At 39.3% G+C, this 140,530-nt stretch overlaps 5 protein-coding genes across 6 annotated transcripts; 2 read left to right on the forward strand and 3 right to left on the reverse strand.

Annotated features, from left to right (window-relative positions):
* Positions 1–1,655: 1,655 nt before the first annotated feature.
* Positions 1,656–3,380, reverse strand: LOC137258109 (suppressor of cytokine signaling 4-like). Its single transcript, XM_067795670.1, has one exon. It carries the CDS (start codon positions 3,258–3,260, stop codon positions 2,016–2,018), a length of 1,245 nt encoding a protein of 414 aa, XP_067651771.1. The 5' UTR covers positions 3,261–3,380; the 3' UTR covers positions 1,656–2,015.
* Positions 3,381–3,588: 208 nt separating this feature from the next.
* Positions 3,589–60,888, forward strand: LOC137257787 (G patch domain-containing protein 1-like). Its single transcript, XM_067795218.1, has 19 exons — positions 3,589–3,689; positions 22,321–22,452; positions 27,146–27,231; positions 27,375–27,541; positions 34,775–34,884; positions 36,168–36,223; positions 37,571–37,768; positions 38,136–38,274; positions 41,207–41,434; positions 47,318–47,605; positions 49,709–49,887; positions 51,068–51,195; positions 52,757–52,896; positions 52,993–53,234; positions 53,385–53,565; positions 55,686–55,838; positions 57,378–57,511; positions 58,979–59,130; positions 60,772–60,888. The coding sequence occupies exons 1-19, from the start codon at positions 3,614–3,616 to the stop codon at positions 60,818–60,820; spliced, it is 2,838 nt and encodes a 945-aa protein (XP_067651319.1). The 5' UTR covers positions 3,589–3,613; the 3' UTR covers positions 60,821–60,888.
* A 2,432-nt stretch (positions 60,889–63,320) lies between these two features.
* LOC137258371 (heat shock factor-binding protein 1-like) lies at positions 63,321–67,005 on the reverse strand. The gene is made up of 3 exons (XM_067796030.1): positions 66,861–67,005; positions 64,391–64,457; positions 63,321–63,857 (listed from the first exon to the last, which is right to left on the reverse strand). Exons 1-3 carry the CDS (start codon positions 66,930–66,932, stop codon positions 63,769–63,771), a joined length of 228 nt encoding a protein of 75 aa, XP_067652131.1. The 5' UTR covers positions 66,933–67,005; the 3' UTR covers positions 63,321–63,768.
* Positions 67,006–74,980: 7,975 nt separating this feature from the next.
* LOC137258791 (uncharacterized) lies at positions 74,981–82,527 on the forward strand. Of its 2 annotated transcripts, none has more exons than XM_067796484.1 (2): positions 74,981–75,278; positions 81,122–82,527. In XM_067796484.1, the coding sequence occupies exon 2, from the start codon at positions 81,130–81,132 to the stop codon at positions 81,889–81,891; it is 762 nt and encodes a 253-aa protein (XP_067652585.1). In that variant the 5' UTR covers positions 74,981–75,278; positions 81,122–81,129; the 3' UTR covers positions 81,892–82,527. The 2 variants fall into 2 exon arrangements, with proteins under 2 accessions (XP_067652585.1, XP_067652586.1); XM_067796485.1 differs by lacking the exon at positions 74,981–75,278 and adding an exon at positions 75,472–75,618.
* Positions 82,528–83,843: 1,316 nt separating this feature from the next.
* Positions 83,844–120,340, reverse strand: LOC137257442 (FMRFamide receptor-like). The gene is made up of 2 exons (XM_067794772.1): positions 119,443–120,340; positions 83,844–84,067 (listed from the first exon to the last, which is right to left on the reverse strand). Exons 1-2 carry the CDS (start codon positions 120,338–120,340, stop codon positions 83,844–83,846), a joined length of 1,122 nt encoding a protein of 373 aa, XP_067650873.1.
* Between the last annotated feature and the right edge of the window lie 20,190 nt (positions 120,341–140,530).

Consider the following 140,530-nt stretch of genomic DNA (forward strand, 5'->3'; position numbering starts at 1 on the left):
CCTTTCATTTCGAACACAAAGTTCACATGGCATAATGTAGGCAAACATCCACATTTACTTTTGAATATTCTTCTTATCACTTGTATCTGAGAAAACTTTTCAGAAACAAGAAAAATAGTTCCATTAGACACATGCAAAAAGCAATCTTACTCATCAATAATAACAATGACAACACGTTCTCCTCAATGCCCTTATACTTGCATCCTCAATAGCTCCATGTTATATGTTTCAAGACAGTTTACTATATCCTTGATGCACCATGATTGACTATTTCATTACCTCCCTTGGCTGCATTTTATCCAATCAGGTGTCTATCACAACCCACTTTCGCTTCTTAAAGTAACTATTCCTGATGATTAAACTTGGCAACACCTATGATACAGATGTACTCTGAAAGAGGTAGGAGATCTTGCATATATTTCTTAAGTTTCACACCTGTCGCTTTGTATGATTTACCCCAAACCTTTGCAGCTGCAACTTCTATCTTTATTGGCACTGTCATGCTTTGCTGTAACCGTGGCTTAGTTGATTGGCTTCTATGACAATGCTGAGCCAGCAAAGGGAGGTAATAAAATCATGGGTCATGAGTTGTAGATGCATCCAGGGTATAGTGGCGATTTATCATACAAACATCCTGGAGATCATCGAAGATGTTATACTTGACACATATACCAATTATAATTTACTTGAAGATAAATCAATAACCAGTCAATAACCATGGTGGTTTCTGGTTTTATACTTACAAATTTCCACAAAAAACTATAACTAGGTTATTCATCAGTTTCACATTATGTTTTTCATTTAATTGCATGGTTTGAAGTGATGAGGTGTATTTATACTGGTTCGGACAAAAATGGACAAAAAATGTGCAGTAGCAGAAAGATCCATGCACTTTGGACCAGAACCATCTGATAAAATGTTGCTGTACCAGTACACAGCATGCCTTCACTTACACCCCAGGGACTCCCCTGTAAGGTGACTTACAACTTATAGATCAACATCTAGAGGGTGCAAGGATGCATGTCCTTCAGCAGCCATACTACAGTACCAACAAAGAAAAAGGTGTATGTTATTGTGTGTTTGATTCTGATAAATTAATGTGGCAGAGACTGGAACTGTTAGAAAAAGCTTGCATCTGACTGGCACAAGAACCCATGTATTGTGCACTGAATCAGGCAACCAAAGATGACTCCAGATTAACCCATTTGACCCTCTGACTCCAAGGAGGTCTTCAAAGATCCTCATGAAATGTTTTACCTGTATGCATGACATACAGGAGTAATTTATTCTAATTAAATTACACAGAGAGAACCTTAATAATATCTGGATGGTTAGCAGTAATTTATATTGAGATTTCAAGATCGAACATGTGCTTTTTGTGAAAGCATCTTCTTTGCTTAATGATTAGATTCTATCATTGATGCTATGTTCATACTCACTTGTGTTGCATTAAAAGCTGTTTTGATGACCTTCAATAGTACCATGATCTTATGACATGGAGAGCAAACTTGTTTTGCCACCTTGTTTCGTAAATGCAATATGTATGAAGATATTGCACATTCTTATTCAAATGCAAGTCAACAGAAATTCTAAATGATGTTTCTATCCTGTAAACAATCAGCAGTTGTCAGTGAAACACACAACAATAACAAATATTACCAAAACTTACAGAAATTTTATGTTGTAAAAACTGGAGCATACATACATATCACGGTGCTATCTGCACTTGCATATCAGGACAGTATTGTTCAAACGGAACACTAGGGAAAAGCCAAACAAAGCTGTTGAAGTATCAGATCCAAGATATGATGATAAAAGAAACTCACTCCATTCTAGGAAGTTTTCACAAACTAAGGTATAGTAGCATGAAGGGAAATGAAAATGTTTTTTTCAATGCTGTTGTATACTTCAATTTAAATCAGGATATCAACTGAAAGATATGAAAATGATTAACTAATGAGACTGTAGTTGTGGTTTTGTGCAGATCCATACAAACATTGGCATTTTCTCATGAGTCAATATTGGTTTTCTTCTATCCAGCCTTTCAAGCTGGTTGGCAGGGGTAACTGTTGAATATGATCATATCGTGTATACTGTCTAATGACAAACCGGCACAAGTACTGTAATGACCGAACTTGTGTAAATCTGGACACAGGTTTAGTCAGTCTAACAGGGAATGAAGGGGCCCCTGGCGAACGTGATCTTGAATAGCAAAAGATACCAGTCTGTGAATCATTCATAGAATGTTCTATCAAATCCACTATGGAGGGGTAGCCTTCCGTGTCAGGCTGTGCATAGAAACTAAACATGCCATTACAGTGCTCTATCCTTGTATGAAGAGTCCTGCCATATGATCGAAAGCTTAAACTCAACAAGTAACGTTCATCAGAACTATCTCTCACAAGAAAAGCACCATCTGGCTGGTTAGCCAGTTTTTCTTCTGCTTCATTCCGTGTAATAGGTCCCCAATACCAGCCAAATTTCGATAAGCGAAATAGTTCCTGTGTTAGACTCCACACTTTTGGCTGTTCAAAGAAATCTTGACACGATATTCCATATTTCTGAGACAATTCATAAGGTTCACATGCTTCGTAAGTTGGTATCTCATGACACAATACATGAGATCCACGGATATTCCGTCTGCAGTGCAAATCTGCATCATCATAATCATCACTATGATAGTCTTCTGATTTGTTGTGACCATCCGGGTGGAATTTAGAAATATCTTTCGTTCTACAACTTGCCTTCTCTTTCCGTACATCCTGATCATGACTGTCCGTGTTGGAATGCATTTCACTGATCTTAGGAGACGTGTATGTTTGCCCATTTGAGTTCAGACTGTCACAACTTTGAGATGCTGTTGAATTTGACCTCACTGACTTGTCACATAACATAAACAAACGTTTACCTTTCTGTTTGGATTTCTTTGTCTCACATTTCACTGACATACTTTGGCACTCTTCTATATGATTCCCTTCCGTACCTTCAGTTTTTCGATGAACACTTGGTGTAAACTTTCGCCTAAGATTCCAAAAAAGACCAATCTTATCCCTCTTTCTGTGATTCACATCGGATTCGGTCGTTGTCTGATCGTCTGCATAGCTTTGTTGTGATAACACTTGTGAGTCATTCTGCAACACGGCATTGGGACTATCCGAGTCCCCTTGCTTCTCCCGACCGAGTTCGTTTTTTGGCGATGTACCACGCGGGCGTCTCTGTCCCGAGAGCTTTATACCTTTGAAACTTATTTTCTTCATCATCTTCCAGGTTTATATACCACAAAAGATTGCATTGCAGCGCATATATTAAAGCAATATACAGCACAAAACAAGTATCACCTTGTTCCTTCTAAGGGTGAAGCCACTAGGTCTATCTTTGAGCATGCGCATTCACCACCTTCCGTATTTTGGCTTCTGCAGAACACGCATTGTTTTATTTATAATTCGATGAAATTATACGAAGAAATTATCGTAAATATCGCCAGTTGCGGCATATATTTGAATTAGATAAACAATCGGTTTCTTATTCATATACAATATGTTGCATTTTTCTCCAATTCAAGTAATTACACCAATGGTTTAATCGAATGCCTTAACTGCTGAACAGTTTGAAAATGGATGCGCCCATGGATTCGGACGAAGAAGATTCGTTTGTCACTCTTGGGACGCCCCTTGAAATTTACGACGATGGTAACAATTCATGAATATTTAACGACTGGATATGTGACGCATTAACCAGTCTTTGCACTGCATTTCACCTGCCTCGCTGATTGTTTCGAGTTATGTTTAACCATCGAGATGACCTAACTCGGAGTGTACACAATGAACTTTTATGGCGCTTCAATTCATACGTTCATATTTTCCCATATTTGGGTGTAAAGAACAATACTTACTTTTCAGAAACTTGAATCAATATAATCCAATACACGAAGAAAAGAGAAAAAGACAAACATCTTTTTTATATCACAAACGATTATGGTCTTGTCATTTATTACTTCTATACCAATCAATGAATCAATTTGACCCATGAAAAGCGACTATGCTCGTCGTAAGAGGCGACTAACGGGATCGGGTGGTCAGACTCGCTGACTTGGTTGACACATGTCAACGGTTCCCGATCGTGCAGATTGATACTCATGTTGTTGATCACTGGATTGTCTGGTCCAGACTCGATTATTTACAGACCGCCGCCATATAGCTGGAATATTGCTGAGTGCGGCGTAAAACTAAACTCACTCACTCAGTGAATCAATTTACTCAATCTATTACTTGATTTGAATGTTTTTAGAATATTCAAGACCTCACCTAGAATCCAGAAAATCTTGTGCAGCAGAATCAGTACTGTCAAGAACAGTGACAAAATTAGTTTGCTAGGACTGGGGAAGAGGTTCCACCGCACTTAAATGATATGCGATAAATATTGTTTTGTAGAAGAAGACCTCGGACCTTGTTGTATTGTGGCATTCATGCTATCGCGGCAAATTTATTCCATTTTTACTCGCACGCTTCTTAGAAGTGATTTTATATGTAAGTCAACATCCTAACGTCAGTGGTAAATGTTAATCTTCTCTGTTCATCTAATGGCTTTTGCTGAAACTCTATCAAAGTTGAAATAATAATTTCTGCACAGATGTGTTGATTAAATGTCATGTTAATCGTATTTTACAATAAAATAGGCCTCATAGGTTCAGACTTTCATTTCTGATTACGGATATGTCAAGTACAGCGATATGAGGTCACAGGCTACGTGCTCATAAATCAGTTTAATCTTAATGGAGAATACTAGAAAATAGCAATAACTGACTCGCTTAAAGATAAATTCTCAGAAATATGTGGTCCACTTTTTTAATGCAAAAGCATTATTCTTCACATATTAATCGCAAGAATAGTTCCTGCTGTTATAGTTTCTGCCATTATGCATAGTCTGCTATCAAGCCTTTGACCTTTTCATGATGCATATTCTGCTAGCAGACATAATTTGACTTCAGTCTGTCATAATGAGTAAATACCAAACACTGCAGTAATGTAAACCACATTTTTTCTGTCGTTATTGTAATTTCATTTATCTTGACATCCATTTGTTCCTTACAAATACTTTCTGAAGTCTGGACTTGTTATTATACACAGACACATGAAAAATGGCTGCCATCATGTTGCAAATACTGGGAGAAGAAAGAAAGAAGAAAACTCAATTATTTGAGTGTCTAGCTATACTGTTCATTTTCGTTTGAGATTCATAAGATGATCGCCTGGCTATCTAGGGCCTATTAGACGCCGAGGACAACTACAGTAATAACTACAATATTTTGAAAGCATTTATAAGTGCAAGATAAGACATTTGTAATGTGGCTTATTAGACACTAATGGCAAATACAATAATGCAATATGTTAAAAGCACCATAAATGCCAAGACATAACATTTAAAATATCATGTTGAAGTATCAGTGGGGAAATGAAGTGTTGAACAGTCTACATTTGATCTTAGTTATAAGTAGTGCAGTGACGGTATTCAATAACTCTTTGCACAGCATAATAAACATACTTTATCTGAACAAGATAGGTGGCTAAAATTTCAGTTTATAACTGAGGCTTGACTATAAAGTGTTACTCTTAGATCAGAATATAATGTATAGTCAATAAGGAAGTGTGTCTCATCATCTTCAACATTAGATGAATTTACGCTTACATACATGCCTATCTATGGGAGTTTTTGGTTTCTTAGAACCAACCAAGTCCTACTTCTAAAGGTATTGTGCCACATCTAAATTTGGCTAGATAACTTGTATGACCTCTATCATTTAAAGCAGAAACATAATAAGAAGTACTTAAAGACATGTTATAAAGACGGTAATTCCTTAACTTGTTTCCATTTACATTCCCTCGGTCATCCCACACAGGGTTCCCCCTGGGCAGTTTTAGTTTGGATCTTTCTTACAAAGATAATCGATTTCAGCTAAAAAATTCTTTTTTTTTCAGGTACAAGAGTCAAAGTCTGTGAATTCTAAAACAAGTTTTACTTTCAACAGTTTGTTAAGTGAGAGTGGTCAAATCAAGCAATATGAACAAGTTAACTTATTTTTAAATAAAGATCACACAAAAGCTAAGATTTCACTTATATATTTATTCAACTATTAATTTCAATACAAAGTAGTCACTGATCACGGAAACTGTTCAAACTGTCAACCATGTGAATGTTACAGAAGCTCAATGGGAACTTCATAAACTTGATCTAATGCATAGGTAAGGTTAGAGGCAACTTACAGGTATCTGGGCCACTTATCTTCAAGTAATTAGGGTTCAATTATCTACATGCTACTTTCGTTTTCGCTTTATTTGAAAATGCTGTGTTGCATCTAGGAACCTGGGATTAATGGGGAAATCACCCTTAGCTGTTCCAAAAGACAAGGGACCAGATGAATTTTTTCCTGGCCTTTGACCCTAATAGTCTCTAGACAAGATTGTCTATCATTTCAGCTTTATGGATGATACACTTCTTTCTTTTAACAAAATTTGCATTAAGTTGTGTCATCTCTATACTAGCAACTTGTAGAATGCCACCCAAACAAATCATTTCAGTTGTTTTTGCTTAGCATTTTGTTATATGCAGGAATTAAGATTACTGTGTTTATTTTACTTGTCTTCAGAGCTGGAAATAGCAAGCATAACAAGGTTATGTGACAGCGGTTCAGTATATATTGTTCTCGCTGTTACCCTGAACTTGGTGTGACAGGCAGATTTAGTTTGACACTAGATCGTGTTGTTTTCAACCTGTCATCAAGCTAAATTAATTATGAACGTTGCCAAACTGCTTAATATGCAGCACTTGCTTGGCGGATGTAAATCTATAGACTATACCATACATTGAAAAACAGTCAGGCCGCGTTAATCTGGACACTTCTGTTTTTCATCAAAAATGTTCGGATAGTGAAATGTAAGGACTACTAAAACGAACCTTTATGAACACAACTATAGTAGAGGTACTTCCCTTTGACATGGCAATACAGAAACATACGAACGTATACAAGTTTCAAAAGACTTTATTACAGTTTGTAGACATAGCAGCTTGAATATTCATATAACAACCAATCAATGCATACAATCATATCTGGATAGATTATACGAGGGTATGTCAATAAGTTTTGAGCCTTGAGCATTTTTCATACCCAGGTGTCACAGCCTATGGTACGACATTGAACCTTGGGGTGTAGCTGATGTGATATATAAGTTTTGGTATCCTACTCTCAGAAGTTATTGAACAGCTCACATTGACAGAAAGAGACCCCCCTCACTGCAGTGAAAATGGGCACGAAATCTTGCCGCATCCCCCCTACTCTCCAGACCTGGCACCAAGTGATTACCATCTGTTCCCAAATCTCAAGAAACACTTGCTTTGTCGTAGATTTCAGAATGATAATGAGCTTATTGCTGCTACTGAGGCACCTTCTACAGAGATGGCATCAGCGCCTGGCAGAAAAGATGGAACAAGTGTCTTGACTCACAAGGGGACTATGTTGAAAAATAAATGTGGTTCATACCAATATTTTGTGTTTTTCTATGCAAGGCTCAAAACTTATTGAAACCCCCTCGTACATACACGTAACAAAACTCTTGTGAAAGAAATCTACGTGACGGGATATTTCCTGAAGTGGGCCTTAAAAGTTCTTATGATGCCAGCATCTATTGGCTGAATGTGAGATGTGGTGTTTTGGGGGCAAGAAATGAACTTCCACATTGGTCAGTTTGACATTTGCACACTTGTGACTGGCAGCATTGTCACAAAGTAAGATCATGTTTCAACCACGTGATCGCATCTGTCTGTCAAATGATCGTAGCCAATCACAAACATATCCGATGTCCGAAATTGTGCTCTTGCCGATAGAATGTCCGAATTCTTGACGAAAATGTTTACACATAAGTTCGAAACTGGCTTTAGGGTTTTCTCTTTGTATCTACAAATTACCCTTTTTTTTTCTGCGGCAGTAATTTCACATCTTTTACGCTTAGGGGCAGGATTTGCTATCGTAACTGACAAGCGTCAGCTGATCTCATTTTGACACAATCAGTGTTTTATACAGCAAGTAAGCATGACAGGCATTACTGAAACTAACCAAAAGTGAGACCTACTAATTGATCAAAATCACAAACTAACGACATGTTCAACTCGGATGTGCCACTTAACAACTACCACTGAATGGGGGTCACAGTGTGAAGGGATTGTCTGAATCTTTTTGATGTACTGCAGGAGTAATAAAGCAAAACTATGTGTAATTAGCTGATCTGTTACCGCTAAGTAACGTCCGGATACGGAAACTGAATCACTGGATTATTGAATCAACAGGTAATGAGTTTGCATAGTAAACAAGATTAGTTACAGCTAGTTATTGTTCGGGTATCACAGGAATCTGGACTAACGCCGCTCATAGCCCAACAAGTACAGTTGGAGGCACAATGGGTCCTGATACACTGGCTAATTTATCTTTACATTTCGGTCCAATTATTCAAATTTTTGTCGTATTTGGCTTTTGGTTTGTATTAACTATTGTCATAATGTGAAATTATTGTTGACATTTTTGTAACTTTGATGTAGTTGAACACGGTTTTCATCAAATGAGACTCTGTCCTTAGTTGATGAAATCATACTCCCAGTGCAAGATACAGCAGTTAGTGGTTGAACACACATATTATGTCCTTCATGCACTATTGTTTGTTCTTCCACTGTGCGCTGTGAACTTTGTAAGAATTTATCTGATACAGAATTTGGTTTGTATTTATATACTTTTCAAAGACATATTAAGAACAAACAAGGTAGATTCTCTCAGGTCATGTCAGGTTATTCAGTTGATACTGGTGAAAAAATGACGGCCACTCCAGGGATGCATACAGACATGACAATCACTTCGAATTTCGGTGCAGGAATGATGTTCACGAAACCCATTCAGACCACTTGTGAATGCTTTCGTGGAAGGACAGATATGACTTCTCAGACAGGGATACACGTAGCTAGCCTGCATCAGAAGAGGAAAAAGAAATTGTCCTCTCCGACTCAGAGATTAGATCTTGGATTACGAATGGGCTTCATCTCGCTTCACCTCGAAGGAGTCCAACAACGACACCCTCAGGTACAAGATCTTCAACTGTGACATTGACACCTTAACATTTCTTCCTATTGTGCTGATAGCTATGGTACCGGACAACTTATCCATTCTGTGACCAATTATCAGCAGCAACACATCCCGTCCTTCATCGCTTGACGATTCCCACTACATCATATAAGCCCTTTTTGACAGCACCTGATGTAGATGAGGACTACAAACTAATCAGTTAGGCTCACAACCATTCCTACAAACTGGAGGACAAGCGGTTGGCTCAACTAGTTACAACAACCCAATGCAGTTTCTTCCGACTCACCTGCTTCAGGGCCATCTTATTCTGTCTCATATGAAGGTTCAGCAACCCAGAGACAGAATAAGATAGCATGACCAGCAATTCATCTGAGAGCATCTAGCCTCTAAATCTGCGGAGTTGAATCTACTGTTGACAAGGCCTGCTGTCAGCGTCATCCAGGACTGACAGCGTCACTAAACCATTGCTCCCAGGTCTGCGCCTAGCAGAATCGATGATGTCGCTAAATCCATCACCCAAGACTCTAGAGTATTGATCGTGATAAAGTCCATCAATATTCTGGTCACCGCCATCAAGCAGTTTTCATCCTGGGTACAGGGAGTAAGAGACAAGAAGTACAATGCTTGCAGCAAGAGCTCCTTTCGTCGCACATCCAGAGGAAACAAGAGCTCCCATGGAAAAGGATGACCCTCCAGGGGTGCTAATGAGGGTTGCAATGAAGATCAGGTTCGGAAAGACTGGAGTTTTACACCAACAGCTGGAAGAATTGGGTACTTCACAATGACGACATCATCGTTAGACAGGTACAAGATCCCTTTACAGGCATCACCACCTCGAGCTCTCACAAGAGATCCAGTGCTCTTCGTGTATGCCAGAGATCAACTCGTCTAACACCCATATTCTACCTCCCAAATTTTCTTGTACCCAAGAAAAACTCCAAAGAATAGTTTGAAAGAGTTCAACAAAGATTACCTGGTGAAACCTGAGAGGTTTGCTTACATCATGGAGGGCAGTGTTTGGAAATCAAAAACATTGTTTGCTAACCGCTACCTAAGAGACATAGCCCCGGAGAACATATCAGGCATGCACCAGTTTGGGCCACTTGTAGCACTACAACTAATGGTTCCGCAAGAGCACTGAGTTTCTCTCACCCTTTCATCATGTGACTTGTAGAGACCAAGATGCTGTATGGAGTATAATGATTGAGAGTCCATGTGCACATCTTGAACATGCTAACATGAGTGATTATGGCCCTGCACTCATTAAGATACTTGAACATATGAAGGGTCTAAACTTGTCTCGATAAGAAATCTAGACACCAGCAGGACGCTACCTGTTCTATATATCCACATGATCAAGTCAGCAGTCACTTCACAAGAAGAGAAGACTGACTGGGTGTGGTCCCTCTGTTTCATGGATGAATATTGGAAGAACAGGACTGAACATCCGCTGTGATAGTTCCCAAAGGCAGGACGTACTAGCTGTACAGGACTGAACATCTGCTGTGGTAGTTCCCAAAGGGAGGACGTACTAGCTGTACAGGACTGAACATCTGCTGTGGTAGTTCCCAAAGGGAGGAAGTACTAGCTGTACAGGACTGAACATCTGCTGTGATAGTTCCCAAAGTAAGGAAGTACTAGCTGTACCTATATGGCAGCCAATACTTTATACTTATGACTTCAAGCCTTCCCAACCGCCCCATGCAGCCAAGTTGGATTCACTGCAGTTCTTGTGTCAGGCTTATGATACCGTGGAGAGAGTGACAAGCATGGCTGGTCATGTGACCAATTTGGCGGGAAACAAGGAGGCTTCCGATGGGTATGTGTGAAATAGAAGGGAACTTCAAAGGGATTTCACGAGTCCTACTATCTAGAGGGAGCAGATAGGCATAATAAGCACGAGTTAGGACAAGTATGAAATATCAGTTTTATTCAGAAAATTATTAATTGGTCTAGAAACCACTTTGGGTATTTGTCATGAGGAGAGAGAATGATGAAACTGTTTTGGTTTAACAAATGGAAGAGTTTGTCACCACGATTCAGAGTCTTGTTCATAGATTTACCAAAGATGCTTTTAATTTGTGATGTCTGTCTGTCTGTCTGTCTGTCTGTCTGTCTGTCTTATGATAAGGGTCTTGGGTCCAAGTGAGGGTTCCAGTGAAATCCCTTCTCTACCTCATGTACTGGTCTGCTTTGGATATATTAACTCAGCAAAGAGACCGAAGTCACAAGAAGCTAATTACAATTTTATTAACAAGAAATAGAATAACAATGGTGGCCACAGAGAGTCGGTTCTACCCTCTTATTTATCTTAACTAGAAACAACAAAAAGATTATTGCTAGTTAAAAGATACAAAATGGGTGTGCCCTATAACATCCTCGATATCTCCAGGGTATACGTTCCGATACGTCTCCACTATACCCTGGATGCATCTACGGGTCGGCACGATAATTTTATTACCTCCCTTTGCGGGCTTCACATTCTCACAATAGCCAATCAGCTAGGCCGTCGTTATAACTGAGCTTGCCAGTGTCAAGAAAGGTAGCAGTCGCGAAAGTTTGCTGGCAGTGCGACTCAGATTTGGGGGAAATCACACTGACATATTTTTATTTCCGAAACTTTAAAAAAAAATACATGTGTATGTGCAAAAACTCCTTCTACCTCTTTCAGAGAACCTCTGCATGGTTTTCTTTGCCAGCTTTAAATGCTTAGATAATTTGAAAAGCGAAAGCGAGTTGTGATTGGTTCGTTCAACTTCCCAGCGTAGACACCTGATTGAATAAAAAGCCAGCCAAGGGAGATAATAAATCTATCAGGCTGAGCGGTGGATGCATCCAGGGTATAGTAGAGACTTGTTGGAACGTATACCTTGGAGATATCGAGGATGGCCCTATAATTGCCAATGAAACACTGAATATACAGAGTGCGGTGTGACCTACTGGAATATCCAGGCAGAGGGGAGTGCTCTTAATCTTATTAATCCTTTCTTAAGTGGCATTAATCCCGCTGGCGCACTGACAGTATGCTTGGGCTAGATCAAGCATGTTTTGATATGTCAGTTATAATTGCTTGGATTACAATAGATGCACTTCACTGGGCCATGGCTTAATGACCCTAATTTAAAATGTTTGCAGTGTTGTACTGATGATATGTTTTCTTCAAAGAAGCTCATTAAACTGGCTAGACTCAGCTTTTGTCTTTATGAATGGTTTGTCTAACAGTGGCATTTTGAATTCCTCAGACTAAGATTTATGTACAAACATCTTTAAACAATGCAGTTGTAATTTAAACCCTTCCCACCGACTTCTTTCTTTTTATCCCACCCGGCAGGTAATGCGGGGGGAAATAGTCGAAGCCTTTGTTTCCGGACCATAGCTCAGAATCCGTTCAATATTTTTAGACCAAACTTGATAGATATAATAATCTCAACCTATAGTTGTGCCTTTTGCTATTTACAGAGTTTTGGCATTTTTATTTTTTTGTTTTTCCATGGAACATTTTGGTGTTAGTCTAATAGTGGGGTGGGCTTCGTTTCTGGAGCAGAACTAAAAAAAAACGGTCAAGATTTTTCTGCAAAACTTGGTAGATATTTATCAATCAGAACCTGAAGTGGTGCCTTTTGCTATTTACAGGCTTTTGTGATTTATTATTTTCTCGGTTTCAGTGGAAACGATTCGGACTTAGTATCAAAATGGAGGGATGAGCTTCGTTTCCAGAGCAGGACTCAAAAAACTTTCAATATTTCTCTGCAAAACTTGGTAGATATGTGTGTTTCGTTTCCAGAGCACATTGCAAAAACTTTGTAATATCTGTCAGCAAAAGTTGGTAAAACTGTTCAATATTTTTCTGCAGAACTTGTTTCATACATCAGTCAGAACCTAAAGTGGTGCCTTTTGGTACTTCCAGGATCTTGTGATATATTATTTTCTCGGTTTCTATGGAAGTGTTGTGGACTTATTCTCAAAATAGAGGGATGGGCTTCGTTTCTGGAACAGAACTCAAAATCTGTTCTTTATTTTTCTGCAAATCTTGGTAGATATGCCAGTCACAAGCTAAAATAGTGCCATATGCTATTTACAGGTTTTTGTGATTTCTTTGTTTCTCTGTTTCCATGTGAGCAATTCGGACTTTGTCACAAAAGTGAGAGGTGTGTTTCATCTCTGGAGCACATCTTGAAAAGTGCTTATATCTGTCAGCAAAACTTGGTAGATATATGTGTATATATGTGGCAGATCCCAACGTGGTGCCTTTTGCTATTTACAGGGTTTTTTTATTTATAATTTTCTGGGTTTCCTTCACAACGTTTCGGACTTAGTCTCAAAATGGAGGGATGGGATTCGTTTCCGGAGCAGAACGCAAACACCGTTCAATATCTTTCTGCGAAACTTGGCAGATAGGTAGGTGAGACCCTGAAGTGGTGCCTTTTGCTATTTACACATTTTTGTGATTTATCATTTTCCCAGTTTCCGTGGAAACGATTCTGACTTAGTCTCAAAATGGAGGGATGGGCCCTCGTTTCCGGAGTACAACTTGAAAACTATTCAATATCTTACAGCAAAACTTGGCAGATATTTGAGGCAGACCACAAAGTGGTGCCTTTTGCTACTTACAATGTTTTGGCATTTTTTTATTTTTCCTGGTTTCCATGGAAACAATTCTGACTTAGTCTCAAAATGGAGGGATAGGCTTCGTTTCCAGAGCACAACTAGAAAACCATTTCATATCTTTCAACAGATCTTGGCAGATATATGAGACAGATCTTGAAGTGGTGCCTTTTGCTGTTTACAGATATATGGCATTTATGTTTTTCATGACTTCCATGGACATGATTCAAACTTAATCTAAGAAAACATCAAGTAACTGTCGGATGATTTGTCCTTTCAAATATGTGGGGGCCGGGGGGATATGTCATCTTCTGATGACTCTTGTCTTGTAATTCCAGCATAATAAGTACATTCACATGAGTATGACGAGTCATCCTCAGCATGTTGTACTTGCTTTTCTTTACAAACTTGAAGGAGACAGACTATGAATGCATAGGGAAGTAAGTCTACGGCTCTACCAAAATTTTTTGAAAAATAATGTTTAAGGTCCACCGATTAAATTTACTAATAATAACATCTAGTGCCCCACTGGCTGACTTAGCAATATCTTTGGGTGTGTATTTTATATCTAAACGTTCCAGCAACCAAATACCCAAATATTCACAGGCATGAGTTACTTTGATAATTAAAACATAATGGCAGAGAGGGAATGACACAGTAATGGACGATCTTTGTATTTTACTGTTGATTTAGAGGCATTTTTTATACTGACACAATCAAGCATACGCTGAAGAGATGCTTCTTGGGATCTCTTGGAGAAATGTCATCTACGTATAGTTTATATTAACGATGACATGACTTTATGATAATACAAAATCTCTACTCTTAACCTTTTTCCTATTACTTTGTCATGATATTCATCACAGCCCAGAAACACTGATAAATAGTGCAAGTTTAGTTGAAAATAAGCCTTTTTTTCTTCCACTTTTTGTATCATAACAAATGTTTGTCAAGTAGCTTTAATAGTAATAGTTTTAATGACATCATCAGTGCCAAAGTGATAAATGAATGACGTTGTTGGACCTTATGGGACCCATTTCATGTGGTACAGATTAGGTGTGGTTCTTGTGTCTCGATGAGCAGGCTACTGTTTTAATCCACCTGTTTCCTGGCTGTCAGCTGTCTATGTGGTCAGTTCCACACTGTTACACTGTATAAAATTGGGTGTCTTTCCAGCCAATGGTTTCACCTGAACTCAAATGATGGGCTTGAATGTGAAGGCATTCTGTGTTTGGTACATTCCTGCATAGATCTCACAATATATGTCCCTCCTTTTCAACATTCACTTTGATGTTGAAACCATGTCCAAATACATCCCAGAGTTCATGCAATCCCACAATTCATAGTTTTTAATATTCTGTTTGAAATTCTTTTCCTATGATGTCATCCACTTATTGCAAAGCAAATTTAGTGAAAATTGCATGGCTCGTAAATCTAGCCAGTCTTGACACAAAGTCACCATTCATTGCCTCTTTCGTAATTTATAGTGTATCTTAATTTAAATGTTGAATTTCACTGGGAGAATCAAATTAAAAAAGTAAAAAAGAACAAAATAAAACATGTTATTGTGACATATATACCGATAGTATATATTTTGTTTGGTCGAATCACCAATCACCAAACATCGTTAAAGAACCAAGAATGTTCGACTTTAACTTTCAGCCAGTCTGTTTATAAAATCATGTTGCACATACTTTGGTTATGTTTGCCCATTACTCACAACTTTAATTCAAAACCATCTTCCTTACATGAATCCTTGTATTCCTCATACAATTCAAAATAACATGACAAATAGTCTTAGTCAGTGTCTCAGTGAAATGTTGTAAAATATATCAAGTGTCATGCTGTGAAAGACCCACTCATTTGAAATGCATCTCAGATTAATTTTTTAGACTGTGTATTGTTTTCTCATACTGTGAATGATCTGTTCGCCTACCTGTTGCATAACTTACTCAAACGTTTTAGAACATGTATGTCAAGAGCATCATAGCAAGAGATAGTTCAATAAAACTGGGTGTATTCAAATTATTTCCCACAATTCCACACAATATATCATACTGTTCTTGTAAGTGTGAGTCCATGACTGACCCAAACATGACCGACTCACGTAGGTCAATATTGTTATATATATTTGATATCTTCATTGAGGCGAGGTTATAAAAATACACACAATCACTTCTATATTCCTGCTGACATTTTTAGTTCTAAGGCTTCTTTCTTATTTTTACATCTGTGTTTTCTCATTATTAATTTCCGTATCTTTTGACTTTGAGACTGGACAGGAGACCAGTCACAATCAGCTGGGACTAACTATGTCATAACCAAAGGGCAGCAACACTGGCCTGGTTAGCTTGGCAAATAGAGGCCTCATAATGGCATAACATGTCAGCACTTATAGTGTAGGTTACACATTCATTGTAAGAAAAATTAGTGTATATTGTCAAACATTGATATTAAGTAATAAAAAAAATCCATTTTGGTCCACGTAAGAAAAAACATGATTTTTCATGTACACTTCCCCTTTAAAATTATTTGTGTGGATGCTTGTTGTGTTAAAGATAAAACTGAACTCAAAGTTCTAGAACTAAACGATTATGACGCTCTCTGTTTGACAGAAACTTGACTCATGAAGTTATTTTCGATAGTAATACTCTTGTTCGAGGCTTGCAGTGTTCTTTAGTAAAGATAGACTAACAAGGGGTGGTGGGATCGCTGTTAAGAACCCATTCATCGCCAAACAAGTAGTGACCTTAAAGGTCACATGCAACCAAAAAATTGAACACAATTAAAACACAGTTATCACTTGTTCATGATATATAAAATCACTTGTTCATGATATATAAAATGCATTGGTGATTATGAAAAACAAATAAACAGAATTATAAACGTATAATCGCAAATCAAAAGTGCAGTCAGTACAGCTGGGTGTGCAGTCAAGTGTAACGGGGCTTTTTCATTGGCCACTGTTTCATTTGCCAATACTCTTATCCGGCTTTTTGTTTATAGCTTGTAAACCCAATAGGTGTTAATTTCAAATTGTAAATGGTCAGTAATTGAAGTTGTGCATTGCATATTGTCATCAGCAGACAGGCAGGCAGACATATAGGTGTCAATAAACCAGACATTGTGTTTTCTCAGTGACAGAGTCTGCTTATCACAATCAACATAGCTTTTCTTATGTAACGAGTAGAATATTTACTCGTTCATGTACACAACTAAGATTAGACTACTGCTCACGACCCCATACTTTGGGCGGGCCTACTGGTTCAAGCTCCGCAAAGCTACTTCCTGCGCATGCATTATGAGCTGTTGAAACCAATTTTTCTCCCAGTGCTGGTTTGAACATTATAGGTTGAATTGACATTTTTGACGATTTGTTTCGGTAAGTCCATACCGAAAGGTATCAGCATCTGGAAAGTTGTGTTTTACGTTGCATGTGACCTTTAAATGAGATTGGTCTGGAAGCATTATGGATGGAGTTCCGCTACAAAAACCACAAGTATCTATTGCGTGTATTTTAGAAGGCAGTGAGCAGTATTTGAAGCTCTTGGATCAATTGATTGGAGATGCAATGGGTATGGATTTAGATACAAGCATTGTTGGAGATTTTAACACTGATATTTACAACAAAAAATAAACAATCTTATGGTTGCTTCTGTTTTAGAACAGTTTTGTGGCAATCAGTGTCCAGTATCTGTAGCAATAAAAGAATGTATGAAGTCATCAAAAACATACCTGAGAAAGGTTTTTGATAACACCTTCGCAAACAGAGACGAGATCTGCTCCCACATTGATAATACTGACAGCCACAATGTACTATCATCACCTGACATAAAATGTGAGCACAGGTGCATTTGTGAAAACCTTATCTCATATTTGCAATTCCAATACACAAACAAATTTGTTACAAGATGTAGGATGTAAAGATACTCCTTGAATGAACAATAACATTCGCAAACTCATGCGGAAATGAAACTGACAACACAAAATTGCAAACAAAAAAAAAATGGTAAAAATGACTGGGCTACTTTTATATGACTAAGAAATCAAGTGACTTTGGCAGTTATAAAGGCCAAGAAAGATTATAAAAGAAAATTTGACTCTCAAATCAAATAAATGATAATCATGGCACTAAACTATGGTAGCATTTAGTTAAAAACTATGTGAACAAAAAATCTGATGAAAGTACCTCCTTTCCTCCTATTACCCACAATAATGAAGTCTGTCAAGAACCAGAATCAATAGCAAACATTTTGAGTTATTTCTGTTGGCCCATCAACATTTGCTGACCCTAATAAGGATCTTCCAAATATCACCTTATACAACAATGGTAAATATATGAGTGATTTAATCAGAATGTTGAAGACGTTCTATCATCGTCAAACATTACCAAAGTAACTGGACCAGATGGTATTGGAAACCGATTCCTACATTTGGTGTTCTCCTCCTTGTCACTAGTATTACCTAACCTTTTCAACTAATCACTTCAAATATAGATATAGGGAAAGAATCATCAGCCATACCAATCCACAAGAAAGGAAATAATAATGACTGTTGTATCTGTAGACTAATTATCTTAACGTCCTGTTTATCCAAGGTCTTTGAGAAATGTAAATTTAAATATGTCTTCACCTTCATGAGAGAAAACAATTGCCTATCAGATTTACAATTTGGATTCATACCAGGAGATTCAAAAGCTTACCAACTCATGCATTAATATAATTTTAATGCCAAAGCTATAGACAATGGGAAAGAAGTTATTCTTTATTCAGTGATAAAGGCAAGGCATTTGAGAAATTTTGGCACCATTGATTATACATGAACTAAATTTGTGTGGGATTGAGGGGAATCTATTGAAATGGTTTGAAAGTTGTTTGCAAAACAGGATGCAAAGAGTAGTTATTCAAGCTTACAAATCAAAATTAAAACTGATAATAGCTGGAGTGCCCCAAGGATCAGTCCTTGGACCCCTTTTTCTCTCAGTATATACACACGACATATTTAGTGGAATGGAAAGTAAGCTGACACATCACTTTATGTAATAATCAATGATCCCATACAAGTGCATTTACTCTTAACTCAGATTTAGACAGAACATCTAAATGGGTGGGAACATGACAAGTAAAATGTGTTTGGCATTATCACATTATTGACATGAGAAGATTAATTAGCCCTATTATTCATAGTTTTAAATACAGACTATCATGCAAATCTCTCGAAACAATACGTAAATACTTTATTTTACCTTTAATTGACTATTGCTCTCATCTATGGTGTAGATATGTTCTGATGTTCCGAAACCATCATGCTTTTCTGTGAGTAAGCCATTGATCACAAACTGCTCCACAAAAAACCATATTTAGTATTTCCGCATAGATTTTACAGGGGACTGCTAAATAAGAGAAATTCTGCAGTAACCCACAAGGTCACTTGGGTCTGTGTTGGGTTTTCAATTTGAGTATATAAGACTTTCTTACCAAAGACCTGGGCAGGTATTATTATCAAAACAGTGTGTAAGAATGCATAATAAAATATCTATTCTATGACGCCTCACATGGAATATAATCTAAACCTGCTGTTTTCCCACATTTACCATTATTAACTGCTTGTATTACTTCAGTATGTAAGATAGGGACAACCTACATGGATAAGGCTAAGTTATGGCTGTAAGGAACCAAGCTATTAGAAATACTGTCAAGTACTTGCTGTAGGTCAGTATCATTTTGTCACCACAGTATAATTTGGACTGTTCACTCTGCCTTTACTCCAAACCATATTTCTCATCCGAGATAAAGGATATTACACTGGATTGACCTATTCCTGTCATTATCTGTCCCTCTTCTCGTAAAACGACAATACAGCTTCATAAGCCTAGGAGTCTTATTCATAAGCCTTAGTCTATTCCTGATCAACTAGTATCATTCTTAGAGCGACACTGCATTTAGTCTGTTCTTAGTAAGTGTCAGCAAACCTGTACTAGCCAGTGTTCCACAAGGTTGTGTCTTTGGGCCACTATTATTTCTTGTCTATATAGACTATTTAACAAATGGACTAGCAAGTTAAAACTCTTTGCTGATGATACTTCTCTAGACTATTACAGGTGCAGAGAGACGCACCTCCTATGCTGAGACATTATATAGTTCCTTTGTTGAAAGACTCCACTATCATAAATTATGTGAGTTCTACAAAATGGTAAATGGGTTAATCTCACAATGTCTCACCAAATGTTTGTAATCAAAGCTGCTTTAATTTGCGAAACTACAATAATGTCCAATGTAATACAGGGCGTGTGTCTTACTTTCATAATTGTTTTCTCCCATCTACTGTTAACCCCTGGATGCCGAGTTTTTTTTCAGGCGCACATTTTCGTAAGGTTTAAAAAGTGAGCGCTGTGCAAGAATTGAGCTCACATGGTCCTGGATCTGTGTACAGCTATAAAATTACACACAAATGTAGAATATTTATTTTCCTATCTGTTGGTATAAATATAACTGCGACTAACTCAGGGGTTTGAGAAATAGACACTGCTAAATGTTGTCCAAAGCTTTTGTGTGCATTAAAAAACAGTAAATTTCTGCGGTTTTTATCGTGCACCGATAAAAGCACTCTGCTATGATTTTTTTAATTTGTCATCTTTACGTAAAGTGTGAGCGAAGTAAATATAGTTTAATATCTGAACGACATAAGTGTATATGAAATGGATGGATGAGCTAATGCATAACATCATACTCACAAAATCAAAAATGACCTGCAATAAATGTCAAAAATCGATTTTCTTCTATGATGTCAAACGTCGACAGAGAGGTCATGTACGTATATAGATAAGGGGGCACAACTCTAATGCTATGCTTTACATTAGGTCAATGTAACTCAGATCACATGGAGAGAATTTGCTGTGGATACGGACTTTGTATTTTCGTTATGTTTTGTTCACACTGAACCAAACTATTCCAGTACAAAGTTCCCCAGTGTGAGTGGATACCATCTGGGAGTTTTACAATTTATAAGAAAAGATGCCAGTGTACCACATCAAAAAGCAGGTAGTAGCAATTTGGATGGCCCAATCCAATACATAATTTTGTTCTTAGATTCCCATATTCTCCTGTTTGTGTAGATCTAATTTGATTAATTTTGCATCATTATTAACAGAGTAACAGACACATCTTCAAATGTAATGAAATAACTGAAAATAATGCGACATTTTTGTTGACATCTTGGCATGTTTTGTGTATTTTGTGACGTCTGAAAAAGACGAAACTGGTTTGCTGATTAGTATATATCTAACCTAATTTCTACTCATTGTGTAAAAAAGATCACAGCTTCTGTGTCAGAATTCAACACTTTCTAGACAAAACATAAAATGAATGGCTTTACCACTGAAATAGTGTCCTGAATATATCAACATCAACATGCACACCTTTCAGGCATCAATTTGGCATAAATTAAAATTTCATAACACTTGAATATTCATTTAGGATATACACTTTTCTTCTTATGAGTATGTAATTATTTCACTTCATAAGTATGCAATGAAAGGTACAAAGGGACGTAAGGTTTGTCCAAATTAAGACATGACCTGGTTTATATATTTTTAAACAATTTTCGTATAAATATTGTTTGAGTTAGATATTCTGCCATTAAAATATGTTTTAATCGAATTTGAATTGACTTTATTATCTAAAACAATGATAATGAATCATAAAACGATTTTGAGAAACTCGCACCTAGTCAGTCAATTTTCATAACTGTTTTGTCTATAAAAACGACACAAACCAATGCAATGAAGAAGACAATTCTTTTAAATATGTGTGCCTATACATTTCATACAATGTACAGATCATTTTCATTAATATTAACAGTTTTTTCTTGTAAGGTTGAATTAAATCGCTGCAATATTTGTCCCAACATATTGAATATTGTACCTCACAGGAACTAAAGGAACTATGTTGCAGCAATGGCTACGTGTTAGATACAAATGGATAATAAAGAAATTAACACACTCGCTCATGTATAAATCTCACCTTGAAATAAGTGGTTTCCTACTTTAGTTGTTTGGAGTAGTTACAACCGTATGTATGCTAAAAATACCTATACTTTTACCAGTTCTAGTCAACAAAATAAAGGAAGGCTAACCTCACATCATTTCATATTTTTCTTTATCCTGACTGGCCAGTTTTGAAACACGAAATCCTTACTGTTTTGTTTTAAATACATATGCAAAGCGTTGAGATGTTCTGAAGGTGGTATTTTGATAGGTTTTATTGTATCCTTTCATCCTTTCACTATCATCCTTAAATAAATAGTTTTTTGGTGGACATGAAATGCAACAAACAAAGTGGAAATGGCAGCATCATGTCCTTTATCCCAGGAATCACATGTAATTTTCTTCATTGCATTTTGCTCTCTGTTTACTGAGAACTTATTTTAGTGAGAGAAGATGAAGACAAAATTTAACTTTACAAAGTGTTACCAGCATGTGATTTAGTTAACACTAACCATTAAATATAAATTCTGTTGCTTTTATTAGTATTGTAAATGACAGTCAAGTTTCCTTAAAAGTATTATGTAATAAAACTCACTTGTTATTGCAACAGATGAAGCCAGAAAGAAACCAGTGTCTGTCAGTGATCTCCCTGCCAAGGATAGCCGTGGTCGCCCAAGGTTTCATGGAGCTTTCACAGGTGGTTTCTCTGCAGGCTTTTTCAACACAGTGGGCTCAAAGGAAGGTGAGTTAAGGTCAGGCTTTTCTGAAGGCTTCTAATCACAATCGGCTAAGAGGATACTTTGAGATCTGGCTCCTCAGATTGCTCCTCCATCACACGCTTCCAGTTTAGACTGGTTCAGAGACTGAAGTTATTGCTTAGTAGAGTAACTTGTATGGGATGAGTCTTCATATTTTTACTTATCCTCTACTCGTGAAGGTCCCAGGGTAGAATAGGCGTTCAGCAACCCATGCTTGCCATGAAAGGCGACTATGCTTGTTGTAAGAGGCGACTAACATGATCGGGTGGTCAGACTCCCTGACTTGGCTGACACGTCATTGGTTCCCTCATGATCTCGTCACCGACTTAAGACTCCAACCCAGCAGAGATGTATTGCATTACGGATGACTATTTCGATGCCATGAGGTTACTCGAAATTAAGCCGATATCTCAAGTACCTGAGGGTATGAAGGCAGCCACTGTAAAGGCTTCAAAGACCTAGAGTCACCACATGCTGTCATTAAGCACTCGTAGATTCCTCTTCCACAAAATGGACCACTTTATCAAGAATCACCATTTCATCTCCAATTCAAAGTCCTGTAGCTGCAAAGCTGAAGACCAGAAGATGACTCAACTTGATACCACTATGAGGAGGATGTTCTACAGGTCCAGGGTGATCAACAAGGCTGTCAAGGGTGCCTTCAAGAATCCAAAGGCTGAGGAAGAAAGGATGCTACTTTCTATGCTCGTCACTCAGTGCAAGGATCAAGAGTTCATCTCCAATAACCTAGCTTCAGTGTTGCAGAGCATCACTCAACTATTACACCATGGTTGTGTTGGACCATGCAACTGGCCAGACACCAAGGCTCTCCTACTTAAAACTTGGGCACCACCTACATTGTTTGATGAAGGTATCCAGCAGATGTCCCAAGCGGTTACTCAAGACTCAAAGGACCTGGTGCTGATTCAGTTCATCCAGACCATGAACAACATGTTCTAGCAAACATTTCAATTTAGCTAGTTTCTGTTGTGCTTCTCCAGAGGTGTGAGGAGAAGAGGTACTCCTCACTACATGCAGGCAAAGCATTCCTCCAGTAGTGGCTGAAGTTCAAGTCACTGAAGTCCAGGTTTGGAAAGACTGGTCCATTCCACCTTCAGAGGTTCCTGTACAACTGTCAACCATGGATGGAAGTCTAGGGCCCTACTGAACTTGAAGAATACTAAAGTATGATTACATGGTAGACATACTATGAGAGGGGTACTGTTGAAGGCAACGCTTCCACTGGCTGTCAACCCACAGGTACACCTTTATCCCAAGCCATAATGTGTCAAGCTGACTGAGGCCATTGACTCATTGCTGGTGAAGAACGCAGTAGAGATTGTAGATCAATGCAGACTCACACCTGGGTTTTATTCTCCAATCTTCCTGGTGCCTAAAAAGAACTCAAAGGAGAAGTTCCGCCTCATCTACAATATCAAGCACTTCAACCAAGACCACTTGCTGGAACTGGACATGTTCAAGATGTTATACTTGCCCAAACTGCAATATGTCATCAAACCCAACAATTCTTGGCCACTATATAGATCTGCAAGACATCTGCAAGAGATGCACATCTCCATGCATCCCAAGTCAAGGAAATACCTTCAGTTCCTGTACCAGGGGCAACAGTACCAATGGAAGGTCATCACCTTTGGAATTTCATCAGACCTTTGGCTATTTACGCATGTAACAGCTCCTAGAATGTCAGAAATCGACACCCTCCTCATCCGCCGTGCGAGATTCAACACCAGATGGCATGCTGCAGTCTGTCTTGGCCTCAGATGAGACGTTATTGCCAAGAATCCACTACCTGGCCAACCAGATAATCAGTTTTACGTTCTGGCACTGTCAGCAATGCTAGGACCAAATGATATACAACCTGTGTCCTGAAAGTCTATACCTTTATATTTGCAGTAATGAATTGTCAGATCCAAGATTCGTGAAAGCACCTATTTGCAAAAAACAATCTACACGTTTATGTAGACACCTCACTCCAAGGTGGGGAACCCACTTTGATGCAGAAGTAGCTGCAGGATCCTGGTCTAGGGAAGAATGACATCTTCACATCAACCAGCCAGAATTCAAAGAAGTCATCAGAGCCATCCACCACTGGTCCTATCTCCACAGAAACCCATTTCTGATGATATGGAGCGTTCTAGATCAAGCTACAGGTTGTACATGCCAAGTAACTTGCCACATCTGTGCAACAATGGATGCTACACCCAGAGGCCTTTCAACTAATAGTGAAAGAACAGGGATGCCCACTTGTATACCTCTTCTGTGAAAGGTTCAATTGGCAGATAATGACCTTCATCTAACGGTTCCAGAACATAGTGTTTCATCACTGTACCAGCAATGATTATGAACCGGTTACAACAAGCAGAGTATTGAGTTAGCTCAGAAGACACCGTTGCATTTGTTGCAGGTTCCAGAATTTCAGAAATCCATGTGATTTACTACATTCTAACAAGATTCGACATTGGTGACCATTCTGCAGTTCTTCTTGGGCTTAGATGAGACTTCATTTCGAAGAGCCAGTTACAAGGACAACCAGATAGACAGTTCCATGTCCTGGCATTATCATCCATCTTCGGATCAGATTACACACAGGACCTGTCCTCATGGCCGGTAGAGCATTAAGAATCTACCTACAGAGAACTACTGTGAGAAGGTTCAAGAGACCCTTCATCCCGTTATCACCCGCTGCAGCTACAGTTGTCTCCATATTGATAATTTCCTTCTGGCTGGGAACTGTATTAATGAACACCTATATGGCAGCAGGACTGGATCCATCTAGAGCTTCCAACGCTCATGAGGTGAGAGCCATTGCTTCCTTCTTAGCCCTATACGCCAACTGCTCCATCTCGTCCATCAGGGAAGGATACTCCTGGAGATCGGACACCTTCATGATGGACATTGTCACAGAAGATATATCCGGTATCCATGAGTTATGCTTATGAGTTGTGGCACAGCAGTTGACAGTCACAGCTAGATGATTGTTACTCACCCATAATCACATAGGGGGCTGTACTGGAGAGACTGACAGACAGTCTATGTTCATGTGGGACGCTAGCACAAGAAAGGGAAGAGGCTCAGTTGGGTTGAGCTATTTTTAGACTGTGAAATGTTAGTATTGATGACTTTCCCTAAGTTAAAGGTTGCATGCAAGAAAAAAATCAAACATAATTAAAACACATTTATCACATATTCATGACATATAATATACATTGCTCTTTTTAAAATAACAAATAAACAAAATTATATGCGTACAATCGCGATTCAAAAGTGCAATATTTTGTACTTGGGCTAACTTCCCCCGAAACGAAGCCCTCGGGAGACCGAACCCAGTCATAGCAGGTGGATATGAACTCAAGTGTAACGATGGCTTCCGATTGGCTGTTTCATTTGCTGATATGCTGAGGGTTCATTGTGTGTACAGAAAGATAATCTGTTGGATGGGCATTTTATAAGTATTGCGAGTCACAAGAAAGTAAGATTCTTTATGGATAACAACTTCTTTTTGTGTACTTGAAGTGTCGTTTCAGTATGGATTCATATACTGTTGTCAAACAAAATCGTATACACTAAAAGAAGTCGTTATCCATGAAGAATGTATATAGAGATGTTGGGTTTGGAAAATATATGTTCTCTGAATTTGCGCTCGATCCAGTCAAAAATCATGGCAGACAGACATATAGGTGTGAATAAACCAGACACTGAGCTTTCTCTGTGACGGAGACTGCTTACCATAAACAACAAGTTTTTTTACGTAACAAGTAGATTATTTACTTGTTTGTGTACACAACCAAGATTACACTACTGCTCACGACATCAGACGCTGGGCGTGCACACAGTTTCAAGCTCCACGAACCTATTCACTGCGTATGTGTTATGGACGCAGCACAGCACAGCTGTTGAAACCAGTTTTCCTCCCAGCGCTGGGGGGAATTTAGTGAAACGTTTGAACTCCGATTTCGCGGGCTTTTTTTTCATCGCTTTTTTTTTCAACTTTATAGGTTGAATTGGCATTTTTGATGATTTGTTTCGGTAAGTGCATACCGAAAGGTACCAGAATCTGCAAAGTTGTGTTTTACGTTGCATGTGACCTTTAAAATTTTCAAATTTATCCTGCTCTTCTTTCATACAAAAAGTGACTACAAACTCGGCATCAGTTCATGAATTGATTTTTTTTAAAATGTTAATATCAAATGACACTGCAACACACTTTTGGGATTACAATTTCTTTGAAGAGAAAGAGGCTAGAGTACAGGCTCTAGTGCTCACACACCCAGAGTAAGGGTAGCGCAGAATAAGTCATTGATCTGACCCACTCAGCCACCACGAGTTCCACAAAAGTGGAAGTCTGATAAAATACTTTGAGTACCCCTATAACAAGTGTAAATTACACTTTCTCAGGTTGATAGTGTCATGTATGCAGGGGAAATCACGCTATTTAGATCACTTGTGAAAATGGATGCTGTGCTCAGAAATCAGCACTGATTTGGAATATAAGCAAAGCAAAATTCAGAAGATAATTGTAACAAGAACTTGGTTACTTAAACCAAAAAAGATAAATGTATTTAAATACATCCAGCTGGACACATGACTCACACTTTTGTTTTTTATTACAAGGCGATAATATTTTTCTTTAATACAATGTGAACCTTTTCTTACCAGGTTTCCATCCATCCAGCTTTTTGTCTTCAAGGTCCTCAAAGGAGGAGGTGGTTGCTCAGAGGCCAGAAGACTTCATGGATGATGAGGTAAGTAATAGTCACACCATGATAGCATATGTATATGTAAGAGTTATCATTCTTAGTATAGAGTTCTTATGTTTGCTAAGTCGTTTAGAATTTCTGTCCTACCCTTTAATGACCTGCAAATAAAGTAAAAATGTTGATATCAGGACTTTGGTGAACATGGCATTGCCCCTAGAAAATTGGCAACAAGCTCAACATACACATCTGAGGAACGAGGACAGAAGCGGAAGGTGATGACAGCCACTGCTCTGGCTGGTTCCTCCATTATCCCAGGAGTGGCAGATGCACTTACTGATCTCATCATACCAGACAAGTGAGTCTAGTTTCTGTATGTCAGTTATGTTGTTTCACTGTAGGAGACAGGGGACCAGTTTCTATATAATTCCTGTGGAAATGTAACATTATGTAGCATGTACCTAGCTTTACGTAGACAGCATCTGAGGCTCAAATGACAAGATTTGAATGGTACACTGTTTGTGGATGAGGTCAGCTTTCTTCTGGACAGCTCTGATGGTCTGTAGGCATCCAAGAGAACATCATAGCAAAGTTTGCAATGCTTATCATCATCTGTCCGAAGTGTCACGGAATGGAATGTGGTGGCATTTAGTGGTGTTATGATTACTTGAAATAATCAAAGATTGATTGCAGTGACCAAACAAAGAAGCAATTGACCAAACATAGGAGCAATTGATCATGTTATACAACATTATTGTTGATCAACTGTGGAAAGTTAGTCAGTATGATGAATATTCCAAGTCTGAACTTTGAAAGCATTGTTGAGTCCTAGAGAAAATTTACCAGTGAATGTATATTCCTTCACAAGCTAGATAGACATGTTATAAACCTGCTAAAAGGATCTTAAGAAATATAATAAAAATATTAAATATCAAATATGATATTCATAAAAAGTAAAGCATGTTGCATAGTGGTGTTCAGATTTTCAAAACTAATAAAATATCTGTTGCACGAAAGAATAGCCAGAAGATTCCCAGGAGCTGTTTATGAAAGCCCCAAAAGTGGACGAAGACTTTAAGCTCATCAGTGAACCCAGAACAGATCTTATGAAGCAGAGGATAAGAAGATGGCCCAGAAGGACACTACTACTAAATGTAGCTTCTCTGGATTGGCACGGTCAAGGGCTATAAATGAGGTGCTCATTCAAGAACCCCACTACCAAGGAGGATAAGGTTATCCTATCTGCTCTACTTACTCAGAAGGAGGATCAGCACTTCATCTCTGAGCATCTGACTTACTCTCTTAAGGAGACAAAGATTGGAAGCACTGAAGGTCAGGTTTGGAGCAATTGGAATCTTCCTTCTTCAGCCGTTCATGTACAACCGTTGACAGTGGGTGGATGTCTACATGTGGGGAATTCTACAGGATGTATACATCTCACAGATACTGTGGAAAAGCTACAAGATACAACTGAAGGCTACACCACCACTGACATGCGACCTTGTCATCTTCAGCAGATCAAGCATCGAAGCTGGACGACGCCATGAAGTCTCTACTTGAAAAAGGCACAGCCAAGGGAATAAATCAGAACCATCTCACACCCGGCTTCTACACCCCAATCTTCCTAGTACCAAAGAAGAATTCCAAGGAGAAATTCAGGCTCATCTACAACATGAGAAAGGTCAACTAGGATTAACTCCTCAAACCCGAAAGATTCAAAATGATACACCTTCCACAACTCCAACATCTCGTCTGTCTTGCAGATTATCTTGCCAGCAAAGATTTTCAGAATGCTTACCTACACATCCCGATACATCAAGAGTCAAGGAAATATCTATGCTTCCTATTCCAGGATCGTCACTTCCAACAGAACATCTCACCATTTTTTAATATTGTCGGCCCCCTTGCTTGTGAACAAGCACATCGTTCCTTAATTACATTGTTCAGGGCTACGAGGGGATGTCTAGAAGTAGTGAGCCTAACCATGTTCTCGATGTCCAAAGTTAGTAAAGTTTCCATTTTATCGTGAAGGGATCATTAGCAAAACCATATCCAAAGTTTCATGTATGTGGGTAATATGGTTCACAAGATATGAGTTATCTTAACACATTGGGGTATTAAATTTGTATAATAATTGCAGAAAATGAAAGCGATATGATATTTAGCACCTCTTCGATAATGGTATGTCCTCAGATGATATCATATAAAATATATTCAGAATGTTATTGAATGTATTCCTGTCATAATCAACAGCCAAAGATATGGCATGCTTGATTTAGATTTAGGTGGACTGTTTTTAAGGACACCCCCACTTTTATCTTTCACAAACATTGTGTCTAGATATTTAAGCTGGCACTGTTTACAATATTTTGGGAGCTGACACTCTGTGTGACCATTTAGTTTTTAGCTTAAGCCCTTGGCAGCACATATGAATAGAGAAGACATGAGAATCAGTTACGTCCTTATGTTGAAGTCACCTGGAAGTTGGTGGGTCATGTCTCCAAACATGCTCTTTCAGTAAATATGAAGGGGGGAGTCACTTTCACAAGCGATTGTAATTTCAAATTGCTTTCTTTATGCACTTTAATAAGTATTTTTTTATTTCAGCAACTTCTACCTACCTCAAACACACAAAATGTTTCTTGCATTGTGAGGCTGGAACATAGCAAACCAGTTAGCTTGAGGTTGACAGGTATCGCATTGTCATCCCAAAGGATCTATGGGTCAGGGTTCAAGCCACATCTCAAGCAATACTGTCTGCATTATCGCTATAACTTGGCAAAGTCTTCATTGTCTACTTACCTCAGCTCAGCAGAGGAAGACTACAGTTGCACCCATTACAGGGGTTTCTGATTGCTTACCTGGACATTCCTTTCTCCAGTGCCAGATCCACTAACATGGGCAACAGATATTCTCAGCATATGATGGGAAGGACTAGATGCTTATGGATTTCCACCTCCAGTTCTACTGCCACAAGTAATCAGGAAAATCAAGGAGACAACAATACTGCAACTGATTTTAATTGCACCCTATTAGTCAGCAAGAGAATGATTTCCCATCCTCATAAGAACTAGGAAGTCCAACCCTGAAACTACCAAAGTAATCAATCATACTTGTCAATCTGCACAACAAGCAAGCTCACAGGATCCATTGTCATTTCATCTTCATGTATGGACCATATCAAAACTTTCCTAAAGAAAAGAAAATACTCCAACAGAAAAGCAAAGGCAGTAACCTTGATTTACACAGCTTAACTTGCAACTTTATGTGACAACAAGTGGAAGAGATTTTAGATACATGCACAGCAGAAGGGCTTCACAGCATCAAAGGCCTCACATGCTCAGGTAGTGGATGTCATCTACGACAGACTAGACGACTGAAAGGTTCAACACTATCAACTTACTTGGCCCCTCTCAGCTCAATTATCACCATGAAAACAGGCATAAACCTGACAAAGTGCCAGATCTACTAGTTCTTCTATACTCGATCAAGTGAACAACAAAGGAAATTTAAGGCACTGGCTTTGGATCTTAACATCCTTTCGCAACATCTTACCAATAATGCCTACAAGCCTTTACAGCAGATGTGCTTCAAATTATTCACAAAGAAAATACTGTTTCTGCTTGCCCTAGCAACAGCACCATAATAAGCATGAGTCAGGATAAGTATAAAATATCAATTATATTCAGAAAATTACATTTTCGTCCAATCAAACCTATAAAGTTGAAAAAAACGCGATGAAAAAAAAGCCCGCGAAATCGGAGTTCAGACGTTTCACTAATTTCCCCCCAGCGCTGGGAGGAAAACTGGTTTCAACAGCTGTGCTGCGCTGCGTCCATAACGCATACGCAGTGAATAGGTTCGTGGAGCTTGAAACTGTGTGCATGCCCAGCGTCTAAGGTCGTGAGCAGTAGTGTAATCTTGGTTGTGTACACAAACAAGTAAGTAATCTACTTGTTACGTAAAAAAACTTGTTGATTGTGGTAAGCAGTCTCTGTCACAGAGAAAGCTCAGTGTCTGGTTTATTCACACCTATATGTCTGCCTGCCTGTCTGCTAAAGACAGCATACAGTACACAGCTTCAATCATTGGCCACTTGCAATTTGAACTTAACACCTATCAGACTATACGACATAAAGAAAATAAATTGATTTATGACTCGTGTACCCAACATCTCTATACACATTCTTCATGGACTTCTTTCAGTGTGTATGATTTTGTTTGACAACAGTATATGAATCCATACTGAAACGACGCATCAAGTACACAAAAAGAAGTTGTTATCCATAAAGAATCTTACTTTCTTGTGACTCGCTATACTTCTAAAATGCCCATCCAACAGATCATCTTTCTGTACACACAATGAACCCTCAAATGAATCAGCAAATGAAACAGCCAATCCGAAACCGTCGTTACACTTGAGTGTACATCCACCTGCTATGACTGTTTGGTCTCCCGAGGGTTTTGTTTCGGTACAAGTACAAAATATTGCACTTTTGAATCGCGACTGTACACTTATAATTTTGTTTGTTTTTTTTAAAAGCAGCAATGTATATTATGTCATGAATAAGTGATAAATGTGTTTTAATTATGTTTGATATCTTTGTTGCATGTGACCTTTAAATTTGATGAATATTCATGAACAAACATGCGCTAGAGATGGTAGAGCACAATGTAAAATTTCAAACAATTGAAAGTGGTCAAATGCAACATATGTCATATTTGGGATTTCACTTTCTTAGTAAAGTACAGATGCTAGTACTTTTTTTGGTTGAGTCCCATGAGGGATTCAAACCCTCACCCTCAGAGTCAGGCACCTAATCGCCAGCACGCAAACTCAGCTGCCCAGCCCGCTCATCCACCGAGACTTCCACAAAACATTGTGTTCCAGTAAGTAGCTCAACACCCTTGACATGTGAGGTGTTGTTGTGACTTGAAATAATGACAGCTCTTATAGACAACTTCCTTATTATCGAGTGATAAATTATGACAATGAAAATCCTCAATGGTAGAAGAATTATAAAGCCTCCTACCAAACTGGAAACAGATAGCATTTACAGTTTTAAAGTAAACTTACCAAACACCATCCTGAAACATTTTCTGCCAGACTATATGTCAGTTTTTGTTAGTCATGAGTTTGAAGTGGTTGTAAGTTGGATTTCATTGTCAGGAATCAAGTACCACATCTACTGGATAGGTTCATCAACATCATGCAGTTCACACATCTTCAAAAAGGTGAACTATTTCAGTGATCCTTAAAGTTTGTTCTTAGTTAGCTTTTTACCACTGCTGGCTTTAAATCTGTCATCAAACTTGGAGATCTGAAACAGTCTTATGCTATCCTCCCACTTACACGATCTGACCGCTGAGTTTAGCACGAACTGTAAACTGTCGTAGTATGTAGACCTTTCTGCATTCAGCAGAATTGCACACGACTACTTTGAGATATTTTATGGTCATGCCCCAAACTTCATAAGAATATTCCATGACATCACATTCCTACAATTTCAATACGAATTGGCATGTTTAAGACTAGTTCTGCGCGTATTGCATACAAGCTGTTTACGATTTTTCTACAACATTAAAACAATATCTATGAGCTGACTGACAAATTTATCACAATGTAAATTTGACTGTACTGTATCCAAATCAAGAACCAGCGAATTTGGGGCACAGTTTTAAGTTACGCTTTATAGCAACTTGGCGCTTGGACTGGAACATGATTTTGGGTACAGAAGTGTTGTGGTTGGGGTAGTAGCAATCACTACATTGGATGTCCATAGACGCCGCAAATTGCCACAAAGTTTTTGAACAAAAACCTAGCTTCTTCGTTGACTGAAGTTCGGTTTTCATTCATACCCTGCAGCAGGAACTGGCATTAGGAGACCATGATGGCTATCAGAACTTCTTACGAGTGGATTCCGCATTGTTCCAAGCAATTCTGGTTCGTGTTGGCCCTAAGATAGGAAGACAAATGACCTTCATGAGAGAACCACTGGACCCAGCTTTTCGCTTGGCGGTCACTCTTTGTTACCTGGCCACAGCAAACTCATGCAAAACCCTTGAGTACGATTTCAGGGCGGCCAGCAACACAATTTTCTGCTTAATGCCAGAGTCATGTAACATCATCATCCAGGAGTTTGCAAAGGACTTCCTCATGATTTGAATAAGAGTCAGGATTCACAAATATTTCAATCTGTAATTTGATTGGCGGTAATCCATGATTTCCAGTATTTATCTTATCGAAATGAGTCAAAAGTATAAATTTAACTTTTGCAGTGTCCATCAACAGAAAATGAGTGGAAAGTAGAAGCTGAAGGTTTCTCAAACAGATGGAACTTTCACAATTGATTGGGTGCTCTTGATGGCGAGCATGTAGCGATGAGAGCACCCAGTGGTTCCAAATCCGAGTTTTGCTATTACAAGGGTTTCCACAGTCTTGTACTCTTGGCCTGTGTGGACAGCCAATACCGCTTCCTGTATGTGGATGTAGCTCCAAATGGCGGGCAACTTGAGTGTGTACTATGCAACGAGGTGGCGTGATAATACTGATTCCATCATCGTTATTTTGCTTATTTGTATTCTCCATCTCTTTCCCGTCGTTTCCACATTGTTCACCCTGGATGTTTAAGGATGATTTCTCAGGATTGACCATCTGAGATTCGTCTATGTCCTGTGTGGAAGAGGTGGGGTAGCCCTTTCTCCTTTCCCTTGGGCGGCATCTCCTCATCTCCTTCAACTTTCTTCCCATCCTGTCTCTGTTTAGTCCCCTTCAGCTTTTGGAAGTCATTATTCGTGATATTCCCATAAAATACTGTACTACCTTTCTACCCACCAACAATAATATGGAGAGAAATAGATGAAATAAATTTGGCGATATTTTCCACCACTTGCATGTATCTACATGACAATCATCATTAGCTCGTTTCAGTGAGTACCTATCGTATAAAGCTGGTGATACTGCCGCAACTAACTGCTTCACTGTAAGCTCCTGTCATACATGGGACAAGGACGTAGTCTGCTCCTGACAGTTGTAGTTCAATCATATGTCGTGTCTGTTGTGCTCGCAAATTCTTGTGAGCAGACTACGATCAGAATCATGTACACTACAATCAATGCTGAGTACAACACGAGTATAACACATGCATCATATGATATTCTACCATAAGTGCAAAAATTTTCAGCATGTTCAAAGCCTCTTTCCTATCATAGGATAGCTATGATCTTTCACGAAGTATCACGATTGCATGGGGACAAGCTTACACACGGTATGTATAACGTGATATATTATAACTCACATCGTGTACGTGGGAGGGTAGTATTATCCACCACTTATGACTTCTTCCTAGAGTTTATTGGTTTTAGCTTTTGTATGCAATCACTATGGGATGTTTTCATCCAAAGAAATGTTCATCCCTACAAATGCATATTCTAAATTTGTGTTCCACTCAAGGCTGAGAACAGTCAGTAGAAATGTGATATGTGTGATAGAATAAGACTTTAAGATATCATCACACTTGTTAGACAGTAGTAAGTTTTCTAAACATGAGTATTAATCCACTTGTGAAGCAATGCCATTCCTGCTGTATAGTATACCCATTGGAGTGAGCCTGCTGAGGAAAATGGGCTGGAAGGAAGGGCAAGGGGTTGGACCTAGAGCCAGGAAGAAGACGAGGAAGAGGATCAGTGAATTGAAGAAAGGTTGGACATTTTGCTTTTTTGGATTCTGAGAATCATGAGGGGCCATTTAGGTTGTATATGGTTAATTTGTCAAGTTTGTTTTCCATCAGACCTGAAACATTAACAGTAAATTAATCCAGTACATGTAATTCTACAATGGGGCCAAGGCCATTAAAAGTTTGAGGTCACCTTTGTTGAAGGTCATGGTGAAGTTGTTTATTTCTGTAGACATATACAAGTTACAAGCACAAACTGACTCTAAGTTTTGAAGTGTGTATGATATAATGAACCATTTTAGAAATACATCAGCCTATTATCATTGTTCATGAAATATGTAAAACGAATGGTACAACATAAACTATGCTTGAAGTCCCCTGCATAACCTTCACCTTCAAATCGCATGAAACTGTGTACCAAAGTCACACTGAAAGTTTGAACAGCATAATCCAGGTGATGTGTTTCTATGGTAGTTCTGTATATTCAATAAATGGAATTTTGAAATCTTTAAGAATATTGCTTGATAGCACTTGAATGATAATGTACAGTCAGCAGTTGTAGGACATTATACATGTTGATTTAGTAAGTGTTTGGGCTATTATGCATTGAAGTCAGTTCCATGAGATCAATAGTGGCAAGACAAAAGAAAGCATAGTCTGAAATTATCTTTTGATTTATTGCGTATAAATTTGTTATGTATACAATAATAATCATGTTTGGAGTACTTTGTTTGTTTTATTAAGCATGGGATAATGTTCATGTTTCCCAGTATTTATGGTAACACAGTGATTATAAGTACTGCATCATAAGCAGATATTGTTACATGAAATAGACCGATGTAGATACAATTCTAATTATAATATTTGTCATCACAATTTTTTTTATGTAACATTATTTTCACTAATTTAGATTATGCAACACAGCACAATACAATACTTATTCCTAGAAACCCTTATCCCATCAATATATTTTGCAGGGGGTATTAAAGTTTGACATGAACTGAAAATGGAGGTAGTGCTAATTTCCAGAACTGAGCTGTAAAACCTTTCAATACACCCCTTTGTGGGTATCAAAGAAGATAATGACATAATCAACAGTACCACTCTATTTCTAGTATCAATATTACTGAGGTAACACTTTACATATTCATAACTAGGTCACATATTCCTGAAGAGTGTTTTACCTTTGCAGGGGATATATTTCATATCATTTTGACATTAATAGCTTTCAGTATTATTAGATTGTGATATGTTCTGAAGTCAGATACCTATGTTTGGTGTATGCATTGGGTTATTTTCTTTCTTTAGCTCCAGGTGTTAAAGTGTATGGCTGTGCTCTGCCACAGTCTAGTAGCAGTTTGGAGGTGAGTTGGACAGGCAGGACAGACATGGTAGGTGTCACTGTAATGTGGTGGCGAGAGAGGTGGAATCGTGTGAGTCCGTGCAGATGGATGTTAGACAGGCAGGACAGACATGGTAGGTATCGCTGTGATGTAGAGGTGGTGAGAGGGGTGGACTCTTGTGTATCAGTGTGGAGTGGAGTTAGACAGGCAGGACAGACATGGTAGGTATCACTGTTTTCCAGAGGTGGTGAGAGGGTGGACTTTGTTTGGTGTCAGGAAGTGACCGATTGCAGCAGTTATGTCATCTGAAGTTATGCTTTTCTGATATCATAGGACACTCCACCAGTGTAAATATTCATATCATTGTGTTCATCTCAATGCAGACCTAGGACTCCATGCTTACTCATATCATTATATATAAGAAATACAGTTCGTTCTACCACCATGTATAGTGTAATAAAGCACACTTTCACCCTAAACTATTATAGTTAAAGCACAAGGACGCTTGCTGTATTTCTTTTCTAAGATGCCGTATTTAATTTTTCTAATTTAATAATTTCTAAGCCTAATTTCGATTAATCTATGGCAGAAAACAAACAACGGTGTCTGTGACCTAAATTAAGAATCCTCGCACAGGGCTAACTGACACACTGTTCTTTTGATGTGTCAGCCCCCTACGTTAAGACAAACGTTACCAGAAAAACAAATGATGAACAGTTTGGTGAAGGTTTATGTTCAGGTTAAATATCTTCTCTAGATCATTTTAGTTACATCAGTGATTCTCTTAAACCATACAAGGCAAAATGACCGTCTCATTTCTACTACCAAAGAAAGTTTACATCAGTACATTCGGCTGAAGCTGACTAGTCATGCAACATTCCACGATTGCATTGTGGGTATGTAAACGTTGCAAACATGACCGTCTCTCTGTAAAGTTTTGAGACGAACTATGAGGCATTTTATCCTTCAGAATACATAACATAATGTGTTGTTAGCTGTTAACTGCAAACCAAGAAACGGGATGCGAGGAAGCAGTTTAGTGTGGTAGGCTGTACGAGGCGATGGCAACTGACATCCGTCGTGACGTCAGTTACATTGTGACATATTGCAAAAAAGTTCAATTACGAGGGGGCAGACTGGAATGGCGCAGTGATGTCAACACATTGTGACGTAATGCAAAAAGTGCACATTATCGTCTGATAAAGTATTGTCGGCGCCTTGATCTTTCACCGAAGCATCTTAGAACAGAGCCTAATGACTGGATGGCTGATTAGAAATTTCATATAACGTGGGATACAATGGTGACACTTTTAAGGCTGAGTATTTTATTGAAGGGACATGAACTTAATTGTTTCATCTTTTTATCAGGAATCAGATGATGAGGCTTTACAGAATGTCACATTTGCCCCAAGGGACAGGAACCCTGTGTCCTTAAAGGCAAAAGACAATGTTCATGGCTTGGGCTATAGCGGCCTTAACCCACAGAATGCCCTACCTTCAGGCCACATAAACCTGTTTAACCCTCCTCCTGTGAAAGGCAAAGGATGCAGAGGCATCCAAGGCCACGTAAGTGCAAACCTATCTGTACTTATGCTACGTATTTATTTTCATTTGCCTTATAAAGTTGTGCCTATATACATGTATCATTATTTCATGTCAACCAGTTGTTAGTTTACATGCAATGAAGCAGCATAGTGACAATATTTTTGGCTGAAGGAATGTTAGACCCACACCCAAACATTGCAGTTTACATAGTTGTACATTTGAGTACAAAAACCTCTAACACTGATAGGAGACACTGACTTTTTACTTACTTTGAACACTCTGTGTGGCACATTTATGACAACAGTTATTTCGTATGACAGTATGATTGTGTACCGATACGAGAAGATTTGGCGCTTGTTTCTGATTAAGTATGTTTTTTCAACTGCAGGCATTTGGAGTTGGTGCTCTAGAAGATGATGATGAAGATATCTATGCAACTGACCACATGTCTAACTATGACATGACTATGGGTTATGAGGAAAAAGATGACAAGTTTGGTTGGACTGCCCCAGGACATCATGAGAAAGGTAACCAATATTTACAGCTACTTTACTTTCAAACTGATTATACCATTGATTTCCAAGATCAGGAACATAGTGAATGATATGACTTCTCATTCAATGGGTTGATTGCTGTGCCTCATAAAGCCAACATGTGACCATGGTATTTGTTTCGGTTTGTTTCCAATCATAGAAGGTCCGGCAGGGACTACACAGAACGTTTGCGAACAAATAATGGTGTCATGTTAGAATTCATTATTGGGGACCTGGGCAAATTACCAGGATAACTGTTGTCATTATTAAAATTAATCTTTGAAAATCTGTGTCAAAGAGAGAGGTTGCTGAGCCCTATCACAAATGCAAAGAACTTTAAAGAGGCATTGAGAGTTTAAGTATATACCAATGGCAAAGTCGTTGTTTTTAGTTGATTTCAAATAAATCAACTCCATATTTTTATTATCATAGATAATAAACCAGGGTAGCTACCATAGCTACCAAAATTTACGTATGATTTTTGCTATGACAGCTGGGCCAACCTTCAAAACTGTATAAATATAAAGCTTTGCAATCCTTCGGACTTATATGAAACAAATGCCTTGCTACATGTCTGTAGACATCATATTTTCACATGACATGAATAAATATTGCGGTAAAACCACAGAAATAGGATCGTCACTATACCATCCAGGCATCAGAAAAAGACTGGACTGCTGGGATATTTTGTTACAATCAGACAAGGAAGAATATGGATATTTTTAAATAATGGCCTATGATGGGCATCTGGCCTCCTGACTGTCTAGGGTGAAGAAATTCTGCTAATGTGGACAGGAGCCCAGTCCCTTTGTCCGTCACGGTTGAGGGAGTGGGTGCTGACCAATTTGCAGTTTGGTTTCGTAATTAGACCGTAGGCGAGAAACATTATTCCCTCCGCATCAGGGCCCCTTTAAATTACACAGAAATTTAATTGATGTGTCAGAATACCAGTTCCTATCCCAGTGCTTGTAGTCATAATTCCTGAATTATGAACCCTTTCATTGTACATGCCGGGGGGATATAGTCGACGCCTCGTTCGTCCGTCCGTAATCATTTTGTTTCCGGAGCATAACTCAGAAACCGTTCAATATTTCTATACCAAACTTGATAGATGTAATGATCTCAACCTATAGTTGTGCCTTTTGCTGTTTACAGAGTTTCGGCATTTTTATTTTTTTTGTTTTTCCATGGAACATTTTGGTGTTCGTCGAATGGTGGGACAGGCTTCGTTTCCGGAGCATAACTCAAAAAACGTGAAATATTTTTCTGCAAAACTTGGTACATATGTGTGACAGACCCCAAAGTGGTGCCTTTTGCTATGTACAGGCTTTTGTGATTTATTATTTTCTCGGTTTCCTTGGAAATGTTTCGGACGTAGTCTCAAAATGAAGGGATGTGCTTCATTTCCAGATGAAAACTCAAAAACCATTCAATATTTTTCTGCAAAAGTTGGTAGATATACCAATCAGAAGCTGCAATGGTGCCTTTTGCTAGTTACAGGCTTTTGTGATTTCTTAGCTTCTCGGTTTCCATGGAAACGAATCAGACTTTGTCTACAAAATGAGAGGTGTGTTTCATTTCCGGAGCAGAACTAAAAAATTTCGTAATTTCTGTCAGTAAAACTTAGTAGATATGTGTGGCAGACCCCAGAGTGGTGCCTTTTGCTATGTACAGGTTTTTGTGATTCATCATTTTCTTGGTTTCCATGGAAACATATCGGACTTAGTCTCAAAATGGAAGTATGGGCTTTGTTTCCAGAGCAGAACTCAAAAACCGTTTAATATTTTTCTGCAAAACTTGGTAGATATATGAGTCTGAACCTGTAGTGGTGCCTTTTGCTATTGCCAGGTTTTAGTGATTTACCATTTTCTCAGTTTCCATGGAAACATTTTGGACTTTGTCTCAAAAGTGAGAGGTGTGTTTCGTTTCTGGAGCAGAACTCAAAAACTTGTTAATATCTGTCAGTGCTACTTGGTAGATATGTGTGTCAGACCCCAAAGTGGTGCCTTTTGCTATTTACAGGTTTTTATGATGTATTATTATTATTCCATGAACATGATGCTGACTTCATTTCTGGAGCACTACTCTCGAAAACTATTTTATATGTTTCAAAAGACTTTGGCAGATATACAAGACAGATCTTGAAATGGTGATTTTTTCTGATTACAGATATATGGTATTTATATTTTTCATAAATTCCATGGAAACCATTCAGACTTGGTCTAAAAACACAATAAGTAATTGTCGGATGATTTGTCCTTTCAAATATGTAGGGGCCAGGGGGATATGTCATCTTCTGATGACTCTTGTTTAATTTTTTTGTTGTGTGCGTTATCTGACTGCAGTCTTGCACGATACCATTTAGAAAGTGGTCAAATGCAACATGTGTCATATTTGGGATTTCACTTTCTTAGTAAAGTACAAATTCTAGTACTTATTTGGTTGAGTCCCATCCGAGATTCAAACCCGCACCCTCAGAGTCAGGCACCTAATCGCCAGTACACAAAGTCAGCTGCCTAGCCCGCTCAGCCACCGAGACTTCCACATAGAAGTCAACCAAAAAAGTACTAAAATTTGTACTTTACTAATAAAGTGAAATCCCAGATATGACATATGTTGACTGCAGTCTTGTGTGACAATCTGTGGGGAGTATTTGCATCGGGAATAACTACTATACATCAGGTGGACATGACCAGCTGAATACAATGCTTATTTACAATAGTACCCCAAGTGGTTAAAACATTTTCTTGTCATGCTTAAGACCTGGGTTCGATTCCCCACTCGGGCACAATGTGTGAACCCCACTTCTGATGTTCCCCACCGTGATTATTGCTGTAAGTATTGCTGAAAGTTGTGTTAAACTAAACACACTCACTACTCACAATAGATGATATTTTCCCTTATTTCATGTTCTTTCTTTACTCAGGAAAACATCAAGTCCCAATTGGATATGTTGGGAAGCTCCTTGAAGGGTTTAAGATATCCTCCAAATCTCTGAAGCCAAAGAAGGTTTTTAAACACCCACCTTTGCCTCCTGGATTCCGCCTTGTACACAAGTTCCTTAAGCCTTGTGCCTCAGTGTCTGCTCCAACCAGCACAGACAAACACAATGCTATCAGTCGTGGGCTTGTATTAGGAGAAACACCCATATTTAGTAAGTACTTTCCTTTGGTTTGTTGACAGTAACATAACTCTCTCTAATCACTCTCTTCCTTGAAAAGTAGACATAGAGTCTGCTTGGAAGACACATAAATTGTATGTGCCCATTATTCTTTTCATTTATTTGCTGATAATATGTTTCTTTATCCTGACTTATGCAAATTATGCTCCTTCTGTGCGAATGATAGTGGAACACTTAATCCTTTTTGCCCGTGAAGGTCCTGGGTTTAGAATAGGCCTTCAGCAACCCATGTGTGCCATAAAAGGCGACTGTGCTTGTCGTAAGAGGCAACTAATGGGATCGTTGGTCAGGCTTGCTGACTTGGTTGACACGTGTCATCGGTTCCCATTTGTGCAGATTGATGCTCATGTTGTTGATTACTGGATTGTCTGGTCCAGACTTGATTATTTACAGACCGCCGCCATATAGCTCACTTACTCACTCACTCACTTATATCATTTGTAGTTTCAGTAAAGCAGATGTAAAAGGTTACTCCCCCATGAGTTGCCTCCCTTCTCCTTCCAAACAGTCATGTGACTTGCCACACTTGTCACTCTCTCCTCCATCGCCCAAGCAGATGTTTGGGCAATCACTGGAGTTCCAGATATAGCACTATGTCGTTTGATATTTAGATCTTTTTATCCAAATTACACTGTGTTTGGTATTGTAGCTATAGTTAGCTTACATCATATGTCAGAATTTGAGAAAAAAATTTCATATTTTGTGATATGAATTCTTCATAATGTAGTATGTTTACATTAAATGAAATCGTACAGTGACTGCAGGTACCATCTATCAGCGTCTAATTCTTACTTCCAATGCCTGTATAAATGCATTAATCTATGTTCTTCTGGCTTCCTTTACAGATGCTGTATTAAATCATCAGATTTGCAATTTAAATGTTATTTGTGTTACATATATGGACGTGAGGGTGAGGAAATAATCTCAGTTCACTAAGGGTAATCATATACATATGTATGTTGTGAGCTACTGTTGAAACACGTAACTCAGGTGATTTGCCAAGTTCATTACAAGGACAGTCATCATCTACTGTTGAGGATGTAGCTGCTTTGAAGAAGAGGTCTTCTACTTCAATGTCATCGGAGACAAAAAGGAAGAAGTCATCATTGTCCATGGCAGAGGAGGATTCATCATCATCAGGGGTCGTTTATCAAAGACATTGTGCCTCCTGACGAAGCAGACGTATATGCAGACCCTCCAATACTACTGCTCAAAGTACCAGTAAGACCTATGTCAATGCAGACTATTTCAGCGACGAGATGATCGATCCCTGCAACTGGAAGACAAGCCTCCAGGAACTCGGATAAGGTTGAGGTAATGCAGACCAGTTTCCAGCAACACAGTCTGTAGCAATGCAGACTAGTAGCAGAGACAGTGTCATTGCAGCCTCATTGTAGCTTCAGGAAGAAGGTTCCACAAACATCCCTGAGACTACAATGGAGTGCAAAGTCACGTCTGTGAACTGTCAACATCCCAAGAACTCAGGCAAAGTTAACCTGCATGACAAATATGATATCAACCTTGCACAAATGCAACCAAAATTTGGGCCCTTGGGAGGTCCTTCATTGAAGCCTCAAAATCTGTTCAGCACCATGAGTTACGGCAACTCCCAATGCCATGGAACCAAAACAGCCCAACATTTCGAGATTTTCCAATTTGGCATGTTTACAGTAACCTGTTTACAATTTCCGAGAAAATGGCAGTCGAAGCAACATAAAAAAATGTGGGCTTGCAAGCTGAAAAATCAGTGGGATACCACCTCCAACTGGAAAATACTGCTATAAGCAATGTTCTACCAGACATTGCCCATGTACCAGACATTGCCTCAACATCAGTCTCAGCAAACTGATTGTGTCTGTAGAAAAGGAGCCATGTATTGCACCATTGGAGAGAAAGATATGGCATCCGTTGTGGTTTCTAACAGTACGCGAGTGCATACACTATAATATGCCGTAGATGCCCCATCTGCATTATGGAGCTCTGTACAAAGAATTGAGAAAGATGGCAAAGACTAAATGGAAATCTCTACACATGGACAGCCAGATATTCGAAATATCCATAGCAAAAGTGGATGTCTTGGAAATACCCATGGAGCAAATACAAGCCAGTATTTCCAAATTCAAGCAATTTCTATTGGCACATGGCAATGGGCTGTATTCCATCGACTATGAGAGGGATTTCTCCGGCACCCAAGATGAAAAGCGTCTTGTGGAATACCTTCAAAACAACTATGACTTTTGAAACCCAAGAGATTTTGCAAGCACCAGGGACTGTGACGGACCCACCATCCTGAGCAATACAAAGAGTGCAGGCAACCACGTCTGAACTTGGGTTGGAACCTGGAATGGTCATACCATGCAAACTTAAATCTACAACAAGGTAGTTTCCAATTTCGAAGCCAGAAAAGTACGAGAACACATTTGGCTGACTATACAGCATCATATAGGTTGCTACATACATGCTTGGGCACAAAATGTCTAATTGGAAAATGATTACACGATGCCATTTAGAAAGTGGTCAAATGCAACATATGTCATATTTGGGATTTCACTTTCTTAGTAAAGTACAAATTCTAGTACTTTTTTCGGTTGAGTCCCATCCGGGATTCGAACCCGCACCCTCAGAGTCAGGCACCTAATCGCCAGCACACACTACCAGTTGTCCGACTTTCATTTTTGTGGAAGTCGCGGTGGCTGAGCGGGCTAGGCGACTGACTTTGTGTGCTGGCGATTAGGTGCTTGACTCTGAGGGTGCGGGTTCGAATCCCGGATGGGACTCAACCGAAAAAAGTACTAGAATTTGTACTTTACTAAGAAAGTGAAATCCCAAGTATGACATATGTTGCATTTGACCACTTTCTAAATGGCATCGTGTAATCATAGCTTTCGGCCGTGGGAGCCGTGCCAATTTACACTCATCAGAGGGGTACACAAAGTACGCAGTCTAGACTACCAGTTGTCCGACTTTCATTTTTGTGGAAGTCGCGGTGGCTGAGCGGGCTAGGCAGCTGACTTTGTGTGCTGGCGATTAGGTGCCTGACTCTGAGGGTGCGGGTTCGATGGGATTCAACCGAAAAAAGTACTAGAACTTGTACTTTACTAAGAAAGTGAAATCCCAAATATGACATATCTTGTAATTGGAAAATGTCGAAATGTTTGGCTGTTTTGGTTCCGTGGAATTGGGAGTTGCTAAAACTCATGATCCCCTATTTTGAGACTCCAATAAGGGACTTCCTTGGGAAGGATGGGATCCAAAACCACTATTGTCTATATACTACTGATCTCCATGGGAAGTAAACGACAGATGGTTGCATAAGGGGGAACTAGCATGAAAGGAAGTTTTGCGAAAGGAAGGGTTCAGATCATTTAATGAAGACATTGTGCCTCCTGGCAAAGCAGACGGTCAGCAAGATTCTCTGATTTTGCTGTCTAAGGTACCCTTAAGATCAATGATTATACTGACGCAGATTATTTCATTGGTGAGATGATCTACCCTTTATGACAGCTGCTGAGGTGTTTGATGATCAACCACTGGCAACGCAGACATCTGTTATCAGGAACAACCCAGTGTAGCCTCATCGCTTCAAGAAGATGAAGACAGCTCCTCAGCGTTCACAAACTCTTAATCCGCATCCCATCAACTTCAGGTGCGGGATCCTTCGTTTAAGAGCTGCAGTTAGTAACATTTGTCATCAACAGAACAGCATCATATTACCGACAAGATTCAAGCCATGATTCCAGAAACAGTCATTTCTCTGTTACTTCTACAAACATGGCATTGATTCTTTAGCCTACTCATCTCAGCTCAAGACTTGACTTCCAGAGGGAAACTTGAACTTTGTCCACTTCGAAGATTCCAAGCAGAATAGTAGGAAGATACTAGTATATCCAAAGTCCACATGAATCTATGAGATTCTTTTGTCTTGGAAAAGTATAATAAGATGTGGTTCGCCTGTGTTGACAGCGGAAGTTGGAAGAACATTATCTATGAGGTGCCTTATATCGGTTCCTATCTATGGACAGCTGAGCCAACCATGAAGTGACCCGACCCACTACGGTTTCTGTCAGATTCTGGAAGCATAATAAGCATGAGTCAGGATGAGGAAAAATATGGAATTTTTCACAGTAAAATTGATATTTTATACATATTCTGACTCATGGCATCAATCCCAAACAACCTTTCCACATCAGACTCTTCAGGATTCCCAGCAAATCCAAGTGCAATGGCTTATTCATGAGAAAGTGACAAGCAGGACAAGCAGGACTGTTTTTGCTAGAAAAGGGAGGCAACTGATGGCTGAGTGAACTTTTATGTCCGCTTTATGTGACCTACAAGGGATTCAAGTGTTCCACTATCATTCACACAGAAGAAGGAGATGAGCATAATAAGTTTAAGTCAGGATAAGTATAAAATATCAATTTTACTTAAAAAACTACGTCATGTGACAAGGAGTCATGGAACAATCATAATGGAGTAAACTGAGACACTGTGAAAAAGGAATAAACATTTAGACATGAGATAAAATCAAATGTTATTATTTTTGAAAAGTCCATGGAACACTCAGTACGCTGTAAAAGAAATTCAATGGTGTCAACAAGACAAGCATGGCATCATTCACACTAAGGTACCCCCATGTCAACAGTCAGTATCTTGTGTGGCCTCCATCAGCCCTGGCACAGGCATGGATACATTGAGGCATAGAGTCACAGAGACGAGTGATAAACTCCACAAGAATGTTCCTCCATTCTTGTTGCAAGGCCAAGGTCAAATCTGCAGTGGTGACTGGTGGTATCAGACGCCTGTACACTCGCCCTCCCAGTTCTTCCCAGAGGTGCTCAGTGGGGTTTAAGTCTGGTAAATATGCGGGCCATTCCATCACATTGATCCCAGCTTGTTGAATGAAGGCTTGTGTCGCTCTTGCGGCATGGAGATATGCATTGTCATGCTGGAAAATCAACTCACATCAATGTCATTGATGACAGCACAGCAGAGGAATGACTTCAGAATTTCATCCACATTGCACTTTGCGGTGAGATTGCCCTGGATATCATGAAGATCACTCCTGAAACCTGAGTTAATTGCTACCCAAACCATTACACTGCCTCCACCGAATCAATCTCACTGTTTGACACATGCATTGGCTTAACAGTCACCATGTCACCGATAAACCCATTCTCTTCCATCAACAAAGGACACACAGTACCTTGACTCGTTGGAGAACACAATTCTATGGAAGAAAAGCCGTGGATCTGACTCCCATGTCTGCCTGTGGTGTTTGCTGCTGTTGTTGCTGCCGTCCTGAGGCGTTCTCTGAGGTGCGCCAGTTGAACTGGTTTGTCTTGTCTAGCCATTGTCACCAGAAATTGAATTGGTCTGGATCGGGCTGCAACACTACCTGTTTGCTGATGTCTCCTGACAAGGCAGCTGATGACTGACTGGTTGACATGAACAGCTGTCTGTGAAGTCCCTGGTACGATCAGTCCAAAAGCACGTTCTCGTTCTTGTAATGTCAGCCGTGGCATTGTCTGAAATGACTGCACTCCCACTGACTCCATTGGATTAAATGCATGACACCTCATACACGTGCATTTCCTTTTTCACAATCACATTGCTTTATCAACGTAATGAGAAGTTGTGTTTTAGTGGCCCTGCCTGTTTCCGACAACATGGGGTGAATTTGAACTCGAACAATAAGTCAAAAACTTGTCTTTCTTTAAGCATTTCAAATGTTGGATACCTCATTTTCATTTGGTATGTTTTTTAAGTTAAGATCCTAAAAATCCTCTATGCGTTTTCAGAGTTCTTCAGTATAGATAATAAAAGCAACCATTGACAATTGGGTGTATTTTTCTCCAGAATCGGTATTTGATTTGATACCAAAAGATGACCAAAAGAAGTTGGAGATGGCCAAGGATCCCCCTCTCCCTGGCCCTCCCTCCCCACAGCAGACATTCAAGGAACTTCTGAATAGAAGCCATGGTCAGACTCACAGCCATTCCCTGACCACAGCTGTAGAAGAGGTAGCACCAGAGTCAACACAAACACTGTTTAAGGATAGTCTCACATTCCAGCCATTTGCCAGGGATCAGGACAAACAGAGGAGGTATGACAAGTACCTCAGCAACTTCAGACAAGGAAATAAAGGTACAGTCATGTTAGGAGGGATGAAGTTTCAACTTTCTAACTGAACATTTGATAGCCATTACTTTTATAAAAATTGATCTCAGATTTTTCCCTCACCATGCCATAGACAGTACATTATCATGTTTGGAGATTTGAATCTTGGTTACTTGTCCAAATATATTCATTGTCAACATCCCCAAGTCAGTCTGTCACATCATTACACCCAGTATGTGAAATACAGATAATTAATTTTGTGAGAATGGCCTGAAATATTATCCATGAAATGTCATTGAATCATTATCATTACAGTAGGTATTTTTGATAAATAAGCTATTTGTTTTTATAGAGATCATCCTTGGGTTACATATATGCATTTTCTGCATTTGAAATGTCATGTGACAGTTGTGTCAGTATTTTAGTGAAATATTGTGCAATAGTAAAAGGCCCTTTTTGTCTATTATACAGCCCACCACCGCATGGCCTGGGCAAGGAGTTAATGGATGTGGGGATGGTTGTTGAGTCTGGGGAGGCTTTCCACCTCAAATCAGCTTTATGTGAGGTGCGTCAGTGCCTAGCGCAGATTTTTCCCCCAATGTGGATGTGGGGTGGATGGGTTTTCTTGGTAGTCAGTCGGTGTCTGGACACTGATTTGAAGTCAAAAGTAGTCTTCACATCAACCTCTTGGAACTGAGAGCTATGCGGTTGGTTTTGGGGGGCTTCTGGCTTCTGGGTGCATGTCCAGGGCCAGGTGGTTCATATTCAGTTAGACAACTGTAAGGCTATGGCATACATCCTGAAGCAAGGTGGCAGTTTGTCTCCAGTGCTCCTCCGGGAGACTTAGGAACTTCTCCTCTGGTGCAACTGTCAGGTGATTCCTGTCCATCTCTTGTGGTTGGAGAATGTGCAAGTAGATGCTCTCTCTTTTCGGATCCTTGCCTGTCAAAAGTTCAGTTTCTGCAGTCTCAATTGGAAGAATGTTTGGCAGCTTAGACCGTTCATGTATATTTCCACTTTTCACACCCCTGCTCTTCTAGAGCAGCACCCTCATATGCAGCCCTTCCTAGCAGGCGGACCCGTGAAGGTTGTGGGGTAGAATAGGCCTTCAGCAGCCCATGCTTGCCATAAAAGGCGACTATTGGGATCAGGTGGTCAGACTCGCTGACTTGGTTGACACGTCATTGGTTCCCAACTGTGCAGATCGATGCTCATGTTGTTGGTCACTGGATATCTGGTCCGGACTCAATTATTTACAGGGGATTTGTCAGTCATGCTTGATTGGCTGTCTGGTCCTACTTTCTCATGTCTTTCAACTATTTCCATTCAGTTGTTAAAATTGAAGGCTGGTCGCAATCCTGTTCACTGATTTGTTCAGCAGAAGGAATGATGATACCTGCTTGGATGCCTACCTGGCTGGCCATGCATGCATGGCAGAGAGGTGACTCCACCTGGTAGGGGACCATTTAATAGATAAAAATGGCTTAGTATTTATTGTACAATATCTCATGAAAACATTGATAGAACTGTCACATGACAGTTTTAGCTGAAGAAAATGCATATATGTACCCCAAGAAGAAGAAGAAACCTCTACTGATTTATCCAAGTTTTGCACATCTACTGAACTTACTGTGAAGGTGTTACAGGTTAGCTACTGTATTCTGTTGTTTATGACTTTTGATCTGTATTTTTCTGTTATCAGACACCAGAAATACTTTCTAGAGGGTTGTCTGTCTAATTTAGAAGGGCCAATATGTTTTTGTGCTTAAATGGTCCATGTGCTGTTTATCCATTCACGTACACGATTCACGATCATGTACAAGAGTTCCAACAGTGTGCTTGTCATGCAAGACAAGGGGCACTAGGGTAGGTTAATGTTTAGAGCATTTGTTTGTAATGCTGAAGACCTGGGCCTAGATTGTTGAAATTCTTTTATCGCTAAGTTAGTGCCATACATAATTATTAACTTACGACTATCAGCGCTAAGAGAGCTTCGAAAATCTAGGTCTAAGTTTCAATTCTCACATGGGCACAATGTATGGAGCCCATTTACTTGACTCCCCACCATGATATTGCTGGCATGAAATCATACTTGCTCTCTTTCGTGCATAATAAACATGTTCTGTTCAGACCCATATGAGAATGTTGGGGAAGGCAACATGACAGAGTGGGAGATAGAGAGAGAGAAAGAGGAGTTTGCTAGGGCTGCTAAATTGTACAAGCCCCTGTCCACTATGATGGCAACACGCTTCACCACGGCCAAGTATGCTGATGACCTGGATACAGTTGAGATGCCTGTCGACTCTCAGGTTTGTAAATTGTCAGTCAGATATACAGTTTCATATGTGATCAGTATCACAGTTTGCGGTCTCCACTGTTTGCCCCCACTTATTGCTGATTAATAAAACAACAGACTATGATGGGGTCTGATTAAAGTTATATATTTATTTTATTTTAAACAAACTTTTCAGGCAAAGATACATACAGGCATTTCCAGTTGAGGATTATGATGCAATGTCCACAGTATGAAATACATGTATGACATAATACATGAACAGAGTCAAATTTCATTTTAGTCCTTATGTTTTTGTCTCCAGCTGCCATGTCTGCTTCTCTCTGCCTAGACCTGTGATGATACGGGTTAGAATTGATCTTCAGTAATTCATGTTTGTTGTAAGAGGCAGATAACGGAATCTGGTGGCCAGTCTTACTGATTTGGTAGACATAAGTCATTGTATGCCAGTTGCATAGATTGATGCTCAGACTGTTGATCACTGTATTGTGTGGTCCATTCTCAATTATTTACGGCCTCTTGCCACATTGCTGGAATATTGCAGAATGTGGCATAAAATTAAATTCAATTACTCACTCACACACTCATTCTCACTGTCTTGGTTCTCTTCAAACAATATATTTCTCCATGACTCTCTCCAGCCAGCGGCAGCTGATTCATAACACTTGTTCCTTGGTGACTCTCTCTAGTCAGTGGCAACTGACTGATAACACTTGTTCCTTTGTGACTCTCTCTAGCAAGCAGCAGCTGACTGATAACACTTGTTCCTTGGCGACTCTCCGGCCAGTGGCAGCTGACTGACAACATCTGTTCCTTGGCCAGAATACCTTCCTCTACTGTATTATTGTCTGTATGACTTTACCCAAAATGGATTACCCAAATGTGCTGGCCTTGGTACATGTGGAAACTGTTATCTCTCTAATCATGTTTGTGCTCCCCTTAAACAATGAAATATCCACAGTCTCAGAAGAATTAGACAAACAGACACAAGTATTTGTCCTTTGATTGTGCATTACCTGCTCTATCTGGACTAAGGCTGTTGTTAAGTACTCCTTATGTCATGTTTTCTGGAGTAAGTGTTGTCCACATATTAAATACATATTCAATCTTTGAAAACAGTGATGAAACATACGTCACATACCCAGTTACACCCAATGTGTTTCATACCCTGGCACAGTGTCTGATGTCCTTTTCAGCTGGAACAAAGTGACCAGGCCAAGGCTGTAGAAATGAAGATGTTTGGACAACTGACGCGGGAGCAGTTGGAATGGCACCCAGACAAACTTCTTTGTCAACGCTTCAATGTCCCTCACCCATATCCAGGGTAAGTAACTCTCTATATATTTATTATCACATGGAAAGAAATCTTTCGAAAACTAACCACTAGATCACAAGTGCAGTGCTTGGATAATAGTTAGTGATCCTGTCTGTACTGGACTGGTCCAAAATAATATCAGTTCATTTACTTAGCTGTAAATACACAATATTTTAGTAGGACATCATGAAATAATACCAAGCATGAGAATGAAGATATCATCTATGCAATTGGGAACCAATGACATGAGTCAACCAAATCAGCAAGCCTGACCACCCAATCCCATTATATCCCTTTTATTGCAAGCATGGGTTGATCAAGGCCAATTCTACCCCGGAACTTCACAGTTCATGTGCCTTGGAAGGTCAATTATATTCCTGTGGTATATACAACACTGTCTCTGCTTACTGTCTACAAGTCCATTGGTCACTTCCTGCAGTGTCACATCCATTGTATGAGCCAAGATTTTTCCATCTGGAACATGGTAGACAGTTGTGTGTAACATCATTGGCTGAACTTGGACAGGTGCTGTAAGAGAATAATGACAGAATCTCACTCAAATCACCATTGGGGGAATCATATAGAGAATGTCTGTTTGAGTTAATGAATGGTTGACAAATCATTGCAGTATTATGCACTACTGATCCAAAGTGTCTTCTTTGAAATTGTCCATATAATCTTTTTCAGCCATACACTGTATGCTTCAAGTCAGACTTTACTGTCTTCACTAGTCACTATCATACAGCTAGGAAGAGACACCAGTCTGTCTTGAAATTATGGAAATTTATTTGTCCCCCTTTTTTTAAGAATATGTTTCAAATTATGTTGCCCCTTTCCCCTCCAAAATTCATGTTCTTTCATCCTCAATATATAAAGGGTATACGTTCTGATAAATCTTCACTATACCCTGGATTCATCTACGGGTTGGCCTGATAATTTTATTACCTTGCTCTGCTGGCTCCGCATTTTCACAGGAGTCAATTAGCTAGGTCACCATTACAACCAGGCTTTGCCAGTGTCAACAAAGATTGCGGTCGCAGCTGCAAAGGTTTGTTGACAGTGTGACTCAGGTTTTCGCTAAATCAGGCAGACAGATCAGTAAGACCGAAACTTTAAAAAAATACATGCAAGAACTCCTTCTACCGCTTTCAAAGAACTTCTGTATCTTTTGTGTTGTCAAGTTTAATTGGTTAGATACTTTAAAAGCAAAAGTGAGTTGTGATTGGTTCACTCAACTCCCCAGCATAGACACCTGATTGATAAAAAGCCAGCCAAGGGAGGTAATAAATTCATCGGTCTGAGTCATAGATGCATCCAGGGCATAGTGGAGATTTATCAGAGCATGTACCCTGGAAATATCAAGGATGATTTTCTTTAGGAATTTTACACTATAACTGTGCTTGTAACCTATAAAACTCCTGAAAACACTATCCAGGCCTAGAGTACTACTTAATCAGGCATAAGCATAACCCATCCTATACCAGAGAAAGCACTAATGGTTCTGCAAGTCCTTAACATGTTGAGATGTAAACAGAGATGTGATGATTAAAATGTTGCTTTTCATCGGCAGCTCAACCATGACAGGCCTCACATGTGTGAAGAGAGACAAGTACTCAGTGTACAACTTCCTGGACTTCTCTGGTAGTCATGCAGGTGACACAGAACAGCACTCTGTAGACCAGGAACCTGTAAAAGCAATTGAAAGTAGAGGTGGGACAGCATATTTATTTAGTCCTTGCAATAAACTAATATTAATTACTTGTTTTTAGTATACATCAATGTAACTGCTCCAACACATTATTTCAGAGTCATCCTCCAAACACACCACATATGAAAGTGCGACTCAGAAACGTGACATGAAGTCTGTTACAACTGGACACAAGGCTAGCGTAAGGCCAGCATTCAATTCCATCTTCAGCGTGCTATATGAAGATGATGACAAAAAACAGAAGGTCAAGCAATCCCACATGGAACAGGAGAGGGTCACAGAAAGTGTAGAACACCAAAGAGAGGAGGAGAGAGGAGACACACAACATGCAGCTACCAAGGTAGGCCATGTTCAGATGTATAGTGTCAGTGTTGTTGACATCATTTAGTGTCAGAATGTTTTATGTAGTATACTAGTTGGTCATGTAAGAGCTAAGTAACTATTGTTCTCTGTGTGGCATAAAACGTCTTTACTTATATTTCAACAACAGGAGGACAGTGATGCACCCACTTTGGATCTCTTCAGAGCTATTTTTAAAAATTCGGATTCAGAAGACAGTTCATCTGGATCAGAGCAAGAGCAAAGTAAAACACAGTCTGAGCCAGTTGCCGCGAAGGAGTCCTCACATGAAGTGAATGCACAAAAACATAGTGGAGATGGGAAATTGCCAGGTTTGTTGAAAGCCTTGTATCATTATGTTCAGATGGAAGAACCTTTTAGTACATCCCCTGAAACGATCAATAAGTTTTTTTGTCCTGTTTGTTTTATGATGCAGTAGTATTGAATTTGACTAGATTTGGTTTCTGGCTAGTGCCTTGTGAAAATTACATGAACTTGGTTTACATTTTTGTTTTGTTGTTAATGACAACGATGAATAGATGATATCCCCAGCATTTTGTGGCAAGCTATTTGACCTGGACATCAACACCAGTCATCTCCAGAAACATGTAGTACTCACTCATCTTCACCGACAACAACAAATGGACTTCTCAAATCAACTGGAATCTCAACATCATGCTCGGCTCACCCCATGTTTTCAAAGACAACAAAGATCACTATCTAGTGAAAGTCATGAACAACAGACCACTGCTTGTGGCTTAAGTTCCGACACAAACCAGAGACCCAAAATGTGGGTCAGATGGTGTCAGAATTTGATAGTATGGTCGACATTGTGGAATATTTGTTACTGAATTCCATGCTGTACATTCAAGTCTACCTGGGCAAACCAGATGGCAAGAGCGACATTGAAATCATAACAGGGATCCAACTCCGGTGGTACAAACAACAACAATACCACATTTGATCCTTTTATGTGTGGGTGAATGTGAATGACTGTGGAAGACATGGTATCACCCCAACTTAATGTTCGCTGATCTCGGGGACAAGCAGGGATTCGATCTGCCTGGCAAGAAAAATACCTTGTCCGCCATGCACTTACAAAACAATGTGTAAGCGTCACTGCTAGATTTCAAAGAGCCCAGTTGGTTCTTCAACACACCCCTCACCTTGTCCCGCACGTTCACTAAATACAGGCACATGTCCAAAGTGATAAACAATTCAATAATTCTCACTGGATAAATCTTTTGTTCCAACTTTAGATGACATTGCACAAGTTTTGTGAATACGAGCTCACACAGGCAATATGCTCTCCCCAACAGAGTGGATGCAGTATTAAAGCCAGCATACCGTATTACCAACTGTGTTTTTCCAATGAGGATGATAGCATTACACTACAGACTACACTCATGATAGAAGTGTATTGTAAACACTCCCTCAAATGATTTGTTACTTTTGAATGGACTGTCAGTGGGCTGGGATGACACACACATTGACACTGTCGTATCATCATGTAGCTGGAATCAACACCCATCACAAACATAGATGGGCTTCATGTTTCTATGACAGGGATCCACCAGTCAGAGAGTAATCGAAAAGCAATTAAATAATATTTTATTACATATATAAACTATGGGACTATACCCAGTTTGGGAAGAAGTAGCAAAGACATTGGAGACTGTAAACAGGTTTTGTTTGTGACAGTTACAGCAGCAACTAGAAAAAGATCACGATGCATGGAGAGAGTTACTGAAAAAATACCCTAGGGCAGTCAATTCCGTGGATAGTGCTGACACTGCCCTGATGGCAACCAGCAAGGGATTGGACACGGCTGGTGTCTGGTTGTTATTCACCATTTTAGCCTTACCCATAGTGCTAGGCATTGAAATGAAACTGTCATTCATCTAGACTCATTTTTTTCTATCATTGATGGTGCCTTAATTAAAATTCAGACTTATTAGGGACTGGTCCAATACTATCCTTCACTGTACTACTCCGTGGCACTATCTAACTTTTCTCAAAATGTATTTCCACAAGTTGAAAATATTCTTCAGAACCAATGAAGCTGAAAGTCCACATGCTTTGTTTGTTCCTCCAGTGATCTTGAACCACTGTTTAATATGGCTGGTATTGTACAACTGTGACAAGATAAAATATTATGGAAACAGCTCAGCCATTTCTTCTCATGATGTTGCCAAGTTTTTGTGAAACAGTTTGAAAACTTCTATGGCTTAAGGAACATCATTTTAGTTAGGTGAAACATAAAGACTTTTGTAATGGTTATGTTGCTTGAATATCTCTGTGATTACAGTCATGACATTAGAGATACGACCATATGGAGTTTCTTCAAAGATTAGGGTCGTCCTTCAGATGATAAGCTCAAACTTGCCACACTCATGAATGTTTTACTTTGTAATGAATATTTGCCATTTTCACAAACATATTTCAAATTTAGTTACCCAGAACACAAGCAGTCACAGTCCACACCACCTCCCTGGAGCACCAGTTGCCATAGAGACAGTTCAACAGCGTCTTTCACCAGTAGTGCTTGATACACCACAATCAGAGGATGAGATGGCATATGGTCCTGCTTTACCGCCTCCTCCAGGTGAGTTGTCTCCTTTGATACTTTGACACCTTCAAGAAGGTATGGTACTTGGGTTTTTGCTGATGTGGTGAACATTCAAGATCTGCATTATCTAGGCTTTGCTCCATTATGAAGCTACCTTGTTGTGATTTACACCAATACTATTCAAGGGTTACTGTTACAAGCAAACTCACTCAATCACTTATTTAACCAGATGACATTCAAATCGTCATTGACGCCACCTCTAAGTGAGAGAAGTAGTATCAACGGCATTAGGGATAGTATTTAGAACCAGTTATTCAGATTTCATCTATTTTCTATTAAATTAGTAGCGTGGTATATATTGAATAGCAAAATTGTTATTTTTTTAAATTGAGGAAAACCAGAATCATGTCTGATCATTTATTTTGTTGAAAACAATCAACATAACACCAGAAAGTTGTTGTTGACATTGAATTGCAATAAGTTCAAACTGATGACTGTCATTCAAATTGAGATACCCCTGAAGGTGAAAAGAAAACGTCACTGGAATTCTTGAGGTATCAGAATAGGCCCCACATATGGCTGTCGACAGTGGATTCTAGCAGTCCGAAGATGACGTCTTATGGTATTGCTGGACACTGCTGCCCTTGACCTATGAGCAAGGCTGCTGTTACTTCTGCTGCTTGAGTTCAGTTTCATAGATGCTGGATGAACTGATCATGTGAATGAGTGTGGCAGTCTGGTACGAAAGTGATCAGCAGTAGCCTTGGTTTGCTGATGATGTTGAGCGAGTCATGTAGTGGTGGTTAGATGACAGTCCAATTATGTAGCTGCAGCAGTTGCAGAGCTACCTCGGTCCCACTTTCCTATGGCCTTTCCCTCTGCTCATTCCCTCTGCTCAGTCGTTAGTCTAGACGTTGTTTGTGTGGCATGTACACCTAGCATCTATACTGAGCAGGATTCTTTTACACACACCTTTGTAAAGGATTGCTCAGTGAAAGGCATGCTTTCCATCCAGAACTGTTGATGCACATGCTACAATTATGGAGAGTCTTTGAACGGCATTTAGAAGTGATACACATAACAAGAGTTTTTTATGGATGACAGCTTCTTTATTGTGAAGAGTTACGACATTTTGAAGTATGTTCTTACTTCTTCATCAGGTGAATGATGAAATTATGGGTTTGCTGCATTGTGGGTGTTTTTGTGCAAATGTTTCATATGGATGTCAACTTGCATGACATCATCTCAGTTGGGATCATTGTGTCACTTAACTATTTAACGTTCCATAAGCATGAACGCTTACTTTTATGAGATTTTATTTTTGCAAAACTTGCTTTTCTTTGGTGTTCAGTATATTTCTTAGAACTATTGAACATGAGTGCAACCTCTACCATTTAACTGAAATGTCATAATGCGTTGTACTTTTTTGGTAAGGGGGGAACTTGTAAATGCTGTGATGCCATTTGTGCATAGTCTGTCATATGAATCTGATTTGTTTGTTAATTATTTGCAATCATTCTAACCAATACTGCTGCTCTATCTTATTAGCCTATAATACATTTTTGTATGTTGCAGGCTGTGGTAGATCTGTATCAGCCACTGCATCCTCTTCCTCCCAGGCTGTGGCTGGCCTGACACTCACAGCTCATCGGCAGTTCAGGCACAAACATAAAGACAGGTCTAGCAAGAAGCACAAGAAAGAAAAAAGGGTAGGCCAGATGTTTACAGCATGATCTTGAATAAATTTCTAGGTGCTACCAGAAATGATCCATTGATTCATCAAATTAACCAAATATAGCACATATCCCAAGTAATTATCCTTTAATCTAGTTCTTCATAGTCAGCCCAACCACTGTGGACAAGGGCAGTTAGTATAAGCTGCCCCTGAAATGGAGTGTAAATATTAGTGAATTTGTGACTGAAAGTTTATGGAACTGTGAACTGACCTGTGAATACTACTTAGTAGTTGAGTGAGACTGGACCAGATAGCTATGGAATGACAACATAATTTGCAGAGAATTTGAAACAAGAGGGTCTAAAGACCAAAAAGGAGTATTATGCAAAATAAAACGCATATGCTAAAGCCTTAAATGCTGTTACTTGATGAATATCACCTTGAAAATAATGAAAACAAAAGCTTTGAATATTGCCATAAAAACCTTGTATTTTTATGGAAACAAACTTTCTGGCAAAAGCAGTCATTAAAACTAGTAGAATACATAATGTGTTCCATATTTTACAATGCTTGAAATTATTACCTTCATCTGAATTTTGCATATTGACCATGCTCTTCTCTAAAAATTCATTCCCTCATAGTCCATAGTCCTCATAGTCCCCATAACATCATCTCCTCAAAAACCATAACACCAAAGAATTTGGGTGAAATAGTTTAGATTTTTTAGTTTGTTTACATTTATTGGTGAGGGAGAGGAATATATATTTGACATTAACTTGTGTCTTTTGTTGAAATTTTAGAATGTTGACTACATATCCAATTGAGCTTGAGTGCTGTTGAACTACAAACACATAGAACATTTGGAATCAGAAAATTCTGATGATTACCAAAGTCACCAGAAACATTGTTTTCAAAAAATAGAAATCACGGATTTTAACTCAGTGCTACATCCATTTTAATATAAACAACTATATCCTTTTCACTACACCTGCCATTTTCCATGGCCATGTAAACTCCCATCAGAACTAACACATTGCAAGACTTGTTCAGAATATTATTTAAGCAGGATCCATCAAGTTTTAGGATTACTTGATGTATGCCTTGAATTTGTAAATTTCTAGCTATTGACCACTTGCCTGAGATTAAATGTCTGAATTATTTAGACAGTAGTTCTTATCACTTTGTTAATATGGTTGTCAGAGGAAAGGAAATGTCTGTGTTAGAGATGAATTGTATTGGGCATCACTAAACCAGACATTTCATAAACCCAATGTGACAAGGGTATACCATCAGATATCATAAGGTAGTATGGGTAGATATTGCAGAGACCAGGTTTCACTCAGTTTGGTAGACTTAGTATGGTTGATGTTTCATGTTTGTTGGGAAAAGGTTTAAAGATTCAGGAAAACTGCTTTTGTTATTGTATAAATGATAACCCCTTTTTAGGTGTTCTGATCACTTTCTAGCAATGTGCATCTGACCAACTGTCATTCCTTACCAGGCCAAGACTAAGAAGAAAAAATACAAGAAGGAAAAGAAGAAGAGGAAGAGGAAGAAGAAAACTGAGAAGAACGAGAACTCAAGTGAGGATAGTGACACCTCAAGCTCAGAAAGTGATACAGCTGGATCTTCAGACCAACAAATCTTGGAGAGGTAAGCACTGTATTATGTGCTGGATGTATGGTACCTCACAATAGTCCTCACAACAGACATCCAAATCATAGCATGGTACATCAGTCAGGTACATCAGTTTTGCACATCTAGGGCCAATTGAAAAAAGTACATGATGACATACATAGTGTCTAGCTGATTAATTTCAACTGTTGAGTGGAAATAATCGAGAAAAATAATGTTTGGCCTCCCCAAACAGCTTGCCCAAATGTGCTTAGATTACTGACTAGAGAAGAGAAGATGTTTGGGTCTTGGCTTGAGCTTTTTTTTAACGTAGAGGAGGATTGTGAAGGAAAACGTTTGCTCCAGCTGCAAAAACACAATTTCATCCCTTGAATCTCTTGCACCATGTACAGATTGTCTTGGAATACATATCTGGAATGTTCCATTTTTTGCCTGTGAACACTTAGATGGCAACCAAAGCCCACTCCAGATGTATAAAGGATAGAGACATTGTTAATACCAATGTTCATGAACATATCTCCAAGTGGTTGGGGAGCACATCTTCTCAATCGTAGAGTGGCAGGGCTGTAACCATACTCATGAGTCCCTGCACATACATCATATCCTCTCTTATAGGGTAGAGGATATAAGGTCAACCAACCTCATTCAATCTGGAATTGTGACAGTGTTGTGGCACATAAAACTGTATTGGTTAAACAAGATCCAGCTCTACTCATGCTGACAATCACATGATCAACTTGGGACAGGTCGCATGCTCTCTTCCTGAGATGTCCTATATCAGTAACTGGAGCAGGGGTGTGTTCAGTTGAACTGTTCAGAGAGGATAAAAAGTTCAACACAGTCCAAAGAACAAGATGGAGTGCACTTCATGCATTCAGATAATAAGCATAAAAATACAATTTATGGTTAAAATTTTCAATTGTTTTGAAAGTTTCACATTGTAAAATATGATGTGAATATCAAAATTTTCTTAGAATGTTACTTAGTGTGCACTAGTGAAAGTATTGCCAAATGTTATAACAGAACTTACTGCTAGACACATATTAGATGATCCTGCGCACTAAACGCATTTGTGACAAGAGAGGCGGTACAACGAATTGGGTGAGTACATTTGGCTGCTACAGGTAGCTTGACGATTATGCATGTGCAATACATGCTAACCGTGACATGAAGTCAACACTGCATATTCCTTCGAATGATAAGACTGCAATTTCAGGCATAAGATACTGATATTCAACAATTTTGTTAAAAAACCCCAGGAAAATGTCATTTGCTTCGTGAAATGGTTTGGTGGTCCTAAACATATTTGCTCAGTATATTGTGTTGATTCAATTCGTTGGGATTGTACCTGTTCCCAAATCGAGTGTGCTATAACAATTCATGCAAGAAACGCATGGGGAAAATGAACTTCTCGATATTTATCAGACAACCTGTCTCCCTCTTGTTTCAAGTGGATCATTCTGTGGGGCATTCCCAAGTATGCAAATTGGGGTCATTTGTCAGGTCGTGGATCATCTTATATGTGTTTACCAGTATTACACAAGGTCAGAGTTGTAGAAATCCAAAATAGTTGTTGCCATGTGCAACTTGTACATTGTGTACAACAGTACTTCACTTGATGTAATCTTCACTTTTATGCTGATTATTGTTATGTTTCAGACTGCAGTCTGTTGGAGGAGGTAGACTGAAAGCAGCGGACTTCATGTAGCCCAGTGCTTATGGACATATGTCATGTTGAACTCATTGAATAAATTATGTTTTTATGCTTGCTCTTAACAATATTTTCTGTTGTGTTTAGGTCTGGGACTCAGTAAACTATTTCCATAACAGCATCTGATTACCAAACTGCCCAGCTACCCCACAAATCAAGGAATCAGAAAGCACTCAAAAAAATGAGGGCCTGAATTATAGATTTGTTGAAAAACTTAAGTTGATAAGATAAGATATTTATTGCATAGCATTCCATCAAGAAACAGGAGCAATATTCTGTAAATATTAACACAGTAGTTACGAACATATAGAAATATTGATACGTAAATGATGTACATTACAACAGTATAATCACATGGAAGCAATATGAGGCAATACACAAAATTCATTTATAATTGTAAATATCATGACATATTTTAGAAATAGTTTTAGGATTTCTGTTTGAAAACATTGTTAAAAATTGTTCTGTTCTTGAAAGTGTAGCAAACGTTTTTTTTATTTATATGAAAAAGCAATGTTTGCAGAAGTGACTCCCTTCCTTTCCTATACTTGGTACAAGATGCATAGTGTTGTTCATCTTCTAAGACATTGCACGTTTCACAGAGATGACGTTTTAGTGGGGTTGCAGGTTTTGTACATCTTCCAGTTTCAATTTCGAGTTTGATTACTTAAACATACTTTTGAAAAATGTGACTTGTGAGCTTTGTTTTAACAATAAAATAGATAATTCTCAAGATTTATGGATGACTTGACAACTTTGTAGATTCTGAATCTGTCATTTGATGTTGGAGAATCACTTAATGAAAGCTTGAACATGTCTTCTCATTTGAACTGGAGTTTATTCACTGTAGATAAATTAAGGTTAGTAGTGTTAAGAGTTTCAAAAGTTTGCTTTATTTTATTAAATTTATGAGCATAAGGCTATATTGTGATTACATAGAATGATACTTGTTTCTAAGGCATCTTTTAAGTTGTTTGTTTGTGTTACTACTTTGGAAAAGTAAGATCATTTTTGCTTGCATGCAAATAACTAATTCCTTATCTAATGTAAAAATCTGTATACAATAGTTATTTAGATGTAGTACAGGGAAAGATAAAATATCGAATTTATTTTGGTCCAACAGTTTTAAATAGTGCCACATTATGAGCTCACCTGGAAATAAATCCCAAGATGCACAAGGATAATACATATTTTGAGATAATACCAGTAAGTAAGTCCATTTCAAAATATTTGCAAAAAATATATAAACATGGTAAGCATCACTTTTGAAAAGAAGTACTGACCATAAATAGCTACTTCAACATTGCTACACTGGTTGCCATATTTAAATTAAAATACCACTGACGTAACCACAGTACCCATAAAGTTGGCAGTGTAAACTAGCACTATTTCTGGTTAACTGTTGCAAGCCATCCTCAATATCTCCAAGGTATAAGTTCCAACAAATCTCCACTAAACCCTGGATGCATCTACCACTAAGCCCAATAAATTTATTATCTCCCATATCTGGTGTTTTTTTTTTTCAGCCAGGTTTAAACTTGAGCAAACCAATCACAACTCACTTTTGCTTTTTTAAATTATGTAACCGATTTAACTTGGCAACACAAACCATGCACAGGTTCTCTGAAAGAGGCAGAACGAGTTCTTGCATATATATTTTTAAAATTCCGGACCTATGAATGTGTCTGTATCATTTTCCCCGAATCTGAGTCACACTGCAAGCAAACGTTTGCAGCTGCGACCGCTATCTTTGTTGACACTGGCAAGTTCAGATGTAATGGCGGCTTAGCTGATTGGCTACTGTGAGAATGTGGAGCCAGCAAAGGGAGGCAATGAAATTTTCGGGCCAAGCCGTAAATGAATCCAGGGTGTATTGGAGATCCATCGGAACGTATACCTGGAGATATCGAGAATGGTTGTAAGCTGGAGTGACCAAAAGTGCAGAAGGACTTTCTTATCAAATGTGGAACAAACATTTTGGGCTTTTTGGTGCATCCAAGACAGGACCATTAAGAACCAGCTTCAATACTAAATATGATGTGAAATATGAAACTAAGTCAACTGTTTGCACACACAAAGTTCCCTTATCACCTTTCCATACATGCATCCATCCATCCATACATCCATACATACATACATACATACAAACGCCAAACTGTGGAAATTCATTTGGTACTTATTAATAATGATATATGGAAACTATCAATGTTTTTGTGAATGCTAGTCAATGGAACGGTGATAACCCTAAATTTGTGTTTCTTGTCCTCTGCTAAAGTCTATGTCATCTGAAAATCTAGCATTACTAATTGTCTGACTACAGTACTCCTTATTATAATTCAATACCTGTGCTTCAAACACTTCAAAATTGACATTGAGCTGTTCAGTAAGATAAATATGTTGTTCACTAATCCCTCAGGCTACAGTATCACATGGTTGGTCTCCAAGTTGTCTCATTCAAAAACAGATACAAGATTGTAAATTTGATAATGTTTTATTACATATATATTTAATGCACACATCACAAATATCAGCATTTCCATGATCAAATTAAGGCCAGTATATCTCTTTTACACCTTAACTTAAACACTAACAAGACCTTAGCATTCTACTGATTTAAGAATTTGACCGACAAAAGCACAATTATCAGTACCACACAATGGAATGCTTTGGAAATGGACATGCATCTGTTTGTAATGATTTTGATGTTAACTCATAATGAGAGTGACAGTTATGAATTTGGGGCAACACTAAAATGGTTTTGTGTAATCAAAGCCTCCCATTCTTGGACGGACCGTTGAACATACACTCCATGGACTAGGCAAGTTTCCAACAGATCATATGAAACATGAACGAAAGGCCTTCAACAACACGTCTCCATTACAAGAAGACTGTCACAGACATTGTAAAAAGTGACTTCATTGCGACGACATCATCCATGATTTTCTTCACACACGACCATCCTCAACTCCAGCTTGGGTCATCAGGTCCGCAATATTCTTCTCCAAGTCATCAATTCGGTTTCCCATATCATCAAGTGGCAGAGTTAAAGAAATCAACATCGACACAAATTAAGTAATATTCCACTGACAATCAAAACGGTTAGAATTAAAAGTAACCTCACACTCACATGCCCTCAAACTTTCACCTCCTTTCACACACAACTGACCAACCTCATTTTGATTGCTGCAGTGACACCAAAGGCAAGATGCTTCCTATTTACTGGTCAATGTCCAGTTAAGTTCATCTTTTTCCATGTGCCCTTGGAGATCATTACGAGGTTCAACTGTATTAAGGTTCAACATGATGACACTTTAGTCACTGTCAGAAGATACCAAAGATTTTGAAACTTGTGGTTTTGAGGCAGAATCAAGGCGGTGGCAATTTTGACTTAACTACATACACTGATTATATAATTATTATTATAATAATCTGTCAGTAATATTGTTTCAGTAATAATGCGTACTGCAATGCAGCATTCAAAATGTCATCAGCTGATGATACACTTAATAACCACCACCTCCCAGAGTGTAGACAAAAGAACATTGACAATAATTATTGAAAGGATATTCCTTGTGATGATTTGATCTGACATGACCTGGAACTTGTCCTGCATCTGCTGGAGGAGGTTCTGGACCTGAAATGCACAAGTCATACTGACCAACTCTAACCCTTGTAACCAAATATTAAATAATTACTAGGTATGTGCTGTATCTTCATACCATCCTACCAATGTTCATATGTCACAACCAATAGTAAGAAACTGTCATGGTGTCACTGAAATGAAGGGTGCAAGATGGTGTCATCGTACACTGTGTTGTAAATCCAGCTGACCCACAATACAGACTAGTAGGCAGGTGATGTGTCAAACCCGGTGAACAGTAACCATCGCCACCTGTATGACAGATACATAGAGGATACTAAACGACCTTCCGTGTAATACCATTTTTATTAAACGAGTTAATGATTTGGTATCAGACGAGCGAAAGCGAGTTTGATACCAAATCTTTAACGAGTTTAATGAAAATGGTATTTCACGGAGGCGAGCTTAGTATTCTGTTTATTACTCGCCAACATACACTGACAGAAACTGCGGCGAAATTGCCTACAGTGTGAGGACACTCAGCTTTCAAGTCAAGCAAAGTCCAGTAAAATCGCGACATCAACGTTAGCATTGTGACGTCACTACATAGAACCATTTTGACGTCATATGTCAAGCAGTACTACACTAGTGTAATATTGAAGTGAATATATTAAACTGCAGTATCTTCAATGGGTGAGTAATAAAAATGTTACTTTTCTTTACATAAGTTACAATTTGACCCATTTAGGTGTTAACTCTTTTCACGAGATACTGCATATGTCACAGTAAGTAAAATGCAATTCAGCTTCTATTTCATTCAAATTTGATTTGTATTTCCTAAATCTGCTGTATCAAATCATGGGGAAAGCAACAGGCACAGACAGTCTACTCAATCCTAATTTTACAACATGTGATAAGTGATGATATAAAATAGCTCAATTGTAAAATTGATATGGACTGTTTGTCATATTGCATGTGAATATTTTGAGTACTTTTATAGTTTATATGCATCTGATCCACAGAAAACATAATTCACATTAAGTAAAATATTACCAAAGGGTGCTGGCTCACTACAGTCCTTGAATCCTTGAACATACATTCATAATAGAGCAGTGACAATACATCGTAGAATCGATAATCATGATACTTTATCGAATCATAAATATATCAATACTTTTTTCATATCGCTGACCTCAGAATTGTTAATTGTCACAAGAAATTAACGGTTATGTCAGTATTTACACTTTTACTTGATATCAAAATATACGTTTCTACAGAAAATAACTGAAGATAGCATATCATGATATGTATCGAATCGTATTGTATCATTCCAAAATATTGTGATATGTATCGTATTGTGAATTTTCTGTATCGTCACACCTCTAATTCATAATCAAGTCTTACTGTTATACAGCTGACCTGTTATGCTACAGTTCATGTACAATATTGATGGAATTCACAATAGCCAGTCTGGCATTATACCATCCATAATCCACCTTGGATACAAACAAATGAATGGAACAACACCTGATTGTGTCTGTCTTGGCATGCCTAGTTACCAGCCCCGGAGTGTAAACACTTTGAGGTTGTTTACAGATGGGATCAATAAACGTAACACTCTTTATCTACAGATACTCAGAGAACCCTCAAACACAACTATCTTTCCAACCGTGCCATCAGAAGTCTAGAAGTGGGGGAGCTAATAATGAAGCATAAACATTAACATCTTCTTGTATATTGCATGGAGCAGTGTTTCTTACTTCCAGCTTCATAAGGGGTAAGAAAACATGTGACGTCACTCTATGTATCTTTGAGTGGCATTCTAGAAGTTGGGGTGTACTAGATTGACAAACCTTATGGATAGCAACTTCTTCATTGCGATAGTGCAATGTTTCGGTACAGATTCAAGAAATTGTTATTCATAACGTTGTATACTTCATTATGGACTACCTATTTCCAAAATAGAATACTTGGCCTATTCCAGAAGCCCCAAATCAACGATCTTGACATCTTCAAAACATTGCCACGAACAGAGACTCATAGGAAAGTAATTGGCAAAACTATCTCGCTGACATGTTGATTAAACTGTTGTTTGGGATGGAGACTGACTTTCGTGGGTGTGACATAACATTGCCTACAAGTTTCCGGGTATTTTTGCAGGCCCTTTTGAAAGATACAAATGCGCACAATCCTGAATACATGTAACAGTTACGCTGGAGTTCCACGAAGTGTCTGGGAAAGCTGCCAATATCAAACTGTACCATGCAGGACGACAGTAAATCAACTGTCAAAACCCCAAACAAGTTGACACATGATTGGCTCAATAGTACATGGGATACAGGAATACGAGAAAATCGCTTGTCTGTATTCACCTGCTGTATATTTAATTAGATTTCGGCGCACAACACTATGGAAGTAGTTATGTACCTTGTATGATAACGATTTTAAATTACTTACAAAAGTGGTCAAATCTTGAATGTTCTTGGGATCGGAACCGTTTGCACCGTAGTCTTTACCAAGATCGGCCATTCTGTAAACTCGCACTGACTGATTGTCGATACACGCATGCGCTCTCTATTATAGGAACTGCGCGCCAACAAATCTACACAGCAGTTGTTCCCCTTCTTCAAAGGCACACATGAAATACGTACTGGTTCTATTCAAGTTAAGAGCGATACCTGTTATGACTTGACACTTTGAACACCGTCATTCCCGTTGCTTAGTAAACACGACAGGATTAGTATTGGGACATTATTCACCTGATTCGATTCGTCTAAATCAAATGCAGACCCTTAATAAATCCACTGATACGTGAAGCTGCTAATTTGTCTATTGTCAACTTAACAAAAGGCAATTCATTTTTTGTAATCCGTATTAAGTAGTTATGTAATTCAGGTAACCGTAGTGACATACATAAACTTGCATAGTTCAAACATGGAGACTGGAAATATAGACGAATGTGGCAAAAGTTCACCCTTTAACAATTTTGTGTCATTGTATACGACCAGTACACTGGATCCAACATCCAATTAACTGAACTATCTAAAGGGTTTATTCCCATTAGTTAGACATCCAATTAGACACCCCAGTTGACAGACACTGGAGTGGGGATTAATTAGGGCAACACCAATATATTAGTGGGAATGTCCGAATTGGATATTTCAACCGTATAACTGAGTGTCAGCAGAACTGTAATTGTATATACATATCTTGGAGTTATTTTTCTTAAAAAAAATTTCTTTCAAATTATCTCTGGCAAATTTCTGTCAACAGGCTACTAAAGCCACGCATTTTGCTTTCCACAGAAGTCGAATGTTAAACTTAAATTATCACTACAATGTCAGTTAAGTCTCTTTGATTCAATGGTAAAACCAGTCTTCATGTACGGTAGGGAAATCTGTGGATATCTTGATTTAAAACAAATTAAAGATGTACATATAAGGAAAGAAAAGTACCTCATTGTATATGCTTTACGGTGATTTAGTTAGAGTTCCACTTTCTGTTGATGTTAGAGCTCATTTGTTAACTTTATGGTCTAAATTATCTACAAACAATTCGTCTAGGTTATCTTCAATGTTTTATTCTATTGTATATAATCTTCATTATGAATGTATTCATAGCTGTAGCTGAATTTCGTATAGAGAACATTTTTAGTAACATAAGTTTAAGTAATGTGTGGCTTTCTGAATGAGAATTGCAGCTGATTCAATTTCAAAAGCCAGTGCTAATCAATCTGGAGTTCAGAGGTGGAATTTATTTTTGAAAAAGTCAAACATATTCTCTTTTGAAATACCAATTTGAATTTGAAACTTATTTCATGCCCCTACACTTTAACAAAGTTATTAAATTATGTTGTATGAATGATGTCGGTGATAAGTTTCATTATATTCTTAAATACGTCAGTGTATGTACCAGCTTCATTAATAAAAAGATTAAATATGTTAACATTTAAGTTACTCTCTACATGGAAAATATATCATGCAAATTGTAAAACCATCCGTCTAGCCTGCCATTCCACCATAATATTACCAATTGTTGTCATTACTACCCAATGCCGATGATATTAGCCTGAGTGTAATTAGGAGATAAACATACTGTGCTGGAAAATCAGAGGTATGTAACGAAATTATAGTACGTTTAAATTTGGTCTAAATCCGAACGCGTACCATAACCGCGTAATTAAGATGTAAAAAAATATGAAAAAAATATCATAGGATGTTGAAAAATCAGAGGTATATATTGTAACTATATACCTCTGAATGACTGTGACTGGCCAATCAAAATCCAGTGGTGAAGTCATGGTGGAATAAGTTTTAAAGGTTTAAAGGTGCATACAACGTGCATACATGGGCCGATCTTGTATGTAAACTATTGTCTTGTCTGTTTGCTATCGGTTAAAATCAGTTCATAAACATACTTTTGCCTCTGGGTTTATTTCGGTTCACATATTTATAACGAAAGGCTGTTTTCAATACGCACGTGATATCAAATTATATAGTTGACATTAGACGACCAGTCGGTATAGTACAAGAGTATGTATGAACTAGCAGGAACAGTTCCAGGACACTATGGTCACTTACATACAAGGACCTAGCTACATAGCCGTCACCCACACACTATTCTAGGACATAAATGGCTGTATAGTATTTGAAAACTGCCCTTACACACTAGAACGTTCACAACTGCACACTGTTAGAAAACGACCCTTAGTGACAGATTAGAAGGTATATGTTACCGTATAGTGCTAGACAACTACCCTATCTCACATACAAAAACGTGTATGTGTCACCGTACAGTGCTAGACAACCATCCTTTCTCACACACAAGAACATTCATCACAGTATAGTGCTAGAAAACCACCTCGTGCTGTCCGAGCGTAAATAGTTGACGTATAGTGCAAGAGCACTTCCTTTACACAGTATTTCAAAGCCGTATATAGTACTAAGACACTACCTTTACACTCAAGAAAATAAATGGCCGAATAGTGCTAGAACATTACCTTTGCACACTGGTACATAATCGTATAGTGCTAGAACACTACCCTTATACACAAGAACGTACATATTCGTAGAGTGCTATGACACTACCCTCACCCACATACTGTCTGCGCGTAAATAGCCGCGAAGCGCCAGAAAACTATACCCTTACTGGCACACTAGAACCAACATAAGGTAAGCTTATTTTAGGGATTGAAACCTTTCACATATACCTTTACTTCACATACAATAGAAGCGAAAATTGGCGAAATGATAAAACATTACCCATTTTGTTTAGTTACAACAACGTCACTTCTAGGGGTGTTTCCCTGATAAATTCCCCATTTAGCACTAGGACAGTGACATTAAATGGCACGCGTCAGACTTGGGGCATCGGCTAAATTCTGTGACCTTCTGACCTGCGGTGACCTACTTATCTACGCGATTTGCACATATTATACACCATGTGAAAAGGAATTTCAATACCAACATTCTGTGTGGTTGCGTGGGGACCCGTGTCAGCCAATGGACTGACACTAAAACCAGCATTTTATGTGATCATTATTACATACTGCCTAAGTCTACTTTATATCATGTTTCTTCATTGTTTGTTGGCTTTGCACTCTTGCTGTCTTGATATGTGTAAACCAAGTCAGCAAGTCTTACCATCCGATACCGTTAGTCACGATTATTACAATGGGTGACTGAAGATCAATTCTCGCCTTCATGTTCAGGGGGAGCGAGAAGTAAGGTCAAATTTTAATGAGATTGAAAGCGAGTAAACCACATTCTTGAAACTAAGAGTGTGTAATGTTCCGAGAGTTCAAGAAAGTTTGTCTTTGTTGTAAAATGTGAACAAGTTATGTTTGACAATGAATGCAATAAATTAGTGAATTCTTACTATATTTTTGGTACCAAGTTCATTTCGTTTGTCATGATCTCACCGGAGGACACTTTCTTTCTTTTGTCCGCTCTGACACATGTGCATCCAAAATGTCCTCCTCTAGAGTTTTCGCCAGGTACTTTAAAGAAACACACGCACACGCACACGCACACGCACACGCACACGCACACGCACACGCACACTGTGTACACTAATTCACATAAAGGTTCAACAGATAAACGGTCAGTAAGTAGAACATAAAATAGTTTGATAATGTTATCTTTAGTACAATGGACTCATATGAGTCGATTATCCGTGAAAATTTGATTCCTTAAATTAATGAAAAACTTGTTGTGTGAATGAAGCAGCACACATACTGGAGAAATAGTATAGCAAGACAGTAGATCAGCGGCAGAGCACGGTTTGGTCCTCAGGATACAAGTGACTGGCACCAACGGTGGGCGTCAGGGAGAGTCGATAACAGACGCTGCTAACAGTTCACAGGTAGAAGTGGATGAGCACAGCACTCCCTCCCGGACAACCTATAGACACGTAGTACAGCATTCATCTGTAGCGTTATCAGATGTAGCACTGACATTTCATCTTACAATCACTAGATTCGATCTACAGGTACTGACAATAACAATATTGTTACTATACGCATAGACTCATCTATATTACAAAGAGAACAAAATGGTGTGCCACAGTGTAGAAAACCTTGTTTGGGACAAAACTGTACTTTGTTGCTCTGTTCTGCCTACTGCGGTTCTGGCTGTGTAGGGTCTGTAGTAATATTGAAGGTGTAATTAGTACTTTCAGAATTAAGTAAATGTATCAGTACAAACTGATGCTTATGACGGAATCTTGTGGTGACTTTTCAGGCACAAGAACCTTGCGACAGTGTATTATGAATGTTTTTGAAACTTGCAACATGAGAATTCATGGTAAGGGTCCCTGATTTCCGAAAAATAATGCATCAATTCATAACAAATATTAAACATAACCGCCACTTACCCAAATACATTTATTGAAGATGCAGCAAGCAGTGTGATACATTCAGTGGGAGAACGCTGGTCTGAATGATTTTACGCACGCATCGCATCGAAGCGGCTGGCTTCAGTTTTAAATCGTGGTGCATAAATACATTCCTTATTTTCAGAATTGTTAGGTCTGTTTAACCCTCCAGTGTCCCACGTATTATGAATGATACATTTTATTTTCAGGTATCAAGCTAGTGTGTTTTCTTCTGTGATCACGGGACGTAAGCATTGGCGTTTACGAGTCTCCCTGACGTCTGTAGACTCTTTTCAGACCTGTCAGGTGTGGGTGCTGAAGTTGTCTTGTCGTGAAAAACTCTGATTACACTGTTCACAAATGAACCGTTCATTCCCCTGGACGGTGCGAATGTGTCTCATTAAGTGCTGTCGATGCTTGAACTGTTTACTAAACTCATTACATCTGTTCCCACCAAGCTTTCGTTGTGCTGTTGATGAAGACTCTGATAAATCTAGCGCCAACAGCTGAATACGTTTCAAAGCTACTTCTTGATCATCTTCACAATTATTAGCTTTGGCCCATTCCTCAAGATCCTCAACAGATCTCACCGTGTTTAGAAATTTCTGCTTATCCATGTTGCGAATTCGTTTTGCTTATATGATCATAATCAAACACATCTGGTAAACATGAATAATTACAGATACATGCTTTCGTAGTTCTTTCATGCTAACTTGCAAGGGCCTCTTGTGAGTAATCTTTACCTGGATTGTGACAAACAGCTGTAATTCTGTTTAAAATTGAGTCAGTCATTCCTGCTTGTCTCTCTGTCATGTCTATCGACAGCAGTTCTGAAATGACTGAATTAATTCAAAATCTCTATTTATTTACCCTTGGCATTTCCGACGAGGACCAGTGGAATTAATTGCTTAAAGTTTTGCCTCACATAATAAGGACCAGTTAATTCCAGTTCATTCCTGTTGGTAAGCAAGACAGTGAGAGTAATCTAGTTATTTATAGTACACGTTTATGATAACTCTCTGCCTTGATGACTTTTCTGGGCCTGTGACCTGAAAAATACGAGCAGCAGAAATGAACAAGCAATGAAATAGTGTGCAGTAAATTGTAAACCAAAAGTCATTGTGTTCTGTAATCTGATTGGTTGAAGAACATGATCAAATGGTATTTGATTCCCGGAAACTGCAAGACTGTTCATTGCGTATTGACACATAGAAACATCGCAAACAATCGGTTCCAAATGTATTCTCGTGCTTCAAATACTCAATAACACCCGGAAATAGGCCAACACATGATGTTTATCTCCCAATTGTATTTAAAATCTTGGGAGAGATGATTTGTGCATTGCACAGGGCTTTTGAGGTCACACCACAACAGCTTAATATAACTAGTTAAGTATTTCAGCATGATGTCGAACACTTTTCAACACATAAACACATTCATACGGAGTCATGTCCAAAGTACAGTTTACAGCTTGCGGTGAAGTTTAGTAACATTTAGCTCTTCTTTATCACCGTGATTCGTTATCCACATCATAGCTGATCAACCTGAGACTTTGAAGGGTTCATTGCCTGTCGTATACTGGTATATGAGTTAACAGACATGTAGCGTCATCTTGGACAAGTGACTTAATTCAATTTACCTTTGCCCGTGTAGCTGCGTATTGTGTACCTGGAACGATACGATAATATCGTCTGGATTTGAACCTAGATGGTTTAACAGGTGATAAGTTGTAGTTGCGATCTCCACTGGAGGATTCTGCGCTCACTGAGTGGAGACAATATGTCAAACTGCTTTGAGCATGTGCTATGTAAACAGACTTCTTATGTTGCTATTATTACATTGTGTTTGTGTATAAAGTAGAAACGAGACTTTTGAAAGAACATGCTTTCAAATTCGTTTGAGAAGTGGACTTTAGAAAATCTAACAGGAAAGAAATGTTCCCGAACTGATAAAGTAGTCAGCGCGGGGGCCTGTAGTCATCGGCGTGATTACAAACATGCAATACTTTGACGAAAGTGAAGGCGTAGTTTAGTTGTTCAAACATCTTTAGTTGGTTTCACAAGACATGACAATCAAGTATACATGAATGAGGTGAGTGGACTTTCAGCTCAACCCCAGGGCCTTTCCTGCGAGCGGCATAACCCTGCTCGCGGTCGTCCCTACAAAGACAGTTGGAATGCCGGTCTCCACACTCACATCTCACGTCTTACGTCCAGTATAGATGTGAGCATACATATATATAGTTTTTAACAACAACAGACCGGCAAAGATTCAACAATGGAAAGATAGAGAAACTAATAGCACTTCCTTCTACAGTTGATGTGATGACAGACACAACCAAGGGGGTGACCAATAAAGGCCATAAATGTCAAATACAGTAATTAATGGAACTAACAAAGAGGAACAAGGTACCTGACAAAACAATATACTCTGCGGTAGTGGTAAAGATCAGGATTGCAGATTGAATAATAATAACTAAATATCATATAGCCTGGCTACATAGTTGCTGGTCTGTAGAAATATTTGGACAGGGCTGTCCTGAAGTAGACACTGTAACAGAGTCAAGGCACTTTGTAACCCACACATGAATACAAAGTATATTCATTTTAACACGTCGAGGAGTGAGTGCTCAGTATCACCAATGTGTTTCACATTCATGTGTGTATTACCAAGGTATAAAAGATAAATGTCAGAGAAACTGTCATGGTAATGTATGTATGATTAGCAATGTATGTACATGTGAGTGTTCAAATTAAGTATCTGTATAGTAAATATGTAGTAATGAGATTTGTGCCAGTAATTGATGCCCAATTTACATTGCTTTTGAACATGTTTCAGGCTTAAATCATTTTATTACATTCCTTGCAATAAAAGTCCACCCGCCTCACACCCCAGTGGCTCTGCGATTCTTAAAACACCGACTGAATTGCATCCTAACGCTACTACTCATCTGTCATGCAACATACCCAATTTGGATACGAAAAAAAAACGTTTTTTTAATGTAAGCTCGACTGAAGTCGACTATAACAAAGATTTTTATCGACACCTTCTCGGTGGAGCTCTCGCGTCTACCGCTGTAGGGATATCGACCAACACACCTCGAAAATGAGAGTTGTGTCATTTAGTTTGGTCATCCATTTTGACTACATATTATTCTTTGTTAATGAATTCTCGACAGTCTCCTTGAGAAGAAACAAAACCTTTCTTGTTTTCTTTGTTTGGTTGACTTTGCCTTACGTCGACTGAGCCATACTGGTTGTACTGGGATGTAAGGAGCAGAGTACGAACAGTTAGTCCTCTTGAAGGACCAACATCCATTGAATACGTCACGTTAATATTCTGTGCTAGTAGACGCCTCTCTCTCACACACACGCACACGCCCTCTCCCATCCTCTCTCTCTCTCTCTCTCTCTCTCTGTGTGTGTGTGTGTGTGTGTGTCAAGTGTCACTTACAATTGTTGTAATGATAGTCACAATGAATTGATACAATCTAACTGTTACTCCATGTCGAGAAAAACTACCAATATCCCCCAAGGCCTCTCAGAACCCCTTTGTCCTTGCCGCAACCCCGTAGTCATGCTGTGTCCATTCACGTGGAACCATTCAATCACACACCTGGCGTCGTGCCCAAATCACACAAGTTCATAAACAAATCTATCTGTCGTTACCTATGTTTAGCCACTGAGGCGGTTATCCCCCTTTACATACCTCACACATACAGTACCTCATACAACATTCACAGATACTTATGCTGTGTATTTGTCTGCGGTCACACTTTTATTGCAGGTGAAATAGTCATTCGCCTTCTCATTTAGTTTCGGAATATGATCAGATCTCTGTTGATGCGAGGCGAATGAAATTTTTCACTGCGGGCGAACCACGAATTTGACGTGGAGAAGGGCTTGTATTTCGGACGCTACCTGAGCAATATGTGAAAGTGGTCAAGCAACGCAGAAAGACTTGTCAACTCTAAACATTGGTCAAAAGGACACAAACGGAAAGGTAACACGTTTATTGTACCAATACTGAATACCAGCTGTGTCGTGTACAACACGCGGTCCGCTTATTTAGTGTAAATACCTGCCTACTGTTAGCTGTCAGTAGGCAAGCTGTAAATCCATAATCTAATTACTGGTATGTCGAGACATATTTACCCATGGAATCTCACGTATGAAGAGCCGTGACACCAGAAATCACTCCTGTAAGTCCCGATTAGGATTACATGTTGCACAGGAAAGTATCAGCTGCATGGGGAGTGATATAGTGGCTCTATCTATGATACGCTCATTGTACTGACAGAATGAAGAAACGGCCTGGACGGTAGCTCCAGATCAAGTAAAAGGTAGGTTAATGTTTACAAACATTTCCTTTGACAGATGGTATGACGAGTGATAGCAGCAAGGCAGGTCAGCAAGAGAAATGACATTCTCAACACTGAATGCCGTCATTAATTCTTCATTTGGGTACACAGGGAATGTAGAACACCGCCACACACAAGTCATAGATCACACAGTCTGACATCTTGTATGTAACACACCGCCACATCAGATACAGAAATCACACAGTCTGACATCTTGCATGTAACACACCGCCACACACCAGATATAGAAATCACACAGTCTGACATCTTGTATGTAACACACACACACCCACATCAGATACAGAAATCACACAGTCTGACATCTTGTATGTAACACTCCGCCACACATCAGATATGGAAATCACACAGTCTGACATCTTGTATGTAACACACACCCCCACATCAGATACAGAAAATACACAGTCTGACATCTTGTATGTAACACTCCGCCACACATCAGATATGGAAATCACACAGTCTCACATCTTGTATGTAACACACACACCCACATCAGATACAGAAATCACACAGTCTGACGTCTTGCATGTAACACACCGCCACACATCAGATACAGAAATCACACAGTCTGACGTCTTGCATGTAACACACCGCCGCACATCAGATATAGAAATCACACACGTGCTTGCATACTTGCTTGCAGAAATGTCTCAGTATGCGATCTTAGACCCTATTACATTTTGTTCTCATAACAACATAATGTCTTTTGTATCAAGATGCTTAAAGCGGTATACGTAAATATGATAATTTTCTGTTTGGAAGATATTCAAGTGTTAAGACAGAATCTAATAGTTCAGTAAATGCGACCACAGCTCGTAGTGCATGGGACGTGACCTTATCCCTGTTGAGTCCAGTCCCAGCCAGTGTTTATTCACAGGGTTGAGATTCGCACAGTTAAGTAGATCTATATAAATAACCCCTCATACAGATACCAAAGTGCACGTCTTCTCTTAGGAAAGTTCACTGCAAGGCTTCACTAAAGTCGCAGAGACTCATTACTGTCTTCTCAGCCTCGATGAGATCAATGTTTGATGAGATGAAAACAAATAACGTGAAAGACTTACTTGTACTTCCTGTGACAGCCAACGTCCTTACATACCACAACTCATTGCTATAGCAAATTGTCAAAGACAAATAATTCAGCGTCGCATGTACAGGTGTTTGCCTTCCCATCGACAAAGTAGGTATATTTCATTTGGTTAATAGTCATTATGTCATACCTGGACATTCCTGTCCCGCGTCCCTCTCCATCTGAGTAATAGTCATTATGTCATACCTGGACATTCCTGTCCCGCGTCCCCTACAGGTAAGTAATAGTCATTATGTCATACCTGGACATTCCTGTCCCGCGTCCCTCTCCATCTGAGTAATAGTCATTATGTCATACCTGGACATTCCTGTCCCGCGTCCCCTACATGTAAGTAATAGTCATTATGTCATACCTGGACATTCCTGTCCCGCGTCACTCTCCATCTGAGTAATAGTCATTATGTCATACCTGGACATTCCTGTCCCGCGTCCCCTACATGTAAGTAATAGTCATTATGTCATACCTGGACATTCCTGTCCCGCGTCCCCTACATGTAAGTAATAGTCATTATGTCATACCTGGACATTCCTGTCCCGCGTCCCCTACATGTAAGTAATAGTCATTATGTCATACCTGGACATTCCTGTCCCGCGTCACTCTCCATCTGAGTAATAGTCATTATGTCATACCTGGACATTCCTGTCCCGCGTCCCTCTCCATCTGAGTAATAGTCATTATGTCATACCTGGACATTCCTGTCCTGCGTCCCTCTCCATCTGAGTAATAGTCATTATGTCATACCTGGACATTCCTGTCCCGCGTCACTCTCCATCTGAGTAATAGTCATTATGTCATACCTGGACATTCCTGTCCCGCGTCCCTCTCCATCTGAGTAATAGTCATTATGTCATACCTGGACATTCCTGTCCCGCGTCCCTCTCCATCTGAGTAATAGTCATTATGTCATACCTGGACATTCCTGTCCCGCGTCACTCTCCATCTGAGTAATAGTCATTGTATCATACGGAATGGATACGTAAGAAAGAAAGCCATAGTTCATGACGGCCTGCTGGAAGGAGCTACAAGGGTTGAATGCATGAAAGGAAAACGTATAAGGTTGACAGTGACAGTGGACACTGACTATACGTCAATACAGCTTCAATATCTATACTGTTATCACATTGTCACAAATATCTACACAAACTCCTGTACGCGTCTATACTAACTAATGTAAGTATATACACTAACTGCTGCACGCATCTACAGTAATTGCTGTAAGTATTTACACTCACTGTTGGAAGTATCTACAATCACTCTCTCTGTAAGTATGTATACTAACTGTTGTAAGTATGTACACTAACTGCTGTAAGTATCTACACAAACTGCTGTAAGTATCTAGACTACCCTCTGTGAGTATCTACACTAACTTCTGTAAGTATCTACACAAACTGCTGTAAGTATCTACACAAACTGCTGTAAGTATCTAGACTACCTTCTGTGAGTATCTACACTAACTTCTGTAAGTATCTACACAAACTGCTGTAAGTATCTACACTAACTGCTGTAAGTATCTAGACTACCTTCTGTGAGTATCTACACTAACTTCTGTAAGTATCTACACAAACTGCTGTAAGTATCTAGACTACCTTCTGTGAGTATCTACACTAACTTCTGTAAGTATCTAGACTAACTGCTGTAAGTATCTACACTAACTTCTGTAAGTATCTACACTAACTTCTGTAAGTATCTACACAAATCGCTGTAAGTATCTAGACTAACTTCTGTGAGTATCTACACAAACTGCTGTAAGTATCTACACAAACTGCTGTAAGTATCTACACAAACTGCTGTAAGTAACGACAGTAACTTCTGTAAGTATCTACACTAACTTCTGTAAGTATGTACACTAACTGGTGTAAGTATCTACACAAACTGCTGTAAGTATCTACACTAACTGCTGTAAGTATCTAGACTACCTTCTGTGAGTATCTACACTATCTTCTGTAAGTATCTACACAAACTGCTGTAAGTATCTACACAAACTGTTGTAAGTATCTACACAAACTGCTGTAAGTAACGACAGTAACTTCTGTAAGTATCTACACTAACTGCTGTAAGTATGTACACTAACTGTTGTAAGTATCTACACAAACTGCTGTAAGTATCTAGACTACCTTCTGTGAGTATCTACACTAACTTCTGTAAGTATCTACACAAACTGCTGTAAGTATCTAGACTAACTTCTGTAAGTATCTACACAAACTGTTGTAAGTATCTACACAAACTGCTGTAAGTAACGACAGTAACTTCTGTAAGTATCTACACTAACTGCTGTAAGTATCTACACTAACTGTTGTAAGTATCTACACAAACTGCTGTAAGTAACGACAGTAACTTCTGTAAGTATCTACACTAACTGCTGTAAGTATGTACACTAACTGTTGTAAGTATCTACACAAACTGCTGTAAGTATCTAGACTACCTTCTGTGAGTATCTACACTAACTTCTGTAAGTATCTACACAAACTGCTGTAAGTATCTAGACTAACTTCTGTAAGTATCTACACAAACTGTTGTAAGTATCTACACAAACTGCTGTAAGTAACGACAGTAACTTCTGTAAGTATCTACACTAACTGCTGTAAGTATGTACACTAACTTCTGTAAGTATCTACACAAACTGCTGTAAGTATCTACACTAACTGTTGTAAGTATCTACACAAACTGCTGTAAGTATCTAGACTACCTTCTGTGAGTATCTACACAAACTGTTGTAAGTATCTAGACTACCTTCTGTGAGTATCTACACAAACTGCTGTAAGTATCTAGACTACCTTCTGTGAGTATCTACACTAACTTCTGTAAGTATCTACACAAACTGCTGTAAGTATCTAGACTAACTTCTGTAAGTATCTACACAAACTGTTGTAAGTATCTACACAAACTGCTGTAAGTAACGACAGTAACTTCTGTAAGTATCTACACTAACTGCTGTAAGTATGTACACTAACTTCTGTAAGTATCTACACAAACTGCTGTAAGTATCTACACTAACTGTTGTAAGTATCTACACAAACTGCTGTAAGTATCTAGACTACCTTCTGTGAGTATCTACACAAACTGTTGTAAGTATCTAGACTACCTTCTGTGAGTATCTACACAAACTGCTGTAAGTATCTAGACTACCTTCTGTGAGTATCTACACTAACTTCTGTAAGTATCTACACAAACTGCTGTAAGTATCTAGACTAACTTCTGTAAGTATCTACACAAACTGTTGTAAGTATCTACACAAACTGCTGTAAGTAACGACAGTAACTTCTGTAAGTATCTACACTAACTGCTGTAAGTATGTACACTAACTTCTGTAAGTATCTACACAAACTGCTGTAAGTATCTACACTAACTGTTGTAAGTATCTACACAAACTGCTGTAAGTATCTAGACTACCTTCTGTGAGTATCTACACAAACTGTTGTAAGTATCTAGACTACCTTCTGTGAGTATCTACACAAACTGCTGTAAGTATCTAGACTACCTTCTGTAAGTATCTACACAAATCGCTGTAAGTATCTAGACTAACTTCTGTTAGTATCTACACAAACTGCTGTAAGTATCTACACAAACTGCTGTAAGTATCTACACTAACTTCTGTAAGTATCTACACAAACTGCTGTAAGTAACGACAGTAACTTCTGTAAGTATCTACACAAACTGCTGTAAGTATCTACACAAACTGCTGTAAGTATCTACACTAACTGCTGTAAGTATCTAGACTAACTTCTGTGAGTATCTACACTAACTTCTGTAAGTATCTACACAAACTGCTGTAAGTAACGACAGTAACTTCTGTAAGTATCTAGACTAACTGCTGTAAGTATCTACACTAACTTCTGTAAGTATCTACACTAACCTCTGTGAATGTCTACAGTAACTGCTGCAAGTATCTACACTAACTTCTGTAACTACCTAGACAAACAGACCTGTTGCTAGAGCCGATGCCTGGTCAGATACAGTATATTAGATACACGATGTCTCATTGTGTCCGATAAGACAGCGACTTTTGTCATCGCGATCACCGGTACTGTTATCCTTGGGTACAAATCTGTGGTCTTGTAGATGTTGCCAAACATCAAGTGAAATTTTCATCTAAACCATTGTCTACATCAGGAAAGTCTGGTGTATTTCTCAACCACACGTAAAATATCAGAATTACGGCTGCAGTAAGGTATTATCTCCAGATGTGCCTTCACTGTTACAGAAAGATTATTGACATGAAGTACATCGCTCTTTAGCAGAAGAGAAGAGCACTTGTCTTACGAGTGTCAACGGCAGCATGGGACAGCAGCACAGAGTATGTCATTTCAACTCTATAACCGGCACTATTACACCGCTTCTCTCACGTCTTAACTTATACATGTCTTCTGTGTTTTACAGCCAGGAGAATGTCGTCCATATTAAGCTGCTTCTGTGTGCAACATCGACACACTATCATTACACGGAAGAGGAACAGTCGGAAGAAAATATTGACCAGGAAGTCTGACTGGAGCGACGTGAGCAGCGAGCACAGCACCGACTCGACACCCAATGAACACAACGAGGAAGCTGAGATGGTGGCCAGATTGTTGGACAATCACAACTCGCCCCGACGCCGGCACGTAGGTGACATATTCCGTGAGGAACCCCCCGTTACGTCAAAGATGCCTTTCTTACAGCGCAGTGCTTTCAACACCAGTGGTGAGGACAGTATGTCAGGTTACGTTCCAAAGGCTGTGGGTGAGATGTCAGCATCCACGGCCTTGACCGGCGCCAAGTTCGATGACTTCTTTTCTGACTGTCGCCTGTATCCAGCATTAAGCAAGTTTGCCAAATCCACAGACTTGAGCGACCAATCTGCCAGTTCTTTTACATTAGACAGAAGTGAACACACGTCATCATCTGTCACGACTGGCACTGCGAACGTGTACACGATCACACCTACACACGTACAGATCGAAACTGACAGAGAAGACGGACGGTTTGACGACTTCATTAGAAACAGCATGTCACCGTGGTCTCCAGCTCCGTCAGTGGTCGAGATCGGCCTCGACCCTGATAACACACAGCAATCCGATGTGCTAGAGAACTCAAGCCCAAATAGATATGTGGGTTCTTATGCAAAAGATCTGGAGAATATATTCGAGTGTGATGGTGATATTCTGTACTGATACCTCTCCACATGTCAGCTGCCTTCTGTGACGTGTGTGGAAACCTAATGTTCGTCCATCTCAGTTTGAACTCCTCTTTAAGGTGAAACTGATTTGACGAACTTCCACATGAACTGCAGCATGCGTCTAGTCAGGTCGACGTCGAGATGTCATAGCACTTTGTCTTCCCGATACTAGCACAACCCAATGACATACATGTATATAAGACTTGGATTATTGAAAGACGTACAGTTTCCGGTGATGTGAAAATTCAGCGGCAGATGTATATATTGAATCCTTTTAAATGTATGAGAATACGTTTCCCAAGTGACATGAAACCGACAAGATTTGCAAGAGTTAAGTGAATGCTGCTATCCTCATTATAGAGGAACACTGCAACTTTATTGTGTAATTTTCGTTCGCCTGTAGACATATTCACATGCGTTAGGCACTTTGAAGAAACAATATGATATTACACATTACCCGTCTACTTCCTTGGTATTCCTTTACAACAACGCCTCTGTAGCGTCACTGACATTACAAACTACGTAACTGTCACAAGAATCAACAGAATTGTCACTTTCAAATTGTGAGATGTATTCTGTTTTATTAGGTTTTACTCTATGTAAATAAAGGCCAAGAACCTTCACTTCAAAATATGGTGTAGTTGGTAATCTTAACATATAATACTTGACAGAATTACTTTTACTACAATCTGTACCACTTGGGTTGGACAACGACCGGAAGCGCTCATTCATACCGGGAGTATATCATATTCTGTTCTCTTATATTTACTTTACGTCTAGTGGAATATAGTGAGTGAGTTAATATTTGACGTCACGTCGGCAATATTGCAGCCATATCGTGACGATATATATATAGAACCTAGACTATCACAGTTAGTATTAAAACTTGCGTGGAAACTTAAAAAACAACAACAGAAAAACAGTAGTATCACTATTTGGACAGTACAATATAACAACAGGTCATAGATCGCCAATAACAGAGTGTAGATCACCATGCTTGGGACCATGGGGACTTACAGTACCTGTGCTTCCTGCATGGTCCCTAGATGGATTTACACCATCCCCTCAGCTGCTGACGACTGAGATTAGCCTCAAATTAAAATGACACATATTCTACAGCTAAAAAAGTGAAAGATTAAATCTGACTTCAACTCTTTTGGGAATTACGTACCCTCTCAGGAGGACAATAATTTTACGGTACTTCAACCCCCTTTGAGGATATAGCCACTAACAATCTTAGTTGCCAATTCAACTTCCGATCATAAAATATTTATCTATTTACAAGTCATGTTACATTTCTAATTCTTTTAAAAACGTAATGATTAAATGATCACTAACATTACTAAAAGGATCATTAGTACATGCTTGACTGTGATTCTTTCATCACAAGGGATGTAAAACTGAGGATCCTCACCTTTTAGGAAGTACTCATGAGTATACCGCGTATGGCCAATACGACATCGTCGCATAATGACCTCCTCAAATCTGGACTCACAACCCAAGTAGGTGTACAAAATATAGGGTTTTATGGCGTGTAATTTATTGATACCTACTTGAGTGTCTCACTTCTGTATTAGATCTTGGGTATAAGATCTTATTGTAGCTTTACAACCTGAGTATGGAATTAGAAGTGGTGTCACAGATTCGTTGAGTGGTGCCTTAGCAGCGAAGTCGGCCATTGTGATAGCAGAGATTCCCACATGGCTGGGTAACCAACAAAAGACGATGTCGCACTGGCCAGTGGCAAGATCATTATATAATTCAATGATTTCAATACAAGTGGATGTTGAGATGACACATTTTTAATCGCCTGAAGGCAAGACAAAGAGTCGGAAAATACTGTGTAATGGTTATATTTAGTTTGCTTATTAATATATTTAACAGCTGTGAGTATGGCATTAGCTTCTGCCGTGAAAATAGAGCAATTGTCAGGTAACCGGGAAGATATTATTCTAGCTCCAATAAGAGTGGCACAAGCCACTGCACCAACATCCTTGGATCCACTGCACCAACATCCTTGGATCCACTGCACCAACATCCTTGGATCCACTGCACCAACATCCTTGGATCCACTGCACCTGCACCAACATCCTTGGATCCACTGCACAAACATCCTTGGATCCACTGCACCAACATCCTTGGATCCACTGCACCAACATCCTTGGATACATCTGTACATAAGAAATTGTATGCATCATATTTACTTTTTAACTGATTAAATTCTTGTTTATATTGAAGGTCAATAGTTTCAGATTTTTAGAAGTTGTCAGTGTTAGGTCAACCTGTGACCTCACCAACTGCCAAGGAGGAGAAGAAAGAAGACGGGAAGGAGACATACCTTCCAGCTCAATGCCGGCAGCAGCAATCAATGGTTTAATTCGTATTCCAAGAAGCGAAACTAGAGAAGACTTTTTATTATAAAAATCCTCATATAGAGGATTAAATACACAGTTATATGCAGGGTTAGACTTGGTAGAATATACTTTTGTGATATATTGCAAGGATAGTTTTATACGGCGTTGTTTTAAAGATTGCTCATCGGCCTCTATATAAAGACTTTCAACAGAAGTTCGGAAATGTCCCAGACACAATCTAAGATTTTGGTGATGAACAGAATCTAATAGTTTAAGATTGCTTTTGCTGGTTCCACCATAAATGATGGCACCGTAATCGAATTTAGAACGGACGAGTGATCTGCTGGTCCACTCCCCACTTGGAGTTTGAAACAACCTATAATAAATCAAGTGCTGTCAGACATTTAGCCCTCAGAGATTTAATATGAGGTGAGAAAGTAAGATGTTGATCGAATATCAATCCCATAAATCTAGCCTCATTTACAATTGTAATTGGAGTGCCTGCAAGATGCAATACTGGGTCTCTGTGTGGCTTATATTTCCGACAGAAATGGGTGCAATTGGTTTCACTTTTTGAAAATTTAAAACCATTTCGTTCTGACCAATCATTAATGCTATTTAGACACATTTGTAATTGTCTCTCAATCGTGTGCATATTTTGTACCTCGACATGACACATTAAAATCATGTACAAATAATGATCCATCAACGGATTCATTTATACTGAACCGCAAAAGAAACGCAAGTTCATTTTATTGCAAATATTCAGTTCCATACTTTTCTCACAGCAAAACATATTAAACTATTATATTTAAACAATGGTCCCAACGATGACTTTAATGTTGTTTCCGTTTTTTCTTGGTGAAAGTGCTCAAACGCGACCTTAGTGATGCATTTTTGCCTTTTGCATGAAAGTTTCGTGCTGTTCACAAAACATGTGTGCTTTTCGTGCTTGATGGGCCCTTTATAAGGTATGCCATTCAGAAACATCGCACATTACCAAATGCACCGGGAGATCGCTGAGAAAAGATGCCACGTCTAACTCAACAGCAAAGAGGGATCGCCATTGGGATGTTGCAGGCCGGATCCACAGCAACTGCGGTGGCCATTCACTTCCAGTGTCACATGACACTGAACAGACGGGAAATGTTCAGGACCGACTAAGATCTAGACGGCCGAGAGTAACAACGCCAGTTCAAGATCGCCACATCCGGGTTACTTACCTTCGTAACCGACAACAAAGAGCGACGCAGACGGCTTCAACCATCCAAGGACCACGTCACCACATCTCTGCAGACACCGTTCGTCGTCGACTGAGGGCAGCAGGGATCAGATGTCGACGTCTTTACGTCGGGCCGATTTTAACGCAACGTCACCGCCAACAACGCTTGCAGTGGGCCAGACAAGATCAACGATGGCGACGTCAACAATGGCAGCAAGTGTTGTTTTCTGACGAATCCAGGTTAAACATGTCTCACGCCGACGGCCGAGTACGTGTATGGAGACGACGTAATGAACGTTACGCCAACTGCTGCGTTGTGGAGGCTGAGGCTGGGGAGGAGGAAGTCTGATGGTCTGGGGAGGCTTCAGCTACCACCACAGAACACCTCTGCATGTGTTTCGTCAACGTGTCACTGCTTTCGTTTACAGAGATCATGTTCTCCAACAACACGTTGTACCCCTTTTCCAAGCACAGCGTCCGCTCCAAATCTTCCAGCAAGACAATGCTCGTCCTCACACGGCACGGGTCTCCATGGACCTTCTGAGAGCAAATAACATTCCTGTGCTGCCCTGGCTCTGTCTATCCCCCGATATGGCACCGATCGAACACGTGTGGGACGAAAATGGAAGAGTCAAGTCAAGTCTTTCATTTCGTATGAAGGCCATCGGCCCATATACAGTTATACAGATACATACACATATATGTTGAATGATGCACAAGTACACTGTAAACACGCTTATGACAACATAAGAGGCACCATTGGATACAAATGTGCTATCCATTAACCAACCGCTGGCGTAGCTCAAGGCTCAAACATAAATATTTACAAAGACTATTCAATAACTCAGATGATGTGGAAGACATTAATTGCTTGAATTTATAGGAAGACAGTAATTGCTTGAATTTATAGGTAGACAGATTGTGATTATACATTTGTGGTAAATAACAGGTTCTTAGATTATTGTAGCATTCACATATAAGTATAAAGTGAAATTCATCTTCTATTCCCTTATTACATATATAACAATTGCGTTGATTAGAATCAACTCCCAACCACCGTCCCTCATTAGCCTTTAGTTTTAGAATGCCCGCTCTGATCCTAGTAAGAATACTTCTGTATTTTTATTTGTTAGCATAGTCAAATATTTTTCCGGCTCTAATAGGCTTTTGTATTGTCTGTATAGCTTATACCTTGAACTTTCTTCCATGGTACTATTCCATGTCTGTATATACGTGTCAACTGCGACTCTTTTAAACATTTGAAAAAACTGGGATTCGTTACCAACACCTTGAAATAACCAAACATAACCAAAGCCCTATGAAAACAATAAATTACGCACATATGAAACATATAGTTAACATAACCACAGTTATCGTAATACATTAACATATCATAAGCTTTTTTGGGACTCTTTGTTGATGCATATTTACTAGTCTAAGCCAGTATTTTACAAAAAGACACTGCGCATTTATATACAGTGGGTAACGTCCACATTCACCATAAACAATCACATTTGGTGTCTGGGGACCAACATTTAGGAACTTCTTACATGTAGTTAAATGTACATTTTCAATCTTATAAAATTTATTAATGCCCCACACGTCGGCACCATACAAAAGCATTGGCTGAATTTGGGTATCAAATATTTTGAAAAATACAGAATAGTCAACATTATCCAGTTTATGTAAGTGGTGTAGCACTTCTAGCAGTGCCCTTTTACCCCGAGATGATAAATGTAATGTACATTTATTGAATTTACAAGAAGATGAAAAAAGAATACCTAGATATCGATAAGAGTCAACTGTTAAAACATGTTCACCTTTATAAAACCATTTCTCATTTCTGGCTAAGGGTCCACCTCTCCTAAAAACAACAATCTGGGTTTTCTCTAGATTGACAGTCAACCCCCAAGTGTCAGCATATGATTCTAGAATTGCTAATTGCCTTTGTAACCCCGGTATAGCATCAGAGACTATAACAACATCATCGGCAAATAGTAATAACAGGATTTCTAGCATATCTGGAAATAATTGCATACCAAATTTTCCGTGTTGTGTGATTTCTAGTGACAATTTATTGATAAAAAACGAGAAGAGGAGCGAACTTAGAATACATCCCTGGCTTAATCCTATTGGACAATCAAAATAATCTGATAAAATATTATTACTTTTTACACAGGCTTACACAGAACTTTAAATACTTTTCAGTACTCTAAGCATCTTTCCATTTAAACCAGTTGCATAAAGACACTGCCATAGTTTTTTACGGTCCATAGAGTCAACGTCCTTTCGGAAATCGACAAAGGCGACATATACCTTCTTTTTCTTCTTCAGTAGGGTTTTCTGAATGATAGCATATAATGTGAAAATGTGATCTGCTGCTGAATATCCGTGTCTAAAGCCAGTCTGAGTTTCTGTCAATTTGTCTCTTAGGGTATCCCAATTTGTCAATCTTGCATTAAGCATACATGTGTAAATTTTACTCAAAGTGCAGAGTATAGATATCCCTCTATAGTTGTCAGGATTGTCTCTATTACCCTTTTTATGTAGAGGGATGATAATTACCTTTGACCACTGGTCAGGAAATAAAGCATCATTGAACAACTTGTTAAATAATTTGCCCAAGAACGGGATAATAACGGCTTCTGAACATTTTAACATTTCAATTATGATATGATCATTACCTGGGGATTTTCTTTAAGTGCTGGATTGCATCATGAATTGCTTTATTAGTTATGGGTGCTTCAAGAATGTTTAAATCAAGATCTTCAAGTAGATTGTCATCTTGGACGGATGTATCATTATTAGCGGCAAGTAGATCTATGCTTTGGAATACATTCTTAAAATGATTCAACCAGCTATCAAGTTCAATATTACAGTTTCTGTTATCACGTCTGGAAATATTCCTTAACTCCTTCCAAAATCTAGAGGAATTATTAACAGTATTTTTAAGAATATCTCTTTTTCTGTTCTGGTAATCACGCTTTGATATTCGACAAACATGTTTATATTTGTTTCTCATCTTGCAGTAGGCACGTTTATTTTCACATGATTTGTGACGTCTAAATCGTCTCAAATGCTGTCGTGCTTCTTGCTTAGCTTTTTTACATTTCAGAATATAAAATCCTGTGTTATCGCCAACTGACCCCCTATTAAGGGATTTTTTCATACATTCAGATGCGGAAAGAACTGCTTTCACAAACATATCTAAACTGTTGTTAAGGTTACCGTCAACTTCATCCATCATGCCTTGAAATGTTTATAGATGCTTATCAATAGCAGCATCGTGTTTCTCAATACGAGAATCAATATCGTCAACTTTCTGGCTAAGTGCATCAATGTCGCTGTACATTGTAGCCTGTTCATCACTGATTTTCTCTATGTCCTTGGGTATGTCGGAAATTGATGTTTCGAGGACCGTACACGCAGTACTGAGGATAGAGAGCTTAGTTTTAATGTCACTCATCTCTGAGACCATACTTTGTCTGAATTCTCTAATTTCGGACAGGATATCAGCTTTTATTCAGATGTAACATTGTTCAAGTCTCTCATAGTCACCGCAGGTCCTGGATTAGTCTCCACGGCGTTTGATAGTAAGATTTGTAATGGGATAGTATGAACAGAACATACTCACACAGTGAGACTTGCAAGCTCAAAAAAACGACAAGCATCAATGAACACGGGGTAATGGAGTGTGACGTCACTGATCAAAACACAGTCATGTTCGCTTGGGACAAGTCGGACAAAGTAGTGTAGATTTTCAAAGATCATATTAGCATTGGCCAAGACAAATGCTGACAACAGAAGATGCACAGTAATCAGTATAGAGCACACAGATAGCCGTAACGGAGAGTCTGAGGTGGATGAACGCGGTGTGTAATCACAGTCAGTGAAAACATGGCTCACCTGTCGTGACCCGGATGGGTGTACAAATGTGCCGATCCTGGCTCTGTACGTTGCTATATCGATCATCTTGGCAGTGTATGATGTTCCAGGAGACTTTAGGAAACAATCGCGCAATCTAGAAATTCATAGGTCAAGTCACTAAATTGAGGTTTTCAAAAATGATTATCAGCCCATTCACCTGTGTGTCAAGCTCCCAAGGGAGACAAGAATGCACACAACTGGTCCACCTCAAAACCTGAGAGATTTGGAAGCACGGTTGACAAGGGAATGGAATCAACTGCCACAAGCCTTCTTCCAGAGACTTGTTGACTCGATGAGACGTCGCTGTACTGCCTGTGTCGACAGCAATGGCGGTCACACACGTCACTGATTAGGAGACTCTGTTTTGTCATTTTTACTGTTTATGGGTGTTGTGCTTACACTTGAATATTTTGTTAACAGAGATGAATTTTCCATCAGAGATCATGAACCATTTCACCAACAATCATGTGTCTGTTGTTTTTTCAATAAATTAAGTTTATGAGTACCCAAGATAGCAGTGTATGGTTATTTGAAAACCGACTTGCGTTTCTTTTTTCTGAAACCACACTGAATATTTGTTATAAGATTATTTGTTTCAAGGTACCATATCAGTTGGTTATTGACCATTCTCTCCATGGTCTTACATAAACAGCTGGTAAGAGATATTGGTCTATACCTAGAAGGGTCTGTATGATCCCGGCCAGGTTTAGGTACAGGAATGACGACAGCATTCCGCCATGAAGAAGGTAAAGTCCCTGTAGTCCATATATGGTCAAAGATACATAATAGTACTTCAAGACAAGTGTCAGGTAAATGTTTCAGTAACTGATAATGAATATTATCACCCCCTGTTGCTGTACCATGTGCTTGCCCTAACGTGGTAAAGTCATCTTTACATTTTGCAAATCTGAAAAAATGTTATATATTCAGCATCTATAAAATCTAAATATAATTAAGATGTCCTTGATGTTTAGATTCTTTTGTAGGCAGATGGGCTTAATATTGCAATTCCGTGACACGTAGATGTGTTTGAGGCTGAGATTCCGGGTGTAGGTAGATGACCGACATGTGATTCTAATAGACAGATGACGGAGTCGTTTTGCTATAGGCAGATGTGCATTAGGCATCTGAAATGGGCTGATGAGCTTGTTGATTGAATAATACTATCGGCAGATAGTGTAGGACGTGTAGAGTAGAAAGCCATGAGATGTTGAAAGCTGGAAGAAAGAAATAAAGAAACACGGCACCTTAGTGTTACATTTCGATTAGCTCAGCTAAAAATGCTCTGAATTGCAGTTGTGTTTATTGAAACATCAAAGGGACAAAATAGATGGATGCTGTTTACGTGAAGATCAACGAGAAAGAGGATGTTTTAGGCACGACATTTGTCGCAATGATTAGGACTAACCTGAAGAAATATTCATATGTTAACAGTCAAATAATGTAGTTACAAGGAGAGCTGGTAGAGCCGTTTCCTCCATCCTCCTGATTAAGACATATGGGCAGAAGTTGCCATTAATGATGCCTTTTAACATAAGAGGGAAGGATAACCAATGTTGCCACAAGGAAGCCATTATGTTGTGAGCGGACCTTCAGTGTGAAGCAGATGAGACAGCGCGGTTGTCGACTGCAGCCGACATATGGAATGTGTCAACTGTTTAGGCAGATGCAGTCTGGATGCAGTCATCTTTGACAATTTCATGTTCTTCTAGGGATGAGACAAAGGGCCTTGCAATCTTCAAGGTGTCCATGGTATTTCGTCACTTTATAAAGTCACAAATCTAAACTGCTAAACTTATGTTAATAATTAATCTGTGTTTTTTGCATTAGCTAGTAATCACGGGGTCGGAGTCCTGGGCACATATACTTGGCAATAAAAGCTAAAGGGCTATAGCGCAGCTACAGTGATAATTTGTGAAACCAGCTTTATGAAAACGTCTGGTAAGAACAGTTTAGTCTACGCTAAATTCCAGCACAATTCGAAATTATTCTGGGCAGTAGTACTAATTCTTGTTCAACATGGCTTTCAGGAGTTTTGACTGCACAAAGAATGCTTATAAAGGGCAAAATTAAACATCTTACATCGTCATTGTCATCTTAATTTTCTTTGGCCCGGGGATTGTGGTGATTATCTTGGAAGGAGCTTCCGAGAGATGGAGAAGTCATTGAAGACGGTGTCGATAACTGCTAGTAATCTGATTTGGTGAGATGACTTCTCATTGTAATGTAGAGCATTTTGATGGGGTTGGATTCATTCTTGGTCGGTCTGGCTGGAGTGTGGTGGATATGGTTCTCTTGACGAACATGGATGGACACGTTTTGAGGCTGTTGAAGAGGTCGGGGTTGGGATGATACCAGAATTCGTTTTATGTGGCTGGTTGAGTTGAAATAAATGTACTGTCAAAATGTATGCTGTTCCTACAAACTGTGGTTTGGATCCTTTTCCTGGGGTCTCTCTATACATGGATTTCGACAAATGAAGTTGTTATTGTTCTCTGTTCTCAATGGCGAACCCGATTGTGGGATTTATGCATACATGGACTGGGATAGTAAGGTGGCGGGTCTTTCTGAAGATAACAAAAGTGTCAATCAGCTTCCTATATAGGATATAGGATATTTATATAGCGCACATATCCACGCACTAGTGCATGCTCAAGGCGCTGGTATTTTCGTATTTCAGTCTCAACTCCCTGGGGAGTATACAATCCTGGCTGCCTCTAGGCGCACCGAGTTTATTGTGTCTCTTTCATCCTAACGAGGTACCCAATTCACAGCTGGGTGGACTGGGACACATAGTCACAGTACTTTGTCCAAGTTCACTGCATGTTGCTGTACCCGCAACTGGCTGTTTGCACGTATTCATGTGGCCACCATCTGGTTATATACCAACGGATTCGTGGGTTCTTTTAAGTGCACAAGGTTGTGTACTGTACACTAGAGGTTGTGACAACACTGAAAGAATCTGCACACAAAGTGGACTCCAAGGTTTTCACACCCGGTCACAGCTTGCCCACCATGCCCAGGCACATATACGGTGGAGGGATGAAAGCCCATGAAGTGTCATCTCTGTAGATAAAGTAGGGTGACTCTTTTAGCTGATGATGAGTCTATCGCTGTCAAGTGGTCGCTTTATTGACCCCTGAAAGCAATAGGTCTGAGACCTTCATATGCATTCTTATCTTCACAAACCGCCAGTGTAAGGTACCAAACATGCACTCCAGACCTAGGGACTATTAGCAACTTACAGTGGGGGTATGCTGTAAGTATTACAATATCCTCTTAAACGTCAGTGACATCTATGTAGCACAAACACACCAGAACTGTTGTGTGAGGAAACTTCATAAGAAATCATGCATGTGAGTAGGTGAGTGAGTTAATATTTAACGTCTCCTCGGCAATATTTCAGCCATATCGTGACGAGAACATTTAATGCTGAAAAGGAAGATATGTATTTCATAAATAAACCTGTCGTCAAAGAACAGTAAAAGAACTGGAATATCACAGTTACAATTTAAAACTAGTGTGGAAAGTTAAAACTAATATCACTATCTGGACGAAACAATATAAAAACAGACCATAGATCTCCAACGACTGGAAGTAGATCACCACACGAGGGACCATGGGGACTTACAGTACCTTTGCTACCTGCATGGACCCTAGTTGGATTTACATCATCCCCTCAGCCGCTGGAGAGTGTTTGAAATGCTAGTCAAAATTAAAACAACACGAATACTACGATTAAAAACCCGGTAGACTTAAATTTACATCAAATGTTTTGGGCCTTACGTACCCTCTCAGGAGGACAATAATTTTACAATGCTTCAACCCAATTTGAGGGTACAGTCACTAACAATTCAAGTTACTAATCTAAACAACCAGTCATTAAAATATATCTATCTACAGAAACATATTGCTCAAAATTCAACCATGAAATTGATTTCCTTTAAAAAACCAATGATTAAATGACAACTAACAGTGGTAAAAAGGTCCTTGATAGTTTGGACATTGAAATAGTTATCCCTTGTGACGGAGAATTCAACACAGTCAAGCATGATATGCTTAAGCTTGCCGTGACTCTCTCATCACAAGGGATACAAAACGGAGGATCCTCACCTTTCAGTATATATTCAGTATATATTCTTGTGTGGCCAATGCGACATCGTCGCATGATGACGTCTTCAAATCTGGACTGACAACCCAAGTAGGTATAACCAATATAGGGTTTTATCGCATGTAATTTATTTATACCTACTTGGGTGTCCCACGTCTTTTTCATCAGATCACGGATATAAGATCTAATGGTGGCTTTATAATCATTGTAAGGAATAAGAAGTGACACAGATTTGTTGAGTGCTGCCTTAGCAGCAAGGTCAGCCAATGTGTTACCAGAGATTCCTACATGGCTGGGTAACCAACAGAAGACGATGTCGCATTGGCCAGTAGCAAGATTATTATACAATTCAATAATTTCAATTAAAATTGGATGTTTACAAGAAATATATTTTTAATCGCCTGAAGGGAATAGATTATATCCTGTTTATGTTTAGGATGTCTTTGAACATATTTAAGAGCCGTTAGTATGGCGTTAGCTTCAGCTGTGAAAATAGAAGTGTTGTCTGGTAATCTAGAAGATACTGTTCTGGATCCAATGACAGTGGCACAAGCCACAGCACCACCGTCCTTGGACCCATCTGTAAATAAGGATTTATAATTGCTATGTTTATGCTTCAATTGATTATATTCTTGTTTATATTGTAATTCATTAGTTTCTGATTTTTTAAATGTAGTTAATGTTAGGTCCACTTGGGGCCTAACCAATTGCCAAGGAAAAGAAGGAAGAAGTCGGGAAGGAGCTATATTTTCAAGCTCAATACTAGAAGCAGCAAGAAACGGCTTAATCCTGAGCCCAAGAGGCGGAACAAGGGAAGACTGTTTGTTATACAAATCCTCATAAAGAGGATTAAAGACACAATTAAATGCAGGATTAGACTCATTAGAATCTAATTTTGTAGTGTATTGTAAAGATAGTTTTATACGGCGTTGGTTGAGAGAAAGCTCATCAGCTTCGACGTATAGACTGTCGATACGAGAAGTTCTAAAAGAACCAAGACAAAGTCTTTGGCCTTGGTGGTGCACAGGATCAAGTAGTTTTAGGTTGCTTTGACAAGCTCCACCATACACGATGGAGCCTTAATCACGTTTAGGTCGGACCAGTGATCTATATAAGTGAAGAAGGGTAGTTTGATCCCCTCCCCATTTTGAATTAGAAACAACCTTTAATAAATCGAGTGCCTTCAGACATTTGGCTTTAAGGGATTTAATATGCAGCAAAAAGGTCAAATGTGAATCGAAAATAAGTCCCAAGAACTTGGCCTCTTTGACCACTTTGATTGGGGTACGACTTCTGGGTCTTTATGAGGTTTGTATTTACGACAGAAGTGTATACAATTGTTTTTTTTATTTAGAAAATTTAAAGCCGTTTTCAAGACTCCATTTATCTATTTTGGTTAAACATAACTGCAGTTGCCGTTCAATAGTATGCATATTTTTCCCACCACAAGAAATATTAAAATCATCCACAGATAATGACCCATCGACTGATTCGGTTAAAACTTTTGATAAACTGCTAATCTTGATACTAAATAGAGTCACTGACAAAATACTGCCTCGTGGAACACTCTGATCCTGATTGTAATGATCAGACAGGGAAGAACCCTCTCGGACTTGAATTGCCTGTCATTTAAAAACTTGGCTATAAATTAAGGTAAACGACCTCGTAATCCGAAGTCATGTGAATTTCTTAAGATGCCATATTTCCAGGTTGTGTCATATGCTTTTTTCTAGATAAAAAACATAGACACTGCATGTTGTTTAGTAATTAGAGCGTTTTTGACAAATGATTCTAAACGTACTAAGTGATCAACGGTACTTCTGTTTTTACGGAGACCACATTTGAATATCAGTGATAAGATTATTCGTTTCCAAATACCAGACTAAACTTTTGTTTACCATTCGTTCCATGGTTTTACACACGCAACTGGTTAACGATGTAAGGTGGCAGTTTGAGGGATCTGTATGATCCCGGCCAGGCTTTGGAATGAGGATGACAATACCATTGTGCCATGAAGGAGGAAAATTCTCTGAAATCCATATATGGTCAAATATTTTCAAAATGTGTCAAAAGACATGATTCAGGCAAATGTTTCAATAATTGGTAGTGAATGTTGTCATTGCCAAATGCAGTATCATGAGCATGCTCAAGGGCAGCATGTAGCTCATGAATTGAAAATACTTTAATTTAATTCTTCACCATTATTAGAGTCAACACTAATTCTTTGTTTTACTTGTCGATTTTTAAATTTCTGAAATTCATTAATATAATTTGACGATGAAGAATTTCTGGAAAGCGTTACACCAATTTTATTGGCAATATCACCCTTCCCATTTTATCAGTTTATCAGTTCTTTGAGATGTTTAACAGAAGACTTGCAGCCTTTGCCCTTTATTCTTTGGACCATATTCCACACCTTAGACATGGGTGTTCGCGAATTTCCTCCAAGACTGGCGCTTGTTTTGTTTATAGGTTCGTCGTGCCTTGGCACTCGTAATGTTAACAGTATTTAAATTATGAACAGTAGGATGTCTGCGGAACAATTTTTCTGCTTTCCTTGTACATTCACTGTTAAACCACGGTTTACGAACGTGAGGAATTGCAGATGACCTAGGAATTGACTTGTCAGCAGTTTCATTTAACTGAGCTAAAAACAATTCTATCTGATCTGATACATTTATAAAGTTTGCCGGTAATCTAATGTTTAATCTACACAATATTTCATACCAGGAACAGTCGCCCTTATTAAAATTCTACCGCGATAAAGGTGGATCATCAGCCGGTTTGATAGATTTTAAGACATTTTAGAAGTGGTCACTTCCGCAAAGGTCATCATGAACAAACCAGTCAAATTCGTTGTAAACATCCGAATCAGCGAGAGAGAGATCAAGTTCGGAATAGGATCCTGTACCATTTTGCAAATAGGTGTTTGATTCGTCATTAAAAACACACAATCGATTATCAGATATAAAATGCTTGTACTTCCCCACAGAGGGTTGTGTCCGTTCAAATCGCCCATGATAATACAGGATTTTGGTAGCCGATCATAGAGATTCTGAAGGGCAGATAAGGGTGGAATGTATAAAGAGCACATAGAGCACTTGGAGATTTGTATTCAGGTTAACATCACTAACATCATAGTTATGTCGAACTAATGTACTTGAACCTCGAGTTGCTTTATCAAATGTATCAGTATGTTTGAGATACGTCTCTTGGAGACAATATGCTGACGATTTAAAGTCTTGTACTAACAGCTGTGCTTCATGAAAGTTATTTTATACTCTGCAATTCCACGAGATAAGCTGAATGGCTCATGGAGGGATAAGCATCTAGGATCAGTAACGGGATATACTGCTCTACCTTTCTTTTTGGGTGAGTAACCATTTGAATGGCCACCAGCGCTCACACAGGTGTATACTTCAGCATCCATATCTTCGAGCAATCCATGTTTATTATGAAATAGCACTGTATCTTTTAGTGTTTTTGCAATCTGTTAGACTGAATATGTTTTTTCTTTGTATCCACTGTGGTAGATGTGGACGATTTGATTTGATTTGTGTCTGTCTGTGTAGAAGATGTTCCCTTTTTGTTTTGGTGATGGATCTGTCACCGGTTTGGAACTTGAGGTATTTTGTAATTGATCTGAAGGGGATTTGGGATGGTCGAAATGTACCCAGGAAAGGTCTTGGTGACAGGGTATAGACACGGTGACCCTTTTAGCTACTGAAGCATATGATGGACTTGCGGAATCAGGTGCAAGAAGTCAAGCTTGTGTTCTGGCATCAGAGTAACTGAGTCGTTTTTCACCTTTTAACCTCTGTACAGTGGCCTCATATTTCCATACAGGACAGTCTTTAGAAGATACCATATAGTCACCTTTGCAATTTAAACACTTGATGGTGTTGGTACATGTTTTCCCATCATGATCAGGTTCTCCACATCTGGAGCACGCTAACTTATTCTACAAGAATTTTGCCCATGGCCGAACTTCTGACAATTAAAACAACGAGTAGGGCGTGGGATGAAGAGATCTATAGAAGAAACATCCAACCTTAATAGAAGGTGGCAGAACTGGAGTGTCAAAAGTCAAAAGATGTATTGGACGGGAATACACGGTCATCTGTACGACATGTGAATCTTTTTGCCTCAATGACACCTTGACTTCTGAGCTGAGAGGCAATGTCTTCAACAGATATGTCAGCGAGATTTCGGTCACGGATTAGTGCTTTGGAAAAGGGTCTTGTGTGTTGAACATGTAATTGGAATGTCAGCTAGTTTGTTTGACGTCATGAGGTTAATGGCCTGTGACTTCCCTATACATTCAACCAGATGACCCTCAGACCGTAATTAGGAAACATTTTTCGACTCACCAGCTTTACCTAGTAGGCCCTTTGCTAACAGAAATGGGGAATAGGAAGCGAGGGTTCGTTCACCCTTTGCTTCCAAAACAAGAAGGCGAGGCCAAGTATCCCTTTCAGAATTTAACAATTTAGTCACAACGTCATCTTCATCAGAGTCAAGCTCAGAATCAGATTCTGACAGTTGCCGTTTTTGGTTTTGTTTTAATTTTTGCTTACTCATAATGAATAGTATAATGGTTCATCAAATCTGTTCCTTGCCCACCATGGAGCGCCAACAGGGGCGATGTCATACGTAAGCGGAGTTCCAGCAAACTGACACCAAAAGGTTACAGAAATCATATACTCCAGTTAATCAAAAGGATGAACCAGATTGGCCCATGAGCCATCGTCTTCTGGGCATAAGCTCTAGGCCAGAATATGAAATTAATTCATGAACGTACTGATTATTCAGAATGAAGGTACCGAGTCAACATATAACAAAAGTACATACCACAGGGCTCGGCGTGACCAGCCGATTGATAGAATCGGGTCCATTCTACCACCCGTCTTGCTGGGCACAGGAAGGCTATTCATTGCTCCCATGAACTTAACCACCAGCATCCCCTCCTCCATCGACACATGGGCGCAACCCACGGCAAACAGGTTGCCCAAGTTAGTCGCCTCTTACGAGCAGCAGTTGGGTGCTGTGGACACATTCTATCCCGGGTCCACACAGGAGAAGAGCGCGTAGCGTTATCCAGCACCCACCACGAGGAGGTGGCTTTCACGGGTGCCCTGAAATCAGAGAAATATAAATATCTCACTAAACTTAGAAAGTATCATTTTGCAAAACTAACATAACAAATCATTTGCAAGCTAAAGCAAAATTTAAACGTTACTGCAAGCTGAGGAAAGCCCAATGCGATAAGATACTTGCAGATGAGATCTCAAATGCCGTCCCTCAAGGTGATTGTAAACTCTTCTGGAGAACAGAGAAACGTCGATTGTTAACGTCGAACTAGTAATATCACACCAGATGTATGGGTCTATGGTTCTCCTACTTTTCCGATCTACTGAACCCAAAGAAAGAAAGCGAAAATAACTGGTTCGATGATGAAGTGTATAGTTTATTGATAACCACACTTATGAATTTTGTGATAATTTCCCAGTAGACCTTACTAATAACATACTGAATAGTGTAGTCACAGAAAAAGAGTTAATTTTAATTAACAGTATTCGGGATTTAAAACCAGGTAACGACCCTGGTGATGATGGAATACCAACTGAATTTCTAAAGGTGAGTAGTTCATATTTCTTACCTTTTCTACTTTTATTGTTCAATAAAGTCTTGGGTAGTGGCGTATTTCCTCACAGTTGGAATACTGGTATGATATTCCCGTTATTAAAATCAGGGCCAAGAAATAACCCAAACAGCTACAGAGGCATATCTCTCTTGAACTGCTGTGGTAAGACTTTTACATCAATCATAGAAAAACGTTTAAGAATCTGCTTAGATATTAATGAACCAATTGCTGAATCTCAGGTTGGGTTTCGCCGAGAGTATTCCACATTGGACCAAATGTTTACTTTACAGGCCTTATGTATTAAATATCTGAGTAAGCACAAAGGTAGATATTACTGTGCATTTCTAGATTTTAAAAAGGCCTTTGACCTCGTTGACAGAAGCAAATTGTTATGTCTCCTTGTAAAAACATTATCTCATGGTAAAATCTATAACGTCTTAAGAAACATGCATTCTTCCGTAAAAGCAGCGGTCAAAGTCGGTAATCATAAGACACCATCGTTCAGTACATCAGCCGAAGTTAAAGAAGGTTGTATTTTAAGTCCTTTACTTATATTATGTATCAATGAACTTGTGCACGAAATGTATAAAGCCTGCAAGTATAGTACATTTGTTAACCAGAGTATTAACGACTTAATGTTGTTGTTATTTGCAGACGATGTTATTTTATTTTCTTTCTCCAGTGTTTGTCTGCAAAGGCAATTAGATGTCTTATTTGAGTATTGTTCGAAATGGTTAGTAAGTGTAAACACAGACAAATAAAAAAACAGTGTCTTCAGAAATGAAGGTATACTTTTCAAGCGTGAAAAATGGACTTAGAATAATATATATCATGAAACTGTTACTTATTACAAGTACTGGGTATTGTGTTTTTCTCTTGAATGATATGGACAAAAGCATGTGAAACTTCGGCTATGCAAGCACGTAAAGCAATGGGACCAGTGTTATTATTGCTAAATTGCAACAGATATACTGATTTTCAAACCGCCTGTAAGATATTGGATTCCAAAATATCTCATATTCTCACATATGGGTCAGTAAAATACCACAAGGTTATTGAAAAAGTACAAACAAGAGTCTCCAAAAGATTTCCAAGAGTGAGTAAATATGCTCCAAACAAGCTATTCTTGGAGAAACCGGACGATGCCGTTTATTCATAGGAACACAGATAAAATATTGGATTAAGTTATTAAGAATGTTATTAAGAATGAATGTTATGTTATGTTTTGAAATGCTTAAATTACATGACGAATAAGGTAAAATTAACGGGGTTTCTCCCTCTCGTTAAATGTTATTCACAAGTTGCTTTAGCTATGTATGGATTATGCAAGATATTGGGGATGCCACTGTTTTCATATCCACATCTAACAGACGTCTGTACATCCAATCCTGGCAGCAGAATATTGAATCATCATCATATTTATCACACTATTCTAGTATAAAGAACTTTTTCCAATGTGAAACATGTGACTATGACTGTATGCCTTATAATACAATTGTACTACAGGCCATGGGCCATGTGGCCTAATAATACGCAGTAAAGTTGACGATTGAGAAATTAAAGGCACTAGCGCCATGCCAATCCAGAGCAATGCATCACGTTACTTGTTATTCGCTAACAAGATCACAGACACAAGGGTATATAACTCACACGCGCAGCCACTAAACTATGACGTCATGTACTGTATCTGCTTCATGTCACTGACAACTGAGTGGAAGTTAACGAGATGCATATTCTGGCAGTTGCTCTACATGTCATATATGCTTTCACTCGAGTCTTTATGTTTAAACACTGTATCGTAGATATCGAGTTGTGTGATTTGCGGGTGTACTTTGAAGAACTAGTCAAGTTTCATTTGCCATAATCGTCAGTAAGTAATGAACGTAATGTGAATTTTCGGTGATTGTCCCCTTCTTTCGTAAGCTTCAAGTAGTCGTTGCGGGCCACATAGATCATATTCTGGTAAAGTACATTCATGTGTAGTTCCTTCGCAGAGATGAGAGCGTGCCATCAGCGCCACCTATATACCCGTAACATCCCTCCCTAACAAGTTAACTAGCATAAAGACACAAACGGCGACTGGCGTTTTTTGTTACGAGCACTGGAGGGTTGCTTCCTGTATGATGATACGTATTAACTCACTCCCTCACTCCCTCGATTGCTTCTTGTGTCGGTTTTGCCAACATGTGAAACGTGTTTTGAAATAGCACTTATGTATTTATTACATATGAAATAACTCGTAGTGGTAAATTAAACTACACATTAATACAATGAGTATACTCGTGTTGGCAGTCAACGTGTTAAGGTACTCATGCAGTCGCCAGGGACTAGTGGCATGCTTATGATTACATGCATGTACATTTCACCAGGGGAGGGGTTAGCGTGTACTGTTTTCAAAAGGTCATTCTCCGCTCTAGACTAAGATTTAATCAGCTGTAGGACTATTCTGTTAATATATTCCCTCTGGTATTTTCGAATATATTGGATCTTCATTGAGGTGATTAATGTAGACCTATGGTTTACCTCGTATATAAACCAACAAAGAAAAACATGTACACAGTCAATATCTAAGAATGAAACAAATGAAATAGCACCGCTGAAGTGAACATAAGCACACGTGAAATAGGGAGACTTTGTTGTACTTTAATTGTTATTTCTTTTGTAGATTTACGCCCTGTGTACATTATGCCCTTACAGGTATGACAAACCTGAGATAGCAGGAAAACTTTCGTATTTCACGATGTGTTTCTGTGTATGGTGCGGGAACAGTATACGTTGTAGGTGTTCTCATTGGACCAAGTATAGCTTAAAATACTACTTAGACTTACATGATAGAATACAGTGTTTGTAGCAAACAAGGAAGAGAGGTGAGCCGGGGAAATATCAGTAGATGCTGATCTTGAGGGAGAGACACAAGCAGAAGCAATCTTCACTTGATCCATATTCATCTACCCGTGAAGGTCCCGAGGTAGAATATTCCTTCAGCAACCCATGCTTGCCATAAAAGGTAACTGTGCTTGTTCTAAGAGGCGACAAACGGGATCGGGTGGTCAGGCTCGCTTACTTGGTTGACACATGTCATCGGTTCCCAAATGTGCAGATCGATGCTCATGCTGTTGATCACTTGATTGTCTGGTCCAGATTCGATTATTTACAGACCGCCATCATATAGCTGGAATATTTTGTATTGCGGTGTAAAACTAAACTCACTCACTCACCCATATTCATCTTTTTGATGTGTTGCTGTCTTCCCACTAACACCACTTCAGTTTTCTCGTCATTGAGTTTCAGTTTCCTTTCAGTCATCCACGATTTTATTTCAGACGTGCATACTCCAGACTACTGAAGGGTACTATGTACAAAGTTCCACATCAGTTCCACATCATCAGCATATGAGACGTGAGAAATGTCAAACTTGTCAGTTACATATTTGAGATGGTTGACATATATAAGAAACAAAAGTGGGCCCAGTACTGAACCTTGTAGCACACCACAAGAGAGCTCGGATAACTTTCCGGACGGACACACACACGCACGCACGCACGCACGCGCACGCACGCGCACGCGCGCGCACACACACACTCAAACATTGTCTTCTTTTGTAGAGATAAGAAGTGAACCAGGCGAGCAAATTTCCAGCAATACCTACTTGATGCTGCAGGATATCGAGGACAGTGGTCGACAGTATCAAACGCTGCACTGAGTTCTAGGAGAGGCAACAGTACCATATCACCCGAGTCTGCAACACACTGTAGGTCGTTCACAACTCTCAAGAGCAAGGTCTTTGTTGAGTGATCTGGACGACAGGCAGACTGATACTCACCAAGAATGTCACGCACATTCAAGTGGTCCGTCAGTCTTTATGTAACAGCTCTCTCCAATAGTTAAAGATAAAGTCAGATCTGAAACAGGTTCTTCAAAATGGTACCGTCTAGTTTTGAAGTCTAACAGTGGTGTTACAGCAGCATCTTTTAAACACGAAGGGAAAACTCCAGATGAGAGGCTTTTGTTGATAATGTGTGTGATAACAGGCAGCAGATAATCCAGATGATCCCTCACAAGATTACTTGGCATTGGATCATTGAGACAGGTGGTCTTATTAGATGACTTGATGAGAGCCAGTACTTCGTTGGTACAAGGTATGGACTCCCTAAAGCAAACGCCATCAAACGAAACATTTTGTAATGCTTTGATCTTTAGCATACTAAATTCATATTTCAGGAGGCATATATCAGAAATAATTTGCAATCATTTATTCGTACATTTTGCACTGAAGCCGTTATTTAATACCAGTTAGTAGCTATGTGGGTATAATTTGTGTTACACCCTTATAGAATCTATTATGAAAAGTAAACAAACGGATTGTTTAAATTTGATGAAAATACCCGACAGAATATCATAACGTTTTGGCAGCTAAGACAGCAGGATGTAACATTGCTGAGTAAAGCCCAGTACACTTCCTTAGGCTTAGATCCAAACAAGCATGTCCCATGACATCCGTTATGTGTACTATCCAATACAACTCAAAACCAATGGGAGATTTGCAAGAAAACTGCTTTGAAGAACATTACGACTCTGTGCAACAGAGAAATATATAACAGCGTATTGATGTAAACACATGTTACAACAGCTTCCTCATAGCTACCGCTACAGCTATTGATCTGTGAGACTTGCAACTCATTTGAATGGTTATCTAATGCAACTTCAGTACAGTATTCCAAATATTACATCTTATGTTTGAATTACTGGAACCACGTTTGAAGTTTTTAGCATTGGAATCTTCTTTGTATATTTCTCTATTCACACCCATTGAGAACGGTTGGTTGTTCAAATGTTCCTGTCATAAACAGTATCAATTCGTACTTTCTGTTTCGTCTTTGTGCGTCCGTGGTGAATATTTTAGAGAAAGCATATTATCCTTCAGGTTAACACTGTGTGCTTGACAACAGATATGTGTACCACGAACGCTATAACGATAATTATTCTGATGTTCACATATTCTGTCGTTTCCAATTATTCAGGAGCAAGCTACGAATTTGCTTCTATCAGATTAACACATCTGCACAAAATAAAGTGAAAATGGTGAACAGGCTTCGTTTCAAAGAAATTGTATTCATATGTCTTCTGTTTCATAAATCAACAAACGTCCAGAAGTTGTGCTGAACTAAAGTTTAATTCCAGCATTAAAGCTCAGCCAGGTTATGGTGCGCTAGATGTGTCAAACTGATACAGTACACAGTGATACACGTGACACTGTTGCATGACTGTAAGTGTCAGCTGATATCGTAACTTGTCTTGACATTAAACACCATCAGCTAAGACATGTAGAGTCGATGGAATTCATCATTCCTCCTCTGCTGTCTTCTGGTATTCCTGTATGGACGGACGCCTTTTCGGATTACTTTCCCAATATCTAGACAAGGGGATGTAGACATCTGAGCTGAGGTTCATGGTATATCGTCTCTTCCATATTAAGATATATGCATGGGGATTGGGAGTGACCAAGGTTAACTTGTATCCGCAAGACTGTATGACAAGAAAGATGACTTTACCTATCTAGTAATCAGCTTTCCTTTTCTCATTCCCATTTTAGTCTTTGAAACCCACGCGTAATCTGAACCTACATTTACCTAATTGCCAATACACAAAGTCACTCCGCCAGAGTCACGTCGCCCAATACATATGGACGTTTTACAGCTGGGAATTTGAGCTGAGAAAGTGTTATCTCACATATTTCATACTCACCACTTTCTAAATGACATTGTGTATTCATAGCCATAGACAGTGAACGTGTCAACACAAAGCGCATGGGTTAATTTCCTGTGGTAAGACCCAGATACCCACTCTTCCAGGTCCAGGCACCTAAACATTAACACTCCTGAAACTTTCACTTTCACTCATGGGTGTCTCTACTGATGGTAACACTTTCGAGAAGGCACCCGCGGAGAGTCACCTCCTCGTGGTGGGTGGTGAGTAACGCTAAGAGCTCGCCAACACCCCCGTTGCGGACCCAGTGGCATATTTGGTCCACCAACCCGTTTGCCCTGCGTGTTTGTCGTGTTCTGTTTACTGGCCACGTTTTGATGTCATTGAGACCAAAGATAATCCACCGTGGAAGTTAAATCCCTTTGCATTCCCTACATTAGAAGATTACGTTATGGTGCGCTTGTTGAACACGGACACTTTTCTTGGCACTCAGGTTACCGTCATGACCCACAAAACACTTAATACAAGTAAGGGAATAGTGCGAGATCGTGATCGATTGCTGGCAGACATGCCCGATCTTGGTATCGTTTCCGAGATGAGAGACCAGGGTGTACTATACGTAAAACGTTTCTCAACCCGTAAAAACAACACAACTATTCAAACTAATACCTATCTCGTCACCTACTGCTCCAACAGCATTTGTGGGTGGGTACTGTATTATCAGTGTGGACACGTACATTCCGATTCCCCTTCGGTGTTTCATATGCCCAAAGTTCGGCCATGGCGTAAATACTAGCACATTGTCTGTTGTATGTGCTCACTCTAGTGAAAAAGTGAAAAGGCTGAAGATTGTGACAGTAATGTCAAACAGTGCATCCACTGCATAGGGAATCACCCATCTTACTCTAAGGCAGTCGATGAAATAGAATTCACGCAAAACATTAGTTTTTCAGATGCCAAGAAACTAGTACACAGGTCATACCAGACAGCAAGCAATGCTTTCATTGCTTATGCAACATCTAGAGTATCTAAAGTGTCTGCAAGATGTCAAACGTAAATGCAAACTTAACGTGGTTCCAAACACATTCTCCTACACTTTTCTCGGCCGTTACATCTACCCAAACCGGTGACTCACTTCCTGGTACTTCTAGAATAAAATCAGAAACATACCCCAATTGCGAAGTCTCGTCTCAGTCAACAAAGTCTCAACAAGGTCTCTTTAAATTAAAAAAGAGTGAAAAGGCGGATTCTCCTAAACAACTCAGTGGCAAAGCGTCTAATGGGTCAGGAAATAGAGTTCAGTTATTCAACAGATGTGGATCTCTTGAGGATATGGACGTATCCGAAAACGTTCGTTGTAGGGCACACAACTTGTCGCCCACTAAAAAAGTGCGGAGTAGATAACCTATCTTTTCGAGGGATTTGTTGGGTATCAGAATAATATTCGTCAGTGGACGTGCAGGGTCTAAGGACTAATTGTAATGAATTGCAGCTTTTAATCCAGTATTTTACGCCGTCAGCAGTCTGTCTACATCAAACATATTTCAAACAGACAGATACTCTTGACCTCTGTCATTTCAACGCGTATCATTATTTTCCACCCCCAGGCCAGTCTCGGTACGGCAAAGTGTTACACTTAGGTCAATAACGCTTGAAAAAAAACCCCAAGGCGTAGCAGTACGACGTACATTACAAACTGCATTTGCACTTTCTTCATTGTATATTCCACCTTCATCAGAATTAAGCTCAGAATTAAGAGATTTATTCCTCCTGTTGACATTGACCTGGAAAATATAGCTCCTTCCTGCACCTTGGCAATTGGTCAGGCCACAAGTTGACCTAACATTAACTACAGTTTTTGAACAAAACACAGAAACTAATCAATTGCAATAAACACAAGAATATGATCAATTAAAAAGTAAATATGATACTTACAAAACCTTATTTACAGATGGGTGCAAGGACAGTGGTGGTGTGGCTTGTGCCACTGTCACTATATCCATGACAATATCTTCTAGAATACCAGATAACAGATCTATTTTTATTGCAGAAGCAAACGCCACATTAACGGCCCTTAAATATATTCAAAGACATCCTAAACATAAACAATATATAATTTTCAGATTCTCTTTCGTGCTTTCTGGCAATGAAAAACATATCGTGTAAATGTCCGCTTTTAATACAATTACTGAGTTGTGTAATGATCTTGATAGTGGCCAATGCGACATCGTCTTCTGTTGGTTACAAAGCCACGTAGGCATTTCTGGTAACACAATGGCTGATCTTGCTGCCAAGGCAGCACTCAACAAATCTGTGACACCACTCCTTATTCCATACTCTGATTACAAAGCTAGAATTAGAACTTACACCCGTGATCTGATGCAGAAGAAGTGGGACGCCCAAATAGGTATAAATAAATTACATGAAATAAAACCGCATATTGGTTACACCTACTTGGGCTGTCAGTCCAGATTTGAAGAAGTCATCGTGCGACGATGCCGTATTGGCCACACAAGATATACACTTACTTGTTAAAAGGAGACGATCCTCCGTTTTATATCCCTTATGATGAGAGTGTCAAGGGCAAGCATATCTCCATTACAAGGGATATATATTTCAATGTCAAAACTGTTAAGGATCTTTTTACCACTGTTACTTCTCATTTAATTATTTTTTGTAAGAGAAATTGCTTTCATGGATGAATTTTTATTAATATGTTCTGTAGACAGATGTATTTTTAAGATTGGTAGCTTAGATTAGTTACTAAGATTGTTGGTGGCTGTCCCCTCAAAGAGGGTTGAAGTATTGTGAAATTATTGTCCTCCTGAGAGTGAGTGAGTTAATATTTATCGTCACATCGGCAATATTCCAGCCAGACGAGAATAAGTAATAATGAGAAGTAATTATAGAATGAATGATTATAAGAAACTAAAATCCTGTTGACGAAGAACGGTAAAACCAATAGTATATATCGCAAATATTCATTTAAGACTAGTAATCTAAAACACTTTAAAGGGGCACTGATGCGGAGCGAATAATGTTTCTCGCCAACGGTCTAATTACGAGACCAAACCGCAATTTGGTCAGCGCCCGCTCCTTCGACCGTGACGGACAAAGGAACTGGGTTCCTGTCCATATTAGCAGAATTTCTTCACCTAAACAGTCAGGAAGCCGGATGCCCATCATATGCCATTTGTTTAAAAATATCCATGATATTCCTTGTCCGATCGTAACCAAATATCCCAGCAGGGTAGTACTTTTCGGATGCTTGGATGGTATAGTTACTGATCCAATTTCATCCTATTTCTGTATTTTTAACCTCGATATTTAATCATGTTACATGAACATATGATGTCTACAGGCACGTAGCAAGCCATTTGTTTCAGTACGGAAGATTGCAAAACTTTATATTTAGGTAGTTTTGAGTGTTGGTTGAGCTGTGATAGCAAATAGCATACGTAAATATTGGTAGCTGTGGTAGCTACAATGGTTTCTTATTTATGATAATAAAAACACACAGTTGATTTATTTGAATTCGTAAACAAAAAACGATGACTTTGCCTTTGGTAGAGAAATCTGAAAATTGTCTTACGTAAAAAAAAACCCTTATTTCACCTATTTACCAAAGTACACAGCAAATGCCAGTGTGTATTCCTTATGTAACGAAATTCCGTTGGTATCCTCAAACAGTTTCGGCCCATAAGTGTTTTCAGGCTGCATGCGACACAGAGATTACATCTTCCTTGCTGTAACTCGCGCTTGATGGTGTAAACCTACAAGTGTTATTTGTCATCATTCCCTGGATGGTCAATTAATGATTTTTTAACAGGTATAATTAGTAGTAACACCACTTCGGTTACTCAACAAAGGCTCCCATTTGGCATTTCTCCTGTCTGGAGTAAATGCTCAACATTATTAATTAAGGTCTGTAATGGCAAATGTATGGTATGTTATGTAATATGTGCATGTAAGTGATGCAAGAGGTTTTATCAGCTGAGTTACAAAAGCAAACATCGATCAAAGGATTAACCGATAACACACTGATTGATTAATTACTTTTATCTTCTAGCGGATTTGTCAAAATGCAGTGTGTGTAGATGACAACACCCTGTCGTAAAGTGTGAGTGCAAAAACAACATCCTCCCTTCAAAGAATTAACCACCCTAGCGTTGATTGATTGATTGCTCATTATTGGTTAACTAAATTACTTAGAATAGTGGACATCATACAATTAGTTGCCAGGTGTGCTATCTTGGGAGACCAATGAGAGGTTTATCTGGTTTTCACCAACGAAAGACGTGAAACGATGTATTACTTTTTCGCAAATGAGACAGTTGTAAGACACGCGACACAGAGCAGGATTATTTACCAGCTGCAGATGAATGGAATACGATTTCGTTTACGTGGATATTGATGGATACACTCCTGAACAAGGTAGTAGCCTGACATTGTTGCTATAAAATTAGTCTCTTTTACATTCATTATTTGCATTTTGTTTTAATTTATTTGTTGTAGCATTCAGCAGAATCTGTATGACAGAAAACAGACACTAGATCGCGTATGTGTGTGAAATAGGATCCACATTGGCAATCTATACAATGTATAAATGTTGCTGTTATGTTAGAAATTTACCATGAGTATAAGCAGATCGTGTGTTCTAGTAATTTTCAGAATCATACAAATATGACAATAAACTAATTAGGGTTATGAGGCAAAATATAGAGACGTACATTGGCTTCGTTATTTTTCCGTCCTAATAGTTTTTTACCATTTCCACCACTGGCAGATGATTAACCTTCAAAGTGTTTCATTTGTTTTCATAATACATTTGTAATGAAGTAAAAAATGACTTCACCTCAGTTGATCTGTCTATAATTAAACTATCAGTTGCGACTACGGACTGCGCAGCAGATGTCACGAACCAGTCACGAATTCTGGGATATCATCCGGGTACTCACGGGAGAAAAACAATGACAAAAGTTTACACCAGTCCACGGAAATTGCTCCGCATTAGTGCCCCTTTAACTATATAAGACTTGCAGTACATTTGCTACCTGCATGGACCCTAGTTGGATTTACATCATCCCCTCAGCTGTTAGCAATTTAGACACATCCAGCCCAAAATTACAAATACACATATGCTACGATTAAGAACAGTGGAAAGTTTAAATTTAAATTTACTTGTTTTGGGACTCTCAGGAGGACAATAATTTTACAGTACTTGAACCCCACGCGAGGATACAGCCACTAACAAAATAATTAAATGAGGACTATTATCGTGAAAAAGATCCTTCAAAGTTCTTGAGTTAAAGTACTTATCCCTTGTGATGGAATATTCAACAAAGTCAAGCAGGACATCAGTTATTAAATTATCACCTTTTTGAGATGGTGAATGCCGATTTTGAACCCTTGCCTTTTATTCTCTGAATCATGTTCCACACCTTAGACATAGGCGTGCGTGAATTTATTTTGGAAATATAGTTCCTCCAAGATTGCCGTTTCTTTTGAAGGTACGACGTGCCTTCGCGTTTAATATTTAAAATCTATTTAAGTTGTGGATAGTAGGGTGATGAAATATTTTTCTGCCTTTTTCATAGCTGTCCTAGGATTTTTGCAGTATGCATTAAACCATGGCTTCCGTACATGTGGCGCTGTAGCGGACCTTGGTATGCACTCACCATCAATTTCAGTTAACACGTTGGAAAACACGTGAATAGGATCAGCCATATCCAACAAACATTCGGGTTGTAGTTTAGATGTACATAAATTTTGAAATAACGACCAATGTGGTTTGGAAAAATTCCATCTTGTGTAAGATGGCGAATCAGTTGGAAATATTTCTGATAGTATCGTTGGAAAGTGAGCACTTCCACAGAGGTCATTGTGGACTGGCCATTCAAGCTCATTGAGTGCAGTAGAGTCTGCAAGTGATAAATCCAGAGAAGAGTAGGTACCGGTTACAGGATCGGGATAAGTGCTCGAACCATCATTGTGTATACCCAAATTAGTATTGGAAATAAAATCTTCCAGTGTTTTACCCTTAGTGTTAGTATTTGTACCACCTCAGAGTGGATTATGGCCATTAAGATCACCCATTATAATGCAGGGTTTCGGAAGCTGATAGAGAGCTGGAAGATCAGACAGGTGAAGTGTGAAAGAAGGCGGGATATACAGTGAACATATTGTAAAGGCAATATGAAGATTGAGTCTCACTACAAAGGCTTGGAGATTAGTGTTAAGTGTTCGCGGACTATGAATAACATTTTGCTTAACAAGGATTGAAGATCCGCAAGTGGCCCTGTCACCCGGAGGTGAGAAAGAATGATATGCATCGAACTGACGTCGATTAAAGTTATCTGTCTGTTTCAAATGAGTTTCCTGCAGACAAAATACTGATGGTGCCAGGTCTTGAACTAAAAGATGTAACTCATTAAAATTTGTATTTAATTCTCTACAGTTCCACTGTACTATATTTCTGGAATATATTATCGTTTGGGTGGATTGATTGGGGATCTACCCCGCGCTTTCTTTGAGGGCGACAAGCTTTGTGCCCGGGGATGGATGTGTTCAGATACACCCATTTCCTCAAGTGATCCAAACTTGTTATACAATTTGTTTTTATTATTTGACCCCTTTTGTGCTCGAATTGACTTCGAAGTTTCTGGCCTTGTCTTGAATTTCGAATATACAGTTTATTTATCGTTTCTATCAGACTGTGAAGGAGTTGTAGTCGAAGGAGATACGATCTTTTGCGCAGACTGATCTGTATCTGTTTGAGTACACTGTTCTGAGATAGACTGTGGAACATCAGGAGAGATAGACTGAGGAATATCAGTCTGACATGAGCTTGACGAAGTTAGTACTGGCGTAGTTGTTCCCTTTGATAAGGTTTCAGACGGGTTTTTTTTGTGACAGAGGCGTACGTTTCAGTGTGCTCAGTAGATTGTACAATCTTTCTTGCTTCAGCAAAAGTGAGGTTCCTGGAAAATTTGATGTTTGTTAATTTCCACCTGCCTTTTCCAAATGGGACATTCTTTAGAAAAGTACGAATGATTTCCCGAACAGTTTGCACATGTTTTGTTATTACTGTCGCAATCTTCGGTTACATGTGTATTCTCAGCACAGTGAACACATGTAACAGACAATGTGCAAGTTTTAACACCATGTCCGTACTTTTGACACTTAAAGCAGCTTAGAGGTTTTGGAATATATAAGTCAACATTCAGATTGCAGTAACCTGCTTTGATTGACTTTGGAGGAGTTGGAGCTGAAAATGAAAACAGATATGTACTGGTTTGGACAGTCTCATTATTTTTCCGTGTTGTGAAACGTTTGACGAAAGATACTGCTTGATCTTTCATCTCGGACACTATATCGTACCCAGTCATGTCTGCTAGAAGACGCTCACGGTCTCGAACTATACCTTTGCTTGTATTCAGTGTTCTGTGAGCGGACACTAATATGGGGACTCCGACAAACATATCAGTTGATAACAGGTTGGTAGCTTGTTGTTTTCTGCTACATTGAGTCACCAGCGATCCTGATCGCAAGCGTTTGATATCTTTCACCTCACCTGCAATGCCAGAGATACCTTTTGAAATTGCAAAGGGATTTAATTTCAAAGGAGTCTTGTCAAGGGTCACGATAACCAAAACCAGTGATCAATTTGCATAGAGGGTCGTTGCTGATCATCATTTTCCAGTTGACGTTTGTTTGTTTTTTGTTGTTGAGGGTTTGGTAATCCATAATTATTGGTATATTGGTTCGTCATCCGAGCTCCCCACCCACCACGGAGTATCACAAGGACGATGTTCAAGCAAGCGGGCCTCCAGCTTGCAGCACCAAGGATATCCGGATGATATACTCCAGCAGATGGATTAAATGATTAATAATTCCACCAGACTGGCCCATGAGCCACCGCCTTCTGGGCATAGGACTCTAGGCAAAGGTCAGAGCAACATAATTCAAAATCAAAACTGTTTTAGACAATAAAGCCAAGACCAAAATTATACCAATTTCAAATGATATTTGTGCAATGATAAATATATTTATAATCCATGCACAGGGCTTGGCATGACCAGCCGATTGGTTGAACCGGGCCCATTCAACCACCCGTCTAAATGAAGTCAGGGCCAAAGTGGTGTATCAAGACAATAGGAACATAGTTGCAGGCCCCTATTGCCCTCAACCACCAGGACCCCTTCCTCCACCGACACAGGACCGCAACCCACGGCAAACGGGTTGGTGGACCAAACCTCCCTCCACGACGGAGGTGAACGGCTCTTAGCGTTACCTAGCACCCACCACGAGGAGGTGGCCGTTCACGGGTGTCTGTCCTCCTGAAAGGATACGTAAGTCCCTCCAACTGAAAGTCAGTTAAATTCTACCATACCTTTAATCATAGTATATGTATTATTTTAATATTGGCTCACCAAAATCGCCAGATGCTGAATGGATGGTGTGAATCCAACTTGGGTCCATGCAGGTAGCAAAAGTACAGTAAGACCACATGACCCTTAGTATGGTGCTCTACTTTGATCAACACGCCCATGAGATGATTAGCCGACCACGTGTGTGGACATTGAGCAGATACTGCAAGAAGTCGGGGAGAGAGACACGTAGTCATACCTCCTCGAGGGAATGGATGTTTGACAAAGTACGGTGTCATATTAAGCTCAGCTGGTGTCCCATGTTACACCTATCGTCTTTTAGGATTACTGGCGATCATAACTAGAAGCTAGTGACGCTTACCTTTCAAACAGTTCTAGTTGTTTCTGAATATCCACCCCTTTAATGTGTACGTAATTAAGAACAACTGACGTACTTCTCATTATGTACACCGCTTGATTATGCGAACAGGTTTACTATGTCTAATTATAAACGTTCGCACGATAATGCAGTCTAGGGTCACATACAGTGTTCCCAGAAATTATTGAGAAAATCTTTATTTTTTTCTAATGGTGCTAAGATTGGAAAAAGGGCTTTCACTATGCACTAAGCATACTAAATAAGGGAGACAACTCTTGAAGGCTTAGAAGGCAGCTCATTACGTCAAGAGTTATCTCCCTTGTCTGAGCAGACGGCTTCCTGTGTTGTTGACATGGCAGAATTTACAGCAAGAGAGAAAAGAAAGCTCATTCTAGATGATTTTGAAAGGGGTGAGGCTGATGCTAAAGTGTTAGCTTGTAGACATGGTATTCCTCTGTCTACAGTATACAGAACTTTGAAGAATATTCAAACAGGAACCGGGATAGAGCACAAAGCAGGGGCAGGTCGGCCTAGGAAATTCAGTGTTGTGGATCGCCGAAGACTTGGGCAGATTGTGAGTAGGGGCAAATTGAAAAGTGTTGAGAACATCAGAAATGAAATGATTAGCAGAGGAAGTCCTCAGCTATGCAATGAAACAGTTAGGCAGGAATTACAGAGACTTAATTGGGTGAAGAAACGTGGAATTCCCTCGCCGTTGATGAAAGATGCACAAAAGGAAAAACATTTAAACTGGTGTCGGGCTCATGAAAATCAAGATTGGGATAAAATTTTCTTTTCGGATGAAAGTTCTGTTTGGTTTTTCCCTAATTGTGTGAAAATTTGGACCAAAGATACTGTCAAACCTATCTACCAGCGACCAAAACATAGCCCGAAGTTTCACATGTGGGGTGGCATATCGGCTCGCTGAGTGACGCCATTGTGTGTTTTCACGGGAAACTTGACAAAAGAAAGATACGTTGACATTCAAAATGGTCACCTTCTTCCGACAGCACAAACATTGTATGAAGATGATTGGATTTTCCAGCATGATAATGACCCAAAACACACTGCGCGCTACACAAAACAGTGGTTGTCGGGCGAAAATGTTCAAGTTTTAGACTGGCCCAGTTACAGCCCAGACCTAAACCCAATTGAGAATGTGTGGGGAGTCATGAAGGACAGAATAAACCAAAAGGGACTGAGAAATATTGAAGATATGAAGGCCGAGGTGGTCCAATATTGGGATACCTTGTCACACGATTACCTACAAACTTTGATGAGTAGTGTGCCTAGGCGTATTCAGGCATGCATTGCTGAGCGAGGAGGTCTAACAAAGTACTAAAACAAGAATGAGACTGTAAGAGGATGATGTTTTAACATGTTTATGTAAGTAAAACGCCAGAAGTTAATAAACGTAATGAGTTACATGACGCAACATGATTCTCAATAATTTCTGGGAATACTATACATCTGCATATTGTTGCATGTTGGCTGCAGTGTATGATGTTCTATGCTATTGGGGCGATAGGGTTGCCTTGAGATTAAAGGGTTCGCTCGTCAAGTCCAATACCTGGGTTCGAATCCCCAAATGGATATAATGTGGGGAGCCCACTTCTGGAGTCCCACGCCTTGATATTTCTGGAAAACAGCTAAAAGCAGCGTAAAGCTAAATACACTCACTCACACGGGTGACCAGAAAAGGTGTTTTACAGCTACTTTTGTAGTATGTTTATGGCAGTTTGTAGCGTTGTGGGACGAAATCTACCTACTTGATTGCCAGGTCGATACACCCACCATACCTCGCACAGTGCAGTCATTGGCGAGCGATATGGCAATTTTAGACACATTCTCGTTTTTTCTCGCACATGCTCGGAGTGTTTTACAGATCGTTCGGCATTTTGTTCCAGATGTCGTACTACAAACGCGACAGTGTACATGACAATGTCTGTTTCTGTGATATGATAATATGCGTGCAGTTACATGGGAAGAAAGGTGTGGTGCCTGTATCCTGTAACCACAAAGGCAACATTTGTTTTCAGGTTATGTAATGCTTAATGATATATGCTTTACCAAATGTGTTGATGTTGATGTTTTATTTATTTATTTATTTATTTATTTAACTAGATAGTAAACATTGTAAGAGGGACATGCGAAGTATATGGAGATGTTTCTCCTATCCAGAATTCGAAAGAATTGATGTTAAAACTGATGTCTGCATAACTTATTCATTGTCAGTGTGTAAGTAGTGCTCTGTGGCTAGGTATGTGTCAAACTACCCCGTGAATGCAATGACATACCCAGTCTTGACCATCCTGAGATACATGCCCCCGTCCGAGTAGAGGAATATATAGCTGCGATTTTGTGAACCGATCATAGAAAAACAGTGATGACACTGAAATAGTTATTAAGGATTCCTATTGGCAATGTAGGGGCATAACAGTAGTGAAATGGCTGGGATCACCCTCTTGCTGCCTCGGGGTGCTTCACGTGATACGAGTATTTCCTATGGAGGTTGTAATTTGCCACAACCGGAATGGAGGCTCATGCCAGTTATGTGATAGTCCCTGTGGAAGACCTGTCAATGTTTGAGGAAGTTAATATTGAGTCTTTCACATTATAATTGTTGAGTTTCCATATGTTTATAAGTGCTAAGCACAAAATGAAACAGGATAAAGTCGACTGAACGACCATGCATGTTGTGTGATTTCTACACGACTCCTTTCCGAACAGGCCAAGGTTAATGGGCATTCCAACAGACAATTTCAGATTTGGGGAATTTCCTCCGTGAATGATATTAATAATTGTATATCTTGATGGAATAATGTGTCTAAGGAATACATTCCTGGAATACACGAATTCCAAATCATGTCACATTGATTCAGCTCAGATCCATACCTTTTGCAGGAGTTTTAAGGAAAACATTTGCCCAATTCGACCACGTTTCGTCACGCCCCTGCAACAGATATATGACAGATACATATTAAGTTCTGGCTCAATGTGTCTAGCAGATGGACAACGCACTCACGGGGTTTATATGACAAGTTTTAATATCTCAGAAATCTCAGATGTGCAGTAAGGAGTGAATCGACTAATGGGAAATGTTTGATTAAATGTGAAGTATCCATTTCTCCATACCGCTCATTGCAGCTGTGGTGGTGAGTGGTCCTATGCGTAGTGCTCAGGTCACCAGCAGTTAAAGTTAAGCACCGTCCAGCTCGGAGATCCATGGATGGGTGGCCGTGTTTGGCAGTTATACTGAGAATTGTTGAAGAGGCATTTTGAAGTGAGCTGAGCTAAAGGTGAAGGAACACGTTTTATGGATTATCAACTTCTTTAATTTCACAATGGCGCCGTTTCGGTATAGATTCTTATACCGTTTTCAAGCATATGGGGGACAAGGTGTAACAGTTTATATAACCAGTGATTAGTGTGAAGCCCTCAACAACTCTAGTTATATTCTTTGAAGTTTTTGTTATATCATCTCCTCAATTATGTTGTTGTTATTGTTAATCTGACCCGTGAAGGTCCCGGGGTAGAACATGCCTTCAGCAACCCATGCTTGCTACAAAAGGCGACTCAGCTTCTCGTAAGAGGCGACTAACGGGATCGGGTGGTCAGGGTCGCTGACTTGGTTGACACATGTCATCGGTTCCCAATTGCGCAGATCGATGCTCATGTTGTTGATCACTGGATTGTCTGGTCCAGACTCGATTATTTACAGACCGCCGCCCTATAGCTGAAATATTGCTGAGTGCGGCGTAAAACTAAACTCACTCACTCACTCACTATTGTTAATCTCCTCAGCCATAGCTCATGTACCTCACGTCTCTGTTGTGAAAATAAAGAAGTTGATCATCCATAAAACTAGTACTTGTTCCTTCACCTTCAGTTATTCTGAATGTTTCTAGGACGTGGGTCCTGCCCCACAACGAAGCACATGGGAAACATGTGGTTTGTTCAAATTTGCCTCTGTTCACCCAGCAGAAAATGGGTACCCGGTGAGATAGAGTCCTGTGACTATAACCTTCTGGCGCCTAAGAGGCAGCTTGGGTTACGAGGGGTAATGATAATCAGATTCTGATTACAGCGTCCAGTGAGCAACTAGTCAGATGGATACATGGCGCTATATAAGTGAATTATTATCATTATCATTATAAACGTGAGTGTACATTTACAGCTGGTGCATCTAGATACATATAACAATATAAACGTGAGTGTACATTTACAGCTGGTGCGTCTAGGTACATATAACAATATAAACGTGAGTGTACATTTACAGCTGGTGCGTCTAGGTACATATAACAATATAAACGTGAGTGTACATTTACAGCTGGTGCGTCTAGGTACATATAACAATATAAACGTGAGTGTACATTTACAGCTGGTGCGTCTAGGTACATATAACAATATAAACGTGAGAGTACATTTACAGCTGGTGCGTCTAGGTACATATAACAATATAAACGTGAGTGTACATTTACAGCTGGTGCGTCTAGGTACATATAACAATATAAACGTGAGTGTACATTTACAGCTGGTGCGTCTAGGTACATATAACAATATAAACGTGAGTGTACATTTACAGCTGGTGCGTCTAGATACATATAGCAATATAAACGTGAGTGTACATTTACAGCTGGTGCGTCTAGATACATTTAACAATATAAACGTGAGTGTACATTTACAGCTGGTGCGCCTAGATACATATAACAATATAAACGTGAGTGTACATTTACAGCTGGTGCGTCTAGGAACTTATAACAATATAAACGTGAGTGTACATTTACAGCTGGTGCGTCTAGGTACATATAACAATATAAACGTGAGTGTACATTTACAGCTGGTGCGTCTAGGTACATATAACAATAACGTGAAAATGTGCTATACATCTCCAACAACAGAAGGCAGATCACCATACTAGGGACCATCGGTCTTTACAGTAACTTTGCTACTTGCATAGACCCTAGCTGAATTTACACAATCCCTTCAGCCGCTGGCGATTGTATTAGAAATTTACCCGTCACTTATATGAAAAAATATACTTAGATTAGAAAACTGGTAGATACAAACATACCTTGAGAGAGATGGACGTACATACAACATATCACACATTACACGAAACTACTGTGTATGAGAATACAGTCAGGTGTTGACATAGTATGTGGACTGAAGAAAAATGGCAATAAAAAGTCAAGGGTAAATCTGAAACCTCCTCTTATGATATATCGTGAAGTTAATAAGTAATTTCAGTTTGATTGGACAACAGTTGCCCTTAAGTTCAAACGTAAACTTTGTGTGCAGCGATCATTCCGATTTTTCTTTGATACTTTAATCAAAAAAGGCCAATATGCCAGCTATATTTTCTGGACCATAATTTCACTGTAAAATCAAAATATGACCCAATCACACAACTCTTAAAAACTCCTCAGGGTAAATGCATTTATGTTCATCCACGGTAAATATGCGTCTACAAATACCAGAATACAAATCAGGTTATTCAAATTGCTTGGATTTTACTTACTTGCAGGTTAAATATATTGTACTTACCGAAACAAATACGTGATATAATTATTTTTGACATCATTGATTGGTGTTTTCACATTAGACTCATGCATTTGTTTCCTCTAGTGCCATTGATTTCATTGAATGCATTCTGGTGTTCCTTGACAGTCTTTTGTCTTCATATCGGCCTTTACAAGTGCAGAACAGAGCTTGAAAAACTAATCTGAACTTTCTGCCGAACATACAGTAAATGATGAAATTTGTTGCTGAACAAACAATGATGAGCGTATCCCCGATTGATGAGACACGTGAACATGTAGTTGAACAGTCACCAAGTCTCTTGGCATTCTCGGTCTGCTCCAGCACCAGGGCCACAGCAGGAACCAGATGACACAGGAAGAATAGGCTGGTAACAGCCAACACTGTGCCACATAATTTATTCCCAGTTCCACTGGAAGGCCTATTGCCTATATTTATGTTAAATTCAATGAAGGTTTTTGCTTTGTTCTGTTTGTTATAACCCCTAGAAACTTTTCGAAGCGTGTGAATCATGAGGACATTAAACACAGCGATGAGAGTGAATGGTATGGCAAAATGTACGATAAAGTTTATATATATAAGATACACTGTATAAAATTCTGTATCGTAGAACACCGACTTAGTGACACTAATGGTGGGAGAACCTTCTTTGAAACGGTGTTCCATGCAGCGAGGTATGTTGAAGATGACGCAGAAAATAAAGATAGCCACCAGACTTAGGTTGGTCCGTTTCTGAGTGAAGACGACTGCTGCCTTGAGAGGTTTGACGACAGCCACACACCTCTCTACTGTGACCATCACTGTTGTGTATACTGAGCCGGTGCGGGACATGTGCAGCAGCGGGTAGAAGATGGAGAACATGACTGCCCCAGCCGAGCCAAGTTGAATCCCCATGTGATGGAGGACGTGGGGTAGATTCCCTGCCAAACCATGCGAGAAGAGGAAGATTGTATCATAGACAGCCAGACCCACGAGGAGGCGACACACAGACGCTGAACCGCGCCTCATCTGCTTGCTACTTAGCACAAACACAGAGAGAGAATTGCCCACAATACCAAGTACAACAAACACCGAAGCCACAAGTCCAGCTGAGTAGAAATGAAACAATTCATTTGCCGCGGCTACTTGCTGCTGATGGGCATCACCTGGCAGATACTTGTGTTGAGGAGGTAAGGTTATTGAGAGGTTCATACTATACTCTTGCTGAGTTGTTGTTTGACGATATTCCCTTCCCTCGCTGGAATCCATTATCAAACAGTAACTTAGTCTGCAAATAAATACAAATGAAATAATTTAGTTAAGACATATATTCATTTAGAATGTGATGACCACAGAGACCAGCTGTACAGGACAGGACAGGACACTTCCTCATGCATAGCTAAACAGGACAGTTCCACATACACAAATGCATTAAACAAAACAGCATAGCTCCACATCCACATTTACATTAAGCAAAGCAGGAGGGTTCCGCATAAACCCATGCCTTAAGCTAAAAAGGACAGTTCCTCTTACATGCATGCATCAAACTAAACAGCATAACTCCACATACACACATTAAGCATTAAGCTGAAAAGGATAGTTCCTCTTACACGCATGTGTTAAGCTGAACAGAACAGTCCCTCATACATACACATACACGCATTAAGTAAAACAGGCCGAGACACATACTAGTATTAGACAAAACGGAGAAATTCCATATGTACTCATAGCTCACTAAAGCTGGTATCTATTTCCTGTGATATAGGTGTGTTGGTATATACTTGCCACATACATATTCATTATTTCCTGTGATATATGTGTGTTGGTATATACTTGTCACATGTGTATTCATTATTTCCTGTGATATAGGTGTGTTGGTATATGCTTGCCACATGTGTATTCATTATGTCTTGTGATATAGGTGTGTTGGTATGTACTTGCCACATATGTATTCATTATTTCCTGTGATATAGATGTGTTGGAAAAACGTGCCACACATATATTCATTATTTCCTGTGATATAGGTGTGTTGGTATATACTTGCCACATGTGTATTCATTATTTCCTGTGATATAGGTGTGTTGGTATATACTTGTCACACATATATTCATTATTTCCTGAGATGAAGATGTATAAAGATACTCTCATTATTTTGGTGATGACGATACACCACTTGTTTATCAGGGTTATTGATGTTGTTTACAGACTGAAACCATGTATATTATTGCTAAGTGTGACGGTAAACAAACTCACAAAAGCTCATAACATTGCCGGAATTGTACAACTCAATCTGCTCTTGAACAAAGGCGTCAAGCACACGGACGATGTACACCAAGTGTATCCTTAGTGAAAGACTTTTTTATGACAGTTATGGTGTGATGCTGGATTTTAATGTCCATACAAGAAATGTTTAATAATCATTAGCAGATTATATTTTCCGTGAAGTGTACGAAAACGAAAAATACAGATATTCACATCCGGACGATAAACGCGAAAACGGATGTATCCAGTTATACGGGCACTCGCTATACTGGTATGAAATCTGAATGTTGGAGTCCAGCCAGGACGTCCCATCTACCATACTCAACAGTTTGAAGTCCAAACCTGACTATTTCTGAAATATACTAACGTGCGTCTGTTAACAATAACTTTTTAAGTTAGCTGGAGACAAAATATCAAAATGTCACGAAACTGCTAAACTGCTTGGTATCACGTTGAAGAGACATGTTTGCCAAATCTAATTATGTAATCAAAAATAGCAAGTCACCACTGCATTTGTTTGACAAGCAGCGATCCTTTGTGGCACCGTCTGTAAGACGTAATATGTCAATGTAAGTTCTCTTAAAAGTGAATAATTACTTTTATCATTCAGAATGTGTGTTTTATAAAGATATTTCAGTAATAGTGTGAAACATAGCAGGAAAATCAATTTTCAAGGCAGTATGTATTGACTCATCAATGAAAGGAAGATTTTTCTAACAATAAAAACAGTTATAAAATTAATTTTTTTATATAGTAACTCCAAACTAGATGGTTATTCAATAGCTTTGAAAAAAATCCTCTCGGGATGTAAACCTAATAAATCTGCGATGAAATAGCGAGAGACTTCATATTTTCATATTAATGTTATTGTATGAAATGACAACACAACTGACAATACACCAACTCTCTCAAATGACAGTATGTGACCAGAATTTACTGTCATAAAAATACTGGTATAATTGGAACAGTCACTACACTGCATACACAGGGCTGCAATTCTCGTACGCACGTTCTTATATATGCATATATGTGTATACACATGGACAAAACGTATCGCAGCACCTGTGATTTTTAGCCCCCGAGTAGCCATTTACATCTGTATCCGAATCATGTTTATATGATCAGTTGGACCTTACATTGACGGGCGTACATACATTGATTTTAGAAAATGCACCGACTACAATCAACAATCAACACGTGCAATACGTGTGTCCTTCATTAAGCAAATATCAACTATAAAGATCTTATTATTACAGCTCGACAACTTGGAAAATCAATTGATTTCGATGGTATGCATACTTCGGATCTTTTCAACTGACATTTTCTCAAAGGTAGCAAGTTAATGGTATACAGAGTGTTGATATCAATTAAATTGTTCTCGTCACGATATGGCTGAAATATTGCCGATTTGTGACGCTAACTCACTCACTGATCTTCATTAGGTTTGAGACACTATTGATATTCGTTACAGAACACTTTACACTGCGAGATAATCAATTATATGGATCTTCCGTGCTTAGCGCCATCGAGAACATTGTTATTTATGCATGCCTTAGTTATACATAACATTTAAAGAATGGGGATGTATTTTTTATACGAACCAGTCGATGAATTATAACTAGAGTGATATTTAGTTCAGGTCAGTACTGCCTGAGTCTAGTCTTTTGGTATCGGTGTGGTCTGTTGGAGGCCTAACTACATTTGGAGTCGCCCTTGCTGACGCTTCATGGTGGGTGGGGTGCCAGGTGGGTGAACCACAAACTACACAATCATGTCTTCACAACAACAACCAACTAATCTCACTGAAGCAAAATATCCCTATATTTGACACGGAAAGTCAGTTACGTATGCCGGGTGTCGTTGAGGCGGAGCGTCCATTCACCTTCAAACACTTATTTGCTAATGTTTGGTTCTCCACCGACGCTGCAGTCCATCAAAGTATGATGCTTCTCCATGAAGAGAAACCACTATATAATCAACCCTCTCAGTTTCATGACTTACCAGAGTGAGTGAGTCACATTGGCAATAATCCAGCCACACCGTGTTAGTGATCAGAAAGTTGACTACGGACAAAACTCATTAATCAACAGACTTTAAATAGTCTCCATATCAATGTGGACAAAGGTAGAAGGCACTAAATTTCCTTTTTTATGTTTTATGTTGACACACAGATTTAACCAGAATCCCCTGATCAACATTTTGATCATTGTCGACATAAAGGTGAATGTTCGGAACACGCTGTCTCATTTTAAAGTTGCTGGATCAGAAGCACTTGTATCTTTACGGGGAAATATTTCTACAGGGCGATAACGGGGACCACTAGTTGTAGATAATACCCCAATTGCCAGAAAGCACGTTTGTGAGCATGTGATTGATGTAATGTTTGTACAGTGTTATAATGTGATTATGGTGTAGAAAAAACAGCGAACTGTGTGAAACGCGCAGTTCTGTGTAAAACCGTGCACATCCTTTGGGACGTTTAATGGGAACACAAAGAGATTTAGCTCTCACCAAGGCATGTAACACAAATGACCTACTAACAACAAATCCCAAATAAATGAAGCAAATAATGTTAGAACAGTATCTCCGCCACTTGTCAGCAGAGAAATTATCCTGTTTATTGTATTAATAATTGAACGTTCTAAATCGTTTCCTCAGAGACACGGATTGTTTCCTTTCGAATTATATTTGGCATTTTTCCTTCCGGGTTTGTCTTTGCACGTGTTTGCAATGGCTCTTCCAGGGAGTGTAAGGAATAAATCTTCAATGTTCTGTAAGGCAGATATTTTCACGTTTTCCTCTGAATCACTACCCTTGTCCCAGAGGAAATAAACAGTGATGTGTTGCATTATTGTCTTAATGCCATAGATGAAACACTCCAACTTCAAGAAGGAGAGGAGCAAATCCTGAATCAGAGAACACAGTGAAACAGGCAGAGCGTATGGTGAAGAGAAGCCGAGTCGACTCACGTGCAGGGGAACCTGGTGATAATGTAGCTGTGCCAGTTCCTATGGTTGATCGTGGTGAAGGAGATCCGCGCAATATACTGGGCGTGAAGCAGTTTCCATGTCCTCCATATCTTGTGGGTTTTGTCATGTGTGGCTGTTCAGGACTTGAAAGGTGTCAGGCAAATAAGTGCAAGTGTTTTAGGGCCAAACTGCGATGTAACGGTCGTTGCCATAATGTGTTGCGTTAAACAGTTGTAACAAACAATAATTGTATGTGCCAAGACTTACCCTACGTGTGTATGGACTGTGAATAATGATTGTTATCTGATTACATGAATATGAACAAAAAATGTAATATGTATATTTTGTTTTGTCATATATGAAATATCACCGACGAACAACCATTTCAGTCAGATAGTGTAACTCCCAGGGCCAAATTTCAGTCATTTCATGAGATGAGTAGAGATTTCAGTCATTTCATGAACTGACAGACCAAAACAGTCATTTCACGAACTGACTGAAAGTTTGTCATTTCACGAAATGAATATTTACACAGTCTGACTGTAACATTTACTTCAGGGAATTAAATTTTAGTACATTAATTGAAAGAGTTTCAAGGTAGGGTCCAAAAAAACAATGGGCGGGGCGTCTTGCAAGGATGCCGTTGTCGAACCTCTACTGTAGGGGTTGAAGGTTGGAACCTGGAGGTTCATAGTTAGAATACATCATTCTTCACGTTCGGTCATTCCGTCGGCGATCAGTACGACGGACGGTCTACAATTTTGTTTTGCTAAAAACCGCGTTGTAAGCGTCAAATGGCGTTTCCGTGTACGTTGAATCGACAAGCAACCTCGCCCTGCGAATCAAAAGACTGGTGTATATCTATAATTCTTCATTATAACAAGTGAGCAATTGCCATTCAAGCCGGCAATTTATGCCTGAATGCATGCATGATGCACGTGCATCTCGATTTGAATCTTCGGTTTGTGCGACATCTTTCCTTTTCCACAAAAAACTACATTTCAAACTCGATCTCAGTACTATAGTAGGCAAAACAGGCTATATGACCACGATTCAAACTTGACTTCCGGTGTATATTTTTAAACAAAGATTAATATATTCTATTTATACTTAGTAATATGTATGTGTTACTCATATTTAATATTGTAACGTTTTGTTTCCCTTTGTGTACATCATAGATGTATTAGCATGTTTTACTCATGCTCTCCCACAATGATGATGATGATGATGATGATGACGAAGCCGTTCACGTGTATACACACATTTTCCCTGGATCAAATAAAAACTAATTGACAAGATCACTTCACAAGGTATTGCAGGGAGCAAGGGAACTGGAACATCCTCTGTGTCTTCTTATTGTGTACGAAAGAGGAGGTAGCTTTGTCTATCATCTCACATTGCATGTGCATGTTACAAGAGGACAGACAAGAGGACAGACAGTTGTGTGGCGCTTAGAAATACACTGGATACTCTGTTTCCATAACCTTGCAATGAGCTGTATTACCACGTCTGTCTTTAAGTAACGGCTATCGTTTTACTCGTATACTGCCCTGGACTTCGTACTGCTTATTTTGTACTGCGACTCTAATACATTGGGAGTAATATGGAAACTTAGTTAATTTTAGTATAGATGTGTAAATCATATCACACTGCTTTGTTGTTAGTTGGTTTCACACCTCGTCCAGTAAGGACTGACTCCTGGTTAACCGCTGTGTCAGTTCTCATTTGGGAATCGACATGTAACTGAAACCGTCCTTTGTAAACGAAAATTATGCATTTCCTATATAACTAACCAAATAGTATGTCGTGGATATATATTCTTTAAAGAAAATAGGGGCTCATGAAATAAATTAAGTGTAGAAGCAAAATCAAGTGTTGAGGACAAACGCCCTATGTATGAGCATCATGTCTGCAAAACATAGCTTGCTAGTGCCGCATGTAGTAGTGCCATACACGTGCGTAACGTTTCTTCCCCGATTGTGACACGTGTTTTGGTGAACCTTTATTACTGATTTCAACTTAACTGTGCTTGAAATGAATTCATACAGCAGTACAGGATCGATTGATCGATCTATTCGAAACTAAGCTCCACGACACCGTGTTCAAACGCCAAATCAAAGTTCTGCACACACCCACCAAACCACTGGACTACGTGTCAGACGATTAGACATCATTCAGATGTAGCTCATCTATGGTTCACATGGTCACGCCTCCTCTGACAAATCGCCATATTGTCCTGGTGTGCACACCTTTTGATATTGTGGTTAGAGTTTGTCAACGCGTTTGTCGACGGGGAACTAGCTCTGAATGAAGACCAAGAATACATTGAGTCCGAACTTCTTTAGCAGGTCATACAATGTACAAATACAACTACTAAAAGAATATGGATGATTCTTCAGCTACTCTGATGAGTCACGTTCTGCAAGCAGGTGTGTCATGGCGCACGGCTGTACGTACACATGCAGTTGGAACACCACAATAGACAACAATAGAGTGGAGAATATACGTTAATCAGACGAGACAATGCCGTTTCCCTGGCCCTAGTAACTGGCACGACTGTGGCACGTGGGTTACTTGAGAAACAGTCTAGTTTCCTGACCTATATGCATTTTAATGCAGTATAATTAGTCCAGATGTTATAACTGATAAAACTCCATAAGTTGTGAAACAGAGCGCTTTTAAATCATTTTGCGACAACTTCATGATCGGCTCAATTTGGTAGCTGTGTAGAGTGGCAACACAATGAGTATGGTGGTTATGGCTAGAATGTAATATCTCTTACAATTCTGAAAATGTCAATTTTTTTTCCGAATTTCAGTTAAACGAAAAATAGTGTGACATATATAAATCAATGAATATTGCAAGAGACAGACTCGAAGTTAACCAGCTGAAAGACTTTCAACTGTGATCACGTATGTCGCTGCTAATAAAGTACATTTTGGGATGATCGACAACACATCCCATGGCAGAAACTAACTGAATGTGTGCTTCTCCACCCAAACCTGAAAAAATAACTGACTGACCTGATAAATGACTTCAGTGGACGCTTCACACAACTGTAAGTATAACACAGATGGGATTTGGACACGCCAGCATCGTTAACAAGAGTATGTTGGCGTCATAATAGACATTCATTTGGCAGTCAGTTTTGCCATGACAGCCCTTCACTGTAAGAGGGGAGAACGTTTCACCCACCCCCTTGTAACTTGTCATCCTATTAAATGTTTCTCTCATGTCTGAGGAAATAAAACTGTCAAATACAAAGGGGGAATTAGTTTCGCATCCACTCACGCACGAATGGACTGAAGTGTAGGTCTGGGTAATGTTTGCAAAGAGCTGTGAGCAAACTGGATACACTGTGCGGAGAAGAAACTGAAATATGTTACCATTTTGATGACATTAATGTCAGCACCCAAACGTGTACAATGTGTTAAAAGGCAAATTAAAGGCAAACCCTTCCCTTCCTATTCGGCTGTTTGACAATGCAATCTTCTACAAAAACATGTTGTAATGTTGATACAATAATGATGAAATATCATGAAATAAGTCATCGATTCTCAATTAACGAGGTGTGCTGCTCTGAATTTAGACCTGAAAAAACAAAGTAAATTTGTCTCGGAATTCATTTACACGACGAAGTCAGAGGTAGAAAACATCTTGTATCATGTATCTGTGGTATATTCAGTCAACAATATCCATAGCATCACGGATATATGTTCTTCAGTAATGCATGGGATGTGTATTATTTCCCAGTTTGTGGTGATCTTGTCTCGTGTGCTAGACGTGTTTACTCAGGATAGATTCTCGGCTCGTTCATGACATTGTACGGATGTGGTGCTGTTCTTGTTGAGCACTGACGGTTCGTGCACGGTAACATGCTAAAAGACACAGCAATGGAAAGGAGACAACGGTGGCAGTGGGTATATTGGTTTTTCATTTGGGCTCAGTCAAACACAGTGATGTAGCCAATCAATCAGCAAATCTGTCATCAGGCCTCACCAGGACATGGGTTTGACATCTATTTCGACTTACCCAAACACGACCATGCCTATGACGAAAGAGATTTCCGGACAAATCTGAAACCATAGCATGTGACCAGGAGAATGACAATTCAGACGTTGTGTACATCATCTTTTGACAGCTAGAGACCTGGTTACTTTCAGTCAGAGCCTTTCAGTACAAACACGCTTAACTTGTGTCTGCAATTTGCTATATCTTGCCACTGAGTAGCGTCAGATGACCGGGTCCCTGACATTCATTGTTCTTGACATTGTATAGTAGACGTGTGCAGTCCATTTCCAAATCTAACGCATCATTAGTGCCAGTTGCAGTTTCATATTGTGACATGTGCTATATTTCCTTGTGTTTTTTAAGCTGACCACTTGACCGGACTCTGCAATTGTTTTTGACGGGCGGCCAAGGTGAGTCCGAGTAGACTCACGTTTTCCGGAACACCTGATATCACCACAGTTCGATAGTGATTTGCAAACACATGCTCATGATGTAGTAGAAATAGTACAACCGACTCTTTTCAGAGGCGTGCATTGACGTATATTTATGACAAATTCTTAACATTTAAACATACTGACGTTAGCACGCATTTGCTGCCAACTTGTGTCTTGGTAATAAGTAGTGAGTTCATTGGGATATCAGTATAGAAACCCAAGGGATGAAGTTCAGTTAGTGAAGTAAATAGTCACGTGGGAAACCTAAACAAACACTGAAAGGTACCATTATGTTTTTGCGGCAGAGTAATATTGTATTCTCTCTGCGAGACACATCTCAGGACGTCATTTATTTTTTATTTGATGCGACAAAAACTATGTTACATTCTATGCATGTGCATAACGTCAATATGCATTCATGACTGTACAAAGTGCCTCATTGGTATGACACACTGGAGACTGTCTAAAAGGCCTATTTCACAAAGACGATTTTTTCACCTTGAAACTACGCGGGAATGACGGAGTGTTACAGTGATTTCGAGTTTGCACCAAAGGAAAAAATACTTTACAGCAAGTGACAGAAAATTTCCAGGCAGAGTAAACCCTACCATGAAAAATGAGATGGCAAAGGGCTCTTGATTAGGAGGATGCCTAGTGGATTCTGGAGCTGTCGTGGAAATAGAGGGAGATCAAAGCGATGTTTGGTAATACTTTCACTTTTCATGATACATATTGTGGTGGACACTAGGACAAAATCTATGGTCATCTGACATTCATCTGGCGTGTATATCTCAAATATGGCCCTTTTTCAATCCGTCGTATTGCCACGTATGATTGTAAGCCTTACCCTACCAGTTTCTATGCAATGTGTTGATTATCTCAAAGTAGCGATTTCTAGGGTATCCACATTCGTTTATGTAAATAATTCGTATCTTCCATTACCACTTTTCACACATTCTGTTTCCTTATTAACATTTTTTCTCTCATTTATTCCATCTTCAGAGTGATTATGACATTCAGATTCCGTCTGCTAGAGAAAAACACTTTAGCATGCGAGTTCATACACCCACAAATTCTATATTAATATCAAGCACATATTGAAATAACTCGTGATGGTGCATATTCCACCTACTATAACATTGCACAGATGTATGGCAGTCCCTATATCACCTGCGTTACTTAAAGCAGAACTGCTTGAGGACTTTACTGACAACGATAAAAATACATTCCATTATTTGCGCATCTGAAGCTCGAGTGTTCATTAAAGCCAAACGTTTTTCAAACATTATTGTGTACGATTTGGTTGTTTAGAATTATCAAGATAACAATGGTAATGATATAATCTAAACCTGTACAGGTAATCGAACCGCCTGACGTGATGATCCAGAATAGAGGGAAAGATCTCATACATCCAGTTCACATAGGGATACTTGCAAACTCTTCTATGCACACATACATTCATGCCATGTATATATCATCTATTTACTGGCTAGTTAGCACTCTAAGGGAAATATGTCTACTGATTGTATAGCATGGTGTATCTAGTATCCTTGGGGAGCTTGGAATCTCTAGTTTAGTTTCAGACAACATGTCAGATCCATGGTAACTGTGCTATTTATCAGCCACCACGGCTGCTATCCAAGCATCCTCACATTGTTCAATTTCATATCAAAGATCAGAATCACATCAAAGCGAAACGACCGGCTTCAAATAAATATGTGTGACTGGGGCACTGTAACAACTGAAAGTAATGGTGTGAACATTATCCGATTCTCGACTTAACGTCGGCATAGTCAACAAATTACTAAGCAGTGAATCTCATTTCCCGTTTCAGTTCCACCGCACCAGTAATGGCTTAAAAAGATAATCGTATGAAAGAAATACCTACATTTGTGTTGCAATAGGTACTAGTATCCAAGAGACGTATGTAAGCAGGACGATGCTGCAGGACGAGTTCTGCTGCTTCTGTTACCGGTCGGCCACTGACTGCTGCCTGGGTTAGTCCTCACACAGACTAAAAACCAATCAATAGCCGAGACAGTGCTGTTTCCAGTACTGTGCATTTCAGGTGGAAGGCTGGAGATGTAAGGCATTGATAAACTCAAACATATTTCTTCAGTCATTCCCAGTTGTTCACGTAGTAGAAGATGGTGGTCTGTCGTAGTGGCCAGTTCTCTACTATGGTACAATGCAGAAGTGTATTTCTAGTTTACGTCCCATCGCATCTAGACAACCTGCAACTTGCACACCGGACCCTTCCAACGCGTGTATCTGTATTGTATGATGCACACATGACTATGCCAACGCATGCTGCTTTATTGTAGGGCTTACACATGACTATGCCAACACGTGCTGCTGTATTGTAGGGCTTACACATGACCATGCCAACACGTGCTGCTGTATTGTAGGGTGCACACATGACCATGCCAAAACGTGCTGCTGTATTGTATGATGCACACATGACTATGCCAACACGTGCTGCTGTATTGTAGGGCTTACACATGACTATGCCAACACGTGCTGCTGTATTGTAGGGCTTACACATGACCATGCCAACACGTGCTGCTGTATTGTAGGGTGCACACATGACCATGCCAAAACGTGCTGCTGTATTGTAGGGTGCACACATGACCATGCCAACACGTGCTGCTGTATTGTAGGGCTTACACATGACCATGCCAACACGTGCTGCTGCATTGTAGGGCTTACACATGACCATGCCAACACGTGCTGCTGTATTGTAGGGTGCACACATGACCATGCCAACACGTGCTGCTGTATTGTAGGTGCACACACGACCATGCCAACACGTGCTGCTGTATTGTAGGGTGCACACATGACCATGCCAACACGTGCTGCTGTATTGTAGGGTGCACACATGACCATGCCAACACGTGCCGCTGTATTGTATGATGCACACATGACCATGCCAACGCATGCTGCTTTATTGTAGGGCTTACACATGACAATGCCAACACGTGCTTCTTTATTGTAGGGTGCACACATGACCATGCCAACACGTGCTGCTGTATTGTAGGGTGCACACATGACCATGCCAACACGTGCTGCTGTATTGTAGGGTGCACACATGACCATGCCAACACGTGCTGCTGTATTGTAGGGTGCACACATGACCATGCCAACACGTGCCGCTGTATTGTATGATGCACACATGACCATGCCAACACATGCTGCTTTATTGTAGGGCTTACACATGACAATGCCAACACGTGCTTCTTTATTGTAGGGTGCACACATGACCATGCCAACACGTGCTGCTGTATTGTAGGGTGCACACATGACTATGACAACACGTGCTGCTGTATTGTAGGGTGCACACATGACCATGCCAACACGTGCTGCTGTATTGTAGGGTGCACACATGACCATACCGACACGTGCTCCTGTTTTGCGATTGCTGTTATGTTCATTTGTTTTCACAGCAAAGCAATCAGTAATTGTTTATTGGACAAGTGTTAATATAATGAAAACAATGCGTACATGCAAATATTTACCTTAATATATATGTTGATTCGTTGTATATTCAGGTGTGGTGTGATGTTTGTGGTTAATTAGAACATGTTATTTGTCAAATTCGACTTCTATCAGTTTTAAAACGCATTCATGAAAAAAGATAAAAAAAAGAAAACCATAGAGTTGCAGGAGAAAGACACCATAGTTTAGTCCGTTCGTCTCAAAAGCGGACCAATGAATTCTCGAAACTACCTCGAAAAATATATGTTCATTTAAACGGTGACCTTAATTAAAACACCATACCAACTGTGTTTTTGCTCTAAAAATCAGAAAAGTTGAAACAAACTGACACAGTTAAAATATTAACACAGTTCACCGTTTATTACAAGGGCGGAGTGCAGAGAAAAGGACAACCAAGTGTTTGCGAAGCACGTGCACAAGTGCCGACAAAGTTGTTTTATTCATTAACCTGTGCCGAGCCGTCTCCACCTTGTTTCGTATATGAAATCACCTTGGCGTAGGACTGCATGTTCATAACAGTGCACCTTCATATTCTGTCGATATTCCCTAGCGTAAAACAGACTGAAGCGAGATGAAACCATCTTCCTCCATACGTTTTGTCATATTTCATACAGAAACCGTTAGTAACTGTTTGTCTCTCTAACATCGATCAGACAATGTCACAGGTACCCTGGGTTCTGCGAGCTCACTGTGACATCCGACTTATACCCACCAGAAGAGGGCACCCAGAGTCACCCAGCCCAGGAGGTGTGTGTGTGTGTGTGTGTGTGTGTGTGTGTGTGTGTGTGTGTCGTGCGTGCGTGCGCGCGCGTGCGCGTGCGCATCAGGTTTACTACGTACGTCGACTTCACTCGTGTCACAATTACTTTAGTGAGTGCTGCTAAGTGACAACTCCGTCTCAAGTTTGGTACCATCCAGAGAGTGTGAGGCCGTCAGAGGGGAAGCCAGATAACCCTGTTCCTGTTTGCAAACACGGGCATCTGACTGACGTGAATCTCACACAAAAGGCAATGTTTGCATCATAAGATACTTTTGAATTATACTAGTTATAGCAGCGTCAATTAATGCAATACTTTTGTACATAAATAATGTCATTATGTTACAAGTGCACTATAATGATTGTTGAGATCAGGAACCCTACGTAAACATGTATGTACTGGTTACCGGGAACATAAGCTAGTCGTGTGTGCTGTGAATGTGACTTGGCAATTAAATATAACGGATAGTAGAAGGTCCCATCTGCACATCGTGATCCTCTCACATCATCTGTGTGAAGACCAAAGGTAGATACGACAGAGTTGCCGGACAACTATCAACTTCCATTACGCGTAAAAACAAGAGTTTGGATGTAATGTCTCTATCGTAACATTAAGTGACAGTGATCGAGATGTGAAACGTAGTCATGGAGCCAGTCTCACGATGGCGAACACTAATTGCTGTCAATGGTGGCCATACAAACTCCTGACTTTGATGCCACACTGGGAATTCAAATAAATAGAAACACAAAAAACGTATATTTTTTGTCGGAGTCTTTGTCTAAAGTGTGAATTTTCACCTTTTTACCATTCAATGAAATAATAGCTCTTAAACTAACGCAATATGTTCTTCTAAAAAGGTACACGCGTTTCGTTTTTGGAGAGTGAATCAGGTAGCCCGTGGCTGGAATAATCGAGATTTGTAACAGAACCAATTATCCTAGTCCGTAAAAGTGGACGTTATACCAGAAACAGTGGCTAAGGGGTACAGAAACTTACAGTACCAGAATCCCTCAATGTGAAACTAATTTCCAATAGTCTGAATCCATTTTCTTTCGGTCCTGTTGATATGATTCCATCTGGGCTGCAAAGGAAAACTTCTTTTGCACGTTTTCTGAGATCCTAAATGCCTAACATCCACACATGCAGTTCATAAAGGAATGAGAAAGGGACCCTAAGTTACAATTCTGCAACGTGTAGACAGAGACAGTTTTACATCTGTAATTCTAGGCCAAACGCCCAAAGTACAAAATCCGGGCATGCTTAAGTGTACTAAATACCGGATGAAACATTGTGGTATGTTGTTGCAAGAAACTGCGGTCAACAGGTACGGTAGCAAAACAATAGCGTAGTAGAGTTATCAAGACATCGGTTTACTAGTGTACAGGAAGGCTTTCTTGTATAATATCTACTTTCTCTCACATGGTGATAGAGTACTACAAACATACAGGCACAATAACATCATATTGTATATGATCAAATATTAGTACTTTGAATAAAAGGAATTTCGCATTTTAATATCAGATTTGATTCTTACTTTCCTTACAACGTATCAAGCAATCTGGTGTGTTGTTACAAGACGCTAACCGAATAACATGATCAAAACGCTGGGTAAACAGAGAGGTCCACATTAGTGTCTACAAAAATAAAAAAAACATCCCACGCGAACCAATATTTTCTCTTCACTTCTCATCACCCCTTCTAGTGAAGACATGAACTGCCGTCACCCTAACCATTTGAGCAAAGAACATCAGGTCCACAACTCAAGCCCTTGAAGCCGAGTAAGAACACCTTCGAACTTGTGTGGGGCGCGCACACGCGGACACCCCCCCCCCCCCCCCACACACACACACCCACCCCCACCCCCCGCACCCGCACCCACACCCACACCCACACCCACACCCACACCCCCATCCCCCACCCCACCCGTTACCGGTGCGCATGCCGGGAAAGTCAATTAATCTACGCATGCGCAGAATATTGATATTGCTAAGAGCGGCGTAAAACCCACAAGTAACACCCCAAATGATTCTTACACTAACCCGTCGCAATTTAATTCTGGACTCACTAAAGTCCAGAAACCCTCAATAAAGTTTCTCAATAGGCGAAAATATTTCCTTTTGCTCCAAATATAAATTTTTCCATGTTTTGGAGGTAGTAAATGAATGAAAGTACTTTTATGAGTATCTTGGCACCATTTTCTATTCCTTGCGACTTAATTCAGTTAATTTAGAGCGATCTGAAAATATCTCGCCTATGGGCGAAAAACACTTTGGCCCATGAGTGAGGATATTTACATTTACCCCAAACACATGTTTTTCCTTGTTTTGGAGGGTGAAACTGAATAAAAGTATTTTTATAAGTATCATGACGCAACGTTCAATATTTTCATTTAATTCATCAAATTTAGAACAATTTTTTAAAATCTCGTGTATGGGCGAAAAACATTTTGACACGTGCAAGAATACTTTTGCTCCAAATACATGTTTTTTCCCATGTTTTGGAGGTTGTGAATGAATAAGGGTATATTCATAGGTATCATGACACGGAATTCAACTGATGTAGACTTAATACCGCTAATTTAGAGCCATTTTGAAATATGTCGCCTATGGGAGAAAAACATTTGGCCCATGGGCGAGAATATTTCTGTTTACCTAAACACCTTTTTCCACGTTTTGGAGGTTATGAATGATTGGGGAGGGCGTATGTTTATAAATATCATGACACAATATTCAACTAATTTTGTCTTAATTTAGCTAATTTAGAGCGATTTAAAACATCTTGCCACATGGGCAAGACTTTTTACTTTTCACTCAAAATACATGGGATTGTTCCATAACTTGGAGGTTGTAAGCGAATGCAAGTACATTTTTGAGCATACTGATACATAATTCAACTCATTTTTACTTTTGGCCTGTTTGCGAGACCATGTACTTTTGCTCAAAAAATAGTTAGAAATGTCAATATACAATGACGAAACAGTTTGACACACTGGCAAGCTAACCTAATTTCACAACTTCGTTGTTTGTATTTGCATAACTGCAGATGTCAATGTCTTTATAACTATCTTGACACTTGAGAAAATTCTTTCTACGTTTAATGAAAACACAATTGAAATTGTTTCAGCTTATCCTTATTATCAAAATCCGTTGAAAAAAATTAAAACAAATCATTGATGAAAACAAATTTGAGTGCGAGTGTGTTCATATATACCACCGTCCCGTCGGCAACACTTCAGCCATATCCTCACGCGACCCAGTTTAACATCGATAACGAACAGATGTATATTATAATACCCGTCAGTATGGGGCAGTACAAGAATATCAGCGACATTGAAACTTAGCATTTAATGTCTACATATTAGCACTTTTCGATCAATAAACAAAATACATACAGACCATACAAAATGAGAACAGGCCATAGACCGCCAGGAACTGAAAGAAGATCACACGGGGACTTACGGTACTTTTGCTACACGCAAGGATCCTATATGGTCTTACATGGTTCCTTCATACGTTGGCGATTGTTCACAAATTTAGCCATCACTTACAAACATTAATATCCTACAAATATAAACCTGGAGTACCCTCAGAAGACGACAATAACTACCAACAATGACAACAGGAACACATGTCGAGCCCCTGCATCAATTCATATATGAAATTAAAAGATTTGAAAAATTATTACATTAAAACATTCGTTACGGTAAATGCGGTGCAGTATTGTGATGAGTATTCGGGGTTTCTTCATCCCATTTTATCCACCGATCCGAATGGTGGTATCCTCTTTTGGTTCACACACGGGCTGTCGAATGTTTTAGCGAATACACAACCGGACTGTTGAATGTGTCAGTCCTCAACGCTGTTCCAATAACACTTGAGTCTGCGAATAACAGAAGACTCAGCTCTGCTCTAATTAACGCGGTAGAACACATACACATCAGTGAAAGAAGGAGAAGAGGAACCAATTCCTGAATGATAGTCGTCGCACGAACAGTATTCGAGAAGGTTGGCATTATCGTTTGAACAATGTGAATCAAGGTTCTGTAAGCAGTGTAAACTGCATATTGCAAGAAACTGCACATAACAATGAATACAGAACTTGACAAAGGGCTTCAGTGTCTCAACGACCAGCTTCGGGGACAAGAGATTTCCGGGGTAATGAGCTATGCTGATCAGACTGTCTACCTCGCTCAAAGTGACCATGATAAGGCATGTACAGTATAACGCAGTTTGTTTTCCTTCATTTCCGGTGCGGTTGGTGAACAAGCTTTATAGTTTATATCAATACCGCACTTATGCAACACATACTTCCACAAAATATAAATGAAACGTGTCGTCATCGATATGAACTATCGTATAAACCTCATATACGTATACATATTACATCAAATACAACTATCATCTTGGTAAACATAAAAAGAGTTACGGTGTGTTGCGTCTGACTAGCTATTTGCAGAAACACAGAACAATTGTGAGAAGGCTATTAGTTAATTAGTTTTCTGTTAAAAAAAAAAGCTTTGTGCCTTTATGATAAAATCGTAGGCGTGTCAGTAAAACAGATATTGAATTTTGTCAGTGACAGAGACAGCTTGTTACAATCAACATATTTTTCTGTTTCCATAAACATTTCAGTTTTCAAGCTGATCGTTTTTAGCAATGAAATTGATAGTATTTCTAATGCTTAACTTTCTTGAAAACTTGGTTTGCAAATCGACAGGTATGGGACCAGTATATTTTTATTACTGCTGACCCAAGATGCTGGTAATCACAAGAATCATCTCTTGTTACTTCGACAGTAGCGATAATCCCTGCCGTGTCGCCTTCACGGTTCAAGCCCCGCGAACCTTCTCACTGAGCATGCGCTATAGGCGCAGTGCTGCACCTGCAGCTGTTGAAGGCACCGTTCCCCAGCGCTGGGGGAAAAATTGCTGAATCGTTTGAACTCCGACTTCGTGGTGTTTCTGTTGATCGCGTTATTTTGCCTTTGCATTTGCATTTTTAATACTTTTGTTACTGTAAGTCCATACCAGAAGGTATCAGAATCTGCCAAGTTGTGTTTTGTGCCGCATGTGACCATTAACGATCTTTCAGTTAAAGTAAGTAAGTTTACTATCGAATAACTCGTGAAGAAGTCTTTGGGGATTTTTTTCGTCCTGAAGGAGAACTTTGGTCCTGAAGTAGCATTCCGTATAGCGGCCCCCGAATGCATGTGTCTCAAACACCAGATGGGAGGATGCTGTGTAATAAACGTAAACCAAGTCATCATGTACCGCATATCAGCACGTGACACAATAGTGAAATATTTTCTTCTTTTCTTCATCCTCTTCATCTTCTTCTATACAGGACTCACATGTTGGATTTTGTCTATGTGAAAGACGCTATAACCTTGGCACAGCAGTAACGGGATCATACAGGAATAGAGCGAAGAGAAATCAATCTCCCTTCAACTTGAATACACTGATGCCATATGTGCCATTCTTTTGTTACTTGAACTCACGTATTTGTGAAGGACAGTGCTTCAAAGAAGACGATAGTGTCCGCTATGTTCCAATTGTTAAACAGGGTTTCAGATTCTTTCAGTATTCAGAGAAGGTCAAGAGACAATGTCTTCAATACCACGGTGAACAGTTATTAGGTGTGTAGATACATGAAAGTACACAGATACTGTGTATAAACAAGGGGACGTCACATTTACAGGGCGACAAGATAACAGCGTGGAAGACTATTATATTGTGCCTACAGATTAATATGACTATTGCAAACATTTTGAAATAATCACAATAACAGAGTCGGACCACTTCTCGATTACAGTGATTTTGTTGTTGTCACGTGACCAGCCAAGCGATTCAGCACATGCAGCACACACTCAGTCACGTACATTCGACAGGTATGCGTAGAGGCTTGAGCAACAAGATTGTTTGTTGGTCTAGTAGTTCTACTGACACTTAAAGACAGAATAACCTGCTTCTTTGACCTGTTCAGACATTGTTTCGACACTCCTATACACGCAACAACTCGCAGATCAAAGCATGAACAAACACACGAAATGGTTTGACAAAGACTGAAATGTCAAAAAGCAGAAAGCGTACACTTTTCGATACATTCAGAGTGCCAAACGATCCTGATTACTGAGTATATCGATGTAAAAAGCAATGTTTCTACAAAACAAAACGGCATTTGAGAAACATACTGAAAATGAAATTTTAAATGCTACAAAGAGCTATATATGTAAAGGCTATTTGAGAGCCATTTAAAACAGCGAATCGAAACGTAGTTGTCTTAACAGCTGATAACTAGTTTGAATATTTCAGTTCACAGCTCAACCTACATAATACCTGTAAATCTCAATTTGATGATGTAAAACACTTTGTTCATAACCATGATGTTACTAATTGTTGCTGTAAAGACTTTGATCACTTGCTGTGTGATGAAATTACAGAGAAAGAAATTGTTTCATAACCTGAAAAACGCTAAATCACCTGAAGCAGATGTTAATCCGACGGAGGCTATTCAAAGGTACGTGTCGTGTGTTGCCACCTTTCTATAACAAACCGAAACACGAGTCTCATTAACCTACTCAGACTATGACCTATTTTTCAGCCAATCCGAATTTGCTCGAATGAAAGTGAAAATAGACATCAGAAACAACTCTGGTTACACCGAATTCCAATTCCTTGTTTCATAAGGAAATGGTATATACAGATGATTTTTTATTTTGAACTTCAATAAGTATATTTTATGTCGAGGTATATGCAGCGTGACCTTAACTAAGACGTCACAGACTGTCCTTGTTTGACGAGGTCGTAAAATGAATCACAGTGCATCTGGCTCACCGGTTACACCCGTTGTGTTCCTTTGGCGGTTATTCAGTGTAGTTCTGTTCACCACAATGAGACTGATGTAATATCAACGCCGTACCAGGCCGCCAAACGGTTTTAGCCGCAGAGCCTCGATTTCAGATTTCCAGACTTCCGTTTGTGAGAGCTCGCTGTACTGAGTGTTTGTAAGAATAAGAGGAAGCAAAGTGTTGCAATATACAAGTGCTTAGATATATCAAATCATAGCAATTTATATTTATGCATCCAGTTAAATTAATTAATTTTAAAATTCTGGTCTGGTTATTACACTTAGTTGCGCAATAGAACGAAACCCAGTCAAGAGGGAACGAAACTGTTGTGTAATGAATGTTTTCACTTGCGTTTTTTTAAATGTGACATGCGACCAAAACATCAAACATAATTAAAACAGAATAGCACTTGTTCATGATATATAAAACGCACTGGCGATTGTTTATTTGGGTGTTTTTTTCACAAACTTATATGCGTATAATTGCAAATCAAAAGAGCCATAGACGGGAATTGCGCTTCTCGACATTATCAGTAAAGTTTTTTGCATCAATACTTGACACGCGTATAACAATTCTGGACATCAAAATTATTCTGAGTCACAAGCTGGCTTTCGAGACAACTACAGC

Source organism: Haliotis asinina, chromosome 12, assembly GCF_037392515.1.
Source record: "Haliotis asinina isolate JCU_RB_2024 chromosome 12, JCU_Hal_asi_v2, whole genome shotgun sequence".
Taxonomy (NCBI): domain Eukaryota; kingdom Metazoa; phylum Mollusca; class Gastropoda; order Lepetellida; family Haliotidae; genus Haliotis; species Haliotis asinina.

Excerpts from the sequence above, each read along its gene's own strand:
- LOC137258109 (XM_067795670.1), bottom strand. The coding sequence starts at position 3,260 with ATGATGAAGAAAATAAGTTTCAAAGGTATAAAGCTCTCGGGACAGAGA.
- LOC137257787 (XM_067795218.1), top strand. The coding sequence starts at position 3,614 with ATGGATGCGCCCATGGATTCGGACGAAGAAGATTCGTTTGTCACTCTT. Across the intron at positions 52,897-52,992 it reads AAAAGCAATTGAAAGTAGAG|AGTCATCCTCCAAACACACC; the intron begins GTGGGACAGCAT and ends ACATTATTTCAG. Across the intron at positions 53,566-55,685 it reads TGGAGATGGGAAATTGCCAG|TTACCCAGAACACAAGCAGT; the intron begins GTTTGTTGAAAG and ends TTTCAAATTTAG.
- LOC137258371 (XM_067796030.1), bottom strand. The coding sequence starts at position 66,932 with ATGGCCGATCTTGGTAAAGACTACGGTGCAAACGGTTCCGATCCCAAG. Across the intron at positions 64,458-66,860 it reads TTCAAGATTTGACCACTTTT|GTCCAGAACCTCCTCCAGCA; the intron begins GTAAGTAATTTA and ends TGTGCATTTCAG. Across the intron at positions 63,858-64,390 it reads AGATCAAATCATCACAAGGA|TTGATGATATGGGAAACCGA; the intron begins ATATCCTTTCAA and ends TAACTCTGCCAC.
- LOC137258791 (XM_067796484.1), top strand. The coding sequence starts at position 81,130 with ATGTCGTCCATATTAAGCTGCTTCTGTGTGCAACATCGACACACTATC.
- LOC137257442 (XM_067794772.1), bottom strand. The coding sequence starts at position 120,340 with ATGAACCTCTCAATAACCTTACCTCCTCAACACAAGTATCTGCCAGGT. Across the intron at positions 84,068-119,442 it reads CGAGAATGCCAAGAGACTTG|ATGTATCCAAGGATGTTGGT; the intron begins GTGACTGTTCAA and ends TCTTATGTACAG.